At 46.2% G+C, this 144,179-nt stretch overlaps 1 protein-coding gene across 1 annotated transcript; it reads left to right on the top strand.

Annotated features, from left to right (window-relative positions):
- The first annotated feature begins 26,966 nt into the window (after positions 1 to 26,966).
- Positions 26,967 to 143,848, top strand: PTGFRN (prostaglandin F2 receptor inhibitor). Its single transcript, XM_074998001.1, has 9 exons — positions 26,967 to 27,178; positions 78,781 to 79,146; positions 81,787 to 82,206; positions 85,275 to 85,658; positions 90,402 to 90,827; positions 107,794 to 108,213; positions 120,493 to 120,600; positions 132,980 to 133,285; positions 138,817 to 143,848. The coding sequence occupies exons 1-9, from the start codon at positions 27,136 to 27,138 to the stop codon at positions 138,981 to 138,983; spliced, it is 2,640 nt and encodes an 879-aa protein (XP_074854102.1). The 5' UTR covers positions 26,967 to 27,135; the 3' UTR covers positions 138,984 to 143,848.
- Positions 143,849 to 144,179: the final 331 nt, after the last annotated feature.

Below are 144,179 nucleotides of genomic sequence, written 5' to 3'. Positions count from 1 at the left end.
CCGCAGTGCAGCCCAAAAGTGCTATTCCTTGGCCCTACCACTCCAGGGGACGGGGGGCACTGCCCAGACACCCACCGGAAGCCGTGCAGTGCTTCCATGGGAAGTGGTGGGCAGGGGGCAGAGCAGGGGTGGGGAAAGGGAGCAGCAGGGCCACAGGGCTGGTGCTCCCCTAGAATCCCTGCATCAGTTGCTTCTGGCTCCGTGTCACTGGTACAAATGGACAAGACATCTGAAGAGGGAAGAGAGGAAGGTGAGCCGTCTCCATTTGTAGGGCGGGGAGGTGCAGAGAGACTCTGTAACTTAGGCAAGGTCACACGGGAAAGGTCAGGAAATGAACCCAGGTCCCTGAATCTCAGCACACCTGTCTCTAAGTCTTCTGCACTAGTGGGGTGGGCTACATATGAATTTACTAATGTGGCTTCTCCCTAGTATCATACATATTTGTTTGTTTGCCTGTTCCTTCATAAGCTGACTCCTCCCCCTGGCCCCCAAGATGGAAAGGTCAAACTGACAAAAATGGTACAACTCTTTTTCTTAAGCCAACCCTGTATTTCAGGAGTCAGCAAACTTTGGCTCTGAGCTGCTACTCGCCATTCCCAGCCAATGGGAGCCACGGGAAGTGGCAGTCAGCACATCCCTGGGCCTGCCTTGCTTTCTGCAGCTCCCATTAGCCAGGAATGGCAAACTGAGGCCACTGGGATCCTGCAGATGCACTAAATAAATAAAATGTCCTGACTCGCCAGCAGCTTATCCTGACTGGCCTAGAGCCAAAGTTTGCCAGCCCCTGTTATAGCTCCCCGATGACGGAATGCCAATTCTGGATTCACCACTTTGGAGAACGTTGCTAACATTTTGTTTTTAGTTAAACTGTGTATTTGTTATGCCATAATTGAGATGAAAGTAGTATTAGTATAAATAAAATGTATGGATATTGGTGATATATATTTTTTCCATTTATGTCCATTTAGACAAAGCACTTAAAAACACGTCAGGGAGTGGAGACAGAAGGGCCTGGCACCCAAGAAGTCAAAGAGAGCCTCTGGGCCCAGCTAGCTAGCGCCATCCTGCTTTACTTGCAACCAGTGCCAGGTCTGGAGGGAGGAGAAAAGGAAGGAGCCTGGCTTGGTTTGGGGCTAACTTGCAGGGAGACAAGAGGAAGTTCAGCAGAGGAACCAGTCTGCCTGCTTAGCAGCCATGGGAGCATGTAAGCCCCTCACCCTACACCTCTGGGGAAAGAGGGGAACACCTAGAGATACCCCAACTAAGGAGGAATTTGGACCATTGAGGCACGCCCTAAACTTAAGGTATAGTAAGGGAGTGGTTCCAGATCCCTGGGCCAGGACCTTGTGGACCCCACATCCCCTGCCTTGGCTTCTCCACTCGGTGATCTCGTCACTAGGCTACCCAACCACGTGGGACCTGGCCATATGTGTGCTTCCCTAAAGTTCAATTTTCCTAGTACAAGCAATTTGCTTTTCCTAGTACTGTCCTACTACAGGATTAGATTATAATTATTTTTATAGCACATGCCTATATTGATCATAAAATAAGGTATTAATGTCAATACTTCAGCTGTTTAAAGTTGCAAAGGCTTTGCTTAGTGGATTGGTTTGGCTTGAAATCAATGCTAAAAGAGAAGTGCTGCAGATTCGCATGAAATTTGACCCAGGCATTTCACAAAATGCTAGATTTTACAAGCCAATCAGAAAAATGCAGTGAATAATGGTCCTATGGCACTGGTTGCAGTCTACTGTTGTGTAATTTAATCTCCTCATGCATTTCTACCACTGGATCTTGTAAATCTGGAGCCAATCTGAAAATCTAACATGCAGAATTGATGGAATCTAATAACGTTTAAATAGCCTCGTATCACCACAGATATGCCAATCTCCAGGGCTGCTTTGAAATAAAGATCAATAATAATCTAACAGTGAAAATGCAGATGACATTCCTATATAAATGCATACAGAATCTATAACTAAATTATTATTAAGATTTTCATACTGGTATGTAAAATGAACAACAGTGAAATCAAAACAAAATGGTCTGCTTATGATGCATAGTTCAAACTTAAAGTTGTCAAATATGCAGAAGCCAACAATAACTACTGCTGTGTGTGAATTCTGTATCTATGAAAAGCAAGTAAAATAAAAAAAAAGCACTAAAAGACATGCCAAGAACCAAGTAAACTGCTTCATGCACACTTCATGTGCTGAGCTGGAGAAAGATCTCAGTGATTGGGTTTTTCAATGTTGAATAAATGGTATCTTGTCACGAGAACTAGAATTCGTCTTCCTGCTTTGCAAATGTCAAAAGATGACAAATACGAGCCAGCTAAGCCACCAGTGTTTGCCACATTGGTGGGCTGATATACTCACTTCATGAACTATCCACAGCAAACAAAGGAAGTGCAAAAGCCACTGAGAAGTCTGGAAGAAAAAAAAATCAAATATTTCCAAAGGTTTATTGTAAAGCATTGAAGGACTGTGTATTTGAGTTGTCATGAATAGGAACTATGGATGAAATACTGATGACATTTATCTCCTGAGCCACGTAATGGTAACAGATGGTAGTGAAAAACCAATTTTAATTAAAAGTACTGGCCATGAAAAAGTCCATGGTATGGTAGTTTTATCATGTTTGGCCAATGGCTCAAAGTTCCCTCAAGTTATCTTTAAAAGAAAAACCTTGCTTAAAAACATGAAGTTTCCTGCTGGTGTCGTTGTATGTTCACATGAAAAGGATGGATGGATGAAAGTGGGACTATTGAATGGCTGGAAAAAATGTGGGATAAGAGACCAGAAACACTTTTCAAGAAACCTGCTATCCTCATTTGGGACACGTTCACAGCACATAAGATGGATGAAGTGAAACATGGCCAAAAAAACAAAAAATACTTTGGCTGTAATACCTGGAGGCTTAACTTTAGCTCTACAGCTGTTGGAAGTCTGGCTGAAAAAACCCTATTGAGACCGGCCACGTAAAATGTGGTCTGAATAGATGTGCTCAGGCTTGCTGAAGCTGATTAAAGATGAGAATCTTATGAAGTCTGAAATCTGGTCACTAAGTGGGTCAAGGATGCATGGGAGTCCATTCTGTCAGATATGATAGAAAAATCATTTCAGAAATGCTGTATCGCTGATGTGCTTGATGAGTCAGAAGGCACCTCCATATTTGATTATGACGTGAGGGAGGCTGTTGAGAAGGAATCTGAGTCTGAAGGTGGCACTGCCAACATCTAGCTGACAATGCAGGTGTAGCTGTGGCTGAAGTTGAGTTTAATTAACTCTTTGGTAATTCAAAGACTGCTTCAAATGGTGAAGGATTTTAAGAATAGGTACACTAGAATGCTATGAGACTTCAAAATCAGTAAAGAGATAATTAGAACATTTACTGTAATTTTGAAGTTACATGAATACGTTCAGCTTATCAGGGGGTACAGACCAAAAGTTGATGATTTTAAGCTCTATTGAATTACTGAATTGTAATTCAGTTATTATAATAACAAGTTTTTCTTTAAATTATGTTAAAATATTTTAGCAAAACTTTTCCATGTTTTGTGTGACACCGACTCTTAAAAAATAGCAGGGGTCTGCAAATTTTGTCTCCTGACCTGTAGGGTAAGCTGCTGGTGGGCCAGGACATTTTGTTTACCTGGAGAGTCTGCAGGTGTGGAGCCCCACAGCTCCCAGTGGCTGTGTTTCACCATTCATGGACAATGGGCACTGCAGGAAGTGGCTGGCCGAGGGATATACTGGCTGCCATGTATTAGATTCAATTCAGTAATTCAATAGAGCTTAAAATCATCAACTTTTGGTCTAGACCTATTGATAAGATGATCCCCACTTTTTGATGCTTCACTTTTTTACCAAAAAAATCAGCTCATGAATGAGTGTATATGCTAATTCATCACTCAGGCAGAAACACAAACAGATGAAGGTGGAAAAACCCGAATTCAATATTTCATAACAAGCTCTGTCTGTTGCAGCAGCAGCTGCAGGTTCTCTTCTGAGTTCTTTTCCATTTTTGTCTGAAAGAATCAGCAGCTGCTTAGGAAATATTCCAAAAAAGATTCATTGTGAAGTTCCTAGATGCTCTTCAAACATTGCTTGACAGAATCAAGAGCTTTAGGGGTAGGGACGATCTTTTTTTCTTCTACATTATAGTCTGACAATATGCTCATCTAAAATTACATAATGGGGGAAGGAGAAAGCCAAGAGTTTATAAATCACTTGAGAAACAAAAAGTTTTTTTCATGCCATAAGGGTGAAAATAATTTGTTTAAATTATTTTAAGGGGCCTATTTAATTTATTGAAAATTCCCTGCTAAACTAAGCTGCTTTCACATATACCGCATGGTGGAATTGGTGATACTGATGACACTAGTAGAAGGAATAATTTGGAGAGGCAGAATTTGGAATCCTCAGTAAGTCTTACCTTTTGAATGAACTAACCAATGACAATGAAGGAATCGTTTATTTTTGTGTTTTATTGGTTGTCTGTTTCCTGAATTATGCTTTCTCCGCTGTATTTGATCATCTCTCCCATGACCTTATCATTTCCAGGGCTCTTATTGTTCTTTAGTTGTTTCACTGCTTTTTCTACTTCCTCCTTCGAAATATTGGTCTCGCTTTCGATGCTCGGGGGGCGATATCTCTTTCAGTTCTTCGATCAGCCTCTCCGAGACACTCAGGTCCAACTGTGCTTTGTATAGATCTGTGCAATATCTCGTCCATCACTGCACAATCTTCTTCCTTTTCATGAGCACTTCTTCATTCTCATCTTTGATCGCCGTCTGCTTCGGATGTAATTTCCTATTAATAGTCCTAGTTGTCTTATACACCTCCCTGGTCTTACATTTACCGCAATACCTCTCTATAGCTTTACATTGCTCCTCTAACCATTTCTCCTTATCCTTTCGGGCTGATTTCCTTACTTCATTGCATTTCACCCTATATTGCTGTTCTGCCATCTCAGAAACATCTCTTCTGATCTTCAACGCTCTCTTCTCTTGAACCAACTTCAGTGTCTCCTGGGTAATCCTCTTCTTATTGATCTTTTCCTCTTCTGGAACAGTCTATTCAATTGCCTCTTCTATAGTGGTGGCTATCCCTGTGATTCTCTTATCTAGGTCTTTCTCTGTGGCGATATTCTTAATCTTCTCTTCGAGTGCTGCTCTGTATTCATTCCCTGTTTCTTCCTCACATAACCTCGCCACGTCTCTTCTTTTCTTAAACTGTGTCTTACATTTTCTTTTGAGTTTTATCTTGATGTTTGTGATCACTAGACTGTGGTCTGTGTCTATATCCACTCCCTGGAATGATAGGATCATGGGAGAGATGATCAAATACAGCAGAAAAAGCATGATTCAGAAAATACACCAACTATGTAATATAGCATGGAAAGCAGGGAAGGCACCTAAGGAATGGACAAGATCTGTGCTAGTGACAATACACAAGAAAGGAAGTACATTGGAGTGCGAGAACTACAGAACAATTGCCGTAATGAGTCATCTAGGCAAGGTACTGATGATGATACTGATGGAGAGACTAAGATCGCAGATAGAAGAACATATAGCAGATGAGCAAACAGGGTTCAGAAAAGACAGAAGTACCATACAGCAGATATTGGCACTAAGACTGATAGCGGAGAAAGCTCGATGAAAGTACAAGAACATATATAATTGCTTCAACGATTTTGAAAAGGCATTTGACAATATAGATCAGAAAGTGACTTGTGCGGTGTTGGCGACATACGGAGTGGATAACAGGCTGATAAGGTTGTTGAAGGATATTGATGATAATGTGCAGAGGCAGCCATGAGAACATGTGGGAAGTTGGGAAGTTGGTTTAAAACAAGTAGAGGTACGAGATAAGGAGATCCAATACTGCCAAGTATCTTCATCGCACATCTGGAGAGAGCAATGGACAAGATCAGGGAAGAGGTAGAAGGGATATCTGTGCATGGGAAAAGAATTAACAACTTGAGGTTCATGGATGATATAGTTATCACTGAGGAAGATGAGGAGAAGCCAGCAAAAATGGTGCAGATGTTAAACGAAGAAGGGAAGCAATACGGACAGATTATGAACATCGATAAAACAAACAATGGTATATGGAGATAAGGAAATAGGAAGGAAGATCAGTGTCGGTGGTGTTGAACCAGAAAATGTAGAGAAATTCACATATCTGGGGAGCAACATAATGTATGATCTAGACTATAAGAAGGAAATAGCAACTAAAATAGTGAAAGCAAAAGTGAGTTTGAAGGCGATGGATAAGATCTGGAAAAGCAAAGCAATTAGCTTAGGAATGAAGCTGAGCGTCCTGAAAATGTGTGTATTCAGCAGCATGTTGTACAGATGAGAGGCATGGGTGATAACGAAAGATTCAAAAAGAAGAATATTGGCGTTCAAAAGGAGTTGTTATAGAAAGATTCTGAGAATCGGATGGATGCAGAAGGTCACCAATGAGGAATTATATAGAAAGATCCAGCCAAATGATAACCTGGTGCAGAAGGTTATAAAACGGAAGCTACAACTATTTGGGCATATTTGCAGAATGAACAATGAATGAAAAATCAAGACCCTGGTATTCGGCATAATGGACAGTTCAAATAGGAGAGGCAGACCCCACAGAGACTGGATAAGCGATACAGTAGATTGGTGTGGAGCTAGTCTACAAAACTAAGCCACTCCGCAGTGGACAGGGAAAGATGGAAAGAAATAGTGAGAGGGGCATCAGACACCAATGAGCGCTGAGCCCATGGTTATTGATGATGATGATGGTTGTGTGTTGTCAGCTGATGCCCTGTTAGGAAGCTTTAGGAAGGAGAGATTTTTTGGAATAACGCAGGATTATCTCTATTGTACGATCCTATTACTATTCTGAGTCACCTTGGACTCTTCATTACAATTGCTAAACAGTAATATTTCTACAGCTAGTCAGGATAACTAGCTATAACCTTATAAGCAACTCATTTCTTTTTCCTAGTTAATAAAGCTACTAGGCCTGATCACAATCAGAAGGATTTTAGACTCTCCAGCTATGTCTACACAGTTTTGTTTTGTTGACAAAATCCAGGGAGTGTCCAGATTCCCAAGGCATTCTGCCAACACTAAGTTGACAGAATGCAGAATTTTTGTCAACAGTATTCCGCTCCCCACAAGGCATATTACCTCTGTCCGCAGAAAGCCAGTCTGGATGTTCTGCTGTCTGCTGTGTTTCCAGTCAGCCACGTTGTCAAGAGAGTGGCTGGGCAGTCCCGCCGCTTCCTGATGACAGGGAGCATCACTCTTGCGATCCACTTGGCAGTCTGGCTGCGATGTGTTGACAAATCTCTGTAATCTAGACCCAGCCTTCCTGTTACACAGGGCAGAGAGGAAGAGACATTGGTAGCACTTTCACAGAGCATGCTGTCCCAATGTCAGCTATGAACTGTCAACCTCAAGAGTGCGTCTTATGTGTACAGGAGACAGAACTTCTCCACAACTGGCCCAGGACTGTGGAACTAACTTCCAGAAGCGGAATTCACTTTCCTGCTTCCTAGGATCCCATTTGGGATAACTGTTCATATACTGTACTAACGTTAAACAAAACAAATCTTCCCAGGTGCCACAATTTCTTCAGCCTTTTGCTGGGCTGAGCAGTTCTCTCAAAGCGCTCTAGTCCTGCTCTTTGACCTTTCCTAAAGACTCTGTGCTTCAGGTTTCTGCTCCAGTCCCTCACTTCCAGTCGATCCAGCTGGGCCTTTTCACCTTGCTGGTATTCTGAGTCCCTTATCTAGCCCTCTTCAGCCTTTGTGTTCCTTCTGGAACCTCTGCGGGAGCATTCCATAAATCTCTCACCTTGGTTAGGCTTATATTTGGGCTTCACTTCTGGCTTGCTCTTTGCTCCCCAGGTCCCCCTAAGTAGGGGAGCTCAGGTCCAATTGAAAGTTTCCTGGAAAGCCCTCTCTCATACTCTTCCTAATCTTAGACCTCCCTCTCGCTAGTGGAGCAGGCTCACCCCTCTGGGAAGCCGTATCCACTGGTTATCATCATGAGATCTCAAGTCACTTAACCAAGCCTATGACCAGCCCCAGCATATCATCTGTGACTGTTTTTCAGGACACCAATAAAGCTGAGGCCAATCTCTCAAAGGATTACCCAGCCCTGTGACAACCACTGTGATGTAGATAGGTCAGGTAATGCCAAGGGCCCTAAGCCTCACAGCACCATGACCAGTGCAAAGCAGGGAATGAGTTTGACTCACCTGCATGTTAACACTGTTAACACATTCTACTTACATCTATTTTGAGTGTTTAGACTTCGTGAAGTGCTTGCTGCATCCATTAATGTAATCTATATCTGTATTATAAAGGTAATATTTAAGAGTTTGATTTATAATTGTGAAGGTGTTTGCTCTACAACTGTAGAGCCCCACTGCCAGGAGAGAAGCATTACTAAGAATAAAAGTACAAGCTTATCACACAAGGTATCTACTCCTGCCCAACAAAAGAAGACCTACAGACACTTGTCAAACCTTTGTGGGACGTCAGAGCATAAAAGATTTTCATGCTTGCTCCCTCACCAACACCAACCACAAAGAGGAAGTGTGCACAACCCCTTGTTCCTACAGACTGAGCTCTGGTAGAAGGTGATGAAAATCCCTGTAAAGAAAAATTATGTCTCCACTGCTTGGAATTTGGAGAGGACAATTATTCTGAGCGTAAGCAAGGGATCGCCAAGCAGTATAGCTTTGGTTAGCCTCGAAGGACATATAGAACTTGCACGTTACAGTAGCTTCTATTACTTTCTGAAACCTTAGATAGTCCTAGGTTAACTAGCTATAACCTTGTAAGCAACTCATTTCTTTTTCCTAGTTAATAAAACTTTAATAAGTTGATTACCGGATTGGCTATAATCACTGTCTTTGGTGAGAGTTCTAAGGTGCTATGGACTTTTGGTAAATGACTGGTCCTTTGGGACTGGGAGTAATGTGATTTGTAGTGTGAAGGATCACCTATCATGAAGGCAGGCTTGTCTGGCTGAGGGGTAAGACGGACTGAGTACCCAAGGGCTCTGTCTTTGACTCCAGGCTAAAGCTGTGCTAGTGCTTTTGTTTCTTGGTTGGTGGAAAGCTAATTATAGACTATGCAGTCACTCTCAGGTTTGTGCCTTGTTCCTTTGACAATCTGCCCTAAGTTTGGCACACATGGTCATGAGCTACTCTAGAGAGTTTGACATCTACAAACCTCAATGTATTCAGAACAAAATCCAAAAATTGTTTCTTCTAACTCTGCCTTGGTAACCTTACCACAATAATATTTTTCTTTGCATTAAAAATACCCCTCCCTCCCATTACCTTCTCGAGCCAGAGATGTAGGATGACACAGTGCTTTTCATACACATTTGTTCAGTTCCAGGCTGTCATAAGTATAAATGGACAAGTTGGCTGGTCACCTTTCTGACAGATGCTGTAGGTATTGCAGTCAACAGAAATTCTTCCCTCATGTTCTCTGGTACTGTCCAAAATTACCTCCAGATAGATCACTTGGTTTATGTTAAACAGAAAAAAAGTACCGGTTCTTTAGTCCCCAGTCACTTTAGAGTCTTGTACGTTCAGGTATTCAGACTCTAAGGAATGTGACTGAGAGACCTTGGCGTTAAAAGCTTTTGCTGCTGGGTGCTCATTTGTAAGCAATGGAAAAATCCTTTCTCCATGTTGGAATGTGTCCAACAGGCCTGGAACCTAGTGACTTTGTGCAGATCGGCACATGTATCTAAGAAGGTGTGTATGTTTGTGGACACAGGGTGTTCTCTGCCAAATTATTTTAACAAAAGCAAAATAAGATAGTAAACTAGACTGCTCCCTCCAGAGAAGAGTTTATGAATATGTTCCTTTCTTTTATTTTCTCTCTTCATTCTTTTATTTCTTGCTTCATTCCTTGCTGGTTTTAAGTGTATTTTTCATATGACTTTATGAAACATAACTTCCTGTATTGTGTCAGGTTTAGTTATTATTTTTCAGCAATAAAAATAAAATCAACAATAGAAACTTCCTCCCACCTCCAGTCATGAAAACCAAACTACAAAAATAACTTCCTAGGGGATACAGAAATGTGCTTGTTTTACTAGGTCTGGAAGGCACTCAGATACCTTGGTGATAGGTATACTTTAAGAAGATCAGATATTTACTAATTAAGAGCAGTTCCCTAAGATCTAACATGTTTGTGAGACCTTGTTTCGCTCAACTTGGGCTTTTTCTGCCTTTTTTGAGTCCTTTCATTTCTGATAACTCAGTGACAAATGGTCCTGGGAAAGCACATATGTAACTTGATAACCTGCTTGTGGATGTGTGATGGATGGAATTTCTGTTGAACCAACTAGATGACATTGGAATACTCCCTCTCTCATGCCCTGTTAGTGCACCTGAGCTACAGTTATTCAAAGTGGATATGATGGTTTATAGACAATATAAATGGGAGAGTTCCTGCACCAAATAACAGCCTAACACAGAGAAATCTTGCCCAGGGGACAACTGTTCAGGGCTGGAAAAGTGCAGATCTGCAATCACAGAGGAGACAAATGTAGGAAAATCTCTCAAAACGAGTTGGTTGTGAGGAAGAATATGTCAGAAAACAGGATGTGGGGTACAGGAGGTGGTTCACGGTGAAGAAGGGGAGGGCCTGAAAAGAGACCTATAACCAAAAGTGGAGGTAGGAGTTTTGACCTTTGGAACTGGACTCCTCCATCCTGTGATCTCATTTGTGAATTGCCTTCATTACTAGATCTTTACTCTAGGCATTAAGAGCAGCTCTTCCAATGGCCGATCTTCTGTTTTATTTAGATAATTATTCTCATGCCCAGGGCATGAGAATAACTATCTTTATTTTCTCGCTTCCAACGTACAATTGCAGCAGCTCCTGCCTCTCTGTTTCGATGACAGCCTGGGACAGTCATCATCTGGGTTTGCCTGACATTAAATCTTCCCATGCAGAGCCTTCTTCTAACTGATTCCACTCCAGAAAGCCCAGCATGTACTTCATGTCTGTTAAGAGAAAGTGAGGAGCCCCTACATTTCCCGGATGGGAAATCTTTGCTGAAATAAAAGGCCTGCATCTTCCTCACCAAATTGGTCGTGTCTGATCAAACTTGATTTCAAAGAATGGAGAGATTCTCTTTTGCTGAGGCATCTTATAGAACAACAGATTTTTTGGAGCATAAGCTTTCGTGAGCAAAGACAAGGGCTGTAGGTTTGTTATGGAGGCACCCCTCTTTTGGAGGAGTCAGATGATTTTGCCCACGAAAGCTTATGTTACAAAAATCCTGTTAGTCTATAAGGTACCACAAGACTTCTCGATTTTTTTGCAGATGCAGACTAACAGGGCTACCCCATTGATGCTTCTCTTTTGCTAAAAACTTGGACTTGTCCCATCATGACTATGTGTAGAGTCCAACTGGAAGGAGCCAGTTTCCTGAAGACTTTCATGTACACTAAAAATTATCTGAGTTGCATAATTCCTCCAAAACAGCGGTGTCCCCATAACAAACCTACATCCCTGGTCCCAAGATAGCCCAGCCTATCACAACAACTCCTTCCATCTCATCATTAGATGTGCTTCCAGTTACCACTCTTGGAAGGAGATCCTTTCTACTCCCCACCCAGCGGCAAACACTGCTCCTGCTCCCCTTCTCCTTTCCCAAGTCCTGGCCAAATGGGAGCTGTGAAGGCAGTGCACAAAGCCACATGGCTCCTCTCTGAGTGGAGCCCAAGGAGGGATGAGCTATGGCTTTCTGCACCCCTGAGCCTCCCAACCCCCTTCCCCAGTGCTGGTCTCCCGCCTGCCCTCCAAACCCTGCAGTCCCGCTCTGGTGCACCTCCTGTACCTGCAAAGCCCTCATCCGCAGCCTGACACCAGAACCTGCACCTCCACCCCAAGCTTCAACATCCCCAGGCACCCCAGTCCCTGCCCCACCCAAGACACCCTTCCTGCCCTCCAGGGTCTTGGGTCCCAGCCTGTGGCAGCCTCCTGCACCCTGAACTCCTCATTTCTGGCCTCACCCCAAATTCAGCACTCCCATATAAAACCCTCACTCCCCTCCTGCAACCCAACCCCAATTTTGTGAGCATTCATTCATAAATGATCTAGAGAAAGGGGTAAGTAGTGAGGTGGTAAAGTTTGTGGATGATACTAAACTGTTCAATGTAGTCAAGATGAAAGCAGACTGTGAAGAACTTCAGAAAGATCTCACCAAACTGAGTGATTGGGCAACAAAATGGCAAATGAAATTTAATGTGGAAAAGTGTAAAGTAATGCACATTGGCAAAAATAACCCCAAGTATACACACAATAGGATGGGGGCTAATTTAGCTACAACTAATCAGGAAAGAGATCTTGGGGTTATCGTGGATAGTCCTTTGAAAACAGCCACACAGTGTGCAGCAGCACTCAAAAAAGCAAATAGGATGTTAGAAATTATTAAAAAATGGGTAGAAAATAGGACAAAGAATATTTTACTGCCCCTATCTAAAACTATGGTACGCCCACATCTTGAACACTGAGTACAAATGTGGTCTCCTAACCTCAAAAATGATATTTTGGCATTAGAAAAGGTTCATAAAAGGGAACTAAAATGATTAGGGGTTTGGAACGGGTCCCATATGAAAAGAGGCTAAAGAGACTGGGATTTTTCAGTTTAGGAAAGAGGAGACTGAAGGGGGATATGACAGAGATATAAAAAATCATGACTGGTGTTTTGTTCCCATAACACAAGAACTAGAGGACACCAAATGAAATTAATGGGTAACAGGTTTAAAACTAAGAAAAGAAAGTTCTTTTTCACACAGTGCACAGTCAACCTGTGGAACTCCTTGCCAGAGGAGGCTGAGAAGGATAGGACTAGAACAGAGTTCAGAGAAGAGCTAGATAAATTCATGGAGGTTAGGTCCATAAAAGGCTATTAGCCAGGGGGTAGGAATGGTGTCCCTGGCCTCTGTTTTTTTGTCAGAGGCTGGAGATGGATGGCAGAAGACAAGTCACTTGATCATTGTCTTCGGTCCACCCCGTCTGGGGCACCTGCCAGTGGCCACTGTCGGCAGACGAGATGTTCTGCTAGATGGACCTTCTGTCTGACCCAATAATGACCATTCTTGTGTTCTTATGGCCCTCTGTATAATTGCCATGCTGAGATGTGGCCCTCAGGATTAAAAATTGCCCATGCCAGGACAGAGAAACAGCAGGTCAACCTAAAGAGCCTCTGGCCTGAGAGCCTCTCTGGGGTATGAACTGCAGGAGAATATGGGATAGCTAAAGGTCGCTATACGTCCCAAGGCTTGAGACAGCACCTGGGTGTGATTCTTCTCTCCATTTGTATATTGTAATGTCATTAGCTTGAGTGGAGCCCCCAGAACAATCTAGAGGAATTCAGCCCTCCTTGCCTGTAGCCTGTAGTCTGTGCACATGTCATTTCTGTGTTGCTTTTGTGATATGCTCCAAACTGGTCAAAGCTGACCCAAGGGGCTGGTTTAAAACAATGCATAACGTTGATGATTAATTTTGTTTCGACAGGTCAATCACCTTCTCTCCTCAAAGAAGTAACCCACACCTTGGATTGAGGTGCGTTAACCTCTCCACATGGTATCAGTTTTGATGCCTACTGTATGTACATCTCTTCGAGGCTTTCAATCACATTAGTCTCTCTCACAGCTAAATTCTGCTCTGCTCACTTACCTTGGGCATGTATTATTAAGGCCTTTATGTGCCAGGAGTGAGACCTTGAAATGGATCTCTTTTCTTACCCTAGGGTGGGCACCCTCTGCCAAGGACACTCACAGGATATTTCATCCTGTTATAATGAACCCTCCTTTTTTGTACCGTTAGTCACCAGACATCCTTTGTGTCCTGTCAAATGGCCACATTCAGAACCAGTTCTTCAAGAGAACATTGTCAGGAATACAAGATTTACAAAGGCATAACTGCACTGGCCTGTATTCTAAAGTTCTGCAGCACCCCCCAGAGAAAGGCTAATGGGACAGATTGATAACAGATATGGCTCTAGTGAGACATGATCATGAAAATTCTCCGAAATTCTCGCCAGAAGCATTTGGAAGGGTTGCCAAGGCTGCTGCACTGCAGCTCCCCGAAACCACTTCAGAGTCAAGAACAAAATGGCAGACCCTGGAATCAACGAGTTCTTATTAAGAGGACCACGCATCCCATTTTTGGTGGGATGGTCCCATATTTGGGATGCCAAAAAGGCGTCCCTACTTATTTTTTTAAAGGGATGAATTGTCCTGTATTTGGGCCCTCCCCCACTGACCTTTTCCGCCAGCAGCTGCCCAGGCACAGCCACTGGCTGGAGAGCACTTTGGTCACTTCCCTGAACCTCGGGGAAGTGAGGGTAGCTGCCGGGTTCCTGCCACTTCCCTGGAGCTCCTGGGGAGGGCTGGCGGCTGCCGCCACCTTCCCAGCTACCTGGGGCTTGGTGGAGCTGGGAGGAGCTCCCCCTCCCACCCATATCTCCCTGTCTCATATTTGGGACAGAGAGATACGGTTGCCCTAGCTCTTATGCAAATACTCAAGAACAACATGCCAAATGATAGGTTTGCAGGGCAGTCTGCACTACCTTGTTAGCCAATGCCCTGTGGCAGTGAAGACAGAGGCAGCTTCAATTCCTGACCTGTTTTCCTGCTGGCTTGATCAGCTAATTGGTGACCAAAGAGGAAGCAAAATCAATAGACAGGCACCGAATTACAATGAGTAACAAATGCTGAAGCTCGAAGAGACCTCTAGATAGAAGTGAAGAGTAATGTGTACCCCAGTTGTCTGGTCTTGTTAGTATTTAAGCACCAAACTCTCTGATTCCTGCTGGGCTGGAGGGTACGTCTTGTCATGGTGTCTGTGAGCAGGGCAACCGTATCTCCCCGTCCCAAATATGGAACAAGGAGATATGCGGGGGAGGGGTGGCTCCTCCCAGCTCCACCAAGCCCAGAGGAGCTGGGAAAGAGGTGGCAGCCACCGGCGCTTCTTGGGAGCCCGGGGAAGCAGCAGCCACCCACTCTCCCCGCCGCTTCCCCGCCGCTCGAAGTGACCTAATGCTCTATGACCAGCAGCTGCGCCTGGGCAGCTGTTGGCAGAACAGGTCAGCAGAGGAGGGCCGACACACAGGACAATCAGTGCCTTTTCAAAAATAAGTAGGGACGCTTTTCTGACATCCCAAATACGGGACCATCCCATGTAATACAGCACGGATGGTCACGCTGTCCGAGAACCTTCATCTCATTTCTATTTTGCATTCATCTGTGTCCTCTGTTATATGATTGAAATCCAAGGCAAGTGGTGACCCGGGGCATTGTCCATGTACCCTCTCTAGTCCAGTGAAGGGCCAGGAAAACCCCTTTCATCCCTGGGCACTGCAACTCTGCACCCTTGCTCTGTCTTCACCTGGCCCTTGCTCCACCCATGCCTTCCCTGCCTCTCCCCCCAGCTGAGGAGGCCTGGGAGACGAGCAGGGCAGTGCAGGCAGAAGGAGTCTGCTCTGCCCCTTCCCTGCAGCAAGACCGATCCAGGTCATGCAGCACTGCTCTCTGGCCGTGCCGCTCCCGGGGACAGGTGCGACCATTCCACCACTCCCTGGCAGGAAGCAGTGCCCCGCAGATGGAGACCAGCACAAGCTGGAGCCACTTTGCTGCACTGCTGTTTAGTCTGGGGGTAGGAGGCTTTGATTTAGCATGGCCCCACTAGATGTGCTAAATCAAACCCCGGAAGATTGACCATTACCATGTCCCAAAACTTGGGTACACCTAAATTTGCTGGAAGATTGACATAGTAATGGTCAATCTTCCAGCAAGTTTAGGTGTACCCAAGCTTTGCCAAATTTTCCTTGGTTTTTGCCTAAAACCATAAAACTCTCCTTGGCATCTCCTCCTCTGGCCTCAGCAGGGAAGGAAGATCCCTGCATTGCTGATCTCTGAGTAGCCTTTGCAACAGGAGCCCTGCACTGCAGGATTCAGCCCAATAGCTCTGAGCGCCCCTTCATTTTTTTTTCTGAGGCAGGAAATGCCCAGTGGGCCTTACTTCCCCCCACCTGCACTATGGGGTCAGACAAGATCGACAAAGGGCGACTAAGATGATTAGGGGCTTGGAACGGGTCCCATATGGGGAGAGGCTAGAGAGACTGGGACTTTTCAGTTTGGAAAAGGGGCGATTGAGGGGCGATATGATAGAGGTATATAAAATCATGAATGGTGTGGAGAAAGTGAATATAGAAAAATTATTTACCTTTTCCCATAATACAAGAACTAGGGGACACCAAATGAAATTGATGGGTAGTAGGTTCAAAACTAATAAAAGGAAATTTTTCTTCACACAGCGCACAGTCAACCTGTGGAACTCCTTGCCCGAGGAGGCTGTGAAGGCCAGGACTCTATTAGGGTTTAAAAAAGAACTTGATAAATTTTTGCAGGTTAGGTCCATAAATGGCTATTAGCCAGGGATAAAGTATGGTGCCCTAGCCTTCAGAACAAGGGCAGGAGATAAATCACTTGATCATTGTCTTCTGTTCTCCTTCTCTGGGGCACCTGGCATTGGCCACCGTCGGCAGATGGGATGCTGGGCTGGATGGACCTTTGGTCTGACCCAGTATGGCCATTCTTATGTTCTTATCCCTTTCTGATCCCTAGTGTAAAGCCAACGGACCTTGGTGATCGGCAGGAGAGACAGAACCTGGGACTTTAGCAGGTAAAGCCATGTGCCAGTCTACTGCATCAACTAAAAGCCAACTGACTCTCAGTTGAGGCTGTAGAGCAGACTTCACTTTCCTATGTGGGTGGTTTCTGTGCTTCTGGGATACACTAGCATATTAAAATGCCTTGAGGGCAACTGCTAGCCTCCTGGTATGTGTCCCTGTAAACTGCTTGCCTCTAGCTTTTATGCGTACAATTTATTTAGGAGTCTATCTTCAGAGCCCGGGGTTTTAAAATTTACATGGCTAAATCCAGCTGTAGGCTCTAAAGTGTAGGTAGGCTGACTTTTAAAATGTGCTGAACACTCATATCTCATTGTCAATGTGAGGGGCAGGTGCTCAGTGCATTTGAATATCAGGCAACTTGTATTTAGCTGTCTAGATTTGAGTTTAAGAATTGAACTGTGGGCACTCAGGTTTGTAACGTTAGCCTATCTGCCTTGTAATGGAATCTTGAAAGGAGCGATTATGAAGTCTGAGCAAGAGTAAGTGGAGTAATGAGAAAGCAGTGTCTGCCAGCTCCTGTCCAAGGATCCAGACTTCTGAATTCATCATACATTGCTGCCTAAATTCATTGTTTGTAAAGTGCTTTGAGAGCCTCAGATGGAAGGCACTACAGCAGTAAAAGGGATTCTTAGTTATTTCTAGTACTGTTTTATTACATTGGACATCTTTTTCCAAACGCGGAATCCAGTCTATAGTAGTAATAAACAGCATTTAGGCCCCAGATGAGGAAAGCATTTAAGTACAGTATGTGCTTAAGGGCTTTCCTGGAGTGGGATGAACTTAAAATCATACTTTGGTGCTTTCCTCAAGGAGGCCCATATCTAGAACAGTAGAGCTTATTTTACTGAGAAGGGGAACGTTGACCAAACCTAGTGCTCTTTGAAAATATACAGAAGAAAGTAGTGAAATAAACCATTTGACAGTATTATGCAAATAACTCATTTACAAATATTTTTTCCTTCACAATTTGGCTAACTACAGATTGTTGAACACTATTTATCAAACCAATTACTCATGCATTTTTCCCTCAGTCAGCAAATATCATATTCAAAAACGTTTTTATATACTAATTGGCTGGCTCTAACCAGGACAAATCAAGGTAATTCCCTGTTCTTTTTATCAAATGCCAAGATGACTGTATCATGGACAGCTCACTAGAGACAGGATTTAATGCATACTATATAATGGGACAGGCAGCTGAGATTTTCACAAACCTTTGTCTGCTGTTCACCATATTTCTGTCCTGCTTGCAAGAGCAAAATGACAAAGAGGGCATGCATTTTTCATCCAAATGGATCCCAGAACATTTTACAAAGCTGTAGAGTGCACAATATGTAGGAATCATGTCATGCAACGCTGAAATGTAACAGTCTCTGGGGTGGAACATGGAAGCTGGTTAATACAACATGGCAACACTACCTAACAATTTAGACCAGGAAATGAAGATTATTTTACTCAGTTGAAACTACAAGGAGAACTAGAGGCTGACTGCAATCAACCAAATTTGTTCAGTATTGCGGGGCTCACTCTTCCACCTCTTGAGAAAAATGGCAAAGGATCTTGAATAATCATGCATGGTCAAGGCCGAGATAGCACTTCTCACGGTAATGTCTCCTTCTGCAATGTTCAGTATGGAATTAGTGTGAAGAGTAGCAACTAATGACTAATGTCATTTATGCTCCCTACAGCACCTTGGATTTGCCACAGAGGTCTATGCAAACCAGAGGCAAGTGGACGGAAGGGGTGGGCTTTAGGGCAGTCAGCCTTGGGGTCCCCCCACACAACGGCGGAGCTGCAGCACAGTGCTCTGAGTCATTTCAAAGGGGTATGGAGTTACAGACACTGCCGCTGCTACTGCAGCAGCAGCTGGAGCTCCAGGCCCCTTTAAAATGCCAAGGCCTGGGGCAAATGCCCATTTTACTTTCCCCCTACCCCCTGCACCCATCGGCAGGCCTGTATGCAAATAAAGACTTGGCCCTACGAGGCTTTGCTTGTGAGTAGCTGGAAAATAGAATCCCCTTCCCATGAATTTTTTTTAAACATCCTGAATTATAGTAAAATGTTTAAAGCAAACCAGCCCCCTCCACCCCCCCAAAAAACAAACACAAACAAACAAAACCCACCCAAAATGACATTTTTTGCAAGACGTTTTCACGAAAAACTGAATTTTTGGAGAATCAAAACAGAATTTTTGAGCTGTCTGGCTGGAAGACTCTTGTCATTTTCATGGGCTCACAGCTGCTGTAGCCCTAGACCTTTGCGGGGAGGAGGGAGAACAGTAAGAGCTCACAAGGCACCTCCGGAAAAGCTTTTGTCAATTTTTCTGTCAGAAAGTGAAACTGACAAGAGCCTTCTGGACAGGCAGCTGGAGCGCTGCCATTTTGATTTTTCCTAATGAAAAATTGATTTAAAAAAAAAACTGTAATTTTACTGTAGCAAATTTTGGCTTTGCAATAAGACTGTTCTTGTTGGAGAATCATTTTGACAAAAAATGTGCCCAGTTCTATGAGATTTATGCTGATGTAAAAGACTAGCTGGATGCTAAATCATGGCAATAACCCCTTCATTTTTAAATGTTTGCGTAGGTTGCCTCCATGAACTACTGCAGAAAGAGGTTTTCAGAGAGAGGGAGTTGTTTGCATGTGTTTGTCTGCGTTCCCGTGTCACTAAAGCGCTGCGGCTACACTACAGCGGGATTTGGAAATGCTAACTTTTGAAACCACCTTTCGAAAGGCTGCAGTTCAAAAGCGCACATCCATGCACAAAAAGCTGATCACAATCTGTGCTTTTGAATGACTGGTCCCCATCTTTTGAAAGGGAGCATCTAGTCCACCCAGGGTGCTCTTTTGAAAGAAAGGGCCCAGAAACTCTAAGGACGGGGTCTCATGGCAGAAAATCCCTTCCTGGGGCTGCTGCCTGCCAGTCCTTTAAAGGGCCCCTCCCTGCCCCCATTGGTCTGCACAGACAGAGGGATGGCTTGCCAGCCAGTGCACTGCAGACTCTGAGCAAGTGAAGGAGACACTTTGGGGCACACCATGGACCCTGAGCAGCTCCCTGTTGCCATACCCCTCAAGGCTGTGACCAGCCTGCTGGCCATGGTGCTTGTCACTGTCCTCCAGCAGCTCTGAGGGGGCCACCCTGATGGCTGCCCAGTACAGGTGGTCCTCCTGGGGTGATGTCACTGCCCCCTGCCCCAGGTCGTTTGGTGCCTGTGGGCTACCCCAACAGCAGCAAGTGGTGGGACTGGCTGGTGCTGGAGGACTGGGATGATGACCAGTGGCTCCTGAACTTACGAATGAGAAAGGGGACATTCCTGGAGCTGTGCCACTGGCTCGCCCCAGCTCTCCAGCACCATGACACCCGGATGCGGCCCAACCTGCCCCGGAGAAGAGAAGCTGGCCACCCCGGACAGCCACCAGTCAGTTGCCACCAGTTTGGGGTGGGCAAGACCACCATAGAGGCCATGCTCGTATCACAAACCCACCATGGGGGAGGTGTGCCAGGCAAGGGGGAAGCCACAGAGGCTGGGGGATCCCTGGGCAGGGTTCCTAGGGAAGGGGCCTTGGTGACAGGAGAGAGGGCCCTGGTGAGAGGGGCTTGGGGGGCAGGGGGTAGGGTTGGGGATGGGGACAGGTGTGGGGGTTAAGGGACAGGGTCCCGTGGAGCACCCCACCATGCACTAACAAGTGTGTTGTCTTCCACCCCATGCAGGTCATCTGGGTGATCAACCACATCCTACTTCACTGGGTCATCTGCGCTGGAGACCTTGACGCTGCCCTCGCGGGGTTCCAGGAGCTGGGCTTCCCCAACTGTCGCCATCTGGGTCCCAGAGCACAGTTCAGGTGTGTTCATAAACCACAAGGGTGCGGGAGGAGACATACATCGCCCCTGCAGGAGTTCCCAATGGGGGACACCACCATGCCCCCTGCATTGTGACCAATGCCGCATACCCACTACATGCGTGGCTCACACAGCCCTATGTGGGATATACCAAGCCCCCACAGGACATTTTTAATGAGCACCTCAACTGGGCTCGCAATATGGTCAAGCAGGCATTCGGCCATCTCAAGAGGCACATTCGCTGCTGCACCAAGAGGCTGGAGGTCGGCCTCTACAGTGTGCTGGTGTTGGTGGGGGTGTGCTGTGCTCTCCAGAATATTGTTGAAACAAAGCACAAGCCCTTCGTGCAGGGGTGGGCTGCCGAGGCCAGCCAGGGTTTCAAGCAGCCAGCTGTTGCTTGTGCCACCAGGCACAGCAGGATGGGGTGTGGGTCAGAGAGACCCTGCAGGAGGCCTTTTCCTGTGACACCCCCACGCACCTGTAACAACAGCTCTTTTCACACACGCAAACACACACACCCCTCACTGCTTCCCCACCATGAACCCCCTCCCGCACCCCTGTACTCCACTGCCTGCTCACCATACATCAGGGACACAGGAGTGGTGATAAACTATTTACTGAAATGTTCTCAAAGTGTTACAAACTGTGAAAGAGGTTTTTTTAACTATTTACAAGAGGGACCCAGGGTAACCAAACACAATGGGGTTCTGGTGTGGGGGAGGGGGCGACAGAACTAGGAGGTGGTCCAGGGGTGGTAGTGGGGCCTTACTATTCCACCAGGGTCAAGGGCTGGGACCAGGGAGATAGGGGTGCAGGGTGGGTCCTGTGGGCTAGTGGGGAGACACAGGGACAGGGGAGGGCTGGCTCACCCTGAGTGGCACTGGCTGAGAGTCACTGGGCCAGTGCCAGTAGGGAGGCTGGGGTGAGATTGGGCTGGAGCAGGGCTGCAAGCCCTTGGACTGTGGAGGGAGCTGTGGGAGTGGCTGCAGGAGTGGCTACCGAGGAACCAGGAGTCTGGGTCAGGCAGGTGGTCACAGCCTGGGTGAGAGTGTTTGAGGCTGGCCATCACCTGATCCCAGGCCACCTGCTCCATCACCAGCCACTCCAACATGATGGTGGTCATGTCCCGCAGGGTGGTGGCATGGGCGGTGTCGATGGCATCCTCCACCCCTTGGTGATGTTGCCGCATGGCCTGGTGCTGACCCCATGTTGCTGCTGGTGGGGTGCAGTCCCAGTGTGGGGCTGTCTGGAGACAGAAGGGGACAGAGGGACAGGCCATCAGTACCACCCTCTGGCCCCAGGGGCTGTGCCCCCCCTTTCCTCCCAACCCCACCTATCCATTGTCACAGGGGCCCTGTGGAATCTGGGGTGGTAAAGGTCCCTGCAGGGGTGGGGCACATGCAGGTGGCAGCCCCACCGCCTCTCACCTGGGTGCACAGCCTGTGGTGCTATCCACAGGGGTGGATGATGAGCGCCACCTGTGGCCCCACGGGGGCCTGTGGAGCGGAGCCATCTGGGGCACATCCTGACTATTGCTGCCATCCACGTGAATTGTCTGCTGCCAGCTGGGACAGAGGTGGACGCCCAATCCCCATGTACCAGGGCACCTGGAACACATGGGACCTACCTGTGTGTCCCTCCAGGAGCTTGGGGAAGGCTCAGGTGGAGACAGCCCAGCTGGACAGCTCTGAGAGGAGCACAATGCCAAGGACCCCCTCACTTGCAAACCCGTCATCGCTCAGGACCTCTCTTTTCATACCTGTTGGCAGGGGTTGGGGGTGGGTTCTGCCTGCGATGGTTCCCAGCACCTCCTGGGGCTTGCTCTCAGGCTCCAGGTCTGGATTGGTGGTGTCCAGGGCCAATTCCTTTGGCCCCAGGAGGTGATGGAGCTCCTGGTAGTGGGGGCAGGTGGTGGCCCTTGCCCCAGAGCAGCTGGCTGCATCACGAGCCTGGCAATACACCTGCCTCATCTCCTTGACCTTGACCTGGTCTCTGTGCATGCAGGGTGGCCTCGGGAGATCAGCCTGGTGGACAGCCAGTCAAAGGCTGCTGCATTGCCAAGAGGTCTTTAATCTCAGCCTTGCTCCAGGAGGGGCCCCACTTTTTCTGCCCCTGGCTGCTCCCCTGAGACCCGTCAGAGGGGCTGCAGGGGGACTCCGGCCATTTATGCTCTGCAGGGGCTTGGGGACCCATGGGCTGGTGTGGAGGGTGTTCTGGTGGGAGCTTATGCTCTGTCTGTTGCCAGCACACTCTGTTTCCTGCTGAGGGGTTTCTGGGTCCCTGCACCTTTAGAAGTGGCTGGCAGTGTGGAGCATAGAACCTTGCTTGTGTTGGCAGGGATGTCTCCATGTGCTGGCTGGCTGGCACCATGGAGGACCCACTCTTTCAAAAGAGCAACCCATGGAGCATCTACACACGTTCTCTTTCAAAATGAGGTTCTCTTCCTGAAGTGGGAAGGGGGTGGGGTTTTCAAAATGAGTGCCACGTCATTTCAGAATGACATTCGAAATTACAAGTTTTGTGTGTGGACGCTCCCCGGAGCCTTTCAAAATAGCCGCTCATTTCAAAACAGATTTCAAAAGAAAGTGCTAGTGTAGACGTGGCCAACGTGAATGAGCGCTGTTTCTTCTGTCGAAGTAAAAGGAGGTTTGATTTGATTCAAGGTGTGGCTATGTAGACCTGCCACCCCCATGCATTCAAAAATCATGAGTCCCACCACAGGACTCATGAGATATTTTTTTTGAAAGTGGGGTTCAGATCCTCAGTGGGAATTAGGTGCCTAAGTATCTTGGAGGACCTGAGCCTGAACCTATAGAGGACAAACTTTCTTCCACAACCAGGAGGGCTGAACACTCACTTTTATCACTTGACTCCCCAAAAGATTCAGTGTTGCATGTCTGACAGGGAACAGACTGAGTTTGTTTGAGACTCCACAGTGTGCACATAGGGGCATTTGAGGGACTGCAGAGACTCGAGGGCCAGGTTACCAAGTGTTATGCATCTCACAGGACCCTCACACCTACAGGTGCCCCTCCCTTTGGATTCTCATGCAGCCTGCTGGAAAGCAACATGTATTCCCCTGCTGTTGCTCCTTCAAGCTATTGCTAGGCACTGTAGTGCGTGCTGAGCAGGTGGCTATGCACTTCTCTGCTCCCCCTCGGAATTGGTAGCCACCAGACAGCAGCTGCAACAACAGGGCAAAAGGAAAGGAGAGGGGCTCTGCTGCCCAAGGCCCTCCACATCATCTCTTGACTTCCCACCACCACTATGAGCATCCCCTCCCTTAGCTAGGGTTGCTGAAGGGTTACATACAGGGGCCTTCTGCCATCTGCTTCTAAGGAATATTTTGCTTCCCACTCCCACTTGCTCCACGTCAGTGTTTCTCAACCTTTTTTTAATAAAGTACCCCTTTTAAAAATTATAAGTACCCCCAGATTTCTCTCACGTACCCCTAAAGGTTATGTGTACTGCTGGTTGAGAAACATGGTCCTACAGTAATCTGTGGTCTTGAAACAAGTGCCATTCAATGGTTCCAGATCACTGTACTCTTTGCAGGAGTCAGAGATTGTTTTGCATACCACCAAGTTAGTTATATCTCACTTAAAAACTGTTTACAGAAATGTGCAAAAATACCACAGGAGGCTACTACTGAAAACGTGCTGACTTTCTAGTCTCTTATCAAAAGAATGAATTGGAATAGAAATATTGTACTTACATTTCAGTGTAAGGCATATGAAGCAGTAGGAACAAGTCATTTTCTGAGTGAATTTTTAGACTGTACTGATTTTACTAGTGTTTTTATAATATATGTGTGCGCCTTTGGAAGCTTTAGACTGGTTGATAAAGCGTCATATGGAAAAGCTATTCGAGCCTCCCCATGACATAATGAAACCACAACATTGATAAAACTACTACTAAAACTATTCAACAGTTGTGAATTCAATTTATGAATCAGTGTTCATTAACTAGAAATGGAAAGGGAAATGCAAAGCACCATGCAAACTGAGATTCTGATCCTGCAAATGCTGGCATATACAATACTAATTGCACATACATGACAAATCTCATTGAAATCAGTAGGACTGCACAGGCAAGCAAAGTTAAGGTAATGGATAAGTACTTGCAGGACTGATACTTGAGGAGGAACACCTGTTAAACAAATGTGACAGATGACTAGTAGAGAGATTTTCCAGTCTGTTTTCCAAATTATAGCCTATAGGAGTCCACAAATTAAAGTAATTAATTAGGAAAAAACTTTAACTAGAGAGAAAAGCAAGCTGCATCAGAGCTAATCAGAAACAGGCAGAAATGCCATATGAACATGGGATAATATCTTAAACATACTGTGGAGCCCTATCCTGGAGAGTCCTCCTTCAGACTGATGGTTGCAGCATCTGTCTCATTTACACTTTGGAAGCACTGGTTTAGCTTGTCAAGTCAATGAAATATTGTTCAACTGAAATGCAAAATTCTCTTGGGTAACATCTGGAGCCCAATTTTGCCACCAAATTCACCAAATGGGACTAAAAGCCCAGCAGAGTTTGGACATGTACAATTCTGCAAACAAATGCTACATGTACAGAAGAACCAAAATGACACTGGTGGCAGGGAATAAACAGAAATAATTCCCTTTGGTAATCAGTTTACAAGAAGAACACATCTCAGCCAAGACAGCAAATTCTTCTATCCTTGCAAAGCACTAGAGGATTAAAAACCAATACAACAAAATCCATTCCTATAATCACCCCCAAGTCTCAACAATATTAACTTCTTGAGCAGAAAAACACCCTGCCACCAAACCAAAGAGTGCTCAAAACACCTATTTATTCTACATATCATCTGGAAGAAAAGAGCAAACCCAACACACTAGACTCCGGGAGAATCGTGGAATTTTAGGGTTGGAAGAGACCACAGGAGGTCATCAAGTCCCACTCCCTACCCAAAGCAGGACCAACCCATAACTAAATATTCCCACCCAGGATTTAAAGACTGCTAGGGACGGCCATTCGTCCGCCTCTCTAGGTAACCTATTCCAGTGCTTCACCACCCTCCGAGCAAAATGGTTCCTTATACAGTAAAACTTCAATTTACACAATTTTGACTTGCGTGATACTTGGATTAACATGAGTTGAAACCGTGAGTGGCGGGGAGCCAGGAACCAGGCAGCTCCTGGCTCCCCTCCATTTGTGAAGGAAGCTTTATGGAACAGTAAACCCACGACTCACAGGTAGGTTGCATTCCCAGGCAACCACACGTAAGTCAAATTTTACATACGTTAGGGGAGCTGGGAAACAGACCAGTACTGTGCTAGTCAGTTTCCTGGCACCCAGGAGTGGTGGGGTCAGTTTCCCATCTCCAGCGAGTTGTGGGGAGCTGGGAACCAGTTGCCTGCCAGTCTTGGGAGCCAGGAAATTGACCAGGACAGTAGCACTGGTCAGTTTCCCAGCTCCCCCAATTTATGTGAAATTTGACTGACACCTGGTTGCCTGGGAATGCAATCTACCTGTAAGTCAGGGGTTTACTGTACAATAAAGCTTGCAAACCAGAGGTAAGCCCTTAACAAATAATTGATAATCATTAATTCAGGTGGGGACTGGGAGGCACAAAGCATGAAAACATAACAGGGAGAAACAACTTGCAATGTGGCAAAGGAACTGAAACAGAAGATACAAAATATTGAATCCAGGAAAGAGTCTCTCAATCAGGTTTCCTCAATTACAAAAAATGATCAATGGGTTTCTATTACAAATGAGCACAATTTTAAAAAGGACTGACAGCAGTAGGCTGCACAGAAGCCACTAAACCAGCGGGGAACCCTCCAGGATCACAACCTCTCACGCTCCCAAAAGACAGCAGAAGCTCGGGAAATGCTTGCTGTGGTGTACGGTGTTGGGGAATACCCCAAATACGCAGTGAAGGCCCGTGCTGGGCAGGTTCCTGACCGGACACTCCTGTGGCTCCCGTGTTTGGGAGGGAACTGAACGGTTTCAGACGTGGACGTGCAGGGGAGAGAAGAGGCTGAGGCCCCGTGTGCGCCTGGGGGGTGGCAGCAGGGTACGCGTGCGGGGCAGGAGAAAGGGGAGAGACCCTTGCAGAGCAGGAGCGCGCGTAGGCATGGGGCAGAGGAGCCCTTCCCTCTGACCAGGCTACGGTGCTCCCAGGAAACGGTGTTTCCAGCCGTTCAAGGGACCTCCCCCTGCCTCCCTCCGACCTGGGCACCCCTGGGCCGGGCTGAGCCTAAGGCGGGAATCCCCCCCGCGGGCGGAAGCTGCGGCGAGCAGTGGCGCTGCGGGGCGGGGCGGGGGCCGGCTCTGTCTCCTCCCCTGGAAGGGGGCGGGGGCCAGGCGGGAGCCCGGCGCCTCCCCCGGTACCTGCGGGGGCGGGGGCTGGCAAAGTTTGTCTCTTTGGTTGGCTGCGTCGCGCGGCCGGGCGGTTCCCAGCCAGGGCAGCGAGCAGCTGGAGCGCGGCTCCTGCACTTTCCCGGCGCTGGGCGCGGACTCCCGGCCGGCCGGGGGCCTCCGGCTGCGAGCAGCAGCGTGCGCCCCGCACGCAGCCCGGCCAGCATGGGGCACGGCGCGGGGAGCGCGCTCCTCCTCCTGCTGCTGGGTGAGCCCCGCGCGGGGAGCGGGCGGGGCGGGAGGGAGCCGGAGGGGGGGGCGGCCATTGCCCGCGCCGTGTAACTCCGCTGGCTGCCGCGGGAGGGGTCCTCCGGGCAGCCCGACTCCTGGCGGCGGCCGTGCGACACTGCGGGCCACGCCGCCCTGGGCTCAGCTGCGCGGGGGCGCTGGGCCCGGGTTTGCGCTGGGCTGGCGCTGCCCCTCTCCCGGGGCCAGAGCATCGCCCAGCCCCGGGAAGTGACCCCCGCCGCCAGCACACCCTGTCTGGAGTCCTGGGACTGCTGAGAGCGCGCCCCGCCCCCCCGCTTCCCCAGCGTTTGGCTGGGGGCTGGGGCGCGGCCGTGGAGTGGCCTCCCTGGGGGCTGGGGCGCCTGGCACGGGGAGCCTTTCCCCCTGCTCTTGGGGGGGGCCTGTGCGCCTTGCACGGGGGTGCTGGGGAGCCGCTGAACTTCCCACTCCTGAGCCTCAGCGTGGTAGTGCCAAGTAAAGCTGCTGCCTTCGTGCCCGGGGCGCACGGCTGTGACTCAGCCTGCCCCAGCCTCTGCCAGGTTCCCTTCTCCCATGTTTGGGTATTGGCTCCGCCATGGCAATGGCTTCAGCCCTTGGTTTTACTTCACTTTGTTTTGGCTGTCACAGCTGGATTACCAGCAACGCAGAGCCCTTCCATTGGACCCAGGGGAAACGGCTGGCGGAGCACAGGACTGATGCCAGCTCCCACCCTGGCATTCAGAGGCTCTCTGGCATAACTTTAAGTGTACTCAGTATCATTCTGAATTCACCAAAGTGATTAATGCTTGGCACTGCTTGAAGGATTTATTAAAGTCTAAATTTGCTGAAGTAGCTGTCTGGGTGACAGTGCTAGGCAGGATTCTAGCCTGTGCCCTGGTGGCTACATGCTGTGCTCTTTGTACTCTGTAAACCCGGTGTGTGTGAGGAAATAACCCCAGAGAGAGCAGTTAGCTGGGGTCAGTAATCTGTAGTTGGATTGGCATTTTAAAGACTAGTGTTCCCTGTGTTTTTTCTAACAGCTTCAGTAAAATAACTGAGACATGCAAAATACTGCTGCTCCTCCTGTGCTTTGAAAAAAGAATGTGAAATACTACTTCACACAGGGTAGAGTTAGCCTATGGAATTCATTTCCATAGGAGGTCAGGGATACAGCTTGTCACTGAATTAATAAGGAGGTGGGATAATTTTGTCAATACTTACCCCCTCTCCTAGGCTGTATAAAAGTATTATCTGTAATGAAATCTTGTATCTTTGTGTCAGGAAGAGATTTCTCTCATGTACAAGCACAGCTGGCAAGATGCATTAAAGGATTGCTTCAAATGTCCTTTGAAATGTTGGTATTGGCTGCTACCAGAGCCAGAATTCTAGACTGGATAGTCCATTGATTTTTGTCTGATACATCAAATACGTTCCTGTGTTCATCTGTAACAACATATGTGGGGCTTGAGTAATTGGTTCTCTTATGTTTTGTAGCACTGTTTATTTTTCGCCCTTCATCACTGACAATGGGCAAAAATGAAGATAATTCCTGCCTTGAAGAGCATACAATCTAAAAGTATTTTTCTGCAGATGTATTAAATATGCATTTTGCAGCTGACTGTGGCAATGGAGTAAGAGAATATTTAGCTAGAGAGCAAAGATTGTAGTAAGAACAGAATTACACACAGTATTTAAATTATGCATTATATCCATTTAATTGGACAGTGGTACTAGGGGTGTTACTGCATTGTTGTTAAAGGCAAGGCTTGTGCAATCTTTTATTAATTGCTAGTGGCAGGTGGGTGCTAAGCTATTCTTTTTTATTTTTAACATAATTAACCCTTTTATTTAACAAATTGTCTAGCCTTTATGGCTGTTTGGGTTAACCTCCAGAATGAAAACTTTCAGTTTTGTTTTCCTGAGGCTGCAGGCAGTGTGGTGTGCCTTACAAGCAGCTGAGATTTGAGTTGTGCTTCTCAGAGGGTTGTTGTTTCTGAACCTCATAGGAATTGTCTATCTCATGTGGGTGGCTGGGTGGGCATTTTGCTAGATGGAGTTTGGGCTTAAAAAAAATTCCTTTGTCTATCACTGAATTTACATGGTGCTCTAGAAACTAAATTTTGGGTTAAGACAAGCTCCAAAGGGTTTCTAAGGGTAGTGTTATGCTTGTAGGAGACAAAAGTTGAAATGAAATGTCTCTTTAAAATATGACCCAATCGCCAGCAGGCAGATTTGTAGCATGGTTTGCTTCAGTTGTGTGAATGATTGTAGTCGCCTGTTGAGTTTTTCCCTTATGGTGAGGGTTGTTCTCGTGAAACTAGAACTGCTGCTGCTACCTAGAAGCCCTTGAGTGTATCAGCATTGCCTGGTGAGAAGGGTATCAATGTTTTAGGCTTGGTTTTCTTCTGATGTAAACTGTTCATACCTCAGGTAACTTTTAAAATATCGTAAATCTGCTGCGCAGCTGGAGGCTTCACTTGGGGAAATATTTCTCTTCTTACCAGAATATGAGAGAGACTGCTTTCATTAATGAGTTGTGCATTTTCAAGCAGTTAAATGCAACAGAATTGTTCTGCACCGAACAGTTGTCCTCTTAAAAACTGTTTTGCAGATGATGAGTTTGTTCAGTGAGAAGTTCTGTGTAAGTGGGATAGGGAAAGGATTTTGGAGTTGAAAAAAGTTGTTCTCTGTTCATGTGCCCTTCACAGCATGTACTGTGCACGCTAGTGTAGTGCAGCTCAAGATATATATGGATAAAGCACTTGTCTGCCCGATTAAGGGTAACTCATATTCTCAGCAGAGCCAGCGAAAACAACCACCATCACAGCTGCCAGCAAGGGACCTATTAGTGTCAGTCTCAGCTGAAAGGCTGGAGGTCTGAACTCTGCTCTCTTCTGGCTTAGGTGTCTCTGGGGCAGTGTGAACGGAAATAAGCTCTACTTTTGCCCATGTCTTCAGTCTGAAGGGCTGTCTGAGTCAGCACCTTTGATCAGTGTGAAAATCACCCAGAAAACACAAACATCCTGGGTAGCACTTTATTACAAATAATGATCTTGTCATTATGCGCAAAATAAATCCCTGCTGGCTTTTTCATTCCTAATTATTTAAAAGTATCACAAGAAGGTATTTAATCTAAATTTAAACAGCAAAGGTTGTTCTGATTTGTGTGAGAAGAAACCTGGGGGAAACAGATGGAGGCACTAGTAAGGTCCCTCTACTGGCACATCTCTTCTGCCCCTAAGTGTCCAATGTTCTTTATTGCCACAGAAGCCCTTTCAACAACACCTCTCTGCTGTAATTCAGAGCTCTGTCCAACATTACAGACCCCTGCCAGTGTGGACCTCTTCCGTTATTACTTTCATCTGAAAGTGTTTTGTTTCTCAAACGCTCCAACAATTAATAATTTAAATCAAGGTTTAATTCAAACTTAGCAATTAAAGGCTTCCAATAATTAGTTGCCTGTGCATTGTTATCATTGTCAGCCTCAGGCTATTACTATTCATTCTTGGCAACTGCAGTTACACAACAGATAGGATTAGAAAACAAACAGAAAATGGTGGAGTCTTGAGGTTCAATGCAATGGCAGAGATTAGATGTTTTTAATGGTGTGGTGCTTACTAGACCTAGTACAGTGAAAACAGCACTGAGCTGCCTAATACTCCACCACTTTTGCCACATGCTTTTGTTGGCAGGCCTTTGGTTCTACCACTTGGCTCGAGAGAGAAGGTGGTCCACTTGCTGTCCACTCACTGATGCTTGGAGGGTCGGAGACATTGCACCAATTTTCTTTCCCTTTCCTCCCAGAAACAGATGAAAACCCCAATAGGAGGGGAATAGTCAGCCCGTTCTGTCATCTGAGGGAGGGGGAAATATTTTCCACATAATATTGTCAGGCTAATTTATGTTCTGGAGGTGGATAGCCATGTTAGTCTGTAGCATCACAAAAAATACTGTCCTTTAACCCCTTAAAGACTAACAGATTTATATATTAGGTAATGGGCTTTTGTGAGTCAAATAAATAAATGAATCAATCTGTTAGTCTTTAGGGTGCTGCAGGATAGCTTTGTTCTTGGACGTGGAGTTAGGGAAGCAGGGATGGGAGGAAGAAGCAGGAGGACACAGCTGCTTATTCCCATCCACCTTCCACAAACTGTCCTGGCATGATTGTAAGGGGTTTCCTCTCCTGCATTCCAGGCTGATTTTCACCAGGAGTGTTGCTCTCTCCCTTATCTGCTTGTATCCTCCTCCCACGTCTTACGAAAGGCTGGCAAATAGTAGCTTATCCACATCATTTCTTCAGCCCTTTCTAGTTTTTAGTGGGATGTTTCTCAGAAGCCAGTGCAAAATTTCCTCAGGGAAGTAGGCAGCACAGGTTGTTTTTTTTTAAAGAAACTCCCTACCCGTGCCCCCTTGACTGCTGCTCTTTGAAGAAGCAGCTTGTGGTGTTCAGCCAGCCACTGCTGTGGGTGGCCCAGTCCCCCACTGCTGAGGTGTGAGCCTGCCTGAGCAGAAGGTGGGATAAAAAGTGAGGATCAGTTTAAAAAAAAATTGCAGACATACCAGTGTAAATAGAGGTGAACCACTTTAAAAAGGTTACATGTGCATGTAAAAGTCACGCGTATTGCAAAAACTCCGTTTTCTACAATTATTTGTTTCATGGATTTAACAGAACTCTGTAGATACTGTAGTCACAATGCTATATTTACCACAGTACCCCCTAGGTGTTCATAGAAAGATTCCAAAGGTTCCAGGTTTCATATTTAATAATTCTAATTTTTCTCCACTCAGATCGAATAGTTCTGTTCTTGTGAACCACAAATATATGAAGTTTTTTCCCCCTCAGAGATAGTCACAAGAACTCATGTGCTAAATTCAATAAACAGTTTTTTCAATCTTTGAGAAATCTTTTAGAGCTTTTGGTAAAATCACTTGGTGTGGGAGAGGAACAGATTATTTGTAGATGTGATATTATTCTGCTCTGTCTAGCTACCAGTCATTAAAACTTCCAGCCAGAAAGACTTTATTTAGTTGAGTCAGGTTTATAATGGAATACTTCACAACCTTAATAGTCACTACCTCTTGGCTCAATAACTTCTCCCCAATCAAAAGACATGTACAAAAACTCCTGCATTAAATTGGAGTTAAGACTAGGGATATATGTCAGCAATTTAAGGACTGAAAAAAAAAATTAGAGGGATGTTGAAATGATGCCCGAAGTTATCAGATCCAGGAAGGGTCCACAAGAGTAAGCATGAAGCTTATTGTCTGCACATGTTGTAAGATAAAAGGTCTTATGAATGCTGAATGTTCCATTTTGGTAAATTTGTATTTCTTGAGCATGTTTGCTGGTTGGGGTAGTTCAGTGTAGGTTATCATTTAAACTGCATTAGCACTCCATGAGTATAAGTTTTTTGCCAATACGTGTGATGCAGTTCAAGTCTTAAAGGAAATGCAGTTACAAAAAGACACACCAGCATCAGCTTCTTGGGCATCACAATCTTTTGCAGCAATGGAGCTCCACAGATGATGCGTGCACACACACATGCACACACCCCTACTTTTTTATGCCCAAAATCACTTTCAGAATTTAAGGGCAACTCTGGGTCTACCCTGCCCTGGGACCCCACTCTGCTCACTCCATCTTTCGGCTGCCCCCCACCCCATTGCTTGCTCTCTTCCATCCTCATTTTAGTAGGATGGATCAGGTGTAGCCACACAGACAGGCTTGCCAGTGGTTGGGAGTGGGGGTTGGGAGCAGAGGGGGTAGTTGCCCTCAGGCCTCTTTGAATTGCTGCACCAGCGCAACTCCGGTTGTGTGTGGCTGGGGGGCACAGCACCATGGTCCCAGCAGTGCTGACGGCTGAATGCCCTAGACCCCTGGCGCTTACACCATTGACTCCACCCTTCCAGGGCATGAAGTTGGGGCCCTTCTCCCACCTTGCCCCAGGGGCTGTAGTGGCTCCAGGAGGAGCTGTCAGCACGAGGCACTGGCTCCTGGGTGCGGCAGCATAACGGTCCTCTCCTTGGGCCACAGTGGCTCCTGCACATCAGCAGATACTGATGTCTGTCCACAGGTAGACATTTGTATCCAGGCAGGACTGACTATACACGCCACTCCTGGACAGGGCCAACATGCCCATGCCTCAGGGTGGGGGACAGGCTGAGCATGTGGCAGCTCCATGTGCTGCCCTCTCTGCTGGTACGTCCCCATCAGTTCCCACTGGGTCCCAAATTTCCCATTCCCTGTCAATGGAAGCTGCAAGGGGGCAGTGCTTGCAGGAGCAGTGTGCTGTGACTCCTGTCCCCTCTTCTCCTCCTGGCTGCTTTGGTCATTCTTGGGAAGGGGCTAGCAGCATGGAACTACGACAGGCAGAAATGCTGCTGAGTGCCAGTTGCCATTGAGAGGGAGATTCCCAAGGACTGACAAGTCGATCGCGATCAACGTGTTGGTGACCACTGATATGCAAGAAACCCATGGATCACCATGCTTGTTTATTTCACAGGTCGCGTAACCAACCAGTCCAGATGCACCAAGAAATGTTACCTATGGCAGTGGTTCTTGACCTTTCCAGACAACTGTTCCCCTTTTAGGAATTTGGTTTGTGTTGCATACTCCTAAGTTTCACCACCCTTAAAAACCACTTGCTTATAAAATCAGTCAAAAGTACATGTATCTCAGCCATTGTTCCTGTGAAACTGCTTACTTTTCATTTTTACCATATAATTATACAGTAAATCAATTGGAATATAAATATTTTATTTTTCAGTGCATACTGTAGAGATACACACAGTGACTTGTTTATCCTGCTCTGAAATCTTAGTTTGTACTTGCTTTGCTAGGGTGTGTGTGTGTTTGTTTTTAATGTAGCCTGTTGTAATACAGGCTGAACCTTTCTCATCTGGCACTCATGGGACCTGGCCTGCACTGAATGAGAGAATTGTCTGGACCACAGGAGGTCATTATTGTCTAGGAGCATTACCAAAACTTGCACTGGTTAGTGGGCTCTTAGAAGGCATTTAGGTGCAAGTTACAGCTAAATAACAGCACAGAACACTGAGAACTAGAACTGATGGCTGGAAACAAACTCAGTAGGACCATGGAAAACGTGGCCACACTCATGATAAGTGGTCGTCTGGCTAACTAAAATCATGCTGGATTACGGCTGTCACCAGATGAGGCTGGAGTAGGGCTGGGGGTGTGGGGAGTTGAGCTGGAGCCAGGAGTGGGGGTATTAAACCAGGACTGGGGGAATGGAAATTTGAGTTGCCCTTGACTGCTGTCAACGCGAGATAGGCGCAACTCAAAAATTGCGCATTTCAAGGGATTACTGTATTATACTTTTCAGTGCATAGGTACTTGTTTATACTGCTCTGATATTTTAGTTCTGAAATTCAACCTGTACTAGGCTAATATTTAGATGAGCTGATCTATTCCCCAGAAGAGCTGTGTATCCTACCAGGGATATGCATATCCTTGTTTGAGGAACATTGAGCTATGGTGAGGCACTCAGATACAACAGAATATGTTCTGAGGAGAAAGTCTGGGATTCACACTTTAAACTACCTTGCCAAACAAGGATGCTGCACTGTAGAAGTAGATCCCTCTACCTGTCACCTACCTCTCCACCCTGGCACCTATTTGAGGTATCATTAAACAGTTGCAACCCAGACTTGAAAGGGAACACATCTAGTAAGAAGTCTGTCCCAAACCCTCTCTTCTGGCCTTCAACTAAATTCCCCAAACTCACCAAGGTCATCATCAGAAGCAAACTCTCTGCAGATTAGGACCCACCAAATCAAAGCAGCCCTGCCCCAGCAACAGATGTTGAACCTGTGGATACATCTCCACTGCCACGATGATCAATACCACAGCACACCTTTCAAGATCTATGGGTCCTGCACATGCCTGTCACAATATGCAGTGTAGGTGAAATGCTCTCAAATGAACTCAAGCAGAAAAGTGATAAAAGCACTTTCTCCCCTGCTGGATAAAGATTTTTCACAAAATAATCCTCCATATGTGACCTCTCAGTCCTCATCATGAAAGGCAACCTGCACAATGCCCCGACCGATGAACCAGGGAACTCAATTCATAATGTTGCTAGACATCGAAAGTCGTGGTCTTTGTAAGAGTCCCGAGACGCCCAGCCCTTGGCCTAGGGCGGGCGGCACCCAAAAAAGGGTTAGAACACCAGCCCTGCACTCAGTTCCGGGCAGTCAGCAGTTCACTGTTACAATACAGTACCCCTCAGTCCAGGGCGGGGCAGCAGTTCACAGTTGCAACAAAATCCTGGCCCAGCCCTCAGTCTAGGGCGGGGCAGCAACACAAGGGTTTGAGCCCAGGCCCAGCACGGCTGGCCCTGTCAAGGAGGGGGTAGGGGGTTGCAGGCCCTCCCACTCCACTGCAACCCGGCCCGGGGCCCTGGGGGTCGCTCACACACGACCACGGCAGTGGGGATCCAGGCCGCAACACACCGCCATGGGTTCGGGAGCGTCGTTCCCCGGGCCACTTCATACCTCTACCTCCACCGGCGGAAGGTCCCAGTCCATCTGGTCAGGGGGTCCTGCGGGGTCGGTCTCCTCCAAATCGTCCACCTTCAGGGGCTCCAGCCAGTTGCTCATGTCGACATCATTAGGATAGTCGGGCGGCGGTAGCACGGTGGGCCCGAGGCGACCCTGGGCCAGAGGGCTGTAGGGGTCCGTTGGGACTCTGGGGCAGGCTGCTCCTGGGGCTTCTTCCAAGGCGGGGGGTCTCCACCGGCGTGAGGGTCCTGGCAGGTCTGGGAAGTCCGGGTAGTCCCCCTGGGGCATCTGGATCCAGGGTTGTTCGGAGCCGCTGGGGGCTTGCTCCTCCGGCTTGGCCAGGCGGCGACAGGCCCTTGGCGCCAGGGAGCTCGTGCAGGTGCGTCCTCCCTGCCCGGAGGCCCAGGCTTTAATGGGTCCCGAGCCCTGCCCTTGGCCTTTCTAGCCCTGGGCCCCGCCCTCTGAGGGGTGGGCCTCTGGTGTTCTGTCTCCGGGCCCGCCCACCAGGGCCTCTGCGCAGCCTCCTCTGCCTCTGAGTCAGCCGGGGGACATACTGACTCACTACACTCCCCCCACCCCCCAAGTCCGTCTCCTGTGCCATGGGGGCGGACTCCTCCATCTCCCCCACGCGGGAAAGGAAGTCGGCATTTGTATGGTCCTTACCTGCCCGATGACGTACGTCGAAGGCATACGGCTGTAACGCCAAATACCAGCGCATAATTTGGGCGTTGGTATCCTTCATTTGGGACAGCCACTGTATCAGTGCATGGTCCGTAACTAGGGTGAAGGGGGCGCCCAACAGGTAATATCTAAGGGTGTCGCAGGCCCACTTCACCGCCAGGGCCTCCTTTTCTTTTACAGCGTAGCGCTGTTCCCTCGGGAAAAGCTTCCAGCTGATATAGGCCACCGGATGATCTTCTCCGTCAATCTCCTGGGATAGGATGGCCCCTAGGCCTACCCCTGAGGCATCGGTTTGCAGAATAAACAGACGACTGAAGTCGGGACTATAGAGGACAGGTTCCTGCATTAGGCACTGTTTCAGGGTTCGGAATGCCTTGTCTGTAGCTGCAGTCCATACCACCGTTTGCGGCTGGGCTTTTGTCAAAAGTTGCGTTGGGGGGCGGCAATTGAAGCAAACTGTGGGATGAAACATCGATAATACCCTGCCAGTCCCAAGAACCGTCGTACCTGCCGCTTGGTACTGGGGGGAGGGCAGGCCGCTAGGGCCTGCACCTTGTCCACGAGGGGCTTTACCTGGCCCCCTCCTATAGTGTACCCGAGATAAGTTGTCTCCTGCCATCCAATGCGGCACTTCCTCGGGTTCATCGTCAGGCCTGCTGCCCTCAGGGACCTAAGGACTGCTGCCACCCAGTCCAGGTGTTCCTCCCAGTGGCGACTATATATGACGATGCCGTCGAAGTAGGCCGCGGCGTAGTCCCGGTGGGGCTGAAGGAGACGGTCCATAAGCTGCTGGAAGGTCGCCGGGGTGCTGTGGAGACCAGAGGGCATTTGAGTGAATTGGTATAGGCCTGATGGAGTTGCAAAGGCCGTCTTCTCCCGTGAAGAAGGTGCCAAGGGGATCTGCCAGTACCCCTTACTGAGATCAAGGGTACTGAAATAGCGGGCCGCCCCCAAACGTCCCAACAATTTATCGACCCGGGACATTGGATATGCATCGAATTTAGAGATTGCGTTCACCCGCCTAAAGTCGATGCAAAATCTCCGAGTGCCGTCGGGCTTCGGGACGAGTACCACAGGGCTGCACCACTCACTTTGGGACGGTTCTATCACTCCCAGGGCCAGCATCGCCTGTACCTCCTCTTCCACTACTTCCCGCATCCGGAAGGGTAGTGGGTGCGTGGCATCGCGAACCACCTTCCCAGGTTCCATACAGATGACATGGCAGACCAGGGAGGTGTGTCCAGGGAGGGCGGTGAAGTTATCCTGGAACGCTCAGAGGAGGCACTGGGCCTGCTTCCGTTGCTCTTCTGTCAGCGTTGCACCGAGGGCCGGTTGTGCCGGCTCCTCCCCATAAGGCACCTGGGGTCCTAGTTCGGGGTCTGGGGGGCAGGGGTTTATCATGAAGCCCTCCCGGTCCCGCCACGGTTTTAGGAGGTTGATGTGATATCGCTGCGACTTCTTACGGCGGTCGGGTTGATAAACTTCATAGGTGACAGGCCCCACGGCTCGAATAATCTCGTAAGGTCCCTGCCACCTAGCCAGCAACTTAGATTCGCTGGAGGGTAGCAGGACCAGGACCCGATCACCTGGCTCGAAACTGCGGCTCTGCGCCTCCTGGTTGTAGGTTCAGGCTTGGGACGCCTGTACAGCTCTCAGGTTTTCCTCTGCAAGGGCCCCTACCTGTTCCAGGCACTTCTGGAGCTGGAAGACGTACTGCAGCAGTCCTTTTGAGGGGGACGCGGTTTGCTCCCAGACCTCCCGCATAAGGTCGAGTACTCCCCGGGGACGGCGTCTGTACAGTAGCTTGAACGGCGAGAAACGTGTGGAGGACTGGGGGACCTCCCGGATGGCCAAAAGCAAGGGAGGTAGCAACTGATCCCACCGGCACAGGTCCTCTGGGAGGAATTTGCGCATCATCTCCTTCAGCGTGCTTTGAGTCCGGTGGCCGGGTGGAAGATACCCATGAAGCCTGGCCAGTCCCGGCCTAACACCACTGGGTACGCCAGTCGGGGCGCTAGGCCGACGACCAAATGATGGGTCATCCCTGCCACCATCAGGGGCACCCGTGCGCTGGGGTATGGACGCACGTCGCCATGAATGCATTGCAGCCGAATGGTCCCTAGAGTGGGGTCAGCCTCCAGGCCGGCCCGTTGGCGGACCAGGGTCTGGCTGCACCCCGAGTCCACTAAGGCGACCGTGGCCTCAGTCCCCATGAGGACCGGGACTGTAATCGTGGGCGCCTGTGTGGGTCACACCCTCCTTTCGGTGGCCCGTACTCGGCCAAAACTACAGAAATGTTCCAGGCAGTCCCGTTGGAGGTGTCCCCGTTGACCACAGATGAAGCAGGGTCCTAGTGTTGGTTGGGGCCCCCCGTACGTCTGACACCCCCCTGGACCTGGTGGCCGCGTGTTGGTGGCCCCCTCAGTTCCCCCCTGGGGGCTACTGGGGCCTGGCTTCCGCGGTGGCCTCCGACGAAGACTGGGTGGTTCCCGCAGCTGGCTGGGCAGTTCAGAGCGGGGCTCCCCTGGCTTCTCGGCTCCCCGGCGCGGGGGCTGTGACGACGGGGCCGAGCCCATGGGTGCCTCTGGTTCCTCCGCAGTGAGGAAGTCCTCCATGAGGTCGACGGCAGCTTGCACGGTGGCAGGTCGGTGGCGCCGCACCCAAGCCCGCCCTCTGGGTGGGAGGATGCAGAGGAGTTGTTCTAAGACGACCTGCTCCATGAGCTCTGCAGGGGTCCTCACCTCCGGTTGCAGCCACCGCTGGCACGCGTCCCTCAGCTCCTGTGCCACGCACCGCAGCTGAGCCCCCGGGGCGTAGATCAGGGTCTGGAACCGCCGGCGGAAGGTCTCAGGGCTAACGTCCAGGGCATCGAGGACGGCTGCCTTCACCTGGTCATAATCTTGGGCGTCTTTGACAGATAATGCCCGGTAAGCTCTCTGGGCCCCCCCGGTCAAATAAGGGGACAGTAATGTAGCCCACTGGTTCCGAGGCCACCCAGCCACCACTGCTACCCATTCAAAGGTGACCAGGAAGGCTTCCGGATCATCCACTGGACCCATCTTTGTCAGCCGTACCGGCAGGACTGATGCGGGGCCTCCCCCTTGGGCTCCCTGCCGTGGCTCGGCCGGCAATGGCACCAGGGCTGCCAGTTGCTGCAGACATTGTCGCTTGTGCTCCTGGTTCTGGGCCATCAGTTCAGTCAGCAGCTGTGTCTGCTGGGCTCCCAGCTGCTGGAGCAGCTGCTGCTGCTGCTGCTGTAGCTGGGCAGTCTGCTGCTTCTGCTGACTTTCGGCCAAGGATTTCAGCAGCTTGTCCATCTCCATCACCGGAGCGGGGACAGCAGCAACACACAAAACAAACAAAAAAAAACCAACAGTGGATAGTTGCTCGCACTGTCCGGGGGCTTCTTCCTCTCAGTGGGTCCGTGCCCATTCCCTCACCCCTTACGTCAGGGGTGGGGACCGAGTACCCACATTCTCCACCACGTGTAAGAGTCCCGAGACGCCCAGCCCTTGGCCTAGGGCGGGCGGCACCCAAAAAAGGGTTAGAACACCAGCCCTGCACGCAGTTCGGGGCAGTCAGCAGTTCACCGTTACAATACAATACAGGCCCGGCCTCAGTCTAGGGCGGGGCAGCAGTTCTCAACAGCAATACAGTACCGGCCCAGCCCTCAGTCCAGGGCAGGGCAGCAGTTCACAGTTGCAACAAAATCCCGGCCAAGCCCTCAGTCTAGGGTGGGGCAGCAACACAAGGGTTTGAGCACAGGCCCAGCCCTCAGTTTGGGGCGGGGCAACAGCACAAGGGTTTGAGCGCAGGCCCAGCACGGCTGGCCCTGTCAAGGAGGGGGTAGGGGGGTCGCAGGCCCTCCCACTCCACTGCGACCTGGCCTGGGGGTCGCTCACACACGACCACGGCAGTGGGGATCCAGGCCGCAACACACCGCCATGGGTTGGGGAGCATCGTTCCCCGGGCCACTTCCTACCTCTACCTCCACCGGCGGAAGGTCCCAGTCCATCTGGTCAGGGGGTCCTGCGGGGTCGGTCTCCTCCAAATCGTCCACCTTCGGGGGCTCCGGCCAGTTGCTCATGTCGACATCATTGGGATAGTCGGGCGGCGGTAGCACGGTGGGCCCGAGGCGACCCTGGGCCAAAGGGCTGTAGGGGTCCGTTGGGACTCTGGGGCAGGCTGCTCCTGGGGCTTCTTCCAAGGCGGGGGGTCTCCGCCGGCATGAGGGTCCTGGCAGGTCTGGGAAGTCTGGGTAGTCCCCCTGGGGCATCTGGATCCGGGGTTGTTCGGAGCCGCTGGGGGCTTGCTCCTCCGGCTTGGCCGGGCGGCGACAGGCCCTTGGTGCCAGGGAGCTCGTGCAGGTGCGTCCTCCCTGCCCGGAGGCCCAGTCTTTAATGGGTCCCGAGCCCTGCCCTTGGCCTTTCTAGCCCTGGGCCCCGCCCTCTGAGGGGTGGGCCTCTGGTGTTCTGTCTCCGGGCCCACCCACCAGGGCCTCTGTGCAGCCTTCTCTGCCTCTGAGTCAGCCGGGGGCCATACTGACTCACTACAGTCTTAAAAAAGACAATGGATTGTAGGGCTCATTGCAAGCTGCAATATGCTAACACTCCTTTGTATTATGACTGTAGTGGTGTTAATTGCCTGTTTAACCTTGCAAAGTTAACTTTTTATCCATTCCATCCTTGTTACCTCATTCATCATGCCTCACTTATAAAAAGACAGACTGACACAAGTTTGGAGAAAAAAGGATGCAATGTCCAAGCCAATTATTTGGGATTTAAAGAATATTGGTAATTGTACTTTTGTTTGTTGCTCTTCAAAGCACAAGGTTGTTGTCCTTATTGGTGTTCTCTAACAAGTTAATTCCGTCCAAAAGTCTCAAGTTTCAGACACCCCCTGAAAATAACTGTAAAAAGTAATTGTTTCCAGACCAAATAATTTTGATATAGAATTTTCTAAATAATTATGTGAGGGTACCTATAGTCTTGGATAGATAGCTTTCCCTTCTGAATACTGATGGGACCTAACCGGTGCTGAACGAGAGCATTTGTCCGATCACAGGAGGTAAATATTGTCTAGCAATGTTACCAGCACTTCCACTGCTTACTGGGTTTTTAGAAGACATTTAAATGTAAATTACAGGGTGAATTAGAACTAAATTACAGCACAGAATACTGAGAGCCAGGACTGGTGGCTGTAAACAAACTTTTATAGGACCTTGGGGAAACTTGGTGGCCACACCTTGGTGGCCACAGTTGTCCAGCTAATAAAATCATACCAGATTACAGATGTTGCCAGACAAGAGAGTGCCGGACTAGAGAGGTTCAACTGGTAGATAAAACTTAAAATATTTGAAAAGGGAGAAACTATGAACTTTTAGATGTTTTGTATCTCAGAACTGGTTTCTCTCATTCTACATGGACTTCTTGAAAAGATCATCTCTAATCTGTATAATCAGGACAATCAGATAAGAGAGCTTTTTTCAGAGTTATATGAGGTTTCAAAACATGGATTGATCATGGAAATAATCTCAGCCTCAACTGTGGAGTCACTACAGTGGTGCTGCAATCACGCTTAATATCTTTAAAGGAGATTTGATTAAGAGATGGGGCAAAGGCACTAACCTTCAATAAGGGAATTTTTTAAAAGACATGTAGTCAGAGCCTGAAGGAGGATGTTAATAAATTAGAATCAATACAGTTGTCATGGAGGTTACTGAAGACATACTGTAGAACATCATGGAAGGGTTTCCTATTCCAGAACATAAAAAGGAAACAAATGGCAGGAAGCATCCTGTCATGGTTGCGTTAATGAATAGGCATTTATTGAGACTCTAAAAAGATGCTTCAACAGATGGAGATCAGCCTAAGCAATTCTAATAGAACAGAATAATTGTTCTGTGCAGTGTTGTTGGAACTAAATTGATCCCACTACATTAAAGACTGTGTTTTCTGGGAGCTCAGCTGGTCAGTCAGAGAGTCAACAGCTGCCCGGTTGATTAGCAGAATGCTCATGGCTCATGTATTTCTACTGGTGGTATATATCTGCACGTCTTGATGCGTATCATAAAATTTATTCTGCACATGGATGGAAAAATTAGACTAGCTAGTTAAGAAATATTTTTACAACTTCGTTTAGTGAGAGAGAGAAGCCTTCATGGTTAAGAAGAGTCTCAAAACCTTATCTCTTTGACTGGCAGAAGGTGGTGCAATAAAAGATATTACTGCTCCCATCTTATCGCCTGTAATAACTGATGACAAGTTAATTGGTGATTAAGAATTGGATCCAAAGCTCTTCCCCAGGAAAATGTGCCCCTGAAATAATTAGTAATACGTGGGCTGTATAAGTGCCAAGAGAAAATATGAAAATCCAAAAATTCTTCTTTTTTATTTGAAATGGGAAATTTGTGGGAGGTTCATTGGGTTCATAATATCACCAGGGCATAGTAGGGGCAATCTGAGATTACATCATGTTTACCAAAGAGGATGATGGGAAAATAGCTACAGCAGAATTTCTTCTTTTCAAATCGTGAAAATCGTACTACCACAGAAATATATCATGAACTGATGAAGCAAGTCAGAATTTTCATGGACAAGATGGTATTTATGTGGGTGGTTTTTTATTTTTATTTTTTAAACTGAATAACTGAGCTACTAAATCTGCTAATGTGGAAGAATGAAAGTTGGTCAATATTGTACTCTCCTTTGTAAAATGGATCTTTGGTGGTCTTTGGGATTTATTGACCAGTGAAGGTCAACACCAGGAATAACAGCTGAGGAACTAGTTAGACTGAATTCTAAGACATTCTAAATCAGCAGTTCTCAACTGGAGCCTGCAGGTCACTTGGGGCCTAGTCAGCGCAGAGCTGTGGTCCATGTGACATCCTCAGATCCATACAGGTAGTATTGGATGAGGCTCACAATGGTAACTGAATTGAAAATCACCACCTTAGATGAATATCATAGGGGCAAACTACACAGCTGTGTATAGGCAGAGCAGCTACCATTGCCTGATGCCGTTCAGTATAAGGAAAAGTTTGCCTCTGGAGGGTGTGGAAGCTCCTAGACGGGAGGTTTTCAAAAGGAGGCTGGATAGCCATCTGTCTTCCAAGGGTTAGACAACAAATCCTGCATCTTGGCAGGGATGAGATTAGATGAATGGTTCTCAACCAACCGTATGCAGAGTTATTTACCTAGTTTTACAACAGGCTATATAAAAAGCATTAGCGAAGTCCATACAAACTAAAATTTCATATGTCTTGTTTATATTGTTCTCTATATTGTACATGTTACATACAATATTTATATTCCAATGATTTATTTTATAATTGTACAGTAAAAATGGAAAAGTAAGCAATTTTCAGTAATAGTGTGCTGTGACATGTTTGTATTCTTATGACTGATTTTGTAAACAAATACTTTTGAAGTGAGGGGAAACTTGGGAGTACACAAGACAGATCAGACTCCTGAAAGATACAGTAGTCAGGAAAGGCTGAGAGCCACTGTCTCAGATGGCCTTTGTGGTCTCTTCTGTCCCTATGGTTTTATGTTTTAGTTGTTTATAACTAGGCTTGGTAGAATTTGATTGTTCAGTTTTTCAGAATTTTGACAGATAAGTACATGTTAACAAGCAATCATGTGGCACTTTAGAGACTAACAGTTTGTTAGTGTTTAAATTGCCAGAGGATTGCTTGTTGTTTGTGAAGTTACAGACTAACCTGACTACACCCCGAGACTATCTACGTGTTAAGAAGTTCCTTAGATCTGTATCAATTAAATTTCCATAGTTGTGGGAAACTGTGGAAGGGAGGTCAAGTGATAACTAATGACAGTAAATGTTGATATTCAAAAAGTTAAAACTTTAAAACTATTAAAACATGATTGATCAATGACACGACAAAATACAAAAATATCGTCAAGTCTACTTAAATTGTCAAGCATAATTTTTCATATTTTATTTACCTGTATTTTCAAAAAGAGACAATCTTTTTAGTGGTTTGGCTGTTTATGCAAAAATTGAATTTATTAATAATGTGGATGGCTTCCATTTTTTATATATAACATTGCCAAACTTTAGCCATCCAGGCTGAAATTTTCTATACTGAGTATCTGCCTCTGACTGGCTCTTTATTTTTGCTGAAACTTTCAAAAAGAAAAAAAAAGTTTGTTTCTGTCAAGATTATCTTGTTCATGTTAAAAAGAATCTTTACAGCTCCTAATTTGAGAAGTAGTGTATCTTCATGCTTTGGAGCAAGGGCTTCAAATTTGTCCTAGGAATTACCTTTGTATCAAGAATTTGCCTTTTGCCTTTGCTGAAAAGTGTCCCTCTGGCCAAATTATAAATTGTGTCTAACTTCTTAGTTAATAAACCAGTAGGTAAAGAAAAGCCATTGGACATACAGGTTGAAACTCTCTCGTATGTCACTTTCTCGTCCTGCAACATCCGTAATCCATTATGATTTTAGTTGGCCAAAGGACTACTTATCATGTGTGGCCAAATTTCTCATGAAGTTTGTTTCCAGCCAACATTCCTGGCTCTCAGGGTTCTGTGCTGTTATTTAGCTGTAATTTACCCCTCAATGTCTTCTAAGAGTCCACTAAACGGTGGAAATGTTGGTAATATGCTAGACAATATTGACCTCCCAGAGTCTGCAAATACCGTCGTTCGGCACCAGTCAGGTCTCAAGGGTGCTGGACTAGAAAGGATTTTTTCAAGAGTTGTTACAGAAACTTGGTAAACATGAAGCCAGTGGCGACGTCCTGTCATGGGGTGGAAACACTTGTCAAGAGATGGGATGTACAGAGTGAAGATGAATGTCTAACTTTTCAGGAAGAGGATTCAGTTGGGGGATATTCACTGTGTTTCTTAGAAAGGGCTGAGCAGCCACCCTCAGAATATCAGTCTCATTTAACATGTCAGGTGACTTACTTGACTTAGACCCTTGTACTCCAAGTGGAGCATAGGTCATCTGCAAGTCTCCTCCATTTCAGTCTATCTTGGAACAAAACTTCTAGCTGACTCCAGGAGAACCGCAGTTGTTCTTTAATCTCAGTAGATCTTCTCTGTGTTTTCTGAGGTCTTCCTCTTTTGTGTTTTCCCTGTGGGTTCCATGTGAGAGCTTGACGGATTATGCTGGATGATGGCTTTCTGAGAGTGTGGCCTAGCCATTCCCACTTTCTTCTCTTGATTTCAGTGTCAATTTGTTCTTGTCCTGCTCTGTTCCAAAGCTCCTCATTTGTGATGAAGTCTTGCCATTTGATGTGAAGGATGTACCTCAGGTATCTATTTGTTTATGAACGTCTGTAGCTAGTAATTTGAAGACTTTTTAGTACGCCAGGTCTTGCATTCATACAAGAGCACACTCCTTTACATTTGTGTTGAAGAGCCACAGTTTCATCTTCGCAGAAGTTATTTTTGACGTCTATATGGGACAAAGAATCTTGAATGCAGCTATTGCTTTCCCTGTTCTTGCATTGATATCCCTGTCTGTTCCTCCATCTCTGCCCATAATACTCCCCAGGTTGGTGAATTGCTCCACATCTTCCAGGTCATCCCCTCCCCGGGTGACGATGGTGTTGTTGGGCTACTTGATCCTCATCATTTTGGTCTTTCCCTTGTTAATGCTCAGTCCAGTCATTGAGGCATTTTTGTCTAGTGTTGTGACCTTTTCTTCCATGTGTTCATGTTGGTGCAAAAGGAGGGCAACATCATCAGCGAAATAAATGTCTGCTAGCTGTTTGGGAAGTGTCCACGGAATGCCTTGTTGATGGCCATATGTTGTCCTGCTCATAATCCAATCCCTTGTGATCAAGAACAGGAAAGGTGACAGTAGACACCCTTGTCACACTCCTGGATGTATGCTGTAGGATTCTGTCAAGCCACCTCTTTGAACAACTTGTCATGTTGAGGGTTGGCAAATCACTAGTCACATTTGAAGAGGCTGATGATCATCTCTGAAAAGATAAAGCTGAATCAAGCCTGTAAGGTATTTTAGAGGCTTTGTGCAGGGAAGGTCCCTGGGAGGAGAAATGCAGCTTGAAGTACTTGATTAACTTTCCAGCTGATCTTAGGTGTATCGTAAATCAATTAATGCTATAGACAAAGCTAACCTATCACTCTGGTTGATTCTTCCCAATAAACATAAGAGGACAATTGAGGAAAATAAAAGACAATATGCTTAGAGGATATAAGGAAATAATTATGCTGCATGAAGTTAATCTAGACATCTGCAATCCATTATAGAGGCAAACAGTTTAGTAAAACTTTTAAAAATATGCAGTGAAATGTGCATGGGGGAGCATCTTGATCTGGCTACTTGCATATTTTCAGTGATCACTTAAATTCCCAGGATGAAGTAAAATGTTTGTCTTTTAAAGAATACTAGTGCTAAGCCAGTTTATTTTAATTTCTCCCTTAGGAGGTTGCAATAGGATGTTTGTTTGTTTGGTGGCAGATATCTAATTTCCATTAAAACTAGCTAGAGTAACTATTGGAGGATCTACCAATTCTTATGTTTTAAACTATAAACTGGCATTAACAAGAAAAGCCTCTCCACTTCTACCCTGATTGCAGAGTTCAGTAGGTGCAGTTTGGGAATTCTCTCTTTCTCTCTTCTTGGGTTATGCTCCATTTACCATGTCTGTGGGCATAAAAATGAGCCATGTTGGGTTGCCGCCATTGTATTTCAAAGCTAAGGGCCTGTTTGCTTAGCTCCCTACATCACCCCTCCTTTTGATATTATTATTATTATTTGTTGTTGTTAATAATAATAATAATAATAATAATAAGCAGCACTCATCTACATTCGCCAGAGGGCTTTTCTTGCTGCTTTTTGCAGCACTTGGCAGCTCTTAGTCTTGCTGTTCAGAGATGAAAAAATAAGGGGCATCCCTTGTAATAAGGGACTGTTGGCAATGCCACATAGAGCCATCCATTGGGAGCACAGCTGCCTTGGCTGGCAGGGGCTCTTGCTAACTTTGCCAGTCTCAAGAAGATCAGTCAGCAAAATAATGTCCCTAAAGCAGGTTCAGTGTACATCCACCCTGGGCTCAAACTGCATCATGCCTATTTTTCTTGATATGATGAGGCCATGGGGAATCTTTGAACAGGCTGGAGCTGCAAGGTTTTCCCATACCTTCTGTGTGCTTTGGACTGAACGCTGCAGAAGCAGGAGTCATCATCAGCTCGGGTTCAGGGCTTGTGACGCAGGAACATATGTCGGTTCTTACAGGTCTGTTCAGTAATTTATACTGATGTGCTGATTATAAGGAAGGGTAGCGTATCCTCTAGATACGGAATTGGCCTTATAAGACCTCTGCCCTGAAAATGCAATTGTTCAGCAGAATCTAAACTCTTTTTTAGAAAAAATGTTTCTGGCCCATGCATTGGCAAAGAATATCTGCCAAATATGTAGCAAACTTGAACCAATTTGTCCTTGATTTTCAGACAACCTGAATTTGTTTGTCAGAAGTGTTCTGTTTCTTCTTCAAGTTCAGGTGTTAACTCTGAAGCTTAATGATAGACCATTTAAATCCCAACGCTAACTATATCGCGGCTGATTGTTATAATAGCAATATATCCAGCTAATGTAGATGTCCAGTGTGGTCCAATACAGTGACTGATATTGATGGGGGGGGTCACTGACACAACCATTTGCTAATGAGAGCTTCTGGGAGGGACATTGAGGGTCTCAGATTTCCCTGCTGTTTGCACTGGCCCTACTTTTGCCACAAATGTTTCTACCCAAATTTCAAAACAGCTACCTTTTCCTCAAATAACATGGAGTACTGTACTGCTGGTATTATGTATTTATTGTTTAATTCAGTTTAAATAAAACTAAAAAAAGCTCAACTTGGTTGTGTTGCAGAATTTTCAGTCTGCTGCAGAAAGGTGCTTTGCATCAAACTTCAGACCTCAACATTAGCTTGCTTAATGGAAATGAGTAGATTTTGTCCAGGTGTTTGTATGCTCCTTTGGTGACCAACTGTTCAGATGACACAGCTGTGATCAGTGACAGAGAAGATCCCTATTTTTGGCTTTTGGGGGGGGAAAAAAAAAGCTTGACAGCGTATTTTGGCAGCTTAGAAGCAGTGTTTGTTTAGGGGTTAGGTAGTTTTGGTTGCCTTATCTCTTTGAAAGACCTAGCATAGGGGTCTGCAACCTGTGGCTCTTTAATGACTTCTCCGTGACTCCCACTGCTGTAAAATGTGTAAACAAACAAACAAAAAAACCCTTCCTGAACAACTCAAATCTAAATAGCAAACAATGTGTGATCTGGAAACGTTGGCTAACTCTCTCTAGCGTTCTCCAGAGAGAGAGGTGAAAGTCAGGAAGACAGTGGTACAAACACACATGTAAAGTGGGAGGAAATAGAATATGTAAAAAGTTTGTGAACATCCTGCAGTAAGTATGTATCACATTACAAATCACTGTGTGCTTGCTGTTCTTAACATAGGGGTTACAAAAAGTATGGTTTGATGTTATTTGTTAAGGACCGTGTCATATTCACATGCACTGTGGCTCTTGAATTACTGAGTTTCTAAACCAATTGGAAAAAATGGCTCTTCTTGCTGTTTTGGTTGCCGACCTCTGGTCTAGCACAAAGGGGCAGGAAGTGGTAAGAGGCTGAACAGACATTGCTGGGGCTATCAACCAAGTGCTGGGCACAGGAGGCCATACTAATAGGTGTGTGTCAACAGTGCAGTTACTGACAAAGGTGTGTTTGGGGAGGCTGTGAGGAACAAAAGGTGTAGTGAGGTGACAGACTGTGGGCGCTGTAACTAGACTGTTCTAAAAACAAAGGGGAGAAATAGGGGGGCAAGAGCCAAAAAGAGAGGGAAAGGGAAGCCTGCTAACAAATGAAGAATGAGGTGGGAAAATCTTCACCAAGGAATGGCCCCAGACTGTGCTTCTTAGTGAAAAATGATGAGCTGTACTGCTCCTTGCCCTCGCCCCTCTGCCCCTGCTGGGTTCCTTCAGCTGGGCCTGCCCAAGGGGCAGTGGGGGCTCCGGCTCCCAGCCTCTGCTGCGTGGGGCCGGCAGGGGCTCCGGCTTCTGGGCCTGCGCTGCGGCAGGGGGTGGAGGTGGTGGCAGCCGTACATCTCGGAGCTGGCTGTGGCACTGGGCCCCACCAGCAGCCCTAGCTGTAGGAATCCTGGTGAGGAGGTGCCTGTATGAAGTACTGGCACATAAGACCACAAAAAAAGCCTTGGCCCTTGCAAAGGGTGTGAGCATGTCCAAGCTTTGCTGCTTTAATGCATACTAGAGATCCGAAAGAGCAGCTCTTAAGCACTCACCTTGCTTACCACCAGTGCTGAGCAGGAAACTTTCCATAGGAAGTCAGGGATTGAATGGATTTTTTCAACACATAAGCTTTTGTTCACAGCATGGGCTGAGTGGGCCATGGGGACTGTACTACTTTCTCAGCTATTGGAGGGGGTCCCTGTTTGCCATGGTTGAGGAACATTGGTAATGGACACTACAGGAGCAGCTTGCACTGCTGTGGGTGCCAAGTCTGTCTGTGGTGCTGAGGGTGCTGGAACAGAAACAGGCAGGATGGATGCATCAGCATTGTCACTGGAAGAGCGGGTGTTGTGTAGCACTGAGAGGGCTGAGTCTTGGCATGGTCTGCCCTGCTGACAGCAACCACCTTGGAGAGCATTGTCTGGCCTGTGGGTAGGAAAGAACTGGTGTCCAAGACTGAGTGCCTTTTACAGGCACTTCACCCTTCCCACCATAACCCCACCCAGCTTTATCTTCTGTATGCTTATTCTGTCATTTGAAAGAATAGTGAATTGGCAGTTATTTTCATTAAATTCAGTGAAGATGACTTGAACCAGAGCGTGGCGGGGCCACTGATTCCCAAACCCAAGAACTTCTCTGAGATATTGGTCATATGCCATCATCTTACAATAGAAACCCAACCTGGCAACGTTCTTGATTGTGGACAGAAACACCAGGAAGTGGTTGTGTGTTTTGTGATGGTAAACTTTTTTCTTTAACTCTGCACACATACAAATATTTTTAGGGGAGGCCGAGAGTTGGTCTCCACAGTGCATCAATTTATTGTGGGTTAATAGAGAATGTGGACGATTCTGGTGTGCTTATAATTGCCTGCATTGAGAGTAGCCCAGACGATGCGCAGTAGAAGGCTGCAGTGGGAATTTGCAGAAGCTTCACAAGTTCTCCAGAACGGCATAGGGCAAAGCAGATGCAGCTCAGATAGATTGCTATGGTCCACAGAGGTTATGGGTTCCTGCCCATAATTATCACATGGATCAAGGTGATATGTTGCCTGTTGAGATCTATTTCTTTGGGTCATTCTGTAGCTGTGCTTCAGCAGCCTCTGCAATAAATGCAATGGAGTGTGGGTCTGTTCTAGGCTAGTTGTACAGTACTGAAATTGCTTTACTAGTTCTGAAAAAAAAATGACACAAGTGTGCTGAAAAACCTGAATAGCTTTCTACTTAGTGGGATAATTTTGCTTATCTGGCATATATAGTCTGTCTTTTTGAAACCTCATCTGTTTCCTCTTCTTACTGTTAGGCACTCATAGGAAAAATGGCATCTCATCTGACTACTCTGGAAATCACAATCCTGTTATCTGTTTTTGCTTTCTTTTCTTCTTCCCGAAGTGCTTTCTCCCCAGTGTCAGACTTGCAAAGCTGAGGAGGCTCTTATCTGTCTCTCTTGGGTGCGCCTTCTCCTGTTCGTTCTCCTGGGAAACTGCCATGGGCAGCTGCAGCAGCAGCAGTTATATTCTGACTTTAAAATGGGAGAGGAGGGAAATCAGGAGATGGCCACCAGCCTATGCTGAATGGGTAGAGGATTATGATGCACACTGTCTTGTGTGCTCCCTGCTTCACCAGACTTACATTTTGCCATGCTTATGTTTTGATTTATTAGAACTTTTGCCACATACATGCTAAAATAAACAGCACGCAGAAGTTTTTCTGGAAACTTCAAGTAAACTCAGAACCAGCGGCTTTTAATTGAATTAGCAGAGAAATTGGGCAATAGTACCATGTGCCTTGTATTTATTTTGATACACAGCTAGCTCAAAATCTCCTTTTTTAGAATATCTCAACGTAATGCACTCAGGTTTTCAATCTGTGGCATAAATTTGTATTTGTGATGTGAACTGCAGAAGCTGCGGATGGTGATGAGGTGGACACTTTGGTTGAGGGGGCTGTTGACCCCATAAGAAGGGATTGGTTTAAGTAAGGGATGCTGGCATGAGGGGTGACAACAGCCCCTTATTACAAGGGATGCCACTTACTTTTTCATCTCTGTACAAGATCAAGAGTTGCTGAGTGTGGCAAAAAGTAGCAGGAGATATCCCCCTGGTGAATGCAGGGGAGTACTGATTGTTTTATTTAATTTTGATTTGTTTCTTTATTTATTAATAATACTAATATTGAGGGAGTGGGGCGGGGGTGCTAAGAAAACAGTCTCTTGTTTTTGAAATACAGTGTCAGCAATCCTCGTGCCATCCCAGTTCTGTTGAGGCTCGTGGCACTGGGAAGCTTCTGTTCTGGACAGAGGTAGAAGAGATTTGGGGAGTTCGGCTTCCCTTCAGAAGGCCCCAGTTCTGTGCTCTGGCATCCCTTAATCCCTTCCAGCAGCTTCATCCTGCACCCCACATAAGCACATTTGTTGGATATTTCTGCTGGGTCTAACAGTGAAATAAACAACGAGGACGCTACACTTGCCATGTTTAGCCTTAGTGTTCAGACCCAATAGAACTGATAAGGCTCAGCTCTGTTGTCTCAGGCTGTGTGCAGGTTTATGACTGTATTGATCTCTTTGAGTAGAAGGTGTATGTGGTGACTCACAAAGATTTAAATGCAGCCTGTGCTGAAGATCTTGTATTCTAACTCTGACTAATGCCATGTGAAAGCAGCTTTATTAGTGATTTGTAAGCACCCATAACAATGGGAGAGAGACTTATGCACCTGCTAGGTGGAATAGGAACTGTGAATTCATTACCTGTATACAGAGGATTTCTGATGGGAGGGCACAGAACTTTAGAAGCTTTCACCAACTGCAATTCTGTATGATGTATAGGGACTGCATCTCCCATAATGCATCCACCAATATGATATAACATCAGAGTAACATAAAATGAATCAGAACAGAAACTGATGACGAGCTGAAACTACAGGTGCTTGTACTTCGGACACTGATCAAATACAAGCTGTCTGCCTTGAGAAGCTAAAGGGTCATTTAAAAGATTTTTAAGAATATTTTAAGCTAATATGATTGAAAAAATACCCCTTGCCTGTTTTGTTTATCAATGCAGAGCTAAGTGGGAGGGAGCACTTACTCTTCAGATACAATGAGCACATACTTTGTGCACAGATTTACAGTTAAATCTGCGAACTACTAGGATGCAAAGTGTGCAACTTGCATAAAATATGAGGCTTGTTATTCTGTTTAAGTACTTTGAATTGTCTTAATCCAACGGCAGTGTTATATCCTGGGAAATGTTGTTCAGATCACTTTTTTTTAATTCAATTCCTCTTGCTGAGATATTAGGGGATAAAAATGACTTGATAATTAAGACCCCACAAATGTAGCTCTTCTGCTAGCTCTCCAGTGGAAAGAGGAGTACCTATTAGTTTTTCGGTTGCTTTTATAAGAGTAATATCTGATTACTGGTTAATAATTAACTAAACAAACTATATTGCAAGGGAGTGCTGTTAACATGAGATTCTAGTGTATACACCAGGAGGTAAAATCAGCTAATTTTGAGATACAATAGAATAAAAAAAAAAGTATCAGAGAAAATGAGCGGAGATCTTTATTTCAAGCTTCAAAGCAGGAATTGCAAACAATGAAGAATTACCATGCATCTGCTTTTAATCGGTTTATGTAGGAAAGATCTGTCAGCCTTTTTGTTATGGCTTTTAAATCTATCAATATGTATCGTATTGTCTTAGACATGGCCTAAATGCAAACTTGGCTTTAAAAAAATTTTACTTTAAAACCATGTTCTAAAGTCTGCGATAACATGATGGCTTTTCTGTTGCAGCTGTTCTAAGAGATCATGAAATCATAGCTCCTTTTCTCCTGCTTGCTTGATTTTGTGGGTACAGTAAAATTCCTTTAATCTGGCCTCTGGTGGTCTGGAAATCCTGATGGTCCTGCATATGTAGTCCCCCCGAGATACACAATGGTTGCAGGAGGGGTGAAGAAGCCAGAGGAGTATGGGATGGTGAAGAAGCTGGCTCTACAGTGCTGTCCATTTTGCCCGCTCTCACCAAGGGCGGACACTGAGATGCGACCGGAACAGCCTTGGGCGTGCGGGAACAGAGGGAGCCAGCATCTGCCGCTGGGTTACAAGTATGGACTTTGACAGACCCAACCTGTGATGCCCAGACCATATCCAGGCTCTGCCTCGTTCAGCGCAGCACAGACCAGCCCCCTCCGCCCCTGCTTGGCAGACACCAACTGTGCGATCTGCAGAGCCACTGTCCATAGTACGGGGGCACCAGTCTAGGGCACTCTGAGCTCTGCAGGCCTCCAGGGCCCTGCTCATTGGGTTTCGGCGGTGGTGAGCGTGCGCTTGCCTGTTTTCCTTCGACATTGGGCATGCAAGTGGCACTGAAGAGCCCCAGGCATGGTGAAGAAGCTGAGGATGTGCGGGGGTGGTGAGCTGCAAAGGGGGGCGGTGGGGACGAACTAGGGCATGGGGGTTATGGTGGGTAATCTGGAAAATTTGGTAATCCGGCACCTGGCTGGTCCCAGAAGTGCTGGGTTAAAGGAATTTTATTGTACTGTCATAGGACACATTTTTCTCCTATCACGTGGATTTCAGTGTCTCTCGTTCTTCAGCATTTATTTTTTAGTTAATGTTTTTTGTTAGAACTTTCAACTTCTTGTGCGAGAGAGGCCCAGGGATAAGAAGCAACTAGGCTACTCTTGGGTTTAAGTTGGTGCTGGGCAAACACTTTGGCAAATCTCTGTAATTTTTTTCTATAATCTGCAGGTTGCTTCATATTTTCAGAGGCCTGTTCTGTTTATCACATTGGTCAGCATTGGAGTCTGACTTGGTAAGATTGTTATTCTGACAAGGAACAGAAACTAGCTCTGGGATTTGATGGCACTGATATACGCTTTCCTAGGCTGACCTAATCAAAACACCATTCTGAAAATCCTGTGTCCAATAAAACTGTGCCAACTCCTTTGTAAATGGAATGCTACTCATAGTCAGAGGGGCCAGCTCAGGAGCTGATTATAATGGCTGTATATTAGATTTTTTGTAGCATCTTTCATTCAGAAGGGGCTCAAAAAGCTTTATTAGATTATATATATTAAAAATCTCATAATGTCTTTTTTTAAGATTGAGAGACCAGGCTCATTAAAAGAAATTTGGGGCCCTAATACATCATATTCATTGAGAGCCCACCCTCTCCCGTTTCCCTTTGTTTTTACAAACTTTTGCAAAGGACCCTGAGCTCAGGTTTAAACACCCTCCCGCCCCTCCCACATGCACACTGCTTCTGCTTCTCTCATCAGTCCTGATGTGGTTGGGGGTGGTTCTAATTCTGATGCCCTGTTCAAATTCCGCTTTGAATACAGCAGAAATTTACTCCCTTCCACCTTTAGCTGCTGTGCTGTCGGTGGTGTTGTGCACAGTTAAACAGCTGCCATGCTACAGTCAGAAGTGGCTGCTTTTCAGTGATGGGTGAAGTGATTCTTTTGTAGAAATGTATACAGTGATTAGCATAAAGCTGCCAAGCTTGGAAGTGTTTACAGCTCGCAACCTCGTAGCTGTGATGAAGGGCGGTGGCAAATGAGGTACATCCCTTCAGGTCACTAACAGTTGGTAATGTGCTCTGTGACTGGGTGAAGCTTGGTTCTGGAGCTTTTTGCTCATGAAAGCTGCAGGTATTATGAAGTCTTAGACTTTAACTGACAGAGATGAGTAAGATACGTTTGGTCACATCCAGCCCCCTCCCCCAGTGCAGTAAAGATTTGTGCGGGGGGGGGGGGGTGTGTGTGTGTTTTGCCAACAAATAGGATTGTTTTGTTACTGTCTCAATATTCCTATAAACATAAACTGAATTTCAAAGTTACTTCCGAAGCAATTCCAGGTACCTATTCAGTATAAATATTGGCAACTCTCATGTACCTAACTGTAATGGAAAGAAAATTCTCTTTATGTTCAGGATGACAAATGAAATAGAACTACCTAGTACAATTCTACAACTTATACCAGCAGCCAAACATCATAATGTGGTCTCTGTCCTGATATTAAGCTGTTTCCCTGCAGGCTTCAAGGCCCCTTAGATTCGGTATCTTTTTCTGCTCTATTACTCCATTACTTCTTTCTTTAAGGTCTAGTGTAGAGCTGTCCTGAGCTGATCCTATTTGATGAGTACTGAATTACGTTGCTGCTCCAGCTCCCCAGTCATAGAAACTTTACTGTGATGGTCACAATATAAATACCTCGATAGAGCAATTAGTGGGTTTTTTTTAACGTTTCTTTTTCCTTTCTCCTTCCCTCTCTGTCATCTGTGTTGAGTGTGCAATGTGTTCCCAGAAGACACAGCAGAGAGAAATCCAACTTGGATATATAACTTGAAGAATGCTTGTTGCATATTTACTTACAGAAATTTGAGACCTTATTAATTTAAGATTGAACGTTTACTAAGCCCCCATGTGACTGGGTTTTATGATGCAGATGTGCATTACATGGTCATACGCTGTTTCTCGCATATATATCTTTTCTTAGACAACACGTATATGCATGCGTAGTATCTGCAGTGCTCTGTATGTGTGTATGTGCCAGGCAGTCCAGTAATCGTGTTTGCAGGAAAAAAGACACTAAATACAGATTACATATAACAAAGTAATAGTGATTGTGAATGTTTAATTTGACATCTTGAAAGAAGTCTAATTTTTGAGAGGGATTAGTGTTCAGCACTTTCTGGAAATCAGGCCTCATGATGTTTCAGGTTGAGTGGCCTTAAATCACTAGTCACTTTGATGAAACTCTGGTCGTATGTATATTGGTATTTCTCTTTCTCTCCAAGACTGCAATAGCAGGGAGCAGGAGTGTGCCTTAGGTAAAGATGAAGCATTTAAAGTTTAATACTATCTTGCAGGACTTGTGCATTTTCCATGTCTTCCCGTACAACTTACTGAGTCTTCTTTCTGTCTGTTTTCATAAGTTAGCAGCTCGTGCCATACATTCCTTCTGATTGTCGGTACAGCTTTCCTTTGGTGCAGTTCAGGGATTACAGCTGTTAACGTACAGCAATCCTGGCTGCAAGTGTTGGAGGCTTTTATATGTGAAAACACTTTTAATTATTCACTTAATCTGTTAAGCTAAGTCTACACTATGAGATAAATTTGAATTTAAAGCCGTTAGCTCAGTTGTACCAAGTGACTGTCTTCACCATAAATACCATTAGCTCAGTTTAGGGAGCACTAATATCGATATCATAATATTGTTGACACCAGCTGGGTGTAGCGTCAAGTTTGAATTTAACAGTTCAAATGAAGGCTGGCATGGAAGTGCTATGTCTGTGAACTGAATTCATTAGCCTCCAGAGGCTGACGGGCACTGCTGCACCTGGCTCCCTGTGGGGCCTGGCTTCTCCTGCGAGACAGGCTCGGGAGCGCTGGTCAGTTTCCTGGCTCCCCCAAGCTGCGGGGACACAAGAACCAGGCAGCGGGGTGATTACTGCCAGTGGTGGGGGTGCAGCAGATCCCAGTAGGAGGGCACAGAATGCAGGGCTGATAGAACTGTGGGATAGGTTCCCATAATGCACTGCTGCAACAATTGATGTTTGGCCATTCAGTGTGGCTGTGCTAACTTGACTTTGTGTGGACTTTGTGGGAAGTGAGGGTAGCCAAAATCAAACTTATAAAACCTAACTTAAATTCAATTTTATTAAATTCTATTTTGTATCTGGCAGTGTAGACATAGCCTGTCTATAAGCTGCCATAGGACTTCTTTTTTTTTGTTTTGTGGATACAGACTAACACAGCTACACATCTAATATTTATTCATACTATCTTTTAGGAAGAGATGGGTAATTATATTAAGCTGCATGGTGAATTTTGTGATGTAAGCATATAAATCCTAAGGACTAAACTCACCTTTGTGATTTAGAGAAGAATGTACACACAAACCCAGGTTTCGAGAGTTAAAATGTGAGTCTGACTTATTAAGCCTCCATAAATAGTACACTGGTGTCACATCTTGTGCATAAAGAGGTGGAAAACTTATACTTTCTGGTCCCGTGGTAAAGTAAGGAAGAATGGACAATACTTTTTTGGTGGCGGGGGGCACTCCAAGAATTTGGTTAAGTAGTCAAGAGCTGCAGTCTTCTGTTATGATAATGGAGGAGATACGGGGTCTGGGGTGGAGGTTGGGTGCAGAAGCTTGGGGTAAGGAATTGGGTGCAGGAAGGGTTGTGGGGTCTGGAGAGTGAGTTTGGGTGAAGGACCATGTTCTGACCTGGGGCAGGGGATTGGAGTACAGGAGGGAATGCAGGGTCTGGGAGGGGTTTGTGACCTTGGGTGGGAATGCAGGAGGGTGTGCAGGGGTTTGGGTTGTGACCTGGGGCAGGGTATTGGGGTGCAGGATCTGGGAGGGGATATGGGTGCAGGAGCAGAAGTACAGAGGCTTAGGGTTGTGACCTGAGGCAGGAGTGCCAGGAGGGAAGGCAGAAGGTTTGGGGGGCCCAGGTGCAGGCTCTGGCCCAAGATGCTTACCTAGGTAACTCCCAGTCAGCAGCTCAGCTCCCTCAGGCAGGCTGTCTGCCTTCCACTCCCCCACATGCTGCTCAGAGCCACAGGCTGCCGATGCCATGTACTTTTCTGAGTGCTGCAAGTGTTGAGGGGGATGTGGGGAGTGAGAGGCTTCAAGTGCTGCCACTGCTCCCAGCACAATCTCCCCTCAGGCTCACAGTGGAGATTGGTGTATCAGATAAGCACATGGCCCCCACAGCCAGGGGCTTTCTGTGGCACACGGGGTGGGTCTGACAGCAGCCTCAGCTGGTGGGCTGGCCCATGGGCCATATTTTGCCAACTTCTGCCATACTGGGACAGAGAGGGTTCCTCCTCTTCATGATCCTATCAAATGGGAAAGGCCCAGCAAAGATGGCTGTAAATATCTTGCACCTCCATTTTCAATTACAGAATGGTTATGTAAATCTTAGATTTAAGCAGGTAGAGCTCTAATGTGTGTCTCAAGTGTGTATATTTGTGTGTGTGTGACAGAAAGAGAGAGAGAGAGAGTGCTGCTGCCTGGTGTTGAGGACAGCGAGGGATGTCTGCTGCTGACTTCCAGAGTCTGTGGAGATGAGCATACTAAATAGTGCTGCTCCACTCTGGGTGACCTGAAATTGGCTCGAGTGCTGATTAGGATTCACTGGTTGTGAGAGAGTGGGTCTGAAACCAGTAATCTTTGTTGGTTTTCTGGATTATCACTGTATGCAGGAATGAGGTGGCAGATTCCTTTTGCCAAGAAGATGCCCAAGTGCCATTGGATAAGGGCTGTTGAGTTACAGGAACACCATTTGATAGGAGATAAATTAAAATCAGTAATTTCTCAATTGCTTCTTTCTTCACTGACAGAGTACATTGCTTTCAGGCTTCTCGATCAGAGGAGAGGCAGCGTGATCTGATGAAATAAATACTGAGCTGGAAACCAGAAATTCCTAGTGTTCTGTTCTGAACTGTCACTGATTGATTGCACGGCCTTGGGCAGGTCAATTAATATCTTTGTGTAGCAAAATACCCAGATCATATTAGTTGTCAGTAATGGTGTATCAGCACTGCTTGTGGGGAGTTGGGTCAGGAAATTTTTATTGTGCCTTTAAAAACATGTATTTTTTTTCATTATTTGTGACTTAACTTCATCCATAGTGTGGTGTTATTTTACAGTGAAAATGGACCCCCGAGTAATTCAATGAAGACGGATGCTTAGACAATAAAATCTTCTTTCAGATTTTACGGTCTGAATGCTAGTTCATCACTAGTTTGTCACTACATCTGTGCCAGTGGAAAATACAGTAAACTCTTTCATATCCTGCATTCTTATCATCCAAAACTCTCCAGTAACTGCCATTTTAACCATAAGTAAATTTTGTGTTCTTCTATAGTCCAGTCGAGTGAAAGTAAATACAAATACATACAACAAATACAGTAGGCTTACAGTGTGCACTACTACTGTTATTGGTAAATAAAGTACTCCGCATACATTTTTGTTTGTGTCTTAATATCAAATTGTGTGTTTTCTTTAGTATTAAGCACTGCTAGGTATAGCTCTCTGTTATCCAGAATATCTGAATAACTGGCAATCTCCTGGTGCTGGGCTGCCAGATATGAAAGAGTTTACTGTAAAAGCAACGAGAAGTCCTGTGACACCTTGCAGACTGACATATTTTTGGAGCATAAACTTTCCTGGGCAAAGCCTCACTTTGTCAGATGCAACTGGTTCTTTGCCCGTGAAATCTTATGGTCCAAAAAATCTGTTAGTCTAAAGTGCACAGCACTTCTCATTGTTTTTGCGCCTACAGACTAACACGGCTACGTCTCTGATACTTGTCAACGAGTTCAATGTAGTTTGCAAGTATGCTGTCAAACTTGGTGTGAAGGTGGTCTGTTTCACCATTTGTTCAGCACCTGCAGCAGCCTCACTGCCCAGTCTCTTACCATCTTCTTTTATGTAATTTACGTAATCTGTGGTAATGATTGGAGAAGCAGCTGCTGCTCAGGAGAGTCAGGACCCAAGGCGAACTAGAGAGGCGGGAACCTGATATGTATGTTTTGAGTTGAGCAGTGTGGTGGCTGCTGTTGCCCATGTTTGGCCTCTGCTGGATGGTTCTGTTTTTGTACAAGTACCAGTTTTTGTCACCCACAGCTGGAATGGTTTTTCAAAGGGGAATTGAAAATTTATTGGAGAAAGAAATGGGCAAGTTGAAATTATGGGCTGTAAATGAAAATGGGTAGTAGTTTTTTTTTTTTCTCCCCAGTATGTTAGCTGACACGTTGTCACTAACATGACTTTACAGTGGACAGTCAGAGATGACGGTTGTTCATAACTCTGAACAAAATATTATGGAAGCTCTTTCAAAAGTTTACAACTGAACATTGACTTAATACGGCTTTGAAACTTTACTGTGCAGAAGAAAAATGCTGATTTCCCTTTATTTTTTTTCAGTAGTTTGCATTTAACACAATACTGTAATTGCTTTTTTGGTCTTTGCTTCTGGCCAATTGCATATTTCCCATTCCAGGTGAGGTGTGTGGCTTTCTGGGCAAATCATAATTTTGATATTCTGTATGAGCCCTTACACATAGTATAAATTAGGTGACTGGTGGGGAGGGCAGAGGGGAAAAGGTTGCCAGGCCTTCTGTTTTCAAAATGTGACTTTCTCTGTCTATGTGGCGGGGGGGTCCTTTGTAAAATCATGTTGGTTAAAATGTACAAATCTATGTTTTAAATCATGGCCATTTCTTTATTTAGACACATGCTGAGATAAAACCTTTCTAGGCTTGAATACGCTAGCCCAGATAGTTATTTCCAATTTCACAAATGGCCTTTGATGTCATATTAGGATGCTGTTTTAGATTTAGTGCCAAAGGTGGCATGGTCTTTGTGTGTTATATACAGTGCACAAAAGTAGTCAATTGTTTTTGGAGGTAGAAGCACGCATCAAAATGCATTTTGACTACTCCTCTCAGTTAGCTTTTATACAAATATGTAAAGTTTGGTTTGACATAGTAATTTTCCTGAAAATTAGGAGTGATAGTTGGAACTAATATTTCCACTAACCTTTTCCGTATTGCTTCCAACTATGCTTCCCCTTCAAGCTTGTTCTTTTGTTGGAGCTGCTATATCAACTCTTCAGCTTATTTTTCCTTACAATTTAATTTATACAGACCATCCTTTTGGAACTGAGAGATTCTGAGTCAAAACAGCAGATAATTTGTCCCTTGCTTTGTTGACTAAGTTATTCCAATGCTTATACTTAACTTCCTAGAATCAGACGGTCTAAACCAATATGGGCAATTCTGCCCATTATCCTTTGGAGAGAGGTAAACTGAGTGCCATGCAAACTGCTATGTGAGGGTCTCTCAGTATGACCATGACAAGCAAATTTGTTTCTTTTTGTATTTGATAGATTTTTTTCACCACTTTCTGAAGCCTTTTATTACCTTTAGCTATCAGTGGCAGTGAAAGGAAAAATGGAGACAACATTTATTAGGGTTGTGTATGATGCTATGAGAAAACTAAAAGCACAACTTGTAGGCTGTGGCTACACTAGCCCCTGCCTTTCAAAGGGGGCATGGTAATGAGGCACTTCAGCAGATGCTAGTGAGGTGCTGCCATGAATATGCAGAGCCTCATTAGCATAATGGCAGCTGTGTGTGCTTTGAAAGTGCCGCTTTAGAAACGCATGCTGTCCATGTAGCCGGAAGCCTTTCAAAAGGACCCCCTGATTTCAAAAGCCCCTTCTTCCCATTTGGTTTTGGGAAGAAGGGGCTTTTGAAATCAGGGGGTCATTTCGAAAGGCCCCTGGCTACACAGGCGGCGTGTGTTTCGAAAGTGGCACTTTCGAAGCATGCATGGCTGCCATTATGCTAATGAGGCTCTGCATATTCATGGCAGCACCTCATTAGCATCTGCCGAAGTGCCTCATTACAAGGCCCCTCTGATAGGAGGGGTTATTGTGTGGCCACAGCCTTAGTGTCATAAACATCATAAACAGTGTTTCTCAACCATTTTTTAAATAAAGTATCCCTTTTAAAAAAAAAAAAAAAAAAAAAGTAAGTACCCCCAGTACCTACAATTTTCAGACACACATTTTTTTCTATCATTGCAACACATTTGTTTAACATACCTGCTTGGTTGGAAGAAATTGCTGATGGGCAATAAACTTGCCATCATAGTTATGATTGTGCACAAAGGCTAAATAAAAAAAATTAGATGACTGTAAAATAAATCCTATTTTTTTTATTCATAAAAAGGCTGAGAAACACAGACTTAATGTACCCTCTGGAAGAGCTCTGCGTAACCCGAGGGTTACCCCCAGTATCCTTAGTACTCAGCAATCCATTTAGAACAAGGGCTGCTTTAAAAATTTATTATAAGCTACAGTTGTCTTCTCTCTTATGAATTCACCTTTAGTACCACGTGTATTATCTTCATCTGATTTGTGCAGTGATCAAGATGAAGCACTTTGAGGCCTGTGTCCTGTGCTACAAGATGCTAAACCATATTTAGTATTCCATTTTGGCTCTGCATCTTCCAGTCACTGCTTCTCCACAAACTTCCACGTTAGTTTACCAGTCTCTGCTTCTTGGGTGTTTGTAGGGTTCAGCTTGACGTAGCCAGAAGCAATAGACTGTCAGACTTTTTAGGAGATGAGGAACTGTTATATAGCTGAGTCTTTTGAAAGGTGGAAGTGCAAGGGACAGGGGTTACCTTCTCTCTATCAGGGATGGGTGTTTTTGTATGCTGGAATTCCTGTCCCACAGGACTTCTTGTTGTTCCTGAAGATACAAACTAAGACGGCTACCTCTGTAATACTTGTTCCATAACTGTTCAGCAGAGGAAAGAATCTGTACCTGAGGATTGCCTTGGGAAGGGGAAATCTGAGACTTGTTACCTTCCCTGTTGGCAGATAGGAGGAACCACTCTGAGGCAGATCTATGGCCGGTCATCAAGTATGTGCTAGGCAGACTATTTTTAGTCTTGTACTGTGAAATTATTTGCTTGAGAGTACACAGTTTTTCTCATATGCATTCTTTGGTCACCCCAAATACGGGTATTGGGCCTTCTAGTGTAGTTTCTCCAGCTCCTGATCTTGTCCATCTGCTATGTATGTCTCAGATAGCGGCAGCATTCCAGCACTTGCCAATTAGTCCTCCCAGTCTAAATTTTTTTTCTCAGGACCTCATATCTCCTATTGCCCCCTTAGGAAGGTTTGAGTAACAGGCTGCTGGGGAGAATTGAAACTCCATTCTTGGGAAGGAGAGAGGGAAGAGATAAGGAGCCAGTATTGTATAGAAAGAAATGTGGGAGATTAACTCTTTTGTTGCTGTGTATGTGGAGCAGGACGTCGGAGCTTGTGAATGGAGCATCCTGTGGGCAGTGGCACGGAATCCGGGCGCTAGACTGCGGAGAAAGGACCTGCAGGTCTCTGTTGTGATCTGTGGCAGCTGAGTTACCAAGAAATCTAATGCAATTAGTCTCTGATCACGTGTTTGAGGCTTCACTTAAGAAGCAATATGCATTTCTTCAGCCTGCTGGAGATAATGGGTTTTAAGCAATTACACCCAGGCTTAATTCCTTTAGATAAGCACTCTGCATTATCTAAAAAAAGAACCCCAACTGGCTGGGAAAGAACAATGTATATGTCTCTCTCGTGAACTCTCCCATTCACTCCGTACTGATGTCTTGAGATGATACCACTGCAGATCTGTCAAGCCATTCCAATCGACATGTGATGCTTTATCTAGATGGTGCTGCAATCAGAGAGGTATAGCAGGGCTGTCAGGAGGCAGGGTACTAGCTCTGCAGGCTTCAGACACTCCGGTGCTTGCAGGATGATTACAGCTTAGCCATAAAGACTTAAATTTGATCTCTTTTAACTGAGACCCTAGTGCTCTCCCTATGTGTGTGAGGATGAGGTGGATGGTGCTCTGCTGTTGCTTGGAAGGAGTGGTGGGAGCCCCCTGTTTTATTTATTACAAGCCCTCAAATCCCAGCCCTTTGTGTGGGTCTGCATTAGGGCACTGGGTCTGGTGTTGGGCTGAGGGGGCTGTGTGGAGAGAGAATGAAAGAGATTTCCCTGTAATTAGATTTAAGCTGAGTAAAGTAATTTATTTAAAGTAGCTCGCTGAATTTCTGACACTCAGAGCAATTCCTTTCAATCTACCTAACCTACTTCTTGCCAAACTGCGAAGCGCAGTTGGAGATAAATGTTATAATTGGATGGATTTTTTTTTTTTTAAGAATAGTGTTTGGTGTAAACATGTCATTTTAAAGACATTATTTAAAAAAATGTGTGTAGCAGCAGTAATATCAGAGGGTTTTGACACAAAGTATGACTGTGTTTGGGTTTTTTCCCCTTTGCTTCCCATCCTTGTGGTGTTGCTGTAACTTATGGAATTTGTTTCTTGGTTGAAGCTGCGTAATGGCAGTCCAGGATGGAGGGATCAGAGATGAGGACCAAACTGTCTTTCACTTCCTGGGGAGGGAGGACTGTAGGGCTACAGAGGCGAGCCAGTAGAGGAATGGTTGGACTCCTGTCTCTTCAGTCATTGTATACAATGGATCGTGTAGTATGGAATCTGGAGGTGTGTAGATAAGCGTAGCGGTCCGTGGGTTTTTGGTATAGGGTGGTAGTTATGTGACCATCGCTTATCTGCACAATACTGTGCAGGAAGTGAATCTCTTGTGTGGACTGGTCCAGGCTAAGGTTGATGGTGGGGTGGAAGCTGTTGAAATCACCGTGGAACTCTTAAAGGGCCTCCTTCCCATGGGTCTAGATGATGAAGATGTCATCAATGTAGCGCAGGTAGAGGAGGAGCACTAGGGAGTGAGAACTGAGAAAACTTTGTTCCAGGTCAGCCATAAAAATGTTGGCATCCTGTGCGGCCATGCAGGTGCCCACAGCAGTGCCACTGATTTGAAGAAATAAATTGTCCTCAAATCTGAAATAGTTGTGGGTGAGGACAAAGTCACAAAGCTCGGCCACCATTTGTGGCTCAGTCTCATCAGGGATAATGCTCCTAACAGCTTGGAGTCCATCATCATGTGGGATATTGGTGTAAAGGGCCTCTGCATCCATGGTGGCCAGGATGGTGTTTTCAGTAAGGTCACCAATGGATTGTAGTTTCCTGAGGAAGTCGGTGGTATCTCAAAGAAAGCTGGGGGTGCTGGTAGCATGTCTAAGTAGAGAGTCCACATATCCAGACAGTCCTGTGGTGAGGGTGCCAATGCCTTAGATGATGGGGCATCCGGGATTCCCAGGTTTATGGATCTTGGGCAGCAGGTAGAATAAACCTGGTTTGGGTTCAAGGGGTGTATCTGTGTAAATCTGTTCCTGTGCTTTTACAGGGAGGGTCTTGAGCAGATGCTGTAGTTTCTTTGTGTATTCCTCAGTGCGATCCTCGGACAGAGGCCTGTAGAACGTGGTATTGGAGATTTGCCTGGCAGCCTCCTTTCGGTAGTCTGTCCTATTCATGGTGACAACAGCGCCTCCCTTGTCGGCCTCTTGGATGACAATGACAGAGTTGTATCTGAGGCTGTTGATGGCATTGCGTTCTGCACGGCTGAGGTTATGGGGTAAGCGATGCCGCTTTTCCAAAATTTCTGCCTGTGCACGCCGGCGGAAGCATTCTATGTATAGGTCCAGTTTGTCATTTTGACCATCGGGGGAGTCCATGAGGAATTCTTTTTCTTGTACCATAGGTGGGAGGGTACCTGTGGGTCAGTGTGCTGTTCAGTGTCATGTTGGAAGTATTCCTCGAGTCGGAGACAGCGAAAGAAGTCTCCCAAATCACCACAGAACTGTATCGGGTTTGTGGGGGTGGTGGGGCAGAAAGAGAGTCATCGAGAAAGGGTAGATTCTTCTACTCGGCTGAGTGGGTGGTTGGATAGATTGACAGTATTGCTGGGTGAGTTTAGGGTACCACTACTGTAGCCCCATACAACCATATTTGCTCTGATCCATCAGACAGAGACAAACATCTACAAGACCTTTACCAAGCGTTCCTCAAACTACAATACCCACCTAAGGAAGTGAGGAAACAGACTGAGAGAGCCAGACAGGTACCCAGAAGCCACCTGCTACAAGACAGGCCTCGCAAGGAAAACAAGAGAACACCACTGGCCATCACATACAGCCCCCACCTAAGGCCTCTCCAACGCATCATCAGTGATCTGCAACCCATCCTGAACGATCTGTCACTCTCACAGACCTTGGGAGGCAGGCCTGTGCTTGCCTACAGACAGCCTGCCAACCTGAAACAAATCCTCACCAGCAACTGTAGATCACAAAATAGTTTCTAAGTCTGGAACCAATCCCTGCAACAAACCTCGCTGCCAACTCTGCTCACATATCTCTACCAGTGACATCATCACAGGACCTAACACCACCCGAACCATCAAGGGCTCCTTTACCTGCACATCTTCTAATATAATATATGCCCTCACGTGCCAGCAATGCCCCACTGCAATTTACATTGGCCAAACTGGACAGTCTCCATGTAAAAGAATAAATGGACATAAATCAGACATCAGGAATGGTAATGTACAGAAGCCTGTGGGAGAGCACTTCAATCGCCCTGGACACTCAGTAGCAGATTTAAAGGTAGCAATCCTGAAACAAAGAAATTGCAAAAATCAAATGGAGAGAGAAATCTCTGAGCTGCAATTTATTTGCAAATTTGACTCCATCAACCAAGGTTTAAACAGAGATTGGGATTGGCTCGCAGCTTACAAAAGGAGTTTCTCTGCCCTAGGTGTTAACATCTCCACATTAGACTGAGAATGGGCCATATTCTGCCCCACCACCCCATCTTATCTGACCTGTTTTTTTCTCTCTTCATACATACTACTGATAAAAAGGCCTTTTCCACCGTGAATGAATAAACCTTGTCAGCTCTGGCCCTTGCTTTTACTGGGACCCCACTCTTTAAATACCCCTTTGAAACCACGCCCCAACTCATGCATCTGATGAAGCGGGTCTTTGCCCACGAAAGCTTTTGCTCCAAAATATCTGTTAGTCCATAAGGTGCCACAGGGCTTCTTGTTGTTTCTTCCCCAGATGCAGGCAGGTGAATGGTTTCTGACAGTGGTCTGACCAGTCTTCAGCGAGGTCTATACCAGACCTTCAGGTGGATCATAGATACACAATTGTGTAGCTGGAATCGACTTGTCAATTTATCTGGCTGTCCTCACAGAGGGAGGTTGATGAGAGAAGGTGTCCCATTTACCTCGCTTACTCCTTGTGAGATTGAAGAGTACTGGATTGATTGTCGACCCTGCATAGCTCAATTTTGCGTGCCCCCACTAGGTGCGTGAAATTGAACCCGGGAAGATCGACCCTGAGCGGGTCAATATACTGGTTAGTGTAGCTGTACCTTTCCTCTGGGGGGGGAAAAAGCTGCTATGATGCACTGCTATGGATGTTTCCTTGCCAATGCAGAAGGGGTTTAAGGAATAGGACTTGTTGTCATAGTGCAAAACATTGTCATAGTGTAGAAGTGTTACGCATATTGCAAGTGTAATGCATTTCCAGTGCGGTATGGAAGTGGGAAATCTGACCCTTTGCCAGAAATAGGAGACATGTCCTGGATGTTCGCACTGGGGTGGGACAGGAGCTCTTGCCTTTGACACAGAAGTGCCCTGAATCAAAGCCCCGATTGCAGCTGTGTTAATGATTCTTCTTTTTTAAATACCTTCATTTAGTTTCAAAGTTGGCTGCTCTGTTCTTCCTGTCATAAATTGTTGCTCACTGTTTTTAAAAAAAAAAAAAAATGTTTTGTTACACTCCTGACATGGCTGCATCTCACTGGCAAATTAAGCACCCATTGTGGAACTGCTTGAAAAGTACTTTAGTGTGTTCATCCCTGAAGAATCTCAGACATATACCATCATTTCATATGGCTGCCTTGGTTGAAAGAATTTACTTGGATGTTTCCACTGTCCTTGCTTGTCTGGAGTATGGACGTATGGTGCTTAATCTCAGCCAGTTTGCTCACCTTTCAACTTTACCTTTTAGCAATTGAATGCCTCTCTAATTGGCATCCTGCTGCTTATCACATCACACTTACCTTTGAGCACCTGACATGTAGAGTTGACCTTCTCCCTCTTGCCTGTTGAAACCAAGTTCTTCTCCTTTTAGTAGGTGGATGTGCATAGGCCACAGAAGGAACTCCATGCAAGAGAATGGTCTCCAAAAGAGTGGTCTGCTCTGTTGTAACTCTATGGCTGCATCTACACTACAAAACAACTCCACAGGTCATCGAGCCATCAACAGGGTGCTCCTGCGATGCATTGTGATCCTGGGAGACCTGGACACTGCCCTTGCCGGGTTTGCAGACCGGGGCTTCCCAAATTGTTTCAGAGCCCTGGACGGGACACAACTGGTGATCCGGGCTCTGGACCACAGCGGGGTGCCTACATTAATAGGAGTGGGCACCACTCGGTGGTACTCCAGGCCCTGGTGGAGTACCACTTGCATGGGGTAGCTGGGCAGGGCCCATGATGCCCGGGTGTTCCGGAATTCGTGACTGGGATGCTGGATGCAGGAGGGGCACGTATGTTCCCCCCCCAGGACCATCCCTGCATTGTGGCCGACACTGCATACTTGCTGCACTTGTGGCTCATGCACCCCTATACCGGATACACCAAGCCAGCCCAGGGCACCTTTAACGGTCGCCTCAACCACGCCAGGGGCACAGTTGAGCAGGCATTTGGGAGGCTGAAGGGGAGGTTTCACAGCCCCCTCACCAGGCTGGATGTCAGCCTCCCAAACATCCCTGTGGTCATTGCTGCCTGCTGTGCCCTACATAACCTCGTGGAGGGCTGGTGGGAACCCTTGATCCAGGGTTGGGCTGCAGACCCAGGGGCCAGCCACCTGCTGCTCTGTGCCGTGAGGCCCAGAGGGATGAGGTCAGGATCCAGGCAGCCTTGTGCCAGGCCTTTACGCAGGACCTGCCCTGACCCTCCCAGCTACACTCTGCACCATGGGCCCCCCACCCCTCACACTCCCACCAAGCACTAGCATCCATTATTTCTGAAGTCCGTTAAATTGAGTGTTTACTCTATGCCACATTAATGGGCGTGCAGGTGTACCAGCCCCTGAGGGTGTGGTTGGGTCCTGTGATGGTATCTCTAGTATAGATATGTGGACAGGGCTGGCAATGGGGTTCATTGCAGGGATTGGTTCCTGGGTTAGTGCTTCCGTGGTGTGGTGTGTGGTTGCTGGTGCATAATTCTTTGAGGTTGGGCAGCTGAGGTTTGGTTGAGGTTGTCTATAGGAAGAACAGGCCTGTCACCCAGGGCCTGTGAGGGATCACATTTAGGGATAGTAAAGGCATTGCCTGCAGCAAGAATAAAAGCTAAAACCTAAGTTAAAGGGACTGGTCATTGTCCAGCCTTCAGGGTCACCTGTAACATCACAAAATGTGCATCTCAGGGCTCACCCGGTCATCGGTGTCTTGGGCAACTTGAGCCATGTCACATGCTCCTATGAGGTGAAGTGATGCTCTTGCATGTTAGCTTGTCAGGAAATAAGGTAAAATCCATGGACTGAGAGTGCACCATTTGTGGCTGCTAATATAAATTGAGTCTTTCAGAAAAACATTTAGAAAATTCTTGCAGATTTATTTCTGTCCTCCAGGTCTCTTCCATCCTTGCTGCCCCACCCTCTGCCCCTTAACATTGGTAACAATCTCCTGTTACCAAAGCTGTGCCTGGCGGGGCGGGGTTTGTTCTGTATCATGTCCAACTAGTACAGCACAGAGTGCATGGACCTGATTTCCAGAGGTGCTAATTGTCCATGTCTTCAGTTTAAGTGCCTGGGATCAGTAGTGACCTTGGAAGAATGAGGATCTGAGTGGACTGTGTTCATCGCACTGCAAATGTGCAGCCCTTGCTGCACTAGTCATGTCTTTGTTGCCTCTGGGTTGAGTTGCTGCAGCTGCACCTGAGGACTGGTGGAGAACACAGGTGTCTTCTTATTTAGGCGACGTCCGCACTGCAGACTTTTGAAACGAGCATATTATGACTGCATATAGACACCGAAGTTTGTCTATTGCTTGGGCGCGTGTGCCCTTATCTCCTCTTGCGGCTGCTGCATGGGCCCACTAGGAGTGCTTGTGTCAAGGCAAGGTGCAGTGCACCCCAGGTAGGTATCCCGGTGAGTGAAGTACTGCCGTATGGCCCGGTGCCTTCTGGGGCACTTTTGTAATGTTTTATGGGATAGAAATGACTTGCCCAGGGATTACTGAGAGCTGGAGGTCAGCTTCCCAGCGGTCACTTTTTCCATCTCATACTGCTCATAGTTTTCATGCCTTTTTAAAGAAGTCCCCCAAGCCCTCATGGTATTTTGTCTGTAGTCAATGACAGGAGCAAAGAGTCTAAAGAGTTCTGTACTGTTTTCGTGAAAAGTAGTCTGAGGGTAGCAGCGTTAGTATGTAGCTTCACAAAAAAACAAGCAGTCCTGTAGCACCTTAATAAAGACTAACAATTGTATTGAATAGTAATTAATAATTTAACAATATAATGATGAGCTTTCACGGGTAAGTTGAAGTGGGTCTTACCCATGGAAGCTCATTGCCAAATAAATAAACTCCTTAGTCTTTAAGGTGCTACAGGACTGCTTGTTTCCATGAAGGTTGTAAATGCATGGCACACGGCAATCCAGAATTTGCAGACCAGCAGGCAGTAATGCAACAACTGGGGGCATAAGGTAACAACGTGCTATAAACTAATAAACTAGTCTCTCTAACTTCTGCCTTCAGCAACTTGTAGGGGCACTTCTTCATGCTTACACGTAGTCCCCAACTTAAGAACAGGTTATGTTCTGAACACCTGGTCGTAACTTGATTGGGTCATAAGTCAGAGATACCCTTATACTATAGTCCCTCGAGGTGATGAGGGTTGTCATCCATGCAACTCTCGCGTACCTTGAATTTCACATAAGTCAGGGTGGGCTTGGGGGAATGGGTTGGGGCCTGGGAAGGGCAGGGAGGTTAAGCCTGGGGTGGGTTAAGGCTGCAGGAGTGGTGGGAGGGTGCAGTTGAGCTGAGGCTTGCATGGGGTTGGCCTTGGGCAGCAGGGGGTTGGGTAGGGGCAGGGGGTTGAGCCCAGCCAGGGCGTGGAGCTGGGGCTGCAGGGGTAGTGGGTAGGGGGGTTGGAGTTGGAGCCCCAGGTACAGATTGAAGCTGGAGCCCCGTATGCAGGGGAGCGTGAGCTGGGGCCATGAGGGGATTGTGGGGGTTGAACAGGGTGAACCAGGGCAGGGGTTTTGCTGGGGGGGTAGAGCCTCATGTGCCTACAGCGGCTGACAGTCCAAGCCCTGTGTGCATGCTGACATCTGACAGCTCAGAGTGTGCTGCTGGGGGCGTTTGTCAGATTGGGACAGGTGGGGTTGAGCCAGGTGGAGAGGGGATTGAATGGGGGTGAACTGGGGCAGGTTGAGCTGGCAGGGGGGATAGCTCCCCCGCGCACGCTGGCGGCCGCTGACAGCTGGAGCCCCAAGCACGGGGGCCAGGGGGGTGAACTGGGGCTGTGGGAGGGAGGGGTTGAGCTGGGTGGGGGGGTGTTGAACAGGGGTGCACCAGGGTGGAGTGTTTGAGTGGGGGGAGCAGGTTGGAGCACTGTGCAGCTGATCTGGGGCCACGTGGGTTGGAGGGGTTGGGGCCGGGTGTGCGGGGGTTGAGGCCAGGTGTCGGGGGGTCAAGGCCTGGATATGCAGGAGGGTTGGGGCACAAGGGTTTGAGCTGGGTCCATGGGGGTTGGAGGGCTCTGTGTGGCTGGAGCACCTCTCTGTGCTGGGAGAGGTGAGCTGAGAAATGCGGCAGAGGGAGAGGGATTTAGCTGGAGGTTGGTCATAAGTCGATGTGTTTGTAAGTCAGGGACTGCCTGTATATTCATCTCATTGCAGACAGTAATTTCTGCCTCTCCCTGCATGGGTGCCTGCACTAAAACTGTTGAAGAAACAGGAAGAAACATAGATGGGTGGTGCAAAGAAATTAATTTTCCTTACTTGGAATAGCTAAATGACTTGATCTATCATAATTGTCTCCCTGCTGTTATTTCATTTGCTTTGTTATAGTGCTTTCTTTGTCTTAAAGGTGCGACAAGTAAAAACCTATATTTAATGGAGCTGCAATGTTGGAAACTTAATAGCATGAAAGCCTGGTAATTAGCTAGACTTATCACAGTGTTAACTTTGCCATATCACTTGTATGCCCAGTAGTAATAACTGTTCTCAAAATGAAGGATTGTGTCTGGGCTGTGATTCTGTGAGAAAATGCATAAGAGTGAAGACGAGATTTGATGAAGACCACCTGTCAATGCTTTGTTCATTTTTTAGTTGAATTGCTGTGTCAAGATCATTCTGCCTGCTATCAGAGGATTAAAAAAAGCATATTTATTTTCATGTTTACATCACAAAACTGTGTTGAAATAGTTGTGGAGTCTTTAATTGTTGTAATTAATGTTGCATTGAAGTAAGTACTCTTGCAGCCAACTGGTACAGGTTGTGGGAAAGAGTCAGATAATACCAGAATTGGAAGGGACTTTGAGAAGTCATCAATTCCGGGGACCTGAATTTATGGCAGGGCCAAGCACCATATAGATCATCCTGGAATTCTAACTGGTCTTAAATTTGATGACGACAGCAGGACTTTAACCCTGGGGATGTTTTTGTTGGAAATCCTGTAGCTAAACTTGAACATGGCCAGAATTTTATATTAGTTCCCCGAACCAGATGTGAGTTGTTGATCTGCAAATAGGGACATCATTGAGTATATTGGATCTTTTCACTATTAAAACAAGAAGTCCTGTGGCACCTTATAGACTAACAGATATTTTGGAGCATAAGCTTTCGTGGGTAAAGACCCACTCCGTCAGATGCATGACAAAGCAGGTCTTTGTCCACGAAAGCTTATGCTCCATAATATGTTAGTCTGTAAAGTGCCACAGGGCTTCTTGTTGTTTTTGCGGGTATAGACTAACACGCCTTCCCCCGATGCTTTTCATTGTTAAACGCTTTTCTCAGACAAATATGTTATTTTTCCATGTCTATAATGAGTAGCTTCCCCAATATGGATGGTGAAGTGAAGTGGTTAAAAGTTGTTGAACTTTATTTCTTAAATCTGTGCTCAGGTTCCCATGTGAGTGCTCTCCGGAGAACCGTGGGTATCCCCTTCACTTGACCTTGCTTTGTGGCCCTACAAGTCGGGGTGGTCTCAGGAGACCAGATCCTTTCTGCATCCTGGCTGCCCCTCTGCACTTAAAAGTGCTATCCCAGTACGCCTTGTGATGAATGTGTAGCTAGAGGTTACAGAGCAGGATTGCAGGTTTGTGAGTGATTTTTTGTGGAGAGGCTGAATCTGAAAGGTTTGCATTTTTTGCTGAAAAAGTATTTTCCTTTCATGGAAAGGCTGGGGTTGTGAATCGAGGCAGTACGCGTTGTCTCTTGGGAAGTGAGCTAACCTGCCAAAGCCAGCCTGCAGCTGCAGTTTATTCCCTCTGCATCAGAGCCAAACCCACCGGAAAAATCTCACTACTGTTTCTTTGCCAGGTCATCTGGCTAAATTGAGCGGTTTGCATTTGGCCCAAGCATGATGACTTCACCAGTTTTCTGCAGGGAATTAACATGTTCCTTTGTGCCTGTATGATTGTGGCGTTTCAGGAATACTATGTGGAACCATATCTTTTTCTGTCATCTGTACAGCTCTGAGCACAGTTGGTTTTCCTATAAATATTTGGAATATTATCCAGACTTTTGGTACAACACCATCTGGTGGTACAGGAATCATGATCTACCAACCCAAAGCCCTTGTACCATGGTGTTCCCTGGGGTTTTGGAGTGTATAGTGGGAAGTGGTTTGCCCTTTTCTGGCTTTTGAGTTCTGTGCTTGTGTTTTAAGCTGCTGTTCTCTCCTTGTCTGACAGCCTTTTATTTGTTTTGGAATCTGTTTGTCAGGAACTCAGATTGGACAGCTTAATCTTGGTCAAACTCTTTCTTCTGATGTGGGAAGGAAAGACAAAACTCTTCACTGAACTGCTCTGTGGCAGAAATGGGGTAGATCCCAGATTACTTTTTCAAAAGTGTGTAAGGGGAATAAGGACCTTAGTCTTTGGAACCTTAAATGTCTATGACTCCTTGACTTATAGTCTCTTGGCCGGCAAGCTATGCCCCTTACCCATTTTCTACAGACTGGACAGAAACTGAATGTGCACAAAGGCTTTGACTTTGGAGCAGGGATGCTGACCTCTTATTCTGTGAAAAAGGCCAAATACCACTTTTATTTTGTTTGTCATGGGAGGTAAAAATGGAATACTGCACACTTACTGATGCCAGTGGGAGGTTTCTAGAGAGATCAGGTTAGAATGTCCTTTGTATAGAAACAAAACTGTTAAATATTTGTTTAGTACTTACTGTTGCGTTCAGCATTACTTATTTGGAAAATCTGCTATCCTTCAAGCCCATGTCCTGCTATTTCCACTCCACGTTTCTCGTCCTTCCTGTTTTCTCTCTCATCTTTTCTTCTCTCTTCATGTTCTACAGCTAACTTCAACAATGCAAGCTAACCAGTAATCATGTTGGGTTTTAAGTTCTTTGCAACTAGAAGGGCTACACTGCACTTTAAAAAATGAAGACTTAAAATTCTGCATATTCTGAACATACTAAGTCATACACACAGCTCCTGCCTGTTTGACACATCTACTCTAGAGACTTTGGGAGAGCTCATGAATGTTTGATCCTGGATCATTATGTCACACGGCAACTAGCGTAAAGGCTAATATCTACGTTTCAGATCATGTATTAGCTGTGGACTCTCACATTGGAATGCTTGGACCAATCAGTTGTTTCTCTTGTGCTGTCCCCACCCCTTCTACGTACAAAGTGTGGTGTCTTAATAGAAATTCTCTGGAGGCAGAAGCTGTATGGCAATAAGGTTGAGTGGTAAAATAGACGTGTCTAATTCTTGGTTGAGTTTCTTAGTTGTATTATGTAAAGCCAGGCGTGTTCGGCAACATGGAAAGGCGGAATGGTGAAAATATGAGCCTGAAGGAAATGGATTTGGTGGGATATCCTTATCTGAAGTTAATGAGTGAACCTTCATTGAAACTCCAGAGGAAGGTGGAAACTCCCTCAGTAGACAGTCTGTTATTAAGTAAACAATGGTAGAATGAATACTTAATGGAATAGGGAATAGTAATCAGAGTATTACAAAAGTAACAGAGAGTAAGCCGTGCTAGTCTATACACTATCAAAACAAAAAGCAGTCAAGCAGCACTTTAAAGACTAGCAAAATAGTTTATTAGGTGAGCTTTCGTGGGACAGACCCACTTCTTCAGACCAGAACAGACTCAATATTTAAGACACAGAGAACCAAAAACAGTAAGCCAGGAGGACAAATCAGAAAAAGATAAAGATAAAAGATAAAAGAAAAAGATCTTTTTCTTTTATCTTTTATCTTTATCTTTTTCTGATTTGTCCTCCTGGCTTACTGTTTTTGGTTCTCTGTGTCTTAAATAATGAGTCTGTTCTGGTCTGAAGAAGTGGGTCTGTCCCACGAAAGCTCACCTAATAAACTATTTTGCTAGTCTTTAAAGTGCTGCTTGACTGCTTTTTGTTTTGAGAGTATTACAAAGTGTTTGTATAAAGCAGCAATGCACTCCCACCTGGAACACTATAACTTATGGCTAACCTATACAAGTATTTTATCAGGCATTGAAATAGTGGGTGGCAACTAATTAGAGACCTGAGAAGCTTTCCAGTCTTTTCACACTCTCCTCATACAGAACTGTTTGTTAGAAAGAGGAGTGAGTGAGGATAATGTGATAATGGCACCCTTACTTGGGGAATAGTAACAGATAGCTGAGTTTAATGTGTGTCCGAACAAAACAAAACAGCAGTCCTCTAGCACCTTAAAGACTAACAAAATAGTTTATTAGATGGTGATCTTTTGTGGGCAAACCCACGTCTTCAGATCTGGAGATACTTGGGGAGGAAAAGTAAATATGTCTCTCCTGTTTAGCCTTTCTCATAAGATGATGTGGTAATAATGATGGTAAGATAATGTATGGGTAATAAGCAGGAAGAACTGGAAGTGCTAATAAATAAATACAGCTATGACATTGTTGACATCACAGAAACTTGGTGGGATAATACACATGATTGGAATATTGGTATGAAAGGGTACAGCTTGCTCAGGAAGGATAGATGGGAAAAAGGGAGGAGGTGTTGCCTTATATATTAAAAATGTACACACTTGGACTGAGGTGGAGGTGGACATAGGAAACGGATGTGTTGAGAGCCTCTGGATTAAGCTAAAAGGGGTAAAAAAAAAAAACAAGGGTGATGTCCTGCTAGGAGTCTACTACAGGCCACCTACCCAGATGGAAGAGATGGGTCAGGTTTTTTTTTTAAACAACAAACAAAATCATCCAAGGCCCAAGATTTGGTGATGATGGGGGACTTCAACTATCCAGATATATGTTGGGAAACTAACACAGCAACACACAGACTATCCAATAAATTCTTGGACTGCATTGGAGACAACTTTTTATTTCAGAACGTTGAAAAACCCAGGAGGGGCAAAGCTGTCCTAGATTTGATTTTAACAAATAGGGAGGAACTGATTGAGAATCTGAAAGTGGAAGGCAGCTTGGGTGAAAGCAATCATGAAATCATAGAGTTCACAATTTTAAGGAAGGGTAGAAGGGAGAACAGCAAAATAGAGACGATGGATTTCAGGGAGGTAGATTTTGGTAAACTCAGAGATCTGGTAGGTAAGGTCCCATGAGAAGCAAGACCGAGGGGAAAAACAACAGAAGAGAGTTGGCAGTTTTTCAAAGGGATGTTATTAAGGGCCAAAAAGCAAGCTATTCCTCTGCATAGGAAAGATAGAAAATATGGCGAAAGACCACCTTAGCTTAACCAGGAGATCTTGCGTGATCTCAAAATAAAAAAGGAATCATATAAAAAATGGAAACTAGGACAAATTACGAAGGATAAATATAGGCAAATGACACAGAAATGCAGGGGGCAAGATTAGAAAGGCAAAGGCACAAAATGAGCTCAAATTAATTATGGGCATAAAGGGAAACAAGAAAACTTTTTATAAATACATTAAAAGCAAGAGGAAGACCAAGGATACGGTAGGCCCATTGCTCAGTGAGGAGGGAGAAATAGTAACCGGAAACTTGGAAATGGCAGAGATGCTCAATGACTGCTTTGTTTCGATCTTCACTGAGAAGTCTGAAGAAGGGATGCCTAACATAGTGAATGTAGTGGGAAAGGGGTAGGTTTAGAAGATAAAATAAAAAAAAGAACAAGTTAAAAATTACTTAGGAAAGTTAGATGTCTGCAAGTCACCAGACAGCTGGACAAATTGGAAAAATGGTCTGAAGTGAACAGGATGAAGTTTAATAAAGACAAATGCAAAGTGCTCCACTTAGGAAGGAACAGTCTGTTTCACACATACAGAATGGGAAGCAACTGTCTAGGAAGGAGTATGGCAGAAAGGGATCTGGGGGTTATAGTGGATCACAAGTTAAATATGGGTCAACAGTGTGATGCTGTTGCAAAAAAAGCAAACATGATTCTGGGATGCATTAACAAGTGTTGTGAACAAGACATGAGAAGTCATTCTTCCACTCTACTCTGTGATGGTTAAGCCTCAGTTGGAGTATTGTGTCCAGTTCCAAGTGCCGCATTTCAAGAAAGATGTGGAGAAATGGGAAAGGGTCCAGAAAAGAGCAACAAGAATGATCAAAGATCTAGAGAACACGACCTATGCAGAAAGGCTGAAAAGAATTTGGCTTCTTTAGCTTGGAAAAAAGAAGCTTGAGGGGGTACATGATAACAGGTTTCAGGTATCTAAAAGGGTGAAAACTTGTCCTTCTTGGCCTCTGAGGATAGAACAAGAAGCAATTGGCTTAAACTACAAGGGAGGGTTAGGTTGGACATTAGGAAAAAGTTCCTAACTGTCAGGGTGGTCAAACACTGGAATAAATTGCCAAGGGAGGTTGTGGAATCTCCATCTCTGGAGATATTTAAGAACAGGTTCAATAAATGTCTGTCAGGGATGATCTAGACAATACTTGGTCCTGCCATGAGGGCAGGGGGCTGGACTCGATGACCTCTCTAGGTCCCTTCCAGTATGATCTATGATAGTAGCAGTCAAATGAAAACTGAGAAGAGGGAATCATTTTTTACACCACAGATAGTCAACATGGATGATTTAGTGGGGGTTGATCCTGCTTTAGGCAGGGGTCTGGACTTGGTGACCTCCTGAGGTTCCTTCCAGCCCTAAGATTCTATGATTCTATGACATACAGAACACGTTTTCGATAAGGTCTTGTGGTAGCTGTGCAGGTTTCAGAGGACTAGACCGTTCTGTGGCTGTTCACGATCCATAGTTCCATTAAATAGGGAATGCAGATAAAGGATAAAGCACCCAATTTACGGGACAGCCTGTAATTGGTATGAGATAGAAGGAAAATGTGTAAGGTCAGGTTAGTCTATGTTTATCCATATTTCAGCTTCTCGTGGCACCACCTGAAGTAACTAATACTTGGCACAGATGGAAGCCAAATACTGGACTAGCTGGATACCACATCTGATCCAGCATGACAATTCCTATGTTAATTGTCTGTTTTTTCCCACCCAGCTTTCTGCGAAGGGCGAGTTGTGAGGGTGCCCAAAAGCCCACTCATTCGAGTGGAAGGAACAGAGACGGTGATCCCCTGCAGTGTTACTGACTACGATGGACCCAGCGAGCAGAACTTTGACTGGGAATTTTCCCAAGGAACTGACTTTGTGAGGATAGTGAGCACCTGGGACTCATCCTTCACCTCTCAGCAATACCAGAAGAGGGTTGGCAGTGGGGAAATTGCCCTGAGGCGGAGCAGCAATAATGCTGTGGAGCTCCTGATCAGAAATATCCAGTCCGTCGACCAAGGAGAATACAAATGCATCACCCCCAGCACAGATGCCACTGTTCAGGGAAATTACGATGCCACAGTCCAAGTGAAAGGTATTTCCACAGGGTGAGGGGTGTTCATAATCCGTACCAGACACCTGTGTACTGCTGAACGTTCTCATCACATTGTGCATCTATACCCGGGGGGACAAACTTTGGCCGGAGCACCACAAATGCTCACAAAATTGGGGTTGGGGTGAAGGAGGTGTGAGGGCTCTGGCTGGAGCATGGGCTCTGGGTCTGGGGCCAGGAATTAGTTCATGGTGTGTGAGGGGGCTGTGGGCTGGGGCAGGAGTACAGGAGTGGTGAAGGCTCATACTGGGGGTGTGGGGTCTGAATGGGGATGAAGAGTTTGTGCTGCAGCAGAAGGCTCTGGGCTGGGACTGAGAGGTTCAGAGGGCAGGAGAAGGATGAGGGCTAGGGCAGGAGGTTGGGATGCTAGAGGAGGGGTACTTGGGGGTCCTGGCTCTGGGCTGGGCTTACCTCCTCAGGCTGCTCCTGGAAGTGGTGGCACATTCCTCTCCTGGCTGACTCCTATGCAGAGACGTGGCCAGGGGGCTCTGAGTACTCCCCTGCAGCTCCTATTGGCTGCAGTGTCTAGTCACTGGGAGCTGCAGGGGGTGGTGCCTGGGGATGGGGACAGTGCTGTGTAGAGCCTTCTGACTGTCCCTGTGCGTCGGACCTGGAGGGTGGAGGTGCCACGACTTCTGGGAGCCGCATGGAGTCATGGCATATGCAGAAAAGGGCAGGCCCCTGACCCTGCTTTCCAGCAGGAATTTGAGGGCTTAAAACAGGTGATGGGCCATAGTTTGCTCCACTCTGACTGGTACGATCCTGAGAATAGACATAGCCTCATTTTGTCTCAGTTCCAGTGCTGGTTATTTATATGTCATTCCCCTTCCCTCAGATCCTTTCCCAAAGCCTTCCATCAGTAATATGCTATTCAAAGGGTGGCAATGGCAGAGGAAGTGAGATAAAAAGGTGAGGGTCGGAGGCACGTTATTGTAAATGCCACCCAGCTTTTTCTTATTACCAACTGTTGAAAACCCATAACAATCTAAAAATCATTTGTTCTGTGCGCCCAGGGTGTGACAAAGTTAGTCTTTCCGGATTCATAAATTCCAGTGTCAGAAGGGACCACTGTGGGTTTTCTTTTCAGTCTGACCATCTGTATTAAAGGAGCCAGAGAACTTCTCCCAAATAATTCCTGGAGCAGAGCTTTTAGAGCAACCTCCAGTCTTGATTTTAAAATTCAGTGGTAGAGGATCCACCACAGCCCTTGGTAAAATGTTGGACAGTGTTGAGGCAGGGAGGATAATCTAGGAGGGGAAGAATGGGAATAAAAAAGGGAAGGCGGAGACTGTTTTGTAGATGAGGTAATGTCATCTAGGAGTCTTCCACTGAAGTAGGAATAGGTTCCCTTTTTCTAGATAGCACATTCCTTCAGCAGCAGCAGCATCATGTCTTATCTCGTTTGATGATAGAAAAGGAGCTTTTCTCCTCTTGGTGTTTCTTCTCCAAATACCCCAAACAGAGTTAGGCCCTTTCCTGTTGCGGGGGAAGGGTGGGTGGGGAGAGGCATGGAATAGGTTGGAACGGTGTTGCCTTGGTTTTGCCATACCTGGCAGAACTAGAGGAAAAGGTGTGATGATAAAACGAAGGATTCCTGAAGTGGGTGATACCTGGGCTTTAATGGGACTGTTTTTTCTTTTGAAGGGGCTGGAAGTCAGAGGGGGGGAGGGGGGAGAGATGAGAAGTGTTCCCTCTAATTTGTTCCATCCCGAGCAGAATGGATTTTGCTGCATGCACCAGTGTGGAGCTGCTGTGTGACTGGTCACCTTCATATTGGTGCAGCAACAAAATTAGTGCCCTGGGGTTGGGCGAAGGGATTCTGAGCATGGGGAGGTGCTCAGGTCTAGGGCAGAGGGTGTGAGGGCTCTGGCTGAGGGGTACGGGCTTATGGGGTGGGGCTGGGTTTGAGGGTTGCGGGATGAAGGAGAGTGCTGTGGGGATCCTGTGAGGGGAAAGGGGAAAGTCTCCATTGTAACATCAGCGCTTGCTGCCCCCCAGGAGAGATTCAGGTGTTGCTAGGCTGATTAGCCAGGTGCCCACAGCCAGCAGCATGCATCATTACAGAGGGTGCACAGCCACACATGTCTTGGTGCATGTTAGAAAATTTATTCAACCCATAAATGGAAAGAATTCCCAGGAACACTGGAGCGAACTCCCATCAGCTCTCTCTCTTCTCACAGTGGTACCCGGGTGGGAGGCAAATGCACCTCTCCCCACCATGACAGCTCTGGGCCTGACCCCAGCAAGTTCCATCTGGGGCTAGAATGGAGCTGGTTGAGGGCTGCCCCCACCATGACAGGGAGCAGGGATCTATGTCCAGGTTTGGGCCAGGGGATAGGTGCCAGGTTCAGGTCACCCCTCTCCTCCAGCCATGGCAGGGCCACAGGTGGGGTTCTTGAATGCCTGTGCAGTGCTAGATAGGCAGCTGTGTGCAGTGTGTGGTCATGCAGCTTACAGGGGACTTGGCAGATGAGTGACTGCCCAAGCGCTGTTGTGAAAATTCGGTATAGTTGCCCAGTTGGGCCAGTCGGCCAACTACATTTCCCATCGCCGTGCTTTACCATTTCCATAAACGCGCTTGCATCACTCCGTGTATTTTATACTGCTTTCTTCTTTCCATAGTGATCACAGATGGCTTAACTGTGCGTGGCCCGAAAGCCCGGTCCTTGACACCTCGCCGACTCTCTGAGGGAGACTCGTTTGAATTACGGTGCTCAGCTTCCACCACCTCCTCAGAACACACTCATCTACAAGTGACCTGGGAGCTGAAGAGTGGCCCAGCCTGGCAGGAAATCCTCTCTCTGACGCACGAGGGCAAGTTCCAGCCCAGCCCGGAGTACAAAGAGCGCTACCTGAGTGGAGATGTGCGCTTGGATACAGTGGCAAGTGACACATACCGACTGTCTGTATCCCAGGCACTGCCAATGGATGGGGGCACCTACAGGTGTCTTGTGAGTGAGTGGGTGCAAGATGCCGATGGTTCCTGGCAGAAGATTCAGGAGAAGAGCGTGGAAGTAATAAGTGTGGTGGTCCAGCAGACTGGTGAGTTTCAGGGGCATGTCTCCTAGTCTGAGGTGTAGACATATCACACCTAAGCCATGACCACTTGAGAGGGCAGATGTGAAGCAGCGGAAGGCTGCATCCCTACAGCTAGGAGAACCTAGCTCGCTGCAGGAGGGTGTATTGGTGGCCCTCTTCTCACTGAGTCGGTGTGAGACAGGGCTGCAGCACAGAGCTCGGGGAGATGTGCTGTCCAGGATTCTGTCCTCTGAAAGAGGTGTTTTGTGGTGCATCTGCACAGTGCTTTAACCACCTGCATCTGGCCTGGGTCAATTGACTCGAGCTCACAGGGCTGTAAAATTAAGGATATGGAGATTTGGGTTTGGGCTGGAACTTGGACTCTGGCATCCTCCACCTTCTTGAGGTCCCAGAGTTCAGGCCCAAACATCTTCACAGCAGTTTTTAGCCCCGCATGCTGAGTCCCATGACCCTGAGTTAGCTGACCCAATCCAGCTGTGGCTGTGCCACAGTCTTTTATGCCTTTGGAAGCATACCCTTATGGCCAGTTACTCACCTATCGCACCTGACAAGAGTGGTGATGTTTCTAGTTGGGAACTTGTAGTCTTGTTGCCCCAAATTCCTTTCTCTCCTTTGGTGACAAACAAGTTGCCCCATGCCTCCAGAAGTGTCTGTGCTTCAGTGGCAGGTGTCTCATGTATGTTGCATATATTGTGTTGGGATAAACACCTATCATTTCAAAGGGTGACTTTTTAGCTTTGCTTTTGTTCAGTTTCCTGCCCCGGCCTAGTGAACTGCTTGCTTTATCATGTTGGCAGCTGCCTAGGGAAGGAGCACTAACTTTAAAGCACTGTGGCACTCCTGATTAAAGCACTGTAAATCCCATGTGCTGAGGAAACAAAAATACTCCTGGTGATGGTCTGTGAGTATCCAGATATCTCTTGCCCACAGACTTCATGAGTAGAAACAGTGAATACGGAATTGTGCTAGCCCTACCAAAGTGTGGGGTTAGGAGACGGTAAGAGTGGTGCTCTTATCACGTAGTTGGCGGAAGGACAAGCACGATATTGCCTCAGAAATGCCAGAGTGATGGTATATTAGGAAGTGCATGAGAGAGACTGACAATGACCTGAACAAACGTTTGGAATTAAGACAAACTTTATTGAGCTGAGTTTGGTGCTTCTGGCGACCATTGTATTGAAAATGCAATTGTTTGTTGCACTGTAGAATTGTATGTGATTTTTTTCCTAGGGTCTTGGCCAGGGTTCTCCCCTTTAATTTTTTACATCCATCCATGGGCAAAATAACCCTTGTTATATGCACCCAGGTACCACCAACAGAAACATGCTGCAGGCTGTGAATACTATGGGTGCTCTGCTAATCAGCTGGGCGGCACCTGAATCTCTCTTGGGTGGCTATCCAAGTGCTCAGCTTACAGGGAGCACTGGTCTTGACTAATGTGAACTTCAGAAGGCTTTTTTGGACAATGCGTATGAGGTAGATTGCCTAGAAGATGTAGGGGATGGGGCAGAGGAGCGGTGGCAGTGGGAGGAGAAAGCAAACCAGTCCTCCCTTTTGAAGCTACAGCCCAGGGAGGAAACCCATTGTTCGCTATCTACCGGCTGCTGGAAATCCAAGCCCTGAGGTCTTTGAGCTATATAGAGGGTGGACTGAATGTGTTCCGAGAGTGCTGATTGTGAGCTGAAGTTGCGATGAACTTGTGACCATAAGGAAATGTGGAGGGGTTGTGGAAGGCCTGCTCCTTGGGAAGGCTCTGTTATGTGGGAGGTTCTCCAGTGTGTTGACCTCAGTGTGTGGCGATTCATTATTGCTTTCTCCTGCTTGTGTTGGGAATAACCTGGTCAGCCTGGAAGTGCTGTGGTCTGAAGGAAGTGTGTCTCCACCCAGGAAAGGCAACAGCTGGAAGCTTGAGAAGGAGTGCTCTTGCTGGATTGCTGAGAGAAAATACAGGTGCAGTTGTCCTGACCTGTGATAGGCTGTTCACGCAATAAAAGCACCTGCCATGTGAAATCCTTTAATTGTCCCAGACAGAACCCAGAACTTTGGGTTAGATAACTGATTCCGACTTATGGGGCTTAGCTGTGAGCTCTGCTGGATCAATCTGCTCCTTCTTGTGTGTTAGGCCGGAAAGCTCTTGGTTGCTTTCTCCAGAAGCATGGGGGAACTGAGTGAGGTCTCTAATTCTGGCATTGCCTTGTTAAGCTTTTAACATGTTGAGAAGCTGGCTTCAATAGGTGAGGCTTAATCACTGACTGAATGAAGGGGGTGTGGAGGGGAGGACACTCAGGACCAGCAACAGTGTACACGAGCAGGAGACGTAATTTTGATTTTTATTTTGTTATAGGCTTCTAAATTCAGCCAGTATATAAAATGGAGTGCGTGGCCTGTACATGACACATTTACCATTGTGCAACATGGCCTGACTAACTTGGCTTTGGAGAGAGTTGTGTGCTGGCTCCTGTAGCCTCTGTAGGCTGTACCTCAGTATTTAAAACAAAACGGACACAACGTTTTCCAGGCTATTTTGGCCAGCCTGGATGCTACGTTCTCTTCTGGTATCATTAATTTGTGCATATAGGTTAGCTGTGTAACTTCATGAGCTAGTTACTGCTAAACATGTCCTATTGCTACCTTCCATTCTGTTGTTCATCACATTTGCTTGCTTGGTTTTACATTTGATTGTAAGATCTTGTGCCCAGGGACTTTCTCTTCTTCCCGTGGTTTAGCGCATGACCTAGCCTGATGGGCCTTTAATCCTGAATGGGGCATTCGGGCACTTTGGTGGTAACAGGAAAAAAGGAAACTCAGGAATGTGGGGTGAGGTGAATCTTGTGCTCGGCTTACAGGGAACACCGGTCCCCATCCTATGTTCTAACCTGTACATGCACTTGTAGTTTGTAATTTTTATAGGTAGGTACAATCTGCAGTCAAGTCACCTAAACAAGCAAGCACCGAAAGCAGAGAGCTGAAGTAACTTGAGAATTTACAGTACCAGAGCAGCAGACACTAAAAAGTTTGTGACAATAACACAAAATAACATTTGCGTCTTGTCTTATTTTTGAACGTTCAAGCTCTGGATGTGCTTATTGCCGCAAGCAACATGTCTGTGACAGAAAGGGATTCCCTGGACCTAACCTGCAACATCACAACAGACAGAAGTGGCATCTGCCAAGCTGAGGTCACGTGGTTCTTCAGTGAATCGCCTGATGATACCTTGTCGGAGGCCCAGGTTTTGTTGAGTGTGGACCCTGATTCACTGGTCAGCAACTCTCCCTTCATCAGTCTGAGTCACATGGATAGAAATTCCTACCACCTGTTGGTGCATGATGTAGGTATGGAATACTCTGGCTACTATTTCTGCCAAGCAGCTCTCTGGGTGCCACAGCACAATGGGAGCTGGCACAAGGTGGTGAAAAAGACATCTTCGCCAGTCCGCGTGGTGGTGACAGGTTTAGGTGAGTGTTTCTGTACAGATAAGCTGTTCTTTTCATGTGTTCAATTCCACCTTAGAGCGTATGGAGCAAAGACGTTACAGAATCTGTTCTGAGCCCTCCTCTCTTCCATTGGGTACAGATATGGAAAAATGTTCGAATATCAGGGTCATTTGTTCAATGTCCCTTCTGATGTAGATCCACTCACGTCCACTATTCTGGCCGTACTTTAGGAAGCATGCTGGAAACTTGCCAGGAGCTTAAGGGTCTTGTGCGACCAGCTGTATAAACTGGTGAAGTTTGGTGCTTCTACATGTTGGGTAGCCTGATAACAGTCACTGTTGGACTGTTCTGTTTGTTCTTTTCTGACCATTTATTCTGTAAGTATGACTTACTAATCTGTGGAAGTGGTTATACTGCACTGGCTGAATGCCTCGGTATTGAAACAGATAGTATTTGTTATGCAGTTGACCATTCATGTAAATTTACCTGGACTAGAGGAGTTTTCTCTTTGCTGTAAATACGCTTTAAAATGTTAGAAACCTGTAAATTTTGCTAATTTAACCTTACAGGTATACAAAGGAATGTTGGTTTGCTGGTGCAGAGGCTATCAAACAAGCAGGCTTTGCACAGTAACTTCTTGTGGCTCCACTCTAATCCAGTGGTAAACTGACTGACCTTATATTTACTTTTTACTCACCTCCCGTGTATTATGTTGTTAGGAAATCCATAATACCACATGACCTCAAGGGACTTGTTTTACAAGTCGAAAGTCATGTTATGTGTCACCTGTGGTATCAATTAACTCTTACGGGCAGGATTATGTAGAATTCTACGTGCTGCAGGTGGGCTAGACCTAGTAGGCTCACCTCACCTGCAAGAGCTGGACAGCATTCTCCCCACACTGAGAAGTTAAGGTGTCACTGGATTGCTATTCCACTGTGTCTTGTCTGCACTGAAGACTGAGCAATAACTAGCTTTTGCTCTGTGTTACCCCGGCTGAACTCCTAAGCTACAAAGGTCCTGTTTTTATGCAAATATCCTGAGAAGCAAACAGTCACGCCGGGTGATCCAGAAAACCGAACCTAAGCAGAATTTCAGAAGAGCTGTATTTCTCAGCTTTCCATGCCAGGTCAGCCACTCTCAGAGGATGATTAAAACAATTGCTTTATTTGGCTCCTGCATTTAGGATCTAAATTACCTTTGACAGCATTTCAAACCTGAGAGATGGGGGAGGGGACATTTCTACCCATGCTCTGTGCTAAAATCCAAAGTCACTAAACTGATTATCATTGAGTTAACTGAGCCTAGTTCCAGTTTAGTAGCCAGGCTGATGTGCCATGCAAGGTAACCCACTTGCCCCAATTCTGCCAGTGCACTCAGTCACGGCTTGACACCTCCTCTGCTATGCCACTTCAGCGTCTCTCCTGATCGGACCCTGTCTATAAGATCAAACTGGAGGTGGTAGTCTGAGGCTGAGAATGGAGGCCATCAAACCAAAATCATTCAGAAGGGCGTGGCCAAGTCACTAGGTTGAACATCCAACTTAGACCCTTTTGGGTTCCTTCTTTATTCCCCATAGGCATTGTAGGGTAAAGAGGTACAGTTTGTTTCCATCTCCAAGAGAGTAAATAGCCATTACCTTTATAAAAGATGTTCCCTATGTGCTTTAAGATACGAACGCCATTGCTGCTGTTTGCTGGTCCCCTTCTCCCTTTCAAACCAGCTTCTGGCCATTCCAGCTGCCAGTTTCAGTTTCTGGGCTTCAAAACCTGGATGTGGCAAGTCACCTGGTCTCTGGTCAGGACCCTCCCTTACTCTGGTGAAATTTCTTTTCTGTCACTGTTGGCTGAGGTGCAGGAGCATCTAAAAGCTGCTCTCCCTTATGCTGACTGAGGCTGTGAGGGAGTGGGAGAAGAGTTCACTGCATGTGAGGTTACAAAATGCATCCTACATTGACCACTATCCCCCTACTCCTTGATTGCAGTTCAGTGCTCACATGGTATTAAGTCACTGAATTGTCAATGGGATGGCTCGTTGACAGCTGACAGTGGAGGAGTGAGATTTATCAAGGGAGCCTTTTATTCCTTTTAAATCCTCTGTTTGAGTGCGTCTGTCAGTGTGACGTGCCTAGCCGGAGTGGTTCTGTCAAAGCCAAAACTCTCCCCAGCAATCCTTCCTCCTCCTCAATACCAGTAATAAACAACAACAACCACCCTAAAGTAAGTAGCTGAAAACTGATTCCTTCAGCTATTCTCTCGTGCTGTTTTCAGCCTGAAAAAAACGTCAGCATTTCACCTCTCCCCTGCTTGTACCAATCTGCTTGTAGCACACATGGCACAGTTCCTTCTGTAACTGTCATTCTTGAATGTTAACCCCTCTGGCTTTGGAAGGGCTGGAATACTGCAATCTGATTGGCGTGACTGGTCCTTTCATTTCAAGTGCTAAAGACCCTTGCTGTGTGTAAATGAGATCTGAGGAGTATTTTATAGTTCTCTGAGATCTGTAGGGAGTTAGTTCTCATAAGGACTGTGATGTTGGTTCCAGTGGTCTTCTACACAGACTTCTTACTTTTTACTGTGGAACCAGAATTCTGTGCATATTTTTAGACTTTGTTTATCCTGAGAATTTTAGAGAAATTTCCTACCTTTGCTAGTGCTAGCAACCACAGACTTGGTAGTGTAAACTTCAGGTTGCACCTCCCTTATCTGGCATGCTCGGGACCTGACAGGTCCCGAACAAGAGAATTTGCCACACAGGGGATGGTAGAATGCCCAGGCTCCCATGGGGAGCCAGCCAGCCCCTGCATGCACACCCACCAGAGCCACAGGGCAGGTGGGGTTCCAGCTCCCAGCCTACTGAGGTAGGAGGGGGCTCCAGCACATGTTCATGGCAGCATCCCAGCCTCTGCTGTCCTGGCCAGCAGGGGCTGGGAGGCTGCTGCAGGGGCTCTGAGTACCAGCCCTGCCCTGCAGGCGGGGTCTCCTTGTCCTGTAGAAGCCTCCCTGCCCCTGCTGCTGGCTTCCAGCCACGCTAGGGCTCCTGCCTGCCATTCTCTCATCTGGCAACGTCTGCCTTGCCCTGCCGGATAAGGGATGATTGCCAGAGGAGAGAGAGCTGGATTTCAGAGGTGCAGATTGTAGTTGGAGATACACATCTCCTAGAGCTGGAAGGGACCTTGGGAGGTCATCTAGTCCAGTCCCTTGCCCTCTTGGCAGGACCAAGCACCATCCCTGATATCTATTTGCTCCTATTTCTAAATGGCTCCCTCAATGTTTGAGCTCACAACCCTGGGTTTAGCAGGCCAATGCTCAAACCACTGAGCTATAGTGTCATGTCATATAGTCTTGTGGAAAACAATGATTAAAATGACTGAAGTCTAGTCTTTGGCCAGTGCTCCTATGACTGCTGGCACTGATGAAGCTGCACCTTCATCTGAAAGAGATTCTTGTAAACTTGCCAAAGTAGGTGTAGATGTATTAAGTGGGATTGCATTACCAAATGTACCCAGAGATTTAGTGCACCCAGACAGAAAAGGTCTAGCAGTTATCTCCCAATATTTCCACTAAGATGTTCTAATATCATGTTTCATCAGCGGCTTACATTTTTAACTTTCATTTCTTTCTCTGTCCCAATTGTGTCTGAGATTAGTGCATTAACCACACGATAAAGCAATAAGGAATTGAAAACAAAAACAAAATGTTGGGCTGTTTAATCATAAAGCAACAGGAAGTTTGATATTTTTCAAGTAGCATTAAAAAAGTAATAGAGAAAACATAAGTTTTTATCAATGGTAGACAAGCTCTTACTTCCTAGCCAAATTTCAGTGCTGAGAGATTCTTATCATAGTATCTTTGTTCATGAGCCTGCAGTCTGCTTTTCCTAAAATCTAATAAATAACAAAGTCATGTAGCCTTGTCCTACCATTTCCTGGGTTAGGACAGCCAGCTGTTCCAACCATAGATTCAGCTGTTCAGCTCTGAAATTGAACCTTGAGAGATTCCAGTTCTATACTGGTTATAACACGTCAAAATTCAAACCCAATTTGCTTTGGTATGTGCATATGTATATGGCTGTCATGTTAACCCACTAAATTCTGTGGTGCTTGCTGGAGTTAACCTTAACAAGGTGTTGGAACTGTCCCTGGCCGAGGCTGGAGTTGGTAGTGGGTGTGGGAAAATCAGGGGGAAAGGATGGATGGCCTTTTTATGCTGGAATGGAGGTGGGGTGTTACAAACGAAAGCCTCAGATGATCAGTTTGCAATATAAGTAATGAAGAGTTCCAAGCTGTGTATTTATCGTGAGTTCTTTGGGGCAACACAAAAGGTGATTTAAAATCACCTACTAAAACCTGTGTGCTTGGATGTTGGCAAAAAGGCCAGGGAAGGAAGCATTATTTCGCAGATGCTCATCTTCGTGGGTGGCTTTGGACCTGATTTTTCTGAAGTTCTGGATTCTGGCAACTCCAGCTGTAAGTCCATGACAGGTGAAAATTCAAACTCAGTGAGTAAGCTGGGTCTCTAAAATAAAAGGCCACATGTGAAAATTTTGTCCTCTGGGACTTGCTGATGGTCACACAAATGTACGGCAGAGTCAGAGTCCAGGTTCCTAGCCTCCTGATTTTAAAAGTCCTCTATATTTAGCCCATATGCTTTGATGTGTAGGTTTTGATAGCTCCAGATGTCAGGGCTGCATCTGGTTTTCACTCTTGCCTTGGGTTTTACTTTTTTTACTTGCTTTCTTCCCACTTTCTGAATTCTCATGCAGAGTTGGATTACCAGGTATTTCTGAATGCTTCTAAAACACCAAAGTTTTCTGACGACCCCACAGAGCTGGAATGCAGGATCACAAATGTGCGGAACACCAAAGCAAACATACGTTTTACAGTCTCCTGGTACTACAGGATGCACCTGCGCAGTGATGATGGCGTGGCAGATGAACTTCTTGCCACAATGGATGCAGACTGGACGTTGCTGGTTGGGAACAGGAGCAGACAGAGGACCCAGAATGGGGAGATAATTTTCTCTAAACAGGCCGTGGATACTTTCAGTTTACGAATCCAGTGGACCTCTGAAGCAGACCGAGGGGATTATTACTGTGTTGTCTCTGCCTGGAGCAGGCACCCCAACAGCAGCTGGGTAAAGAACAAAGATGTGATTTCTGCACCTGCCATCATTTTCTGGGCTGCTCAAGGTAGGTACTTCACAGATCTAAATGTCTTAGTGGTGGTGGCTGCTGATTTCAAAGCTTTCATTTCTACAGCACCTACCAGCAAGAAGTATTTCAGTGGGCTTTGGAAGCTGCATGTATATATTTACATTTGCTTCATCCACTAAAGAATTATAGCCCCTTTGGGAGTGAAAGGGAGCAACCACATAATGGTACTAACAAGTATCGTGTAATGTTTTGGATAGGAAGTGAAGAATAACAGTGCATCCATCAAACTGCAGTGGGAATTTAGGGAGGCAGCCTGTAACTTTCACAGCCGGAATCAAGCCCAGGGCACTCAGGTCATGGTACCTTCTATTAAGAAAAATGTCATGGTACATGAAGCACAAGGGGTCAGGATTTCTGTCTCCCATGCAAGGAGTTTTCCAGGATGCATTGCATTGCCAAAAACTGGGGTGCTCTCTCTGTTTCTCTAATGCCTTTATTGTTCAGCAAGTTACCTGTGCTTGGTGCTTTATAAGACCCAAAGTAAAGACAGTCCACGCCTTGACAAGCTGACAGCCTGGGAGTTGTCGTCTTCTCCCATCCTTTACCTGGCTGGCTTTAAGAAGGCACCACAGAGACTTGAAGGCATGAGAGGCACTCAGCCAATTCTAAACACTAGTTTTAATAGGTTCATGCTGACTCAGTCTAGCTGAGCGCTTTTGGGTCACTCCAAGATACGTTTTAAAGAGTCTGAGTGTTCCAGCTTAGTTGTGGGCTCGCTGAGTAAGGTGACTAGAACGTTGCGTTTAGGCAAAAGACTTCATATGTTTTCTCTGTTCAATGCGTTCTTCTTACAAAACATGTTTGTTTAAACTGTCTAGTCTCGCCCTGACCTGGCTAAGCCAAGTCTAATGCTCAGCAAGCTTGAACCAGTTTGAAAATGCTCAGGTTACAGCCTTGCAGGAGAGAGAGACCAGAGGGGAGAGCCATCTCATCCACAAGATAGTTTGGGGTAGCTGCCCCAGGCCATGCACTGTACGGGGCCCTGCAGCAGCTGCCTCAGCTGTCCTGTAGACCAGGCACAGGACATTGCCTGGGGACCTGGTGTAGGGCAGCAGCAGTGGGGGTTGCACCCCCTGACCTCCTGCTTCCCAGTCTCCACAGGGGTTTTAGTCAGAGTGCCCGTCAGCCTGATGCCCTGCACTGACCTCTCTCAGCCCACTGTGCTCCACGTCATTGTGGCAGCAGGAATAAGAGTGCGTTGGCCCCAGGGTGCTCTGCTTTCTGCCATTGCAGAGAAGTGGAGAGCAGGGGGCTGGAAAAGGGGTGGTGGGGCAGAGCAGGCTGCCGGGTTGCTCCAGCTCCCACTGCCTTGGTGTGTGTGTGTCGAGGGACTGAACACCTGCTGCCATTCTGCATCAGGGCTCCCACTAATCCCCCAGCTCACATTGCTCAGGGGAGGGGGCTTCAGGCAAGGGGTGGGAGCAGAGTGTGTGTGTGTGTGTGTGTGTGAGAGAGAGAGAGAGAGAGAGAGAGAGACACACGCACACACATGCACGCACACCACACAGTTTCTTTGCCCACGTCGTCGGAACCTGAGAAATATGCTGTGAACTGAAGTATTCCATCCACGCTTCTTTTTCAGCAGTTTGGCTAGAGCATCCTTATAAGCTTCTGTGCCACCCAGTCGGTTTTGCAAGTAGGAAGGTTTTCCCCTTCTCCCTACCTCAGGCCTCTATGGCAGCCAGCAGTCATGACAGAGATAAGCTGCTGCCTGCTTTTCTGTTCCTTGTGATTATTGGGTTAACAAGAGTCTCTGAGTGGCTTGAGTTCTGAACTGCAGCAGGCTGGGCAGGGGATGGAGCGGACCAGGCTGCTGCTTCCGCCACCCGAGTGGTGAGTTGGGCAGGGGTGGTGACCCTCTGCTACTGCTACCACTGCCATGTGCAACTGCTGTCCCCAGGTAATCCCCCAACCTGATTGCTGGGGATAAGGGGGTAGGCTGGGGGCAGAGCAGGGGAGGGGCGGGGCCGAGGACATAGGGGAGTTGCTCTGGGCCCCAGACCCAGGGCACTGGTGGTGGGTTGCCACAGTGACAGCCCTGGATAAGACTTTGCATTACAGTCGTGGATCCATAAGGATACGTAGGTATCCAGGTCCTTGCTTGAAGAGAACGAGGACTCTTCTTTTGGCTTCTATTATGCGGTGATTGTTGTCTTTGTCCATTAACATGAGACTGTTAATCTACCTTGTTCATTCTCAGGAGACCAATATAGCTAAAATACTTATCTGCATTCTCAGCCAGTCATTAGGATATATCACAACTGGTTTCTGACATATTCTGTGTAAAGTTCTCCTGTTTGTTTTTTGAAGGCATCTTGGCTTGATCTGAGATCACTTTGGCTATGTCTGCACTAGCCCAAAACTTTGAAATGGCCATGCAGTTTACTAATGAAGTGCTGAAATACATATTCAGTGCCTCATTAGAATGCCAGCTGCCATGGCACTTCAAAATTGACATGGCTCGGCACCACGGGGCTCCTTTTCGAAAGGAGCCCGGCAACTTTGAAATCCCCTTATTCCTATCTGCAGATGGGAATAAGGGGATTTTGAAGTTGGTGGGGTCCTTTCGAAAAGGAGCTGGGCAGCGGCGAGGCACATCAATTTCGAAGTGCTACGGCTGCTGGCATTTTAATGAGGCACTGAATATGTATTTCAGCGCTTCATTAGTAAACTTCAAAATGGCCATTTGCATGGCCATTTCTAAGTTTTGGGCTAGTGTAGACACAGCCTTTTTGTTTGTTTTTTTTAATTGACAAGTAACATAACTTGTATGTAAAACAAACAGAAGTGCTAACGATAGTACCTGAGGTTATTTAATACCGAAGAAATTTGACAGTCTGATTTGCTACTTTTCCTTACTAACACTCAAATAACACAGTTCATTGTTTGCTTTCATAGAGCTGTCATAGTGGTTTGGGTCTCGTGCCTGACTCAGTCCTGCTGAATATGGGGTTTGCAGCACCGCATGGGAGTGTTTGAATTTGAGAGAATTTCCCTTTACACTTGTGGTGTTCTTTTGATATCCAAATAGTCTATAAACACTATCAGACTTCATAAACCCTCCATTTCCTTTACAAATTCTAAATATTTGGCCTAAAGTTAGTTGACTTTCACTTGACCTGAAGTCCTGTGTAAGCTGTTCCCCTGGATTTTAATTGTGAGCAGAACCTGCATGAAGTATCCTTGTGCTTTAAAGAAATACCTGGAAATAGAAGTGAGAACAAATGGTGAAAGGACAGATTTATGAGACTGAAGAACTGATGTTCTTCACTTGGATGCTGCACACTGGGGATGCTTGGACACCTTGTATCACCTTTGCCGCACTCTCAAGAGAGTGCAAATATTGAAGTAATGCTACTTCAGGCAACAAAAAAGATTTTAAAGGTAACTGCATTAAATGCCATATCACCTTGGTATTTGCAGCACTCCCGAGAGAGTGCAAATATTGAGGTAATGCTATTTGGCAACAAAAATGATTTTAAAGGTAACTGCATTAAAGGCCAGTCATCTGGGAACATCCATCCTACCTACAATTTCCTTTTTTCTGTTTCCCCCCCCCCCCCCCCCAAGGTAGGGATTGGTGCAAAATTTCTCTCTCCTTCCCTTTCCCCCCACCCACATGTTTCTAAACTTGTTGAACCCACAGATGGTTATAAGGGAGGGCTGGCCACACGGTGACTCATTTGAATTGACAATTCTCTTTGAAAACTTTGGTCTTTTATCACTACCTTAAAGTATATGCTGCACTAATTGCTAAGGCCTTGGAAAAGTGTGTTGTAAATAGTAGGAACAAAAGAAGAATACTTTAACTTTTAGAACTGAAAAAGCCAGTACTCATACCAGACAGGAAGTACTGCAAGGTTCCAGACTAAACTTTGTGATTTAAGACAGGAGCATAATTTGGCTCACATTTCTTTTTGCCTTTGGCCTTCATCTATTTACAGCAACGCCCAGACTGGCAGGGACCTGAGGGTGTGTGCTTGTGGTTTCCTACCAGGATCGTATATGTTTTTTTTTAACTCTGCTGCCCACACTAGTTGCACCAGTTGTGCCCTTTTGTGTATGTAGGTATCAGGTGGATTTCTGTGGGACATGAAATCACATTTAATTAGTTAACCAGTTAAACACTAGGTTTAACTAGTTAACCAATTAAAAGGTTGGGGGGGGGGGCCCACAGGCTGGAGCAGCCCTCTGCCCATGGTGGGCCAGGGGCTGCTACAGCCCCTGTCGGTTAACCGTGATCACTAAGCCTTATCTGTTCAAGGTGAGGCTTACCGATTAGCCTGTTGAACATTTACATCCTTAATTTCTGCTACACTCTTGACCCTTTTAATTAATTACAGCAGGGGTGGGAAACCCCAGCCCATGGTCTGGATCCACCCCACCCCCAGCTCAGGGCTCCCCTGCCCGGCATCTGGCCCACAGCAGGTGGAAGGTGTGGAGCCCTGAGCCTTGCAGGCTGGATCAGGCAAGCTGAGGCAGGATCCAGCCCTGGGCTCTGCCAGGGGGCAGGGCAGAGTCAGAGTCAGGAAGCGGGCTTCCTTCCAATCAGAGCAGCAGCGGTAGCGCAGGGAGTGCCAGGCAGCGGCGGGAGAAAAAGCTCCCTGCAGAGGCTTTTTCACTACCATTTCCACAGCAAGTGAAGGGGCAGGAGCTGGCAGTGAGCGTCTCCGCCCCCAGCCCGCTCCTGCATCCTCCGCCTCCCCATACTTCCTCCCACTCCTGCACCTCCCTCTCATCCAGACCCCCGCCAGCAGCTCACTCCCGACGCCCTCCCCACTGTCCCAGCCCACTTCTGCATCTTACTTCCCACCCACATCCCCCAACCTCAGCCCTCTCCTTCACCCACCCTCCCACCCTGACTCCAGACATGCACCCCCCAACCCACTCCTGCAACCCTCCTCACATCAGCTCCCTAGCAGCCCCCTTCCACACATAACCCCAAACCCCCCATTTTTGGTCCCACCCAGCCCTTCCAGATGAGATAATCTGGCCTGCAGGAGGACCCACACCCCAGTCCTGCCTTCTCCACCCTCCTGCCTGTGGTGCTGGAGCCTGAGAGGAGTGAGATGTCTCAGTCAGAGGCCATCAGTGAGGATTTCTTGGGGGGAGGGGGGCGGTGGTTCCTTGCTTTTATGTGGCCCCTGACTGATTTTTTTTTTAAATGGGTCAGTAGCTTCCAACCTAAAAATGGTTTTCCACCCCTGAATTAGAGGTTCTACAGCAGGGGTCTGCAACCTGCAGCTCCGGAGCTGCATTCAGCTCTTTAAGGACTTCTTTGTGGCTCTTGACACTATAAATGCAAAGTAATAAGAAAAAAAAAAACCTCCTGATTATTTTCAATGAACAGTGAACATCTTAAAAACCCAGCAGTGAACAACTCATATCTAAATAGCAAATGAACGTTGGCTAACTCCCCCTCGCATCCTCCAGAGAGAGAGAAGGCTGAGGAGTGGATGTCAGAAACACAATGATACAACACACATGTAAATTGTTAGGAAATAGAATATGTAAAATTTGTGAACGTCCTGCAGTAAACATTAAAAATCATTGTGTGTGCGCTGTTCTTAAAATAGGGGTTTCCAAAAGTGTGCTTTAACATTATTTATTAAGGACCATCTCATACTCGCATGTACTGTGGCTCTTGAATTACTGAGTTTTTTACCCAATTGGAAAACATAGCTCTTCTTAAAACAAAAAGCGGTCAAGTAGCACTTTAAAGACTAGCAAAATAGTTTATTAGGTGAGCTTTCGTGGGACAGACCCACTTCTTCAGACCATATCCAGACCAGAACAGACTCAATATTTAAGACACAGAGAACCAAAAACAGAAAGCAAGGAGGACAAATCAGGAAAAGATAATCAAGGTGAGCAAATCAGAGAGTGGAGGGGTTCGGGGGGGAGGTCAAGAATTAGATTGAGCCAAGTATGCAGACGAGCCCCTATAGTGACTCAGAAAGTTCCCATCACGATTTAAACCATGTGTTAATGTGCTGAATTTGAATATAAAAGCCAGCTCGGCTGCTTCTCTTTCCAGAACGGGGAGATAATTCCTCTTCATAACACACGTACCTTTAGGTCATTGACAGAATGCCCCATTCCATTAAAATAATTCTGTCGATGACCTAAAGGTATGTGTGTTACTGAAGAGGAATTGTCGCCCCGTTCTGGAAAGAGAAGCAGCTGAGCTGGCTTTTATATTCAAATTCGGCACATTAACACATGGTTTAAATCGTGATGGGAACTTTCTGAGTCACTATAGGGGCTCGTCTGCATACTTGGCTCAATCTAATTCTTGACCTCCACCCCTCCACTCTCTGATTTGCTCACCTTGATTATCTTTTTCTGATTTGTCCTCCTTGCTTACTGTTTTTGGTTCTCTGTGTCTTAAATATGGAGTCTGTTCTGGTCTGGCTCTGGTCTGAAGAAGTGGGTCTGTCCCACGAAAGCTCACCTAATAAACTATTTTGCTAGTCTTTAAAGTGCTACTTGACTGCTTTTTGTTTTGATAGTGTATAGACTAGCATGGCTTCCTCTCTGTTACTATTGCTCTTCTTGCTATTTTGGTTGCCGACCCCTATTTTAGGGTCTAAGCATCTGTCAGGGATGAGTTTGTGGAACTACTGTAGATGTGGGGAGATGCATAGCTTAGAAGAATTCAGGTTACAGTCCTTGAGGAAAGCTCCCCCTTCTTAAACTTCTCCAGCCACCTTTCTTTAAAGGTTAACAAGTTGCACTATTGTTTAGTGTAAGGACAAGTAAAGAAATGTTTTCTCCATTTTTGTCCTTGCTTAGGAAGAACATTAATATTTCAGAAATGAAGTACCAAATCATCTTGATTTTGTTCTGTAATCTCACAAGACTACCACCTGCTGGACAGTCCAGAGCAAAATGTTGATGGAACTGCTGCTGTACATTGCTGTGCAATGAGAGAGAGAAGCCGTTTTACCCAGGTCAGGTGCATAGGGCCCCTGGCTGTTTTCCCTGTGACAGCTGATGGAGAGAAGCTCTGGGGAGAGCTTTCTGTTTTTGACCACTAAGAATAGAAGAATGGTCATGCTGGGCCAAGCCAATTGGCCACCTAGCTCAGTACTCTGTCTTCTGACAGTGGCCAGGGTGTCGGAGGGCATGAACAGAACAGGGCAATTGTCAGTGATACAGCTTCTGACTAGGCCCATCTGAGGGTATGTCTATACTTAGCCAGTGTTCAACACGCTGCGACTGATCCTCTGGAGTTCAATTTTGCCTCATCTGTGAAGACACGGCAAAATTGATCTCTCTCGGCTTGGCCATTGGCCCTGGTATTCTGTGCTATCATGTGGAATAAGGGACTTTGATGCGAGCCCGAAGAGCCTCACTCTCCACTAGGGAACAAAGTTGATCCTGATATGTCAGTTCTAGCTACGTGGATGGTGTAGCTAGAATTGCATATCTGGGATCAACTTTGTTCCCTACTGTAGACCTGGCCTGAGCCCTACTGTAGCCTAATTACATACCTCATTATGTGGATGATCCCAGCTATGGTAGCAAATGGGGTACAGCAAGCTGCATAAATTTGTGCCACAAATATTGATGTTTCGTGTTAGGAATGCAGAAATGCTCACGCTTTTCCCTTACATGACCTTTCCTAGCTCCTATTCAGCAATGAGTGTCTAAGCACATGTTTCCTGGTGATCCTTGCTATTGTCTCTATTCATCTGTTTCTTCTGAAGCAGTCGTCTTTAGATCTTTAGGCTTGCAAGAATTAGAAGGTGGGGAAAATTTGGCTCGATTTGAGAACACTGGCTTTGTTCCACACATATGGGAGCTGGGAGATGGGGTAGATAAAGACCAAACAGTGCTGTCTTAATGTTAAATCTAAATAGGACATTTCCTGGGAGGGGAAGGGGAAATGTCTGTCTTGGACTTCTGGGGACTACTAAATCATTCTCATTACAGCGATTCTTCTCCACCCTTTCCTTGGCACTTCTGGGATCAGAGCATCGTTGTAGGAACTGGTTTTATGGTGGGCTTTGTCAGAGAGGTTCAGATGTGCTATGAAGGGCATTGTTTGTAGACAAAGGGATTCCATATTAAATCACTAGGACTCTCTGATATATATAGCCAATGTATATTGTACCTCCTGGCACATTAGGCATGTTTATGAAAAATTCCTCTGTGTATTAGGTCCTAGAATTAACACATCAGACTCTCCAAAAGCAAAACAAAAATCTTCCCATCTGTCTTTGAAAATTGGTTCCTCCCACTCTATCCCATGCATGCAAAAGCTTGATTGAAGATGTGGGTTTTGCAGCATTTCCTGACTGTCGGGCAACTCCAGTCTATCAGATAAGTCGAATGAGTTGGAGAAGTGAATCTGAGTGGAAGGTCTTTTGCTGAAAATGCGTTCTCACGGTAAGCCCTCAAGACATAAACACTGGATTGTCAACTCAAGTCTTCCAACTGATTTCAGTTCCCAGCATGAAGCATTTATAAAACAGCCATGACCCAAAACATACTAAGCTTTATCATTTAAACTCAAAATCTTGTATTGCACCCAAAAACTACTTGAAAGCCACCACAAGGTAATGTGCTCCATGCATTAAAACATTTTGTGTAGCCCCAAGAATAGCTCATCGCAGTAATCTGATTAGCCGTAGCAATGTATTTATAAAGTCCAGGTAGATGAGAGCTTGCTCAGATATTACTGTTGCCTTGAATTCCTGAAGTAACTCAAGGTTTGGTAGGATCAGCAGGCGTGAACCTTAGTAAAAAGCAGATGCATCCCCTCACTCAGGAATATCAATGTTGCCTCTGCCATCTTATCTGGACTGTGTCACAGCCAATTAGCTCTGATTCAGGCGCTGGTCTTGGGCAGGCGTTGGGTAAGTCACAAGAGAACATCATTTTGGGGCAGTGAAAAGCAGATAAGGCTCCGAGTAGTGTCCATGTGCAACAATAACTCTACTGCGTCGTGTGCGTACACCATAATAGCCCCTTATTACATGATCACAAGTGACAGTATTTCTCAAATGAAACATAAAGCAAGAACCATCTTTTTCTATAAATATTACATACCTATATGGGCCACCTTGAAATAGTCAGCTCTCTTCACTGTTTGCCATGTGGGCCACGAACATTGTGAGCAAGAAGCAATACATCTCTCATTACATTGCAAATATAGCAAAAATTTCCAGCCAAGTCCCCCATAAAAATAGGTAAGGTGGAAAGCAGAAATATTTCAAATATGTATAAACTTTCTAGAATGTTAGTGATAAACTAATAGGAAATTCAGAGTTAAGGAACTAATTCTGCAATTAACCACAATCTTGCAATCTTCATTATGTCCCAACTGAGTCAACAAATGCCCAGACTCCAACTGCGGAGGTACATTCAGGTAACGTGGCAGTAAAGTAAAGAACCTGAGTTTAACAGATCGTTCTATTACCAGAGTCAGACCTCAGCAGGTGCTAATAATGGGTTGCTGTAATGGTGCGGTAGTAACTGTCTTATTTCAAAATGGTCTGCATTATAGACACTGAAATTACTAGGTTTGTTTATTATGACTGTTTGCTTCTCTAGTGAAAACATTTTAAATTCAAAGATGAACGCTGTTCCTCCTTCAAGAGGTATGAGTTGAAATAGTGATGTCTGTCATAGATTTAATTAAATTATGTACACTTTATATAATGTATCCAAAGATAGCTTACATTTATTAAAGCCATTTTCAAAGCATGTGATTGGAGTACATGAATACTTGTATAAAGCCACACATCAAGATGGAATAGATAAATGTGCTCTTCCTCTGCTTATTACATTAATGGGCTGTAGACTTTATTGTGCTTGTATTTATCTTAACTACTATTATAACTATTCATCAAAACTGCTTAAATTCAACCTTCCAAGCAAGATGTTCACAAGCAAGAGTTGCATAAATCAAGCTGTCATCTGTCACCAGAACAAGAAGTCCTGTGGCACCTTATTAACTAACAGATATTTTAGAGCATAAGCTTTCATGGGTAAAGACCTTCTTCATCTTTACTCATGAGAGCTTATGCTCCAAAATATCTGTTAGTCTATAAGGTGCCACAGGACTTCTTGTTGTTCTCAAAGATACAGACTAACACGGCTACCTCTCTACCTGTCACCAGCACTCTTAACTGACTTCTTTATTGGAAAAAGTTCATCTAAAGGAATAATTTCTGGAAATGAACTTCTTCAAAAGTCAGAAAACCAACTGTCCCACTGTCGCCCTTCAAAAGTTCCAGCTATCAACATTATCCTGAAAGGCTACACAGTACAATACATGAAACAATGAATTCACGCTACTGTTACTCATGTTTAAGCAGTAGGATGGAAAATATTTAGTTTTAGAGCTATATTATTTTCTAATTTTATTCCCAGAGCAAAGAAGTTAAGTGCTTAGTCCGGGTTGATAACTTTATGGGTTGATAACATAGTAAAAACACCCTGATTGGTTAGTAACCTAGATTGGTTAAAACACTGCGTGATTTAATTATTAATGTGTTCTGCACAGATTGCTTTGAGGCACATTAGAGTCACTTGTGGCTTGTGAGCCACAATGTGAGTGTCACTGTCTTAGAGGAGGGAGTCTTGGCTAATACAGCAACTAAGGGTCCTGTGGCACCTTATAGACTAACAGAAAAGTTTTGAGCATGAGCTTTCATGAGCACAGACTCACTTCATCAGATTCCCTGATGAATGATGAATGCATCTGGTGAAGTGAGTCTGTGTTCACGAAAGCTCATGCTCAAAACTTTTCTGTTAGTCTATAAGGTGCCACAGGACCCTTCGTTGCTGTTACAGATCCAGACTAACACGGCTACTCCTACGATACTTGGCAAATACAGACAGCCTGGGAGTAGCATGCCTAAAGGGTGGTCCCTTTTCCCTGTCTAGCTTGCCTTCTTACTTTCAGGAGATACAGCAAATAGGAAATCCCTTATCTGTCTCCTCCTGCAGCCTGACTTTTGTTGCATTCAGGTTTGGTATGATGAACTTCTGCTAAGCTCAAAAATAGCACATCAACCTTGGTGTGCTATTTTTATCTACCATAATTATCTGAGTTACTTAACTAGGTCCTGGACAGTAGATCTCAACTAGCTGAGTCCAGCAACTAGGTGTTTGCTTCTTTCCATTTGTGGCTACACAGAGGTGAAATAGTTAGATTCTCGTTTATCCTCAACTCTTAATGTATCAACCTAAATTTGATAGAATAATTCTACTCGTTTCAGACATAAACTGCTAAAATTGGTCTTACAATAGAAACTGAGTTCCAACTTAAATGGTGACATGCGGGTTGCTGCCTAGTACACTCATCCCTCACTATACAAGCACAATTGGTTTCCAAATTTCTGCTCGTAGGTGAAAACTCATAAGAGCAATGCTAAATTCCCATTAAAATACATGTAAAAGTCTCCAGTTCGTTCCAAGGGCTTGTAACTTGACATAAACCACTTTTCTGATGTATTTGAATAGTCTGGCAGCAGAAGTAGGAAGAAGTGTATGTATATAGAGAGGGATTCCCAACCTATGGATCGGGACCCAAACGTGGGTCCCATTGGATTTGTTAAAAGTTGCCAACTGGGCAGTTCCCAGTAGCATGTGACTGTTAAAGAAGCCATTTGCAGTTTCTTAGCACTGCTGCCTCAGGCAGATATCTATCAAAAGAGATAGCTGTCATCTCCAGCAGCTATCTCTATCACTAGGGACAGCAATTACCTTATGCCTAGATGCTGAAAACTTCACACTTGAGTTAATTGCTGAAAGCAGGAGGGCAGGGGGGGAGCCACCCAGCCTAGCAGCCCAGGTCAAGAGGCTGCAGGAGGAGAAGTGTCTAAGGCTGGGGCTGATGAGGGATGCAAGCGGAGTCTAATGCTGGGGAAGTTTGGAGCTGCTGGCAGGGGGGCTCTAAGGCCAGAGGCAGTTTGGGACCATGGGGGTGGGATTAAAACCTGGCTGAGGGTGAGGTCTGTGGGGTCGGGGGGACTAATACAGTAAACCCTCGAGTTACCCAGGGGCTTGTTCCTGGAACCCATGCATAACTGAAATTTTCCTGCAAGGGAGGGGAGCCAGGAACCACCAGGGTTGGTCGGTTTCCCTGCTCCCAGAGTGGCAGAAGCTCAGAACCAGGGGCAGGCTGCTTCCAGTCTTCCCCTGGCTTGCAGGGCTGGGAAACTGATCAGCTCAAGGCTGGTCAGTTTCACATTCCCCCCATTGCAGGGGAGGGAACCAGGCTAAGAGCCTTCTCCCTCTCTTCCCCCAGCCTAAGGGCTGTCAGACAGCTTCATGTCTGAGGGAAGGGAGGGAGAAGGCTCCAGCTGCAGGGCGGTGGGTCTCCCTACACCCTGACCAGGGACACTGCTCATATAAGCAGGGGAAGATCACTCATGTAGTGAATAAAGGCGGGTATATATGTTCCTCATTTTAGCAAGTACTTGTTAGTAAAGTACTTGTTAGAAGAGGGATGAGTGTATAGGCATTCAGAGCACAGTTACACCAGTGTAACTATTTTCATTACTCTATTACTGTCCATGGGATTTCATTACATTCCCTCTAAGTCTTAAAAAGCTGTTACTGCATAATGTGATCCAGTGCTTTATACCTGGAAATGATGACAAGTTAAAATGTCAATTTATGGAAAAATTCAGCTTTCAAACATAGGCTCTTCTACATAGGAATATCAAAGTTCAAATCAGTGATACGTAAAAGCATTCTGAAGTCACTGTTTCATAGCATGTCCTACATTTGGAGGAAAAAAGTTTTGACAGGCCCCATGAAAACTACAAAGCAGATGCATTTTTACTTAAATGACAATGCAAAGAAAAATGAAAGGCACTTAGTGCAACTCTGCATTTGCTCGTTTGAGATACTAATAAAGCATTGCAGGGTAAAGAGCTGAGCACCTCTTGCAAGGCTTCAAAGCTCTCCCTTAGCTTCACCCTGCTCCCATTGAAGTCAATAACCAAATTCTGGCTGACTTCAATACAAGTAGAATTGCACACATTGACTTCAGTGGGAGTTGAGGATACTCAGCTGTATTAGACCATTATGACAACAAAGTTAATGTAAGTATAAATTAAGTCAAAATCAATTGTTATGCAGTTTTATATTGTCTTTAGCTTATAAAGTATTTGGAACAGGTATTGTCTTTTACACAGCACAATGGCCTACTCAGGCTTGTGGGTACTGCAAAAATATAAATAATGTAGTATATCAAAGTTTGTAGTAATGATGGTACGGAAAAATAGAATGTGATTGTGTAATTAGACTGCTTTTAATGTGCATGTGTAAGGGGGCAGAGAGTTGGTTGCAACCATAATTTTGATCTTTCTAGACTTCTGAACACCTAACAGTGCAACCCTAATGTTTTCAAAATATACTGTATGGAATGTATAATTCCATGCTCACCCAGACCACTGTTAGTACCATATTCCTTTCCTGTTCCTCCCGATGCCTTATGGAATATTGTGCCGTGTTCTGCTTTGTATGGTGCAGATTTTAAGTTGTCCTGTCTGGGTTCTCATTTTGTAGACTGTTTACTCATTGGAACAATGACTATTTAAAGGCAGAACACTGCAAAATGTAATCATAACTAGTATTGTGTTGCTCTCCTGGGAAGGCAGAAATATTTATTTCAATTTGAGGGGCATATGTTGCTGCTTTACTGTAGCTTATTTCCCTGTTGCCCTGTAAAGATTTGCCTTGCACAGCGTGGCTGGGTTTGTGGTTAATATGCAGTCATTTTCATTACTGGAAGAAAATGCACTGTAGCAAAACCAGCACTAAATGCTGAGCTGGCTTCAGTCTGCTATTTTCACTTGTGTTTGCTGGATATTCCATAATAATCAATCGATACCTGCGAGTTGACAGAAAAGTTCACTATATTGGCATGGTGTGGTGCAGGCACAGGCTGGAAAGAATGCATGCTCGCACCAATCATGTGAATATGGTTTCCCAAGTGGTTCGGGGGTTATGCTTTAAGGAGCTATCTTGCTTTGTTCAGAAGAGACAGATAATATCAACCTGGAGGCTTTTTCAATTTGTGATACCCACTGAACCCCCACGTATGTTGTACTCCCTCCATTGGAAAGCTGGAGGATCCATCCCAACCATCAAAGCTGGAGAGAGATGGGAGACAGCCTTTTTCACCTAAGTTGGCCTATCGAGGGTGTTGGAGGTTAAGAGTAAGGGATGTGACTTGGAGCCCTTGTTGCTCTGTCTCATAGCTTGGCCACAAGGCCTTCAGGTGACTTCTTTTGTTCTCTGAAAGGTACCTAGTAAAAAGTTCTTGTCTAAACATGGAAATGTCACCAATTTAACTAAACTTGTTCGTAAAATTTGCTGATGTAAACTAAACTGGGAGTTGTCAGTTGATGCATCTGTACAGCTATTTAACTGACTTTTAAACTGATCTTAATAAAACAAGTACAGCTTTTGTGTGCAAAGCAGTCCCCAGATGATATGGTGTTTGGTGTCTTCTCAAGTATCTGATTTTTCCCAGTAGCGAACAATATACATGAGAATGCGTCTACACTGACATAAATTTGAATTTATTGATATCGATTTTCTAATTCTGGAATTTATAAGTTTGAATTTCACCATCCTCACTTCCCACATGCTCCTCACAAAGTCAACTCGCTGCTGCCACACTCAAATTGGCTAACATTGACTGTCGCAGTAGTGCATTGTGGGAACCTATCTCACAGTTCCCTCATCCCTGGAGCATTCTGGGCATGCTCACTGATCTTTGACATCATCTTCCCACATTGCATTTTCCTCATTCCCCTCTGATCCCTGGAAATAATGCAGGGACCCACAAAGTTAGAAGAAAGAGGATAGAGAAGTGTAGGAAAAAAGAATTTTTGGTTTCCTGCCTCATTACCTTTCTGCTGGGGAGAGTCTTTGGGTTTCCGGTGCACCATCAGGCTTTTGTGCAACAACCGGGTTCTCTACTGGGATCATTGGAACAAAACAGAACAACACAAAGAATATCATTGAAGGTATAATAAGGTGATGGTGGAAGCCCCAAATCTTGGTGATGGGCAGGGTGGGGGGGGCAAGCGCTGAGGGTCCAGTTGACTGGTTCTTTCATGGGGAATCAGCCCCCGCCAGCTCACGAGACTTCCCCCAGCAGCAGCAAGCCCATTATGGGCTTTCCCCTGGCAGCAGCAAAGGTTCATGTGTATCTTAGCTGCCAGGGGGGAAACTTCCCCATGGCAGCAGCAAAGACCCCAGTATCTTTCCCATCCTTGGAGCCCTAAAAGTGTGACTGGCCAGCACCGAACGGCAGGCACATCCTTTTATTGGGCTGGGGGCTACCCACATGATGTGGCAGAGCGCGGGAAAGACCCAGACTGTGTGGCACCTGTGGGAGAGGGAAGGGGGTTCGCACACCAGAGTAAATTGCTGAGAAGAAGTTTCTCAGCCTCTTTTGCAAGCACGACCCCCAGCACAGCCTCGTTCAGACATGGTGTGGCAAGGCATGGGCTGGCGCCAGGCAGTGCAGAAAAAGATAGCAAGTGTACAGACACAGCCGCAAACTCCCTGCAGGGCCATTTGAATGGGTAGAATGAGTAGATGTGCTCACAGCGCTATTAGCAAAGAAAGACAGACACATTTTCAGGCTCTCATACAAACATGAGCCCACAGCTAAAGGCTCGCTGCTCCTGCTTAGAAATTCATGGTCTTGCTGTTACTGGAGAGCAGCGGCCAGGGCGGTGCACTGAGGGGCACTGCGGGTTACATACGGGACACCTCTGGAGGCTAATAAATTCACTTTTAAAATGTGGCGCTTCCACACTGGCCTTTAATTGAACTTCTGAATTCAAGCTTGACGCTATAGCTGTTGGGTAACTGCAATCTTGTAATCTCGAGATTAGTGCTCCCTAAATCAAGCTAATGGTGTTTACAGTGAAGACAGTCACATGGCAATATCGAGCTAACTGCCTTAAATTCGAATTTATCTTGTAGTGTAGGTGCAACCTGATGAGTTTGCAGCTCACCTTGGTCTACCTTTTGATTTTTTTTCTTGGTTTTGTTTTGTTTGGTTGGGGGCATATTTTTGCCAGTTTTTATTTTTTGTTTCTGATTCTTTGCTCTCTAGCTCAAACTTCCCAGGACTTGGGGACTCTACTCCCCTCCTAGATGCAGAATTTTCCCAAATCCAGGCATTAAGTGCTATTTAGGATTCACGCTTCCAGAGACTTGTGAAGAAACAGGGAAATGTATGGCAGCTTCTAATATTCCAATATTAGTTATGACCGATGTAGCTAAATAGGTAGAGTACAGGTGAGAAGTCCTCTGGTGGAAGATGATGCACCTGGACTTTTTACCTGTATGTAGAAATGTGCAGGGGACTCTGTGTGCGTGCGTGCGTGCGTGCGCTTTTTTTTTTTTTGGCAACCAAACCTCGTGATAGTCTGATCCCAGCTGATCTTGCAAGCTAAGCCAAATCAGGCTATGACACTACTTGAATGAATCTTGCCAGCAAATCTACAGTGCTGCAGGAAGTGCTGTTGATCTGTTAGGCTGCAATTTTCACTTTGGAGACACTGGCTCAGCACAGCAACTCACACTCTGATCTGAAGTGGCACTTCCTGTAGTAAAGTAGAACTGAGGCCTTGATCCTGTTGGGCTTTATTCAAATGTAAGGGTGCTCTCCCTGACATCCTGTCCACATCTAACTTTACTACCCGATTTCCACCTGCCATGGTTTTTCTGCAGTGTCTATCAGGCATAGTGTTCTTCATGGCCTATGCTAGCTCCTTATGTAACACTGTAAGATGCTAAATACCAACCTGCAGGCTGTACCAGCACAAGATAAATTGCCCTAGCACTGCATCTGCTTGTTAGTGTAGTATTTGGAAAATCTGCTGGGTTGAAAGGTGCTACACAAAAGCATACCATTTTTTATTGCTTATTGTTTCCTTCCCTCTTTCAGACTATACACTAACAGTGGAAGCTGTGAAACTGAAGCCATTCTTCGTGGCCGGTCATACCTTTGAGATGACTTGCAAGGTATCGTCCCAGAACATCAAGACGCCGCGTTACTCTGTTCTCATTACAGCAGAGAAGCCACTGGGGGACCAGTCAAACCCTAATGGGACCACTCGCATAATCTCCTTGAACCAGGATTCAGTAGTACGACTGGAAGACTGGACAGACCAGGCCCGGGTGGATGGTGTGGTCCTGGAGAAAGTTCAGGAGAATGAGTTCCGCTATAGGATGTACCAGACACAGGTGTCTGATGCTGGTCTGTATCGCTGTGTAGTGACTGCTTGGTCCCCAGGTGGTGGTGGCATGTGGCGAGAGGCAGTGAATGGCTTATCCAATCCCATCCAGATAGACTTCCAAACCTCAGGTTAGTACAGAATCCAGTGTGTATGTCTTTGTGCTTTGGGAGGAAGCTGAGTGCTGCACAGTGCATGTGCCAGTGTCACTAATCTCTGGGGTCACTGCTGCTGTTCCTAAGCTCGCTCTGAGAGTATCTCCACATTCACATGGGTGTGGTTGCTAGAACGTTCATTGTGTTTGGCTGTATCCTGGAATACTGTAAATGACTTGGGCCTGACCTTGCAGCCTTGCCCATGTTCCTTCCTTCACCAGGTTTTAAGGTCTCTTATGGCATGAGCTATCTCTATGTGCCGAATGGCTGCTGGGCTTTCCAACCCAGGCCCTATATTGCTGGTATGTAATGATTGCTTGGGGAGAGCTTTAACGCTAAAAAGCCATGGAGAATCCTATTTCTGTTCTAAAGCAAACGTAATTAGTTCGGAGTAAAATTGCCCAAGTGCATTTCCAATCAATATAATTGCAAAAAATCTAGGAAATTGCCAGTTAAGCCAACTTTAACATTGCAGCATCTTCTTCTTGCATGCCCCACTGCCCAAAACATCGTAAAACCCAATCATACTTGGACTCCAAAGTGTAACAGGGTATTTTGAATTTCAGCAAAGACACAGTTGCAAGCCTCTGTACCTCAGATTTGCTCTTACACTTACGCTTTAGCTGCAATATCAACTAGATTAAGCTATTTCTTATAGACCGATGTCGTCTGTAGATGGGTTTGATGTCTGAATGTGTGCATGAGTGTGACTGAGGCTTCAGGCAGGTACATGTCTGATTTGTAATAGGTTGCATTCCGTTAACTTTTTATAGTGCTGAGTAGTCTGAGAGGGTTTACAGTGGTTATACAAGAGCTGAAGCTGCTCTGGATGCTAATGTTTGTTTAACTGGCAATTTCTTGGATTTTTAGTGATTACATATTTCAAATTCCCCAAGAGCATTTCCATCAGAATTAATGGCTCCATGCGCAAATGGACCCTGTTTTTAAGCATCAGTGCAGCCAGCGAATTCATTTTCTATCTCTTCCTGTTCCCCACATGTTCTTTCTCCTTTCAGTGTCTCTGTGGACCCACACACAGCCCAGAGTTACTTTATGTACTATGGATGTTAAAAATGGTTAACCACTAAAGTGATAGTGCTTAACTGGTTAACCAGGTTAACTTAGATCCTGCCGAGGCCATGCGCTTCCACCACTGGCCCCTGCTGCGGCTATGTGGTCCCACTGTCTGCCCCTCCCCTCGCCCCGTCATAGTTTGTCACCACCAGAGTTAACGAGCAATGGCTGGTTAACTGGTGTGCATACCAGTAAGCTCCATGCTTATCAGTTAACTTTTATATTTATCATTCCTTTTATATGTATGGTATCTGAAGCTTTGTGGGAAAAGGTGTTCTGAGGTTGATGAGAGGACAGAGGTTGGTGCAAAAAATTAGGAACTGTTAATTTCCAGTTGCACAATAATAATAAAATCATCACCAACCAATAACCACAGTCAGTGTCTTATTGTTTCAACGGGGTGTATGTTAGCTGAATGCGTGTGTTGCCATTTTGAGATTGCTTATGGCACAGGAATTAAGAATGTGTGTTACGAGAAACCTGACTCAAACCTGAGTCAAAGCTAAATAGGCAAATAGCAAAGGGTAATTTAAAATGTATGTATTCACAATTCACGTTTCATAGCGTGTGAGCAAATTTCAAACCGTTATCTGCTTCTGATTGTAGCATCATCTTATCTGACCTTCCCAGTTCCCCCGAGTGGTAGTTTTTCCAAAACCTCCCTTCCATCTCAGCCTGCTGCCTTACCTCCTGACTGAGTGATTAGCTGACATTGATGCTCCTGTTTGTCAGTAGGTTTATTTGGGACCTTGTCTTAATTCTGTCTGGATGGGAAATGCTGGTGCTGCCAGGCTGAAACATCGCTGTAGAAAAAAGCAAATGTGCCCAGCCTCTGCCTCCCCAGAAAAAGATTGTCTGCTTATCTTTAGGAACAGGGCATACATGAGAGTATGTAGCACACTTCCCTTCCTCAAGCTCCATTCCAACCCCTCTGCTTTTTTTGTTCTGTTCCTGGATTCAGATAGGTGAGTGAAATTTAAGAAAATGATTACAGGCAGATACAATGCAACCAGTCTTCTAGGGGGAGTGATGTCCGTGGTTGGATTTACAGGGAAGATGGATTAAAATACAATTTAAATTCAGGAGACAGTTGGGATTGAAATAATAATTACACAGATAAATAGCAAGGCTAGGGAGAAATTAAAAAGCACAGTTTGAGGAGAAATGTTTCAGCTAAGATTTGAGGATACCTCACCAGCCTCAGACAAAAGGGGCCCAATAACAGTAAAGGTGCTTGTGTTAATAAATGAATCCTTCTGTCTCTTCCGTCTCATACAGAAGGTGGTATACTTTTTTTTTTTTTTAACTAATGAGAAAATGGGGACAGAGTCGCTGGTGCTGGAACAATTTTTATGGTGGGGGTGCAGAGAGCCAGCAGTCTCAACTATAAACCTGTATATAATGGAAACCACTTCAAGCCAAGGGTGCTGCTGCACCTCTTGTTCTAGCACCTGTGTACAGAGTTTAACCTGATCAAGGTCCAAGACAAGAGTCAGGGAAGTAAGAAAGGTTATTGCACGTGGCACTTCGCAGAGAAGAAGGCGCTGATGAAGACCAAGCGAAGGAAACGAAAGCTGATGGGTAGAGAACAGTGAGACTGACATCCTTGATATGGGCTGGAACAAGTCCTTGGAGGATTGAAAAATCTAGGCTGCTTGAGCTGAGCTGAGGGGAGACCTTGCAGTGGTGAATTCTAACTTATTCTTCGTGGTGCTTCCATCTTCTTCTTGGTAATAGCACTGCCTCCCCACCTGGAATTCCTTACCATTTAGATCTGTCACTTGCAGGCCAGAAAGACATTTTAACTGCCACCAGTGCGTTACAATCAGGTTACTTTTCTAAACAACTAGCAACTGTAGTTTTCTCACCTCCTCCAATTTGACAAGCTCAAGCTATGACAGTATTCTGAGCCCACAGTTTTGGGTGTGTGGTGGTGATAGGGAAAATCAATAAGAAAACAGAGTATCTCTCTTAGCGAAGGAAGTCCTTAATGAGTTTTACATGAAAGCTTTTAGCAACATCCTTCTGTCTCTATTGATTTTTTTGGAGCTGGGGCGCTTACAGGATAGGAAGTCCTTTACTCTGACCTGGCTTCCTCCCAGATCTGTTGTCTGAGCTTGGCTGTGTTTCAAGGAAACCTTCTTATTTTTTATTGTGTTTACACCTTGTGAAATGTAACCCATTTGAACTGCAGGAGGTCTGTAACAGTTCTATATGCAAGCTGGAGACTCTGCACACAAACTCCAGTATTTCCCACCATAATAATTTTGAAACATGGCATTGTTCTGAAAAGTTTTTTCCATGAATATCTATGAAGAAAATGTCTCCATCTAGATTTTTTTCCCCGTGGTGGCGGGACTTGCTGGCTGCAGGCAGAGGCTGCCTCATCCCTCTTGTTTCTTTGCTTAAAAATTCATGGTCTGAAACCAAAAGGAAAAAATTCCTTAAAATGTTATTAATTGAAAGATGTGATGCAATTCTATATTTCAGAATCCCATCAGTTAGAAGGAGGGAGTGGGGTAGGGGAGTAGAACTTCTAGGTATAGTTGTGTATTCCCAGAACCTGGGTCATCTGAAGGTTGTGGAGCTAATGTATCACTTCATAGATTTTTATGGCCAGAATGGAACATTGTGATCATAGAGTTTAAGTGCCTGCATAACATCCCACAGGATTTGTTTTAGTTCCTGCTGCAAGTCCCAACAGCTCTAGTCGGGTTAAAGCATATCTGCTAGAGAAACGTTCAGTCTCAGTTTAAAGAGTTTAGTGATTTTACAATGTGCTTTTTCATTCTACTTTGAAACGTCTCTGGAAATGGAAGATTTACCATTTCTGCAGTAATAGTTCTCAAGTGCTTTTTGTAGTGCACGCTCTGTCCGCCCACAGCTCGTGAGCCTTCCTAGACCACCTTCTGGACCAGGTTTCTTCAAACTTAGAACTACTTGTACTGAACCCTGTCCACTTCACAATATAAACCCCACATGCTGAATGATGCAAGAGCTGCTCCTTCGTACAGTGAATCACCAGGGCTGCCTCTTACTAAACCAAGTGCCCCCGTCCTTTCTAACCTAAAGGACTCATCGTTAATCCATTTGGTTAAATTCTCCTAGTCTCTTGAGGGCAAAGGTCTGTTCGTCAACTGAAAGGTTAATAAATCAACAGCCCTGGAGACTGGCAATTACTTAGACTCTCAGCAGTGCTAACTTCTTATTCCACAGTATTTCTTTTCGCTGCACACGCAGGGGATCACCCGTGAAAGGGGGGAGTGTGTTCACTTTCCCACCGCCTTTCCTGTCGTCTTGCAGAGCTGGGTTACAAGCCCGTAACTGTGTGCATGGCTTTTGTGGCAAGGAGCCCTGTCTGCTAGGTCTCATAGGGGACATTCATTCCACACAGGCCATTTCAGCCATCAGATAGTACTGTTTTCATTTTCTTCCTAGCTGGGCCACCGTTGAGCCAGTGACCTTGGTGTGAAAAGCTTCCTACTTGTGTACCCAGAGGCACCCAGATGCTCTGAAATTCATGCAGCTTCTCCCTAGCATTGGTTTTTTTTTTGCCATCACCCAGGCGTGCAGATGGGGTGGGCGGGGGCAAAGAAGGCATTCACCCCAAGGCCTGCTAATCCAAAAGGGCTCAGGGCTTCCGGCCCCCCCAACCACAGCAGTGGTGGTGGCTGGAGGTCTGGGCTCTTTAAGTTGCTGCCAGAGCACCTCTCAGTGTGCTGTGGGATACACTAAGGGTTGGTTGGGGGAAAGAGGGGTGTGGCATGATGCACTCTGGGTGGCACTGGGGGCTGGCTGCTTCAGCCCCACCCCTTCTGAGAGCATGGAGCCACCCCTTCCCAACCTTCCCAAGTGCCTGGCAATTTCCTCTTATACACACACCCCCCTGCCACTCGCCACCTCCCCAGAACGGCTTCTCTCACAGCATGTTACACAGAGACCCAGTACAGGGTTTCTGTCCCTCAGAAGTGACTCGGTGGAGGGTTGCATCTTATTTTACAGAAGCACATTATGTGAGATACAACAGTTGAGCTTAGCTTTACTGTGCTGGCTGCCCCCTGAGAAACCCCAGCGCAGGGTGAAAGCTGGGAGAGTCAGAAACAAAAGAGAATTTAAGGAGTTCCTTGTGTAATCTTTGACTCTGGATTACGTCTGTGTATGAGCTCATTATACAGCAATGTTTTATCACTTGTTTGGGAAGGAGTAAAATAAGTGAAGACCTGTTGAAATATGAGCTATTTGTTGTTAAAGTTGTAATTAAAATAAAATTGTGCCCCTTAGTCATCCGGAGATGTGACTACTTCTCCCTTCCCTCCTCTCTTTCTGCCCCCTTGCTTACTTGATCAAATATATTTGTCTTAATCAGGAAAATGAATGAAGAGCAATGCACCAGAAAATCTCTGTCAAGGAATCCCGGTATTTTCTACCCGTTGTTAGTGGGTAGAGATACGCTTAGTCATCAAAGATAGCTCCTCTTGTCCATTTGTAGTTGGAAATGTAAACCGTATATTTAAGTACAGAGGGTTTTTTCCTGTAATGACTGTTACGAAATTGAGATGGTGCTGGTCAGGGACAACTGTATAGAAAGGCTAATGCCAGTGGTGGAGGTGGAGAGAGGAAGGAGTTTATTACTTGGGGAAGAGCAGACTATGGCATCTTTAGTGCAGTGGGGAATGGCTTAGTGCCATAAGCAGTTCTGAGTAATATTTTTGAACAGAGTGTGCAGATTGCATCAATGTTTTTTTGACATGTTTTAGGGCACACCCTGATTTCAAGTACACAGTGATCGTTGCCTGACTGTTGGGGAAGAAAATATGACAGATGTCCCTGTTTGTACTTCTGATTGAGTTGTCGTAACCTTGGGCGAGTCACTTAACCTCTCTGTGCCACATTTGTCGCATTTATAAAATAGGGGTAGCACCTATCTACATGAAGCTAAATTTGATTTTTGAATAGTGCTTTTGAGAACAGTCTCAAATGCAGTATAAAATGTAAGAAGTTAAGATTACCATCTTAACGTCTTCCATCTTCCGTATAAAATTCTTTTTTCCATTACTTCTAACTTTTCTGAAACACTTATTTTGTGAATGAAATTTTCTGCACCTTACTTGGTCTTAACCCAGCAATCTAGAAAGATTGATATCAATTGTGCTGCTTTTATTTTAAAGTTTCCACACGAATTTTTAAAAATAAAAGGAAAGCAATCCTTAACCTCACAGATGTTGTGCAAGCATATCTCTATCAACCAAACCAAGTTTGTTCAAGCCTGGCTTGTGTAGAGAGCTGACCTTTAAAGAATAAACCTACTTTGAAGTTGTTTGAGCTATTAGCTTTTTCAGTGTAGCCAGAAAAGAAATTGCTGTAACATTTTTAAAAAATCTGAAGTGAAGTCAGTTCAGATTACTGGGCACTGAGACGTATTGTATTTTTTTGAACTGAACTTAAACTCAGGCCCTGAAATTGGGCCAGGGAAGGTAATCAAGAGTGGTGTTCCGAAAAAAATTAAAGAAAATAAATCCTGGTTCTAGAATTTACGAATTCCCAGTTAGTTTCTTTTAAAAAACATGGATTTTTTAAAAAGAAATTATGCTTAACCTCATTCTTCGTCAGCACTGCAGTCCCAAAATCAAGGTGGTGTAATGTTGGTCTTGAGTAAGCAATCTTTTAGAAATGAAGAATGGAAGAGCTATGGTTGAAGATCTGTTTAATGCCGCAATATTGTGTTTATGGCCATTTAAGATAACTTTTTAATCTTTTCAACTGTAATATAGTAGAATAAGAAGAGGTATTTCTTGTTTTACCTGAGTGCATGCCGCAGCTTGCTCTCGGACTTTGCTCTTTGTTTGAGTTTTAAGTTTCAATGAGATTTATAAAATGTCAACTTAATTTCAAAGCTAGGGAACCAGTTTTGTCCAAATTTCTCTAAAAATGCTTGTCTGCAACGTTGATGCTCAAACTTTTTCGTTGGATTTATTTGATTGAGTCAGAGCTAAATCATTTTAAACAGAGGACTGATTTCCAAGCTCAAGGTAGTTCGACTTTAAATATTCCAAACTTAAATCTACTGAATAATAATTTCAAACGTGGCTTGACTGAGGGCTCAATGAGATCTGTGAAACAAGTCATGTGATTTGTCTGCATGGGAACTGAAATTCCAGTTTGTGATAGTGACTGCTCCTATTTTCAGTGTTTTTTTCTAGTAAAAAGGTGTCTGAATGCAAGCCCCAAGCTAACCCCCACTGCGGCCTAACCGCACCCCCATGCAGGGCCCCTGCCACCTCCTGGGAGGGCCCAAACCACCTCCCAGGGGCTCAGCTACCTTCCGGCAGGGTCCCAGCTACTCCCCAGATTCCTTAACCATCCTCTGGCAGCTTAGCCACCCCCACAGGAGGGCCTCAGCTGCTTCCTGGGTGGGGGGTCCCAGCCGCCCTCCGATGGCTTAACTCCCCGCCCCCCCCGCCACACAGGGCCTGAGCTGCCCCCCTCAGCAGCTTAGCCACCACCTCACGGGTGCCGTGGCCTGAGCCACCCCCCGTTACGCCCAGCTTAAACCCCACTAGTTCCCCCCAACTCCCCAGCTTAAACCACTCTGCCACTCCCTTGTCTTAAACTCCACTCCCTCCCCTATGCGCCCCAACCATACCTCATGCGAGCAGCTGAGCTGAGCAGTTCATTTGTTGCCGTGGCTGCTTCTCCCTGTCAAGCTGCTGCCACCTCTTCCACCTGGCTCCCCCTGCCCCCACCTGCAGCATGGGAAGTTCTTGCCTGTTTTGCCGTGCTAGTCATGGAACTCAGTTTCATTAACAGCTGTTAAACCAATTAAATTGAGTTCCATCCTCAAGGCAGGGCAGGAAGGGAGCAGAGGAGCAATCAGCCAGAGGCAACAGCATAACGAGCTGCAAATGACTCTTAAACAACCCTGTGCAACTCAGATGGAACCTCCCAACCAGTTTTTAAAAACGGCATCGCCAGCGCCTGAATTGCGCCCCCTGGGCTGTGGCGCCTGCTGCATTTTCAAAATGGCGGCACCAGCAAAAATGGTGGTGGAATGCCGTTCCGCAGTGTTCTGCCAGAAAAAAAAGCCCTGCCTATTTTAAAGCACTAAGTACAGGCAATGGGATTAAGCTGGAGCTAAACATGTGAGGATAAACCAAACCAATTTGCCCAACGCCACCGAAGTCCTTACTGTTGCACATTTTAATTAGGTGCCCTGTGCAAAGAGGCATGCCTGAAAGCAGCATGCTGTTGCTCTTGGGCCACGGCTTTCCTTGGAGCCCTTAGAAAGAAAATGCCATTGTAGAGAGTTGTTTTACTATGAATGCTTTAGCTGACCAATTACAACATGGCTTCTTTCTGTAAGGACATAAGAACAGATATACTGGATCAGACCAAAGGTCCATCAAGCCCAGTATCCTGTCTTCTGACAGCGGCCAATGCCCTGTGCCCCAGAGGGAATGAACAGCGCAGGCCATCATCAAGTGATCCATTCCCTGTCGCCCATTCCCACCTTCTGACAAACAGAGGCTTGGGACACCGTTCCTACCGCTTCCTGTGGGAGCAGGTGACTGCTCATTCCTGCTCCTCTCTTCCTATTAGCTCTAGGTGAAGTCAAGGCAACTGGCTGAAAGGGGGAAACATAAATGAGGGCTACAGCACTCTGAATGAACAGCTTTCATCTGCTTTTTAAGTTAAAAAACGGTTGGGAAGTTGGGGGCTGCAGGAGACTTGTGAGGCTTTACGGAGCACTTCACATCTAGCTCATTGATGCAAATCCTGCCCAGGTGCATGGTGAGTAAAACGTGTTACCTTTTGATGGTGTTTCTATGGTCTGTGTGACAATATAGTCGGTAATCTCAGTTCAGTTCCTGCTTCAGCGCCCAGATCACAAACAACCGTAACCATGAGCATTGATTGTCCCCGTGTACCTGCAACTTCTGCAGAGGGACGAAGAGTTGATTGAGCCATGATCTCATCCTGCGGGGAAAGGTGGTCTCTTCAGGCCAGGGGTGAGGCACATTGGGATTGAGTGGTGCCTCACAGGGAAACTGCTCCTGCTGAGGCTGAAATTGTGTGGCTAGCTTCCAGGCTTGTTAGCTTAGCCGTTCTTATTGCGACAGCGCTCGCTTAAAGCACTGTTTGAAAGAGGACACCCAAGACTTTTATTCTGTTGGGACAAAATTTTGGCTCCTGAAATATCTCAGGGATTTCTTTTGCAGTCCAGCACGTCTAACGTAGGCTGATTTGTAACAGGGAGGGATAGCTCGGTGATTTGGTCGTTGGCCTGCTAAACCCCGGGTTGTGAGCTCAATCCTTGAGGGGACCATTTAGGGATTTGGGGCAAATAGATTTTGAAAAAAATCTGTGAGGGATGGTGATGGGTCCTGCTGTGAGTGCAGGGGACTGGACTCCATCACCTTTGAAGGTCCCTTCCAGTTCTATGAGATAGATATACATCCATATATGATATTCTGTCCTCTCCCATTCTCCCAAATTTCTGTGCTTCAGGGACAGTTTCCCCCAAGAATGGAGATGATTTGTAGGATTTGTGCACTCTGGAAAGAAACTAATGATTTCCCTCTGGTTACTGTGGCTTACCCAGGGGACGTTGAATCATTAGATGCCGAATATAGGGAAGCAGCTGCTCTATTTGTTGCTTCAGTATTCCCTAGAAACTTGGGCATGCTGGTGACAAGCTGGGAGAGGCAGCTGATGCTCTGACAGCAGAGAAAAATAATAGATAAAAATGTTTGTCTAATTATGCCCTCAGCACTTTGACTCTGGCTTTGAAGTTCTTCTATGGTGAAGTTTGCTAATATTCCACCCAGCTGAGAAATTGCACTAGCAGCTTGCTGGGCCTCGATGGCGGCAATCAGTGTCCATAAAATGGAGCAGATCATGGGTGAACTCATCTTTAATATAGAAGTGAGACCTACAGAAACTACAAGTCACAGTGTGTGATGTTCTGCATTGATAAATCTTCACCTACACAGAGTATCAGGGCTATGCTTCAGAAACACTCAGCAGAGCAAAGCGACACTGACAAGGACTAGACAGTTCTTCTCTCACTCTGGCCGATGGCCTTTAGGGAAGTATGTACAAGAAAGCAAGCTTAATTCTCATCTCCCTGCCAATACAGTGGCAGGATCTGTGGTCATACAACGATTCCCTTGTGACCTGGTGTGGGAGTTCATTCACTGATGCTGGAAGGCTGTAGTTACTCACTGTAAAACTGAGGTGCAGCTAAAACAGGATTCAATGGTTATAGTGCTTGGCAAGTTCAGTCTGCGCTACAACATGTTAAATTCTTAGAGGGCAGCGGTCCTGCAAGCAAACATGGCAATCTCGCACACTGAGACTTCTATATTTTATAAATCCAAGTACACTCAGATGAAGGGGCATGGTTCTAACATGGTAGTTAACATGGATTTTGTAACAAGTGCATGAGCCTGTTTAATTTCTAGCTAGAGAACTCACTGAAGACTGCCTGGAGTGAGCTTGATTTCTTTTATATGAAGGATAAACTTTATGGTAACAGTGCTAACAGCAGCAAGGTTGCTGACTATCTTTGGAAACAATTTGAGTTTTCACAGGAAGATCTTGGACAGAGTCTGATGAAGTGGTCATGCTAATATTCCTTCCTCTTTCCTGGTGGTGGGCAGGAAAGGAAGGGCTCAGCATGTTAACTTTTTAAATGTGTGTTTAGTATAATGCAGTTGTAGAACACCCATCATGAAACATCTGAACTTCATAGTATTCTGGGTCTCTGGTTTCCATAAATGTGGTCTAGCAGACTCATAAGTCTCAACCAGTAATTCATACAACCTCTAAGGTTCCTCTGGTATTCATTTATCTCCAAGTTTTCAGGTGCATCTTGCACTTTTATATAATGCCTTTCAGTGTGAAAACAGTTGCATAGTTTTGCTTAGGTAGGTATTGCTGCATTGCTGAGATGCAGCCAATTCAGCCAGGGGAGGGAGAGAACGACAGGAAATTTAACTGCACGCTGGAATGTTGCACTACAGTTTAATAGAAAGTAAAGAAAATAATTCCCATTCGAAATCAAAGGGGGAATTTAGGAAGCCACAAAGTAATTGCTTCATCTTCCCTGGAATTTTGGCTCTGGCAAAAAGGGCTTTGTAATCCCTAGGGACCACAGTCAGCCCACTGTGATCTTCAGTATCTCAAAAAAAAGTTACACTGCCAGTGGCACAATGCCCTAATTCCATCCCAGATCACTGGTGCAGCAGTGACTTGCAGATGGAGCACAATCTACTCAGTTGCTGGAACAACTTCTCAAAGAAACCTGGATTTTCATAGGTTTCCCAACCAAGGCCTGTTGGCTATCTGTAAGAGGTAGATCACTGGATTTAAAATAGGGATTAGACCACAGATTGCTGTCTGGTTTCTCACCTCTGTATTAGCTGAACTCTTACTTTAATGGACTCAGGTTATGGGATATTTAGTCTTCTGACCACAAAGGAGGTACAGTACTAGTAACGTAACCTATGTGAAGTACCATAACTCTGTCATTAATCTTGCACCATGGATTTGGCACTTATCAAAAGTGTGTGGTGTGTATCACCATAATAGCTGAGCACTTCACCACACCTCTCTGAATAGCCAAATTATAACCATTGTCCAGCTGGAGGAATTCAAACACAGATGTTTTAACTTGCTAGGATCATGAAAGAAGTAGTGTGTGGTCATGTGGCATTATAATAAAAATTGTGTTCTAAGAGGTGAGCTGGTCTTTTGTCTGCTCCTAATAGAAATGTCCACCTCACACCTCTGTGCAATCAAAGCAGAAGAGGGTCAAGAATCAACAGGTGAAGGACACCAAATTCACTTCTAGACCTCACAGGGCCTCGTCCAGGGCCAGTGGGAGGCATATTGGAAGAGAACAGTGTGGGGTAATTTCCTACAGCCATATTGTACTACTTCTGCGAATCAATAGAGGACTTCAGAGCTGGTAATTGGCAACTTCCACCAGCATGAAATTCAGTGTCCTAAAAAATGTGCAAGTGGGCCCATAAATTTGGAAGCACAGGCAATATATTCGTCATTTAAGGTAAAAGTGCTTCACAAACTAACCTAGATGGTTTCAAGCACTTGTTAAAAGCTTTTGGGTAGCACAACAAAGGACTCTTGAATGAATAATGGGATTAAATTGCTATTTTTTAGGTCCCGTGTTTAATGTCTCAGTGCATTCGGACAACCCAACGGTTTACCAGGGTGAGCTGGCAGATCTGCTCTGCGTTGTCACCATCGAAGGAGTGGCACTTGATCCAGGTACCCCACTAAGTTTCATTTTGTTTTTGTTTTTTGGAAGTAACTCGATTACCTTTGCTGTACTGTACAACACTAGCAATTGGGATACTGTCTGAATGCTTCTAGAAATCAAGAAACACCACAAACGCCCATGGTACCAGTCAAAGCAAGGGCGGCTGTAGAAGACACAGGCGAAAGGGTTATATGTGTGTATGTGTAAAACAAACTGGTATGTTTTCATTTCATATGCTGATGAAGAGGTGTCCTCCTCACAGTTCTGTTTGCTCTGACACTGGTGCTGGAGGCCTCAGCAGTGAGCCAAAGGGTTGAATGGGCTGTGTGCCTAGTCACCCTTAGACTCTACATTAGATACACCCTTAGACTCTACATTACCTCGGAAGATTGACCCGCTCAGGATCGATCTTATGGGGTGTGCAAAACAACCCCTGAACTCCTCGTGAGCAGCAAGGATTAAGGAAGGTTGATGGGAGGCATGAAAGTCGATGGCTGAAAAGTTAATTTTAGCTACGCAATTGGTGTAACTAAAATGGTGTATCAGAGGTCGGCTATTATGTCTAGTATAGACATAACCTCAGTTAGGAATGAGGTGTGTTGGCTGGGCAGTGAGGGAAAAACTGTACCTTCTTTGGAAAGCCATGTGTTGGCGTAGCAGTGTTTGCCCAACAGTAAACTTTTGTCTTGTTTTTACAAATTGAAAATTTAGCCAAGGTGATAAAAATCCTTTCTTCTTACTGATCTCTTTAGTGATAAGCCCACTTCTCATTCTGGAGCCTTTCTATAAAGTACCAAGAAATAACATTGCACTCTGCCCCTTAATAGCATGGCGGGATGTTTGCTGAATGCAAATTTTGAAAGGCAGCAAGTTTCAAAGAAGCACCCAAAATTCATATGCTTACTTGGCAGTAGTTTGGTTGAGCTGGTTAGAGGCAAAATATACTGTGAAAGTAGCTGTGAATTATTTATTTCTGCTTGGAGAACGCAAAGCTTAAAAACCAAAAACAAACAAGCAAACAAAAAATTCAGCCTTAGTATATTTTTGGTGAAGATTTAGCTTCAGTTTCTTTTCTCTTTAATTTGTTTTCTAAATTGGTACGTGATACCTATGATTTCTGTAAGCACGATGCTCCTCCAAAAATGGAAAATAAATCTCTGTACTAAAAATAAAGCTCCTGTCCTAATGAAGCTAGGAACATGACATACCAAGACATAGTCAAGACCAGGGGAGGGCAGTAAGCAGTCTAGGGGCCACATGTGGCTCACCAGGGTCTGCCACTGGTGGGCTAGCAGACACTTTTTTTATCCAAGAATCTGCAGGTACAGCCACTCGCAGATCCCAGTAGCCGTAGTTTACCACTCACATCGGCCAGAACAGCAAACTGAGGCCAATGGGACCGGTTAAGTGGCCATACATGTGGACACTCGTGTCAGTAAAAAGTCTGGAAGCCCTCCAGGGGCTTGGCAGATCTTTGCTTCCTCAGTTCCTTAAGTCTGTAACAGCTGGACACCGAGGTCCTTATTCAGCTTGTACAGTGGATGTGCACAACAGGGAATAGCTAAGTCTGGAATTGTGACAGGTGTCCAAGTGACTTAGTCAGTAGTCCGTGCACACGTCCTTTACCCAGATTTGGGATTCAAACTAGCCCCATCTGTGTCCTCATGAAGAAGACCTGGGCCTTTCAGACATTCTTAAGAAACTGGCACCTTTCCAGCCCCCCGATGAACTTGTGCAAGGGAGTCTGATGTCACTTTGGCCTGTAGGTGGCCTGTCCTGTCTTTAGTGAGGCATTTCTCCATATTGCAAAATGTAATTCATACCTGGAATTAGTAACCCCATAGTAGCAGAGAGGTCAAAGAAATGAATAGACTGTGGAAAATGAACTTCCCCTAGTGGGACAGTAACAGAGAGGTAGCCATGTTAGTTTGTACTCCAACAAAACAAGTCCCCTAGTGGGGGCTCCCCCGACCTTAGAATGGACACACAAAACTGGGGAAAGCTTGAAATAACTAAATACATAAAGCAAGAGTTGAGGTGCTTTTTGGGTTGATGAGGGGGAAGGTTCTGTGTCTCCTTGAGATAACTGGAGAATGTAATGCAGGTCTTCCTCTTCCCTCACGTGCTACAGCTACGCTAGCGAGTTTTGTCAACAAGTCTCCGGGAGTGTCCACACACAACATGCATTTTTTTTGACAGTTTGTTGTCAAAACTCAGCACTTTTGCCGACAACATTCTGCTTCTCCGCCATGAGGCATAAAGCTGCTGCCTACACATTCTGACAACAAAAAAGCTGTGTGGATGCTCCGGGGGACCCTCTGTCGACAGACATGGCTTCCAGTTCACTGGGCAGCCCTGTTTGGTGAGCTTCTGGTTGGCCGTTCTGTCGAGTGCGTGTCCAGGAAGTCTGGCCACTCTCTGTCAACAGAACAGATTGCTCTTTTGAGGCACTTTTGTGTGTGGACGTGATCTGTCGACAGAAGTTTTGCTGGAAGAGCTCCTCCAACAGTAACTTCTCTCGAGATATTGCTGTAGTTTACATGTAGCCATGGTGGGGGAAGTTTAAATGAAAGCAAAACTGATATCGCTACTCTGCCAGCTGTCCGTTTAACATGCACAGACAGGTGGCATCACCACTGGCCCAGCCTGTATTTTCTGGGATATCATAAGGCATCAGGTATCCATATTAAATACTTCGTGTTTTGGTCTCTGATTTTCCAGAATTGTTCATTCTAGGTTCTCTCTCAAGAGCACAGAAGGGCTAATGGATGTCAAAGGATCTTTTTATTTTTAAAGGAAGCAGCTGCACTGTTGAGGGCATTAAGCCCAGATTTCTGCTGAACTGTTTTTATTTCAGCTTTGCAGCTCTCCTTCCTAAGTGTATTATTCTAATCAATGTTTATATTTCATGGGATAGGTTAGGGAAACGTCAGAGATGATCTATTCACACAGTCCTGAATTTTCATAGCCACCTGTGTAAAGTGCTTACAGGAAGATTTTGAAATATTTACTGTGCTGAGAGAAGCCAGTGTCTTTTTCTTTATCTGTCAACCTATCCCCCTTCTGTTACACCTACGATCAATTAGTGTGCTTACAATAGTGCCGGTTCTAGGTCAGACTTATGTGGGGCGTGTAACTTTCCTTACCTAGCTGAACGTTTATCCATCATTAAAGTCACTTTTGGATGTGCCCCTTGCTGCTCTGCTCAGGTTGCAGCACCATTCCGAGAAGAGCTGCTGTTGCTACCTGGAGCCCCCGAATGGAGTGTGCATTATGGAGGGCTGGGACCTTGGAACATCTGTCCTTCTAGCGTCTTCATCTGGGAGCGCCATTCGCTTAGTTTAACGTCTGTGATAGTTGTGCTGAACTCCAAGGAAAGACCATTTTGTTTTACTGCTTTGAGTAAGGTAGTGCCTCTGGTGCCCCCATGGCAGAGTCGAGTCTCTTCTATTAGCTCTGTAAGAATTCTCATTCTAACAGTTAACCAATGTCTCCCAAATGACCCTTTCACAGGCCTGTATTCTCAGGTACTTGAGAGTATTATGGTTTCTCTTTGAAAGGGTAGTTTTTATGTGCTTCAGACATACCCACTGAATGCCCTGGAGAATTAACAAAGCCAGCTTGTTTACCCTGTCTTGAAGTGGTACTCTCAGCTCTCTCTCGGAAGCGCTATTCAATCTAATTTAAATGTAGTAAACAAAAAGAGGTTTTAAAATTGTGACCCAGCACAATCACAAGATGCTAAAAGAGCTCCTGTTCTGTCGAGTGGAAGTGGATGGTGTCTAGTGGCTGGGCTGGAAATAGGATTCACTGTCTTGTGACCTGACTGGCCAGGAAAGTAACTAAAACCCAGACAGCTTAGTCCTGTGCGTCAAATTGGAATATGCATAAAGATGTGCCTTACATGTTGATAATTCTAGGCAGCCTAGTGGGAGAAAGCAGGACACCCCCACATCAGTCGACATGCAGAGAGGACCTGAGAGTTTCAACTCCCAAAGAGATAAGCAGCTCCCTGGATTTGTCACAGGTGCTATATTTCTCCTTGAGAATTTCCCAGGGAGCATTTAACCTCTCTTTTCTCGGTGCCTGATATTGACTAATATAAGACTGTATGGTAGATGTGGAAAGAATGGCAGTGAATTTGTGGTGATGGTTATCTGTTCCAGTGATCCAAAAATGGAGACTTTTTTTGTCCCTCAGTTAAAATTGATAGTATGAACAACTGACACAGAGGTGAGGAAAAGATTTTCTTGCTTTTGGAGATGCCAGTGTATAACTAAATGTTTCAGTTAAAGAGCATATTTATCAGATCTTGAGAGCAGCTGACATATTTGCCGCTAATCTTTAGAGAACAAATTCATGTCCTGCTGTTGTCAAATTGCCCAATATTTTGTAAACGTGAAAAATCACACAACTCAGGAATAAAGCAAATGACTTTTTGGCACACAGCCCCTGCACAGGATATAGCAACAAAGAAACCTCTCAGGCAGTCAAACGCTCCCTCAGATTCTCTTTGTGTGTCAGTACTGAATCACTAATTGCGCACTGTGTGTAGTGATTAATAAGATATGTTGGCATAATACTATTATGGCACGGTGTAATTACAAATGATAGATTTGGCATTCTCAAAATGACGGCAAGATCTTGTAACTTTCAACTAATTATTTCGGCATGAAGCAAGAAGAGAACCTCATCTTACCCGTGTATTTTTAAACAGAAAACAATTCTTCAAAGGTATGAACTTGCCTGAGATATTGAAAGGACTAGTTTGTTTAAACCTCATTCTGCATGTGCAACTGTGTGAGACTGGCAGGGGGAGGCAGTGGGTCAGAACTGTGTCACCTCTGATGTCATTTATTCCAGAGAACATCCAAGTGTTGTTCTGTTAACCGGATCGAGCTTGCCCTAAGTGCCGTATGTGGAAGGCAGAGCAATGTATGCCTATGTCTTGAGAGATGGGGTGTAGGATGTGCGGATGGGTCACAGTTTCAAAGTCAACCCAGTTTGTTGGAGCTAAAAGTGCTGATGACTGTCTTAATGACCTTTGAAAAGAGGGGGTGGCTCTCAGTCTGGCTTTTTGTGGACTGGTGCCTGTTACTAGATTTGCCTTGTTAGCAGTCTCTGCAGGGGGTCTAGAACTGACTGGGCTGTGAAGATGGAACTCTTCCCCTAGAGGTGATTGGCCTACATGCAGAATGGGAACATTGATGGTGAAGGGAGCAGGCAAGACAGAGGGTGAAATCCTGGCTGTATTGAAACAAATGTTAATTTTCCCCTTGACATCAAGGAAGCCAGGATGTTACCCTGAGTACCTAAAAGTAGCATCTGAAATTACTGGAAGTAACAGTGATTTTTGAGGACTGACTGTCAACAAAAATATGTCAAGGCATAAACTAATCCCCGCGTGGAGCTCAACAGTGTTCCACTTCTACAGACTTGCAAAACATGACGGGGGCTTTTATGAAGTTCTGTGGCATCTTCTGGTATTGACCACTGTTGCACTAACAATAGTGAACTCAGGTTACATCTACGCTACAGAATTAAGTCAAAATAGTAGCTGTTATTTTGGAATAACTTTGCGAGCGTACGCGCTACGCATGCTATTTTGAAATAAATTCGGGTGCGTTATTTTGAAATTGGTAAACCTCATTGTATGAGGAATAATGCCTGTTTCAAAATAGGCGCTGTTAAGAGACAGAGTCGCGCTATTTCTACATAAGCCAAAATGGTGTCCAAAGGCGCAATTTTGAAATAGCCTTGTGTGTCCAGAAATGAAACACATTTTGGCCGCGTTTGCACTAGCAAGTCCTTTTGAAATAATAAAGAGGAGGGCCTCTTTCGTAATATCCCGTGCAGCACCTACACACAAAACACATTCTTTTGAAACTGCTCTTGCACCCCCGTTTGGGGAAGAGCACCCTTTCAAAAGATTCTTGCGAAAGAAAACCTGGAGCTGCTCCGCAGGCTGCTTTTTCAAAAGAGCGGTCCTCCATGGTGCTGATCTGCTGGAGAATGGAGACATTGCTGCCAGCGCAAGGTCTCTGCCTCCAGCCTCGTTTAAAGACACAGGGACCCAGAAACCCCGTGGAAGGGAGCTGAGAGTGTGCTAGCGCTAGAGAGAGCACAAGCCTGCTGCGGCTCTCCCTCCAGCCTTTCCTGCAGCTGCACAAGGCACCCGACCTCTGCGTAGCCAGGAGCCCCAAGGGCCTCCTACAAGCAGTCTGAGAGCTTCCAGGAGCCCAGCAAGGGCTTCAGGAGGGAAAAAAAGCCCCATCGTGGACTGAGGCTGAGCTCAAGGACCTCCTCGGACTGTGAGGGGACAAGGAGGTCCTCCTACACGTGGGTGGCCACTGCTGGAACACCATGGCGTTTGTGCACCTGTCCACCAGCCTAATCTCCCGGGGCACCACAGCCGCACGCCGGACAAGTGCAGTCCAAAGTAAAATAACTGAGGCAGACCTACTGTCACTTCCGGGGTGCGGCCAGCCGCTTGGGGGCAGCGCCCACCACGTGACCCCACTTCGAGGAGCTGGGCTGCCTTATGGGGTGAAGGAGGCAACCCCACTGGTTGTGGTGCTGGATGCCTTTGGGCCGGAACCGGCGCCCGACCTGGAGGCCTAGATGGAGCCAGAGGACCTGCTGGGACCCTCAGGCACCAGCATCCCCCAGCAGATGGAGCAGGACACCAAGCCAGCAAGCAATGCTGCGGTCTTCAGCGACAGGACCCTCATCATCGCCATCCCCTCTGGGTCATCGAGCCAGGCTCCCTCCACCTGGGTCTCCCCCAAGGTCCTGGAGTGACTGCCAGGCAGATACCGAGCATGCTGGAAGTCCTGGTGCATGGGGAGGGTGAGCTTGCCATTGCCATGGCCAACAGCGGACCACTCACAGGCCACCAGCCCCAGTCCAGATGCACCCCGGATGGCTGCACTCCCTGGGCCCCGGAGGGGGCCACGCATGGTACTCAGCACCCACCCCTCTGGACAGCAACACAGGCTGCACACCCAGGGACGGAATGGGTGGAGTGTCAGACTGAATTCAGTGTGTGCCCCATGCCCCCTCCACACCTGGGATCCCACAGGGCCTCCAGGCTATCAGATGGGGGCCTACGGGGGGCACGGCGCAGGACTGATGGGTCATCTCTCTATCCCCTTCTGTCTCCACAGGTCCACCGTCTGGGGGCTGACTGAGCCCTGTACACAGGCAGAGTAGACCCACAGCAGTCGCTGAGGTGGCAGGGGCACCCACCTCCTGCACCCACATGGGGCTGCATCAGAGGCATGCCCCAGAGCCACCAGGAGGAGAAGGCCACCGCCGCCCGCATGGCTGCCCTGCGGGACCAAAACTCCATCCTGTGGGAGTGGCTGGCAATGGAGTGGGAGGCCTGGGATCGGGTGGCAGGCACCCTGGGCAATCTGACCTGGGCTGTGACCACCTGCCTGGCCCAGCCTTCTGCTCCCTTGCCAGCCACTCCTGCAGTCCCCCCCGCAACTCCCCCCAGCCCCTGCTCTTGCTGCCCCCGACCTCGCTGCTCTACTCCCACCCAACCCCCCCAGCTGCCCAGCTGGCACTTGCACTGGCTACGAGCCACTGGGTGGGCCTGGACAAGCTGGCCCACCCCCCTCATCCTGTGCTGTGGTCTGGGTCCCGGTTAGTGATGTGGGTCCCATCCACTGCCCCAAAGCAGTTGGGAGAGCCTAGGTTCGCGAATCCCACAAGGACGATGTCAAGGTCCTCAATGCAGACAACCCAGCAAAGAGGAATGGTGTTTATTGCCCTGACAAACCTGTATGGTGTGGAGGGCGAACGTGCCCGTGAGTGCGTGGTCGGGTGCTCCCTGGCCCTGCACCCCCAGACCCCTCCAGGGCCCCCATCCCTGGTCCCCAAGGGTCCTCCTTGCCCAGGACCTCTGCCTGTGGTGGATGTGACCCAAGCGTAGCTTACCTCCATGAGGAAGGCCCCGGCGGTGGCCTTGTCCACCCTGAGTTTAGTGGCCGACTGACCGATGGCTGTCTGGGGTGGCCAGCTTCCAGATGGCACTGGCTACCCTCTTCTCCAGAGGGAGCACAGGCCACTTCTGGGTGTGCTGGTCCTGGAGGGCTGGGGCAAGCCAGTGAATTAGCTCCAGAAAAGTCTGCTTGGTCATGTGGACGTTCTGGAGCCAGCAGTCATCATCCCAGTCCTCCAGCACAAGCCAGTCCAACCCCTCGGTGCTGGTGGGTTAGCCCGACAGGCACCGGATTGCCTAGGGGAGGAGGTGCGGGCATTGCCTTACAGAGGCAGCGTGCAGGACAGCAGCTGGGTGGCTGGTCCCCTGGTGCTGCTGGAGGACAGCCACAAGCAACATGGCCAGCACACTGACCACAGCCTCAAGGACCTCCCCCTCTGGGAGCTGCTGGGGGTTCATAGGGGTCTCAGCAATGGCTGCACTATGTGCTCAAGGTTTGCCGTGCTGTGTGTAGCAAAGCAGCCCGCAGCTTGTGCAGGGCCAGGGTGCTTGAGGGGCCCTTTAAGAAAGCAGCTGGCCGCGGCCCCTAGAAGGGCGTGTCAGCTCTGAGACCCATCTGCGGTGATTCCCGGCCTGTTCTTTTGAAAGAGTGCCCTGGGGGTGCGTGGACGCTGTGTTTCAAAAGGCCAGACCGGTGTTTTGAAAGAGTGATCTCTGACCTTGATCTGCTTTTTGTGTGTAGATGGGCACTTTGGAACAGCAGTCTTTTGGAAGGTACCTTTTCAAAACGTCACCTTTTGAAATTACGCTGTAGTGTGGACTTAGCCTTTGTGTGTAGCTGTGTTATTTCAAAATAAGATATTGCAAAATAGCTGTTTGAAAATGTTTTATTTTGAAATAACCCTGCGGTGTGTGAATAAAATATTCAGGGATGCCAGTGTCTTTCGGTATGTAGTGTGTCCTTATTGCTGCCTTTTCCTTGTTCTTAGGACATTTTATTTTATCATTTATCTGCTCCTGCTACCTATTTGAGTCCTGCTTTATGGGTACTTCCAGAGCAATTAATCATATTATAAACAGAATTATCCCCTCCAGCAGGAGAGCAAGTAACAGGATTTGAAATGCAATATGTAGCTATTAGACAAGGTAGGTGAGGTAAAATATTTTATTATACAGAGCTTTTCTTTAGATCCTCCCTGAAACATGAAGAGGATGCTGCATAAGCTCAAATACTTCTCTTTCACTAGCAGGATTTGGTCCAATAAAAGATGCTATCTGGCCCACCTTGTCTTTCGCAGCTCATGGCTACAACTCTGTACTTACATAAATGGGTCACCTGCCAGCTGCAGATGAGCTGAAGAGAGACCCCATGCAAGTGTAGGGGAAGGCTGGGTATTGAGATTGAGGCCTGGTCCAGGACTGATGGTGCTGATATCTTGCAAAATGTTAGTGATTTTTTGGCTGGAGCAGATTCAGAATGGGAAAACATTGGCCCTTTCCAGTTTTAGATCTCATGTGGATCCAAATTGCAGAGGCTGACTTGGAGATGGGAATTCAGCAAATTTATACATGTTTTATTCCTCTTCCCCTCCTCCTGCCAACACCCATCTGCATGCAAAATGTTTAAGGATGTGAGCTTCAATTCTGGCCCCATTTATGAGCTTAGTGTATTGGGGAATAGGAGGTGCAGATAACGCACAGAAGCAGCAGACCTGTGTCTAAGTCTGTGTTGTCACTACAGTCACAGCCTTGCTGGCCCCTACAGGTGGAGCCTCTCTCATCCGGCACCCTCAGGACCTGAATGGTGCTGGACAAGAGCATTTGCCGGGTGACGGGAGGTCAATATTGATGGCATGTGCTGATAATTTAGTCAAGAATACTGCTGTGTATTATCTAGCTTGTGACTGATATGTGGCCAGGCTAGCACATCTCAGGATATGGTGATCAAGGAAATGGTGTTTAGACCTCTCTATCTGATCTTCCTGATGTTGTGCGTAGGTCACGTGGAGAATGGTCCGTCCCACCCTGACCATCCCGATGCACAGATTATGAGAATATGTCATTATTTGCTGTCAGATGGGATCCATCGTCAGCAGGGACTTCAGACAAGTTTGCTTAAATCATAATTGTGTGTGGTCTCTTGCTGTAGCAGAGTTCTGCATATTACTCAGATGTAATAGTGCTCATGCTGGCTTTCTAACCACCTCCGCAGTGTGCTGGGGCATTAACAGAGTCTGTTGTAGTGATTAAGCTGCATCTTCAGCTGCCAGCCTAACAGGGTTAAAAGTGCAGCTCTGCTAAATGGATCAATATGATCTTGTAGGAGTGCGGAAACGGACGGTTGTACTGATGGACTCTGACTACCTGTCAACCAGTGTTAGAGGTAGAAGTCTGTACAAAGACACTTGGTAGATTATCTCCATGCAAGTGAGAGGTGTGGAAGGCATAGTCCCTGATGAGACATAACTAAAGTAGAACTGTGGAAGCAGGGAAGGGGATATCATTGCCAGGCTGCAAAGGTGTGTGTTTTGTTTTATGAGCAGTTTTCTAACGTGCCCAATACCGTGCACTGGAGGCCCGCACACTAACTACGGTTAGGAGGCTGTCGTTTTAGAGGAGAGAATTCTGACTTCTCTGCAAGCACGAGGTCAAAGACCTCGTTTGGAAACTGTTGATCGCAAACAAACTTCTAGCCTTCTGCTCCTCAGCCCTTGCGCTTTAGTTTAATCATGTGGGAATTACAGATGTCTTGTCCAGCTTCTCGGCCTGTGTAGCAAAGACTCACGTAGGAAACAGAATTTGAGATTTCAGTTTAAGATAGTGGAGGTGGGGGGAAGACGATAGAAAAATCTCCTCTTGTCCCTCAACAGTTACCTGGCCCATCTCCCAACTATCTAGAATCTTCCTACCGTTGTACCCCACCCCAACTTCACAACACCCTTATCTTCCTAACAAGTACCTGCAAAATGTACCTGTGCTCCCCACGATGCTAAGCCTGTGCTTTGACCACGTGATAACACACACGTGCTGTTTTCTACTAGAACACCTGCGTGAAGCCTTCCCAGTCTCCCCAGCTCTCCTATCCCCCTGCAGTACCTAGGGATGTTAACGGTTAACCGGCAAGTCTCACCCGAAATGGATGAGGCGTTAGCCGTTAGAGGTAACCAGTGAGGGCTGGAGCAGCCCCCTGCCCACCCTGGGCAGGAAGCTGCACCAGTTCTGCAGGACGTGCCACTGGTGGGGGGGCGCCCGCCTGACCAGAGCAGCTCTCACTCAGCAGACGTGGCCCAGGAGCACCTTGGGCGACGGCACTTCACTGCGGCCAGAGCAGCCCTGGTCCACAGTGGCCCCAGGAGTGCTGCAGGTGGGGGAGCACTCCATCCCAGCTTGAGCAGCCCTGTCCTGACAAGAGAGCTGCCTCCCATGGCCCCTGGTTTCATTGGTTGACTTAATGGTTCCCAACTTTTTCACTAGTGCGGACCCCCAGTCACCCCCCAAACAGTGTGCAGACCCCCATTAAAGTGGAACGTAGGGCTAATGTGTGTATGCTTCTAACCAGCGCAATCATTTTGTCACACACAGGCACCACCGCATGCATTTTTGGACCACAATTACTAACATTATTGGAAAATACTTAATTTAAAAACAGTTGATTGTAAATTGGCAATTTTTCAAAAATGTATTTTCTGTGATCATTTTTATTTAACTTTTATTTTTTCACAGACCCCATGGACCCCAGGTTGGGAGTCACTGCCTTAACTAGTTAAAATTAACATTTACTCAGCTAACTAATTAACTGGCATTTTACATTGCTGGCAGTCACCCTGTCATTACACTCTCAGTGGTCTGGTTGACAGCACTTCCAGGTTTCTTTTGCAAGTGCCTCGGACTCCTGCCAGCGGTAGCATTCTAAGGATTAATGCCAAATATTCATCCCTCTCTACTTGGATTTTCCTGCAGTAGTAATCTTCCTTCTGTATCTGGTCAGCTCAGACATGAGGTTAACTGTTTTGCTACACATCTCCTAGAGCTGGAAGGGACCTCAGGAGGTCATCTTGTCCAGTCCCCTGCCCTCTTGGCAGGACCAAGCACCATCTCTGACATCTATTTTCCCCAATCCCTAAATAGCCTCCACAAAGATTGAACTCACAACCCTGTGTTTAGTGGGCTAATGCTCAAACCACTGAGCTATCCCTCCCCCCAAAGTTCATACACTCATGATATCACCTGCATTGTAGTTCTGATGTGATTTGTCCTGGGTGTGGTGGAATGGCACAGAGCAGGGTATACCATGGAAAAAATAATCTGTGCTGTATTTTTGGTCATGTGGCTGTAATGCTCCTTTCTGTTCACAGACACCAGACTGCTGACTCGGTGACACTGTAAATATCCTCCTGAGCTCACTCTCCTTGCCAAATTCTGTTTCTCTTCAAACTCAGATGATATGGCCTTTGACGTCTCCTGGTTTGCCGTACGTTCCTTCGTGCTGGACAGACCCCCTGTCTTGCTAGCGTCGTTGGATTGGAAAGGGATCGTGACCCAGGCCAGGAGGAACTGGAGCAGTGACGTCAGCCTAGAGAGGATTAGCCCCATGGAGTTCCGGCTGCGGGTGCATGGCTGTGAGGATCAGGACTTTGGCAACCATTACTGCTCAGTAACCCCCTGGGTGCGGTCAGCCACAGGTGCCTGGCAACGGGAACCGGAGATCAGATCCAGGACCATATTCCTGTCTGTGAAAATGGATGGTAAGAGTTTTAGAGACTTTCCTTGTTGAGACTGGGGAATAAGACGTGCCCCACCTCTGTTGGAGTCTTGAGGTACCAACTGTTTTACACCTCCCACCCACGTTGGAGGCCCCCTGCATTGTAGCCTCCTCCTTTCTGCAGAAGAGATGCATCCATCTGCGTGCCTCCTGTAGTCTGCCAGTAGGGATGGAGGTGATCAGTGATAATACTTTACTCCATATTGGCGATAAAAACACATTTAATCCCAACTGTCTAATGTTATTGATGTAGAATTAGAAAAACTGGTAAGTACTTTGCAACTGCCTCTAAATATGAAAATTGCCAACTTTCTTAATACTTTGCATTTACCATCGTAAGTTAAATGTTTTAATTCCTGGTCATACAAAGTTTCCAGTCATCATGCGTCCTGCCTGTAAAAGGAAGTTTTCCCATTTCTAAACCCATTGAGAAGCCAGATACTTGGCACATCTCAAGCAGCTTTTAATCAAGTCTTTCAACTTGCTTTTACTGAGTAAACTAACCCTGATGCTAACCACACATGGGAAGTATTAGGCCATGTCTATACTACAATGTTTGGTTGATGCAAGTTGTCGGTGTAAAGCCACTACACATAGTACATCCCTTGTGCTTACATGGCTGCTTGCATTGGTGCTGCATGTACACAACAGGAGAGCTTGTGTTGATGCAAAATACAATGCACCATGAGTAGGTGTCTCAGTGAGCCCTAAACCACCCTTTAAGGACATTTTGACAATGACCCATGAGGCACACACGAGTAGCTGGGCAAGGGCTCAAGTTCCCATCATGCCACTTTCTCATTCCTTAATGCCGTCACTAGCACATCATTTTGTACCTTTTATGAAAAACTCTTACAAACCCATACAGCATTCATCAGTGCTGGTCATCTCTGACGTAACCATGAACAGCTGGGTACTAATGTCATGAATGCTCCTCTGATATTTTCAGAGTTTGCAGGAAGTACCACAACAATGGGGGACCGGGAGATTTCTTTGAGTCAGATTACTTAAGGAGCACAGCAAAAAAAAAGAAAAAATTCAGGATTGTTGGTGGCATCTACAGAGCAGCTACAGGTGGTAGAGTGCAGCTGCTTAGCCTGAAAGCCTGAGCACTGACTAGTGGGATCACATCACAGTGAAGGACTGGAATGGTGAGCAGTGCCCACAGAACTTTCTGATGGGAGAGTGCCCAAGCTGGCATCCACAATCCAATGCAGGGATACCAGAATGAGAGCTGCAAGGACAGTTGAGAAGAGAGCAGTGGTAGCCCTGTGGAAGCTTGCAATGTCAGGTTGCCACCAGTCAGTGGAAAGTGGTTTTGGAACTGGAAAATCCACAGCAGGGGACCACTGTCACGCAAGCATGTAGGATGGTTAATTGTATCTTGGTTCACAGGACTGTGACTCTGGACAATATACAGGACATCATGGGTGGATTTCCAGCTGTGGCTATCTGGAACTGTGGCACACATTCCAATTTTGGTCTCAGCCCTTTTCGGCAGCGTACATGAACAGAAAGGGTTATTTTTGTAGGGTTATGCAAGCAATTGTAGATCATTCACTGGAGATGCTTCACTACTTCCAATGGGGGTGGGTTAAGGGACATAAATGAGGCTTCCACCCAGGATTGTTCAGAAGGCCGCAACAGGGACACTGTGCTCCAGACAGGCAGATTACCATTTGACGATGCAAAAATGCCAAATAGCGATTTCAGAGGACCCAGCCTACCCTTTGCTCCCTGGCTCATGAAGCCGTAAACTGTCCACTTTGACAGCTCCAAGGAGAGATTACTAGCTCAGCAGGTGCAGAATGACAGATGAATGAGCTTTTGGCAGGTTGAAAGGATGTTGGCAATATTTATTCACTGAAATGAGAATAAAACTTCAATGGTTATAGCTGCCTGTTATCTTGTGCATAATATCTGTGAGGCAGAGAGGGAGAAGTTGCTGCTGGGATGGAGGGCAGAGGTGGAGCAGCTATTAGCTGACTCTGAACAGCCAGGCACAAGCACCATTGAAAGAGCTTAGTGTGGAGCTATGTGGCTGGGGGAGGCTTTGAAAGAGCATTTTAACAATCCTCCGTAGCAGCATGATGGGCTGTGCTCTGCTTGGCCCTGACGTTTTGGCAGCTGCCAGGAATTTTGTGGTGCTTGGTATACTTCTATGTTAATCTTTTCATGAACCAATTAATTATGTGGTATAAATCATACATTTATAATTATTACACTGGGTTTTTCACTCAACCTATTAATTCTATAGTTCTGGTCTGTTGTAATGTGTGCTTTGAGTGCCACTAGACGTACTGCAGAATGTGATGAAGTAATAAAAATGAATTTATTTCCAAAAAATAAAAATGTATTGCATATCCAAAACATGGCCAAACATTAATGTGAAATGAAAAAAATGCAGTGAAAAATTATAAAATAAATTAATGAGCAGAACTTTGAACTTAAAATAGTGGAAGCACTCATATCCATCAGTGCTGGCTTTCACGTGCAGATCAGTGTATGTGAACCTGTGGTTTTCTGGTTTTCCTTGCTGTCCCCTGGTGCAGAAGGGTAGGGATGTGGCTACCAGTGCAAGATGGAAAGTAGAGAGCGGCCAAAAGGAAGGTCTCCATTGACTGTAAAGGAAGGTGAGCCCATGATAGTTGGTTCTGTAGGTCAGCAAGAGTCTGCAGCGTTTGCAGCTGGAGTATTCCCATTATGTTCTGGTGAATCTCCCTCTTCTTTTCCTGCTGGGACTTCTGTGTCTGTCTCCTGTCTGTCCACTTTTCTTCTCCAGGCTGTTAGGTCTATTCACCCTCCAGGCTCTCAGTTCAGGATCTGCTGCACTATGAACTATCATGCTCTCTGTGAACATGTCCTTAGTTCTCTTCTTTCTCCTCATCACAGTTGGGTGTGGAGTGCACCCAATAAATGTAGCCACTACCGGTAAAAGAGACAGTTGTGTCTCATTTTATAATCACAACAGAAAGGAAAGGATTTCAAAATTCTCTTGCATCGTTACCATACATTTTTTAACAAGATGTGCTTTTTGACACAGGAGCACCTCTGGAGAGCACGATGCTCCCAAAACAGCCCTGGTGACTGTGGCCCACTAGGGACCAGGAGGGAATTGTTTGGTTACAGAAATCAATAAAGCATTGGCACCTGTTTCGGTGGTATGAGTACAGGGCAATGGCCATGATTTTAGCTGGTGTATTGCTCTTGAGGGTCACAGAAGCCCAGAGAACACGTGCTGCTGGCATCCTAACGCCATGGAGATCCATATTTCATTAGCTTCTTTACTGCAGCAGTGCCTGCTAAAGTCATCCTGGAGTGACATGGGAAGTGCCCTCCCCTGGAAGAAGTAAGGCAGCAATCCCCAGTAACCATTGGGAGGAGATTGAAGCATTACCTCCATGGAAGTTTCATTGAGCTCCCTCATGAGAACACAAGGGAGATCCCTGTGTACATACACAAACTTCTGCACGTTGTGTATGCCCTCCCCCTGCCTCAGTCCACAGAAGGTTGAAAAGCAGGTAACACTGCATCTGTGCTTTGTGCCTCTTCCTCTTCTTGTTCAGTTAAAACAGTGAAAGGTGGGTACCTGTGTGCTGCCAACTTGGGTTTGGGCCAGGTGCCATGTCCCTATTTAAACTTGTGAAGGGAGAATGCATGCACTCCTGTACCCTCAGGTGCCTTCTACTGGATCGGCTTCATTTTGTGCCTGGCTGTCAGGTGGATGGTGGAGTCTCCAAGATCCTGGCTCGTGACATAGAAGCATCTCCTGCTGCATCTACCTCTTGCTCACTGCAGGAGTCACTGTCTGGGTGGCCGTGGTGTTCTACAGGGTCCGTGTGAAGTTCTGGCCAAGTATGGCCTGCAGCTCGTTGTGAAAGCAGATCTGCTCCCTGGCCTCATGAAATGCCCACCACAGTTCTATTGCTTTCATGCAGCACCGCTAATGGTCCCTGTCATACCACTTCCCCTGCACTCCCTATGCAATCCTTTTGTAGATCTCCATGTTTCTACAACTGCTCCAAAGCTGTGGCCTCCTCCTCCCACAGACCCAGGAAACCCAGTGCCTCCGATCTGCTCCGGATGAGAGCATGTCTAGAGCTGGCATGTGTACTTGGGCAGCTGTGCACGGCAGTGGCGAGCTGCTGGGTGCACTTAGTCAAGCTGAACAGTCAAGAAGAGGCATTCCAAAAGTATGCGTGGGCTTTAAAGGGAAGGAGTTCGCTTCCACTGTCTGGGCAGCGGAGCTCACAGCTGTGACCAGAGTGGTCAGTCTGGCATTGTGGGGCAGCTACTGGAGGATTGTTAGGGTTGGCAGGTCACAGTGTCTATACTCACAGTGACCACAGTAGGTAGACCATGGTGCAACGCCATTAGGAGAGGTGGCATTACTGTCAACATAAGTCATCTTAACTTTGTGGTGTAGACCAGGCTTAATCCCCTGCTGTAAATACGTGATGCTCTGTTCCCTGTGCTCATGGGTTCTTGACCTGTGTTTCAGCCCTTTCTGCAAGTTGCACACAGCCTTTGAAGTCCTGCTGCACGCCTTTAATGTGAGGTACTTACCTCCAGCAGATCCTTAAACTGTAGTTAATGATAATCCAGAAGGCATTTCATGCAAAGGATTTACCAGAATGGCTTCCTTCCCAGGAAGTGAAGGAATGACTGAGAGCCTCAAAGAAGGTGCAGTGAAGCATAAGTCTTTATTCTGTTCTCTATGCAGATAGTGAGTTACCTATGCGACAAAATCCCCTTTTCTAATGCCTCATTCCTCACCGCTGCGGAGCTACTCCTATAATTGCTATTTGCTTGTCCATACCAGCCCTAGAAAAAAAGCTGCAGTTGCATCAGAATCTGCATGAGCCTCCTGAAGCAGTGTGCCTCTTGGGTTGATTTACGCAGTTCTCTGAACATCCTCATTCCAAACCCTCTGTTACACTAAACTGCAAGGTGTTCAGCACTTCTGGAAAGGAGGCCACTTCTTTGGGAACTTAAATATGGACTTGGCTGGAAGCTAGTGGGTAGCTAGACTGAATTTTCTTCCTTGCCAGCTCTAAGTCTACTGACATTGTCCTTCAAAGAGTCAGAATCCTTGACTTGTCCTTGGAAGCTTGATAAAGAAGTGGGTGTCCATCTGGCTTTGTTTAAATTGTTGGTGGTTGAATTTGGTTTGCATAAGCACCCAAAATGTACATGGTTTTCAGGACTAGCTTAACTTTTGGGCTCTGTCAGACTGGAGCTGGGAATCTCATAGGGAGATGACATACTCGTGAGATTTTGCATACTGCTTTTTCATATTTACACGAGTGTGAGAATTGTAGAGGCAAAAGTGAAGCGGGAGTGGCAGCTGAATTTTTTCAGAACCTTCAAAATGGTTGTGGGGGGATTAAAATTGCTTTGTGAATGGTTTCATCTCTCCCTGACTAGTATACATTTTCCTTTCTGGGGCAGAGCAACATTTGTCATATCTCCATACGCTATATTTAATAATCATTTTTCTTCCTTCCTTTCCAGTGCTGAATGCTTTGAAGTATCCACTGTTGATAGGCATTGGTTTAGCCGCCATTATTGGACTCTTATCCTGCCTCATTGGCTACTGCAGTTCCCGCTGGTGTTGCAAGAAGGAAGTTCAAGAAACCAGACGGGAGCGACGCCGGCTAATGTCTATGGAGATGGACTAAATGTGGGCATGACACTCTGGACGTTTTGGGAGAGATTTTGGGAGTTGGCCTGAGATGAAGGTGTGCGACAGAATCTCTCTCTCTGAGCTAAGCCAGTTCCTAAAGCTTCTCCTCTCCGCACACTAAGTACTGAGAGCACAGGCCATGTGTACCAGCACAGAACTTTCCTTCCAGGGACATTTGCTGTGGGGTTTTTTCTTATGACACACAAACTATTCAGCAGCCTTTGGACAAGAGTCACTGTTAAAAGCTTTTTTGTTGTTTTTTAGGATCTCTCTTTGTGTGTTGACATTGTTGGGGGTCGTGTATTGTGGAGAGCAGAGCTTTGAAGAAATATTTTGCCTTTTCTGCAATTTAGCTGCCATGTTCCCCTGTCCCTGGGGTTTTGTTCACATCTCCAGTGATGGGAAGGAAGCAGCTTCATGTGGTGTGCTAGCACTTGTTCGGTGAAGGTGCTATGGTCAAGGGCAGATTTATGGTTGTCCGGGTGTCCTCTCTGCCCCTATTTTAAGGGGTTTGCCTTTCACTCCAGAACAACACATATATCGACATGTCTAGTTGAGACAATGTTTTTAAACCATTTTGTTTTTTAAAATAAATTTTAAGTTGGTCTTTGTTCTGGTGACAAGGGCTAACTTGGAAGCCCTAGAGACTAACTGCTCAGACCAAGTACTTTCACAGTGCAGGCCTTCCTTTGCGCCACAGCCCCTTCAACCTTACCTCAAACTCGGCCCACAGGAAGCACTACTTCCCCTGAGTGGAGAGTTCTGTCTCCATGGCCTCTCTGCTGAGACTGCCAGCGAAACACCAGCTCACAGTTATGGTGGTGGTGAGGTCCTTTCCTGTCGGAAGAGGATGGAGACCACTGGGTTTTTTTCAGGTATCTGTCCAACTGGTCTTTGGCTGAAAAGGATATAGGTACCAGCTGTTATCTATGCACAGCAAGTTCTAAAGTCATTTCCCTTTTGTTTTTTTGACGTCACCTAGCACAGTTCTCTGCAATCTCAATAATTTGGCAGCAGGGCATCCATGACTGACAATAGCCAAATTGTGACTCAGCACGGGTGCAAAATCAGGTCGTCATGGTGGCACAGAGGAGAGTTTGGGGTATTTTTTATGTGTCTCTGTCTCTTTGTATGTGCAGTGATCCCTCTTTTCAATAGGTCCTCTCCATTGCTGAGCACTGCAGGGGACAGATCTCTCCCAGTGGGTTGAGGCATATTCACAGGTGCTATAGTATGAAAGCCCAGCGCTGGTCTTCCACATACCCCTGGCATGGCTCCTAAGGAGCTGCTCTCAGTTATCTGGGCAGCTCTGTCTTGTAGCGCAGCTGGTGTTTTTAAGCAATAAAAGTCAGGTGTTGTGTACAAAAGAAACACTCTGAGATTGCATCCAGGATTTGGCTAAAACCAGCAAAGATGGGAGACTGAGTTATGACCAATGCTCCATCCTTCTCCATTATACCTTAGGAATAAAGACCCAATGACAGATGAAACCCTCTGCATAAGCGAGAGTTATAGCTATCCATCTAGGCTTTCAGTATATTCTAGGTCTTCTCTCTGACTTGTAGTCTATTCAAATGTACCCTCCATGGATGCAACCACTGCAGGCGCTAATCTCATTGTTAAAGCGACTTCATTTCACAACTGAGTTTAAGTCCTTGACTTGGTTATACTGTAGCCACTGCAAAGTGAATTTAATTGAGATGCTCATGTTCAGTTACTTTTGTCCTGATTTTTTCCACCCCCCAGTGCTGTCACAAGACTCCTTCCCTAAAAGGGAGTGAAGCTCAGATTTTTCACAGGTGACTTGACTATTTTGGAGGCGTGCATTACAGAAGCAGCCTGACATTTCAGAGAGTGAGTGCACAGCACAATTTTTTTTTATTTTTTTGGTCATTAGGCCCCATTACGATTTCCAATATGGTTATCCAGAGATGGAACCCCCAGAATCATTAGTCGTTGCTGGAAAATCTTGGCCTGAATCTCTTCAGCAGCCTTCCCAGTTGCTATCTTTTGCTGCAGCTGAGCTTCATGCTTCAGTGCCCTTCCTGGACCTGCAGGCAGGCACCATAGAAGCTGGCTGGGGAGGGAGGCGCAGCCGTCTAGGCACAGAAGAGTGCCCTGTCTGGATGCTGTAAGAACTCGCACTTGGGCTGTCCAAAAAAAAGGAGAGCGTGGGAGACGAGTTGCTGCAGCAGGAGGTCTTTCCTCGTCCAGAAGGCCTGCTTTGCCTTACCACCGAGGCACTTGCTTGGTGGACGTGTGGGGCACTGAGTTTGCATTGGTGTCCTCTTCCCCCACACAGCTAAACTCTCATCTTTCCTGCTTCGATATTTGCTTTCCCTCACCTCGCTGCCCTTTTTTTTAATATTCATCGCATGTGTCTCATTTGGGGGCTGGGGGAATCACTTAACCAAAGCACAAGTCACTCGCTCTCCTTGCAGGTTTAACCCTCATCTCCAGTGCTGTCAGTTACATTCTGGTGGGGGACGGAATGAGGCTTGTAACACGGTACTATGGAACGAACCGGGAGTGGCAACTCCTCCTAAGCAGACACTTTGTGCTGGTGTTTTCTCCCTGCAGAAGGAAACTCAGGGTTAGTTTGGCTGGAGGGGAGGGAGGGGGTCTATGTGCCCATTACTGAAAGATCTCCATGTTCTTAGCTAACATCAACCTTCTTCAAGTCGTGTCACTGTGGGTGCTCCACTGTGTGTCTGTGCCCCACGTGTCCTCAGTCAGCGACTTTCATTAGCCATGACTGTTCAGCCCACACTTGCGCTGTTGGTATCTTTGTGCCCACATCAAGGTTATATCAGGCTGCACAAGCGAGCTGCTGTCTCTGTTCCTTCTCAGCTGCATTGGCGTAAGAGTGTGAGCACATCCACCCTCTCATCTGCCTCCTCAGTTATGGAGTTTCTCTGTGGATAGGCAGGTTAGTTTATAGTAGTAGTTAGATCAGCATTTCTTTCAAATGTGCTTTGATTATAGAAGATGGCGTCCAATCTTAGATGCAAGACCTTTCTGTTTGCTCACCCCACACCTGCACGATTCATGAAAAACCCAGGGACCCTCTTCCCACAGATACAGGCCTTCCCACAGGTCTGGTGTGGGTCATGAACTAGGTTCCCAAAAGCCTCACAAAAACCCTTTTTGAACCAATGGTGACCTGCTCCCTACTGAATTTATTGATGAAAAGAGCCTTCCTAGTTGCTGCTGTTACCTCAGCTTGTGGAGTCAGGGTGATCTGGGCCTTCATGGCAGACCTCCTCCGCCCCACCTCAATCCCCTTCTTAACATTCCACAAGGATAAGGTGTCCTTACTGCCACATCTCAGGTTTATCCCTACAGTAGCTTATGAATTTCACCTGAATCAGAGCAGATCGCTACCAGTTTCTTTCCAAAGCCATATACTTCCAATGGGGGAACACTCTCCATGTTCTAGATGCCGGGGCGGGGGGTGGGGCAGGGGCATGACCTTTCTACCAGGACAGAATACAGCATTTTGTAAATCCAGTTCTTGACTTGATTGCAGCTGAAATAGAGTTCTGCCATTTCTACCCAGGGATGCTCTCTCAATGGATTTCCGAGTGTTTCATAGCCTGCTTCCAAGCCGCTGACATTCCACCGCCATCGGCATGTTGGTGCCCTTGGCTTGATCGCACTCTACACCTATGGCTCTCCTTAACAATGTTCCCTCTTCAGAAATCTGGTCTTTGGTACATAGCTTCTCTCGGGACAGATGCAGCTGTTGGCAGTACAGTTCTCTCTCCAGATTCCAATCCTAAACTCCCTCCTGCTAGGGAGAGGATATTGCTCAGGAATCACCAAGAGTGGAGTACCCATATGGACACTGCTCAAAGACAAGGTTACTCTCCCTGTCTGGATGTTGTAAGAACTTGCAGTTGGGCCGTCCAAAAAGAGAAAACTGTGGGAGACGAGTAACTGTGCATCTTCAAGATGTGCGTCACTATGAATGCTCCTCTACTCACCTTCCTTCCTCTCTGTGTCAGTTTCTTCTGAGATTCAATAGCACAGATGGCACTGCAGGGTGGGGGTGTCAGTTTGCTTACATTACATTGCCTGATACAGCCTCAGCGCAGGGTGATCAGACACTTCTCATGAAAATCTCCAGGGGCATATAGGGCATACATAGGGGCACAAATCTCGAAGACTCATAGTTACGGCACAGGGTGAGCAACCTCCTCCATCACAGACCATAGTCACATCTCCTTGTTGCCCCAAGGAAAAGGAATTGGCCACTAGATCGCATAGCTGCTAGCCCTTTGGGAGCTGGTCGTCCATCCCCCTTCCTCCCTATTGTTGCCGTATTTTTGAAGGCTGCAATCCATGGAGCAGTCGTTCTCCAGCAGGTCTCCTTCCAAGTGTGCCAATTTTGTATTACCCTCTCTTTTTATAAAAGGGGAATCCCATCTCTAACTAGAGAAATGTGTGTCTTAGGCACTCCTTGCCCCATGACTTTTTTTAACTCTGACACTGTTGCGTGTTAGGAGTGGTCAGTAGCAGAGCAGATTAAGGGTTAAGCTGCATGGTGTGTGGTGCAAGGTTCAGTTCCATCTAAGCTGCAACTCCTGGGCTTGAAACCAGTAGCCAAGTATACTAAGGGCTCTTCCAATCTTACTCTGTTCACTTTGCCACATGTTTCTTACTCAGTTACAGCTGGGAAGTTGCACCGGGCTCTGAGCCAAGCATTGCTTGAAAATCACTTAATGAAATGGACAGGGGTTTGTAGAAGGTATAAAATGAGGTGTTTGGCACAATTCTGGAATGCAGGGATTGAGCAGTTCTAATGATGCTGTTTCATGTTTCTTTTTATGTTAAAAATAAAGAGCTAGTCTTTTGTTATGTTCGTATGTTCTTACGATCATCTGTTCTGACCCCCTGTGTAACACAAGTATAGAACTTCTGGTTTATAAATTCATGGAGGTTAGGTCCATCGATAGCTATTAGCCAGATGGGAAGGAATGGTGTCCCTAGCCTCTGTTTGTCACAAGCTGGAAATGGGTGGCGGGATGGGTCATTTGATGACAACAAAGCCGACATCCAACGCTTGCCCAGGAACAAGGTAGGAGCAGGGCCTGGTTCCCTGCCCTTGTAGGGGCAGGGCCAAGGGCAGAAGGGGCAGAGTTTAGGGCAGTCTGCCTTCCCCCTGCCAACCCCCACTCACTCAGAGCCT

Source organism: Carettochelys insculpta, chromosome 1 (assembly GCF_033958435.1).
Source record: "Carettochelys insculpta isolate YL-2023 chromosome 1, ASM3395843v1, whole genome shotgun sequence".
Classification (NCBI taxonomy): domain Eukaryota; kingdom Metazoa; phylum Chordata; order Testudines; family Carettochelyidae; genus Carettochelys; species Carettochelys insculpta.
Note: the sequence above shows the minus strand (reverse complement) of the source record. Positions and strands in the feature narration are given on the sequence as shown.

Excerpts from the sequence above, each read along its gene's own strand:
- PTGFRN (XM_074998001.1), top strand. The coding sequence starts at position 27,136 with ATGGGGCACGGCGCGGGGAGCGCGCTCCTCCTCCTGCTGCTGG. Across the intron at positions 27,179-78,780 it reads GCTCCTCCTCCTGCTGCTGG|CTTTCTGCGAAGGGCGAGTT; the intron begins GTGAGCCCCGCG and ends TTTCCCACCCAG. Across the intron at positions 85,659-90,401 it reads CGTGGTGGTGACAGGTTTAG|AGTTGGATTACCAGGTATTT; the intron begins GTGAGTGTTTCT and ends ATTCTCATGCAG.